General features: G+C 44.1%; 6 protein-coding genes and 2 pseudogenes across 8 annotated transcripts; 5 read left to right on the forward strand and 3 right to left on the reverse strand.

Annotated features, from left to right (window-relative positions):
• Positions 1-30,552: 30,552 nt before the first annotated feature.
• Positions 30,553-31,512, forward strand: LOC308348620 (olfactory receptor 10H2-like; the record flags this gene model as incomplete). The annotated part of the gene is made up of 1 exon (XM_080812806.1): positions 30,553-31,512. The coding sequence occupies one exon, from the start codon at positions 30,553-30,555 to the stop codon at positions 31,510-31,512; it is 960 nt and encodes a 319-aa protein (XP_080668932.1).
• Positions 31,513-38,188: 6,676 nt separating this feature from the next.
• Positions 38,189-39,148, reverse strand: LOC308353992 (olfactory receptor 10H2-like; the record flags this gene model as incomplete). Its single annotated transcript, XM_080821179.1, has 1 exon — positions 38,189-39,148. The coding sequence occupies one exon, from the start codon at positions 39,146-39,148 to the stop codon at positions 38,189-38,191; it is 960 nt and encodes a 319-aa protein (XP_080677305.1).
• Positions 39,149-70,595: 31,447 nt separating this feature from the next.
• On the forward strand, positions 70,596-71,522 carry LOC308347266 (olfactory receptor 10H2-like; annotated as a pseudogene). The gene has a single exon. The product of its transcript is annotated as an olfactory receptor 10H2-like (transcript).
• Positions 71,523-78,093: 6,571 nt separating this feature from the next.
• LOC308356603 (olfactory receptor 10H2-like) lies at positions 78,094-79,053 on the reverse strand (the record flags this gene model as incomplete). Its single annotated transcript, XM_080825688.1, has 1 exon — positions 78,094-79,053. One exon carries the CDS (start codon positions 79,051-79,053, stop codon positions 78,094-78,096), a length of 960 nt encoding a protein of 319 aa, XP_080681814.1.
• A 21,762-nt stretch (positions 79,054-100,815) lies between these two features.
• LOC308349028 (olfactory receptor 10H2-like) lies at positions 100,816-101,775 on the forward strand (the record flags this gene model as incomplete). The annotated part of the gene is made up of 1 exon (XM_080813573.1): positions 100,816-101,775. The coding sequence occupies one exon, from the start codon at positions 100,816-100,818 to the stop codon at positions 101,773-101,775; it is 960 nt and encodes a 319-aa protein (XP_080669699.1).
• A 7,954-nt stretch (positions 101,776-109,729) lies between these two features.
• LOC308349036 (olfactory receptor 10H3-like) lies at positions 109,730-110,659 on the reverse strand (the record flags this gene model as incomplete). Its single annotated transcript, XM_080813584.1, has 1 exon — positions 109,730-110,659. The coding sequence occupies one exon, from the start codon at positions 110,657-110,659 to the stop codon at positions 109,730-109,732; it is 930 nt and encodes a 309-aa protein (XP_080669710.1).
• Positions 110,660-114,764: 4,105 nt separating this feature from the next.
• LOC308350829 (olfactory receptor 10H3-like) lies at positions 114,765-118,846 on the forward strand (annotated as a pseudogene). Its single transcript has 2 exons — positions 114,765-114,814; positions 118,213-118,846. The product of its transcript is annotated as an olfactory receptor 10H3-like (transcript).
• Positions 118,847-134,077: 15,231 nt separating this feature from the next.
• On the forward strand, positions 134,078-135,007 carry LOC308356883 (olfactory receptor 10H4-like; the record flags this gene model as incomplete). Its single annotated transcript, XM_080826220.1, has 1 exon — positions 134,078-135,007. The coding sequence occupies one exon, from the start codon at positions 134,078-134,080 to the stop codon at positions 135,005-135,007; it is 930 nt and encodes a 309-aa protein (XP_080682346.1).
• Between the last annotated feature and the right edge of the window lie 3,399 nt (positions 135,008-138,406).

Here is a 138,406-nt window from a genome sequence, read left to right on the forward strand (position 1 = left end):
AAGGATGAGGAGCACTTTTGGTCTCAGTAGAAATAAAAAAATCACTGATTTGTTATGTCTGCTTTGGTCAGGAGATGGGGAATAGGAAAGTCTTGTCCTTGCCCTCCAAGCAAGCACTATCCACCAGTATTTTCGGTTGAACTCTGTCCCTGAGCTAGGGAGTGCAAGTTAGTCCCAGTGGAATATTGGAATATACCCCGTCCAAGACGCCCTTCAGCCAAAGCAGGGGAGGCATTCCAAAGAGATTTATATATCAAGTAGGGAGAATTTGCCAAAGATAATAAGGGATGATGAGCCTGGAGAAGGAATATGGAGTGTGTGGATTGTTTGGTATATGGTTAAGGGAATATACTCAGACAGAGCAAGATTTGAATACCAACTCGGCTATGTTCTAGCTTTGTGACTTTGGACATGTTATTTAACCTTTCTGGGAGTCAGTTTCCCCATCTGTCTATAGGGATAAATAACACCTTCCTTGAAGGAGTAGCTGGGCGTATTAAATGAGATAAGGAATTAAACAACTTAGCTCAATGACAACCATATGGAGATTTCTTGTTTTAAGTTCACAGCTTTTAGTCATATTATAGAGGAAATGTATACATTAAAAAAGTCAGCTGGTTAGGATGATTCACCTATGATAGGATAATGTATGTCTGGTACTTAGCTCAGTGTCTGGCATATAGTAAGACTGTTCAACATGTATTAGCCCTTTTTGTTGATATTATTCAACATTATAACTCTTGTCCACTGGCATGACAAAAATTGATCAGTTCAAGTTTATTCTCAGTCATGCTCTCCTGAAATGACAATTTCCCTGTTCTTATCCTAAATTGGTGGTTCTCAACCAGAGGTGATTTTGCCCTCTTTCCTAGGACATTAGCAATATCTGGAGATATTTTCAGTTGTCATGGCTGGGGTTGCTAATGGATCTAGTAGGTAGAGATCAGGGATGCTACTAAATATCATATAATGCACAGGATGGTCTGCACCACAAAGAACTGTCTGGTCCCAAATTTCAATAGTGCCAAGGTTGAGAAACCCTTCAACTGACATCCATCAACTCTTCTCTGACCTGGAGTAGAGCCTCTGGGAGATCTCTTGGGTTCATTATCTTGGTCTTCTAGCAGAGATAAGCTTCATGTCTGATGCATGCCTAGAGATTAATCTGTGAAGTTGAATTTCCAGGTACATTTTAAAGGAATTATCAATAAGACTAGTCCCAGATTAAATCCCTGGAGAACTGCATTGTTTCCATGACTCTGTATAGAGAAGGGTTTGTTCTTTAATCATTATCCTTTGGGGTAAACACATAACCAATCAGTCTCTTTGGAGCTAGTCAAAGGATTTTCAAGTGGACAGTGTACTTATTTCTTCTCTTTTCACCCACATCTCCACCTCAAGCACCCCACCAAAGGGGAAAAAGGGAAGCGATTCCTATTAAGCATTCGCTATGTACTGGACACCACATTAAGATCAGAGAAAGGCTGATCGGTTTCAGTTGAGTGTTTCTCAATATTGACCCTATTGACATTTAGGGCTGGCTAATTTTAAGTACTATAGGCATTTAACATTTACCACTTAAGTGTTACAGGCATTTTTTTTTCACTTGATCTTACTGGTACTTGTTATCATCTGCTGTGTTTAGGTGAAGGAGCATAGATTAAAAGAAATGCAATAGACAACTATACTGAGTTGAATAGCATTGCCCCCAAATTCGTGTCCACCTGGAATCTCAGAATGTGCCCCTATATGGAAAGAGGGTCTTTGCAGTTATATTGAGGATCTTAAGATGAAATCATCCTGGATTTGGGGTGTTCTCTAAATCAAGCAACTAGTGTTATTGCAAGACAAGGAGAGGACACACAGAGACAGAAAGAAAGTAACTGTGTGAAGATAGAGGCATAGATGGACTGACCCAGCTATAAGCCAAGGAACACCAAGGATTGCCAGAGCTGCCACAATCTAGGAGAGAGGCATGGGACAGATTCTCCCTCAGACGCTCCAAAAGGATTCAATCCTGGCAACACCTTGATTTTGAAAATCTGGCCTCCAGAACTGTGAGAGAACAGATGTCTGTTGTTTTAGACCACACAGCCGCCCCAGGACACTCATACAGGAGTCCAAGATCACCCAGCAAAGAAGTGGTAGAATTAATTTTTCAACAACAGCTGGTATGATTCTAGGGTTCCTGTGTTTTTTTCTTCACACCTTACTTTCCAACAAAAAATAATGGATTGCTCAGATTCTGCTTTCCTAAGTAAACCTTTGGCATTCCTGCTCCAGTCATGTTAAGTTTTTCTCTTCTGTTTGACAGTTATCCTACTGTCCGTCCTGGGACAGGAGCCACTTCACTAGCTGTGGGTTCATGGTCTTGAATTCCCTTGCCGTGATGCTGCCCCGCTCACTCACCTGACTTTGGCACGGTGGTCCTTACAGTGGATTGGTCAACAGCTCTCCAGTCTCCACCTTAAGAAACCATGTAGATCAACCATGGTTTACCTCCAAGAAGTGTCATTTGGTCTAGAACATGATGTGAACTCAGTACTACTTGTCCTGGTACCTTGGATCCTTTACCTCTGAAGACTATATGATATCTCCCCAATGTCTTACCTATGAAAGGCCCCCTTCCTTCCCTCCACTCAACCCTGTTTCTCTAACCTCACTTTCCTTCCAGAATTGCCAGGTTCCTTTGCTAATGACACAGCCACAGAGCAGCACCTTCCCCTACTGCTAGCTTTTGGAATCTCCTCTAAGCATCTTCTCCAACAGAACTGAGATCCTCTCTGTCATGGTTTGCCTGGGGCTTTGCACACTTTCTTCCTTCAGGAGAGGATGCTTCCCTCCACTAAACCCACCTTCCCAAGTGAGGCAGCAGGAAGCCCTAGACAGAAACCGGTCTTGGCTTTGGGTGCATTGTCTCCTTGTTCTAAGTCATCTACCTCACACCTTAGGATGAAAAGCCCCTCCAACTCCAACCATTTTATTAAAGTAAGCTCTGCACTCAACATGGAGCTTGCACTCATGACCCTGAGATCAAGAGTTGTATGTTCTACCAACTGGGCCAGCCAGGTGTCCCTCCAACTGTTTTTGGAGTTGACTTTTAAACCGCTTCTATGTTTCCCTCTTTACTGTCTGCTTTTTAAGATCTAATGTCCTTTGCTGAAATGAAAGATGAGAAAAGAGGCACTGGAGTTAGCAGACTCTCTGTTGCCAACAAAACCTTCACAGCATCTCTCACCTATGAGGAAGCACGGCTGAGCTCTTCTTCCATCAGATGACACAGGTGGTCCAGGGTATATTAAAGTATATTTATTTATTTTAAAATCAGAAGAGAAAAGATGACTGCATCCAACCAGAACTATAAGTGTCTTTATACCAATAAAAATCTATAAAATGTAATTTTTAAATATTGTTAATTTTGGAGGGAGGGGTCCACAGAAGCAAAAGTGCCTCTGGCCCATTGAAGTTACACCGCATTCCTGCCTTTCCCTCCCTTTGCTAATCTAGTAATCAAATAATGAATACTTGAGAGCTCAGCTCGCAAATTGTTTTCTGTTTTACCCTCACTCCTGCCCACACAGCACAAGGAACATAGAAGTGCTCCTTGTGCACTTGCTGGATGACAAAATTTTCAAGGAAAATACTTAGTGTAATGACATGTCTAAGGTGGCACAGGGATTGACTGGCAGTCCTGACTCCTCTACTCATTCTGAGGGGTCCCAGTCATGTGTTCTTTCTACTCTGCCAACTGAACAGAGGTTTGCCTCTTTCTGTCCTGGCTCTCCAAGCTGATCTGATCTGATCTCTGAAAACTGCTTTGGGATGTCAGTGTTTTAGACTTTCTGGAAGGGGAGCTGAAGGATGTCTCTGGGCTGTGGCAGTGAGCATGTCTTAAGTCCAATATTTGGGCGATGATCAAGGACACCAGGTCCTCCCAGCTCACCAGCTTCTATGGAAGTTCATGTGTGGACATTAAAATAAACAACCCCCTGCTCCCGCCTGCCACACAAAGCATGAGGCTCGAGGCTTGAGGCAGTGTTGATGGGCTGAGGTAAAACAAATGGTAAGATGCTCACTGGTGAGCCGGGGAAGATTAAGAGGTGTATACAGTCTTCTCTGTCCCTCCAGATGCCTGCATATACTCAAATTCTGCACGATTATAAAAATGTATATAAAACTATCAACTTCAGGGGCTTTTTCTTGCCATCAATATTTCCTCTCTAAACATGCTTACTCTCCAGAAAGCATCACAAACAGTGGGGTTCCAGACTCTCATCTCTACTTGCCAGGGTCTAAAAGACACCCTCTTGGCTCCCACACATACTTCAATTCTCCTTATCCTGGGTATCCTTCTTGATAAAACCTCCCTGGGACCCAGCACCTTTGGTTAATGAATCTTGCCTTCGTCTATGGAGTGAATGACAAAATTGTCTGAGGATAGAGGCTCCGAGGGACTGTGTTGCATCAGAAAGCTTCTTTTTATCTTCCCATTTTGTCAGAGAGAGAAAATTAATCACGTGGGAGCTAGAGCTCTTGAGACAGAAATTACGCCAGGAGATACATTCCCTAACCTTCAGTTCCAGGAAGGAGGGAAGCCCTGGGTGGATAATTGAACTTTTCAAAGAATCCAAAGCCAAAAAATAATGTCAGATAATTCAGAAGTCTTTATTTGTCCTCTTGTGAGAGAAGGGACTGTGAGAATCTTTATTTATTTATTTACTTATTTAAAATGTATTTTTAACATGGATGCAAATGAACATGAACACACAAAAATAACATTTCTAATTTTAGAGAATCTTTTCTGAGTGAAATAATGAAGCTGTAATTTTGAAGAATAACCAGGAAATAGTCCCACTTATTCTACCTATTTTAGAGTAATTCCCTTCTCTAATTCAGTCTCTGAGGGTGCTCACGAACTCACAGACACAAGAGAACTCAGTGAAGATCGAAGGTATTGATAACCGTAAGCCCCTTGGCAAGATAACTGAAGAAATGAGAAAGGTCTTAGTGCGGGTGTAATAATACCCTGATTAAAATCAGGTGATGAATCAGGGAGTGCACAAGAATAATGAACTGAGATGCAACCGGCTGGACCCAGAGCTGTAAGCTTATAGGTTATAAAAGCAGGCAAGATACAAAATAGGCAATAGCTACAAACAAGTCATGGTCAAGGAGACAATTGTTCATCCCAGCTAAAACCATCCAGATGAGGCAGTCTGCCAAAGTGATTACTTTGTACCCTTCTGGATGTCTTCTGGTATGTCAGGGACCGTGATGGAGGTGAAAAGATGTCAAGTAAAGGAGCAGCTGGAGAAGATAAACCCCAAGGGGTAGTGGAGGTGGGAGTCAGAGGTGACAGTAAGCAAGGACTCAGCCGTGAAGATCAAGTTCAGCCCAACGAGAAGCTACTGATCCTCTGGCTTCTCCGAGAATCCCATGAGTAATTCCTTAGTAATGATTTGGGGTTTTGTTTCCATGAACCTGCTTTGTACCTCATGGGAAAAAGCACCAGGTCAAGGAAAGATACAGAGGATCGTATATCCACCAGAGCCATCTTTCAAAAATGAAAGTGAAAGTCATTCCAAGATTAAAAACTACAAGAAGACTGGGGAAGGTGTGTTTAGTGGAGAGAAGCATCCTGTCCTGAAGGAAGAGTGAGTGCAAAGCCCCAAGCAAACCATGAAGTGTTGGGGGGGGGGGTGGATATCACAGTCCTATTGGAGAAGCTGCTTAGAGGAGATACCAAAAACCAGCAATGGGGGAATGTGCTGCTCTGTGGTTGTGTCATTAGCAAAGGGACCACCTGGCAATTCTGGAATAACAAATGTTTCTTCATTTGCAGTATGCTCCCAGGGCCATTTCCAGATATTTTAAATGGATGTCCATGTATGATTTCACTAGGTTCACCAGCAAACAGATACATGAGAGGTCTATTATATGTGTAAGGTCTCCCTCTGTGTGGTATTTTTCAAAACCAGGTTTCTTTATTGCTAATTAAAATAATATGAAATCTAAAAAGATGGAAAATTGAAAGGAAGTTAATTAAAATATAAGTTGTAAAAAAACACAAATAACCAGAAAGTAAGTAGATCTAAGTTATTTCCTACACTTAATCTTAGCCAAAAGGCCGAGAAGTGATCTAAGTTATTTCCTAATGAAACAAAATTTAAGACCCGCGGTGTGTAGCAATAGGATTCCTGACATCTCCACGCATCTGGGGGACTGGGGAGAGAAGTGGCCTCCAGATTATAAAAGCTCCTGGAAACATCTCCAAAAGGCAGACTCTTAGGGATCTTGGGCTCAATAGGTCCAAACTAAACTCTTAACTTTCACCACCCCAGACCTGCCTTTCCGCTGGTTCCAAAAATGGTTTCATCGATCCAATTTCTAATTGTGTGCATTTTGAAGTTCGCTGTTATTTTTATTTTTTTATCTTTTAATTTTATTTGATTTCAACTTAATTAGTATTTACTATATTATTGGTTTTAGAGGTAGAAGTTGGTGAGCCATCCGTTGCATAAAACACCCAGTGCTCATTCCATCATGTGCTTTCCTTAATGCCCATCCCCCCTCCAGCATTCCTCAGTTTGTTTCCTAGAGTTAAGAGTCTTTTACGGTTTGCCTCCCTCTCCGTTTTTAACTTATCTTAGTTTGCTGTTACTTTTAAAGATTTTTTATTTATTTATTTGACAGACAGAGATCACAATTAGGCAGAGAGGCAGGCGGAGAGAGAGGAAGGGAAGCAGGCTCCCCGCTAAGCAGAGAGTCCAATGCGGGGCTCGATCCTAAGACCCCGGGATCATCACCTGAGCCGAACGCAGAGGCTTTAACCCACTGAGCCACACAGGCGCCCCGGTTTCCTGTTACTTTTACTTTTAAAGGTTGCTGCTCCGCCGCCGAAAAGTACACATGCTCTTACCAGGTGATAGATCACAGCCTGTAACTCAGAAAAGGAACAGGCAGCCCTGGCGCTGCCCCAGCCAGTGCAACCCCCCTTTCCCGGAATCCCCACGGGGTGGACGAACTGAGAGCGCAGCCCCTGGCTGGGCTCGCCAACCCTGTTGCCTGAACAAACTCGGATAAACTCTTCGCAAGAGAAGCCAGTAACTCAAGAGAGGAGGGTTGGGAAGAAAAAGAGAGAGATTTGTTTCGTGTCTGGGCAGCCCGGGCAGGTGCAGGCTCAAACTTTAGCTACGGACCTCTCGTGCCCACAAGAGGGACACCTAGAGTTTTATAAGGAGAGTTTGTGGGGGAAGGGGTGTTGCTGCAAGAGCACAGGCAGAAAGCACGTGGTCAGGGGCGGTCATCTGGGCAGCGAATGGGGCGTGTGGAGTGTGGTCTTCTAGGCGGTCCATTGTTAGTGGGGCTTTTCTGGTCTGACCGTTGAAGCGTTGGGGTCGTTGCAAAACATCTTTATCAGTGCCTCCTAAAATGCATAAGAAATAAGCACAATGGGATTTAGTGTAAGAGTTAAGCGGTCTTGGGGCGTCTAGGTGGCTCAGCCCTAAGGGGCTGCCTTCCGCTCTGGTGGTGATCCCAGGGTACTCCGAGTTACCTGAGGCCCCCCCATCGGGCTCCCTACTCAGCAGGGAGACTGCTTCTCCCTCAGCTCCTTCTCCACTCGTGCTCGCTCTCTTTCTCTTGCTCACTTTCTCTCTCAAATAAATAATTTTATAAAGAAAAAAAAAATGAGTTAAGTGGTCTTGTCTGTTTTGGGTTTTAACTCTTGGGGTCTGTGGTTGAGCCAGAGGGTTCACTAGCAGTGGGAAGGTATGGGTGGTTTGGAATCTCTTGAGTGTTTCTTGGGCCACATATACAATGACTTTTTATAAATATTTGATGAATATTAGATATAATTAAATGCATATAAATTTTAAAATATGCTTATAAATACTTTATAAATATAAAATAGGTATATGAATACTTATAAATAATTACATAAAATTTATATGAATTATACAATTTGTATCTAGACAAAGGAGGTAGTTGGGGGTACAGGCTTTGGATGCGCTGACATGCATATGAATGAGGTACTCTTAAGTGTGTTGTTTGCTCTCTCTACAAATTGGCTAGTCTCTCCAGAGTCAGCAAGGCCCTAGGTGTCAACACAGAAATTAAAAGGCATGGCTAATACAATACATGGCTAATACAAAAAAACCCATGTGAATTCAGTAAGTGCCAACTGTTTACCATAAGGTGATGTGTATCAACTGCAGTTTTAATTCCATATAAATAGAGTTGAAAATTTACATCTTGGTAGTCAATTACAGCCTACATGCAGGCATTCTGAACCTTTTCTCTATTCAATGATAAACTTAGCTCATTCTGTATGCATGAATTGGCATGTTCTTTGGGTTTAAATTTTTATCTCTCCAACATTTCTGAGTTATCTGATGGTGAGTCCAGGTCTACGAAGGTTCTGTCCTTATCTTTCACCTCCCTTAAATAATTTCTCTCTAGGATGGTGGAAACAAAATTTATGGGAATCATCAAGAGGGCAATATCACCCAATATCAGACATAAAAATGTTCTGGTGGTTACATAGGAGCCAACTGTGTTGTATAAAAGTAAGATGACATTATCATGACATTGTCTTCTAAAATAGGTCTGCAGAAAATGCCGATTGATAGATGAGTGTCAAGTAGGTCATGCAAATTGGAAAATCCATCTTTTATTTTTTACATTTGATCCCAAAAAGCAAGGGAACTATAAAGTCCCCTATTCCGTTAACAGTTCTATGGCAGTGTAACTGTGCAAAGTATTTTCATATCCCTTTTCACAACATTTTTATCCTTATTGTGAAATATAATGTATATACACAAAATGTATAAACAAACATATACAATCAATGAATAGTTATGTAATCAGTGTTCACACATTTACAACCCAAGTGCAGTAAAAGATGCTTGCCAGAACCAGAAGCGCCGCAAATGCATCTCTCATCACACAGGTTAATTCTCCAGACTTATCCAGTATCCTGAATTTCTGATAATCATTTACCAATTTTCTTTACAATTTTTTTTACCCATGTATATCTCTCTATACACCCCTGAACAATATAGTTTAGTTTTGCTATTAGACAAAATCAACTCTATGGATATATAATTCACATAAAATGACCTCATTTGAAGTTATATATATTTGATGAATTTGGCATGGAAACTCAACCATAACCAAGATGTAGAACATTTCCATGACTCCCCCAAAGTTCCCAGTCAATCCCCCATCCCCAATTCCAGACAAGTATATTCTGCTTTCTGTCACTATAATTAGCTCTGTGTAGAGGAGATCCTACAGTTAGCTAGTTCTTTTGGTCTGGCTTCACTCACTTAACGTGCCTTTGGGAACCGCCCATGCTGCTGCACGAATCAAGAACGCATTTCTTTTTCATCTCTCAGTTGTAGCCCACTGCATAGATGTTACTATTTGTTTATCCATTCACAAATTGATGGACGTTTTAGTTATTTGAGATTTGAGGCTATTACATACAAAACTGCTATGAACATTAGCATTTCACATTTTTGAACTTTTTCTCCACAACTTTTAATTTGAAAAAATTTAGATCTACAGAAAGGTTGTAGGAATAGTCCAATGGACTTGTGTTTCCTTCATCTAGATTCACCATTTATTAACTCTGTGCTAGATTTGCTTTACTGAACTATTAGCTATCATCTATCTATCATCTATCTGCCTATCTGCTTATCTCTCACACACTCTTCATTGTTCATCCATTTGAGAGTAGGTAGGACAAGTTGTGGTTTTTTTTTTTAACATTTTATTTATTTATTTGATAGAGAGAGACAGCAAGAGAGGGAACACAAGCAGGGGGAGCAGGAGAGGGAGAAGTAGGCTTTCTGCTGAGCAGGGAGTCCCATGCGAGGCTCCATCCCAGGACCTGGGGATCATGACCTGAACCGAAGGCAGATGCTTAACGACTGAACCACCCAGGCGCCCCCACAAATTGTTTTTGAATACTTGATTTTGCTTATGGAATGATAGTTTTGTAGTTTTGTGTGTGTGTGTGTGTGTGTATGCGTGCATGCGTGTATGTTTTCTCACAAGAATAAAAAATGAAAGACTCATCCAAGCTGTTGTACACCGCTCTTGTTGGCTCATCTTCATGGACGTATGTTTTCTGTTTTTCTGTCATAACGATACACCGCAGTTGTATTCTTCTAACCTACTCAGATGGGCATTTGATGATTTTCAGTTTGGGCAATTACACAAAATTGTGATGGAATAAACATGCAAATAAGCATGCGACTGGGTTGGATATACACTTACACGTGCAACCCCAAGGGTGTGTGTGTTCTCAGCTTTGTTATTTGTGCTGAACTGTTTTCCAGAATTTTTGCAACAATGTACACTCACACCAGCAGTGTATGAAAGTTCCAGTTTCTCCAATTCTTCACCAACACTTAGTGATGGATTTAAAAATATGCCCCAATCGGATATGCACGTAGTAATATCTCCTTATTCATTTAGATTGCATCTTCCTGATCCCTAATAAGCGTGAGGACTTTTTCCTGTTTAAAAAATCATCAGGATTTTCTTTTTTTTTTTTTTTTAGGATTTTATTTATTTATTTGACACAGAGAGATCACAAGTAGGCAGAGAGGCAGGCAGAGAGAGGGGGGAAGCAGGCTTCCCGCTGAGCAGAGAGCCCAACATGGGGACCGATCCCAGGACCCTGAGATCATGAACTGAGCTGAAGGCAGAGGCTTTAACCCACTGGGCCACCCAGGCACCCCTATCAGGATTTTGAATCAGAGAAAAACGACTATCATATGATCTCCCTGATATGAGGAAGTGGAGATGCAATGTGGGGAGTTTGGGAGGTAGGAAAGGAATAAATGAAACAAGATATGATCGGGAGGGAGACAAACCATAAGAGACTCTTAATCTCACAAAACAAACTGAGGGTTGGGGGGGTAGGGAGAGGAGGGTGGGGTTATGGACATTGGGGAGGGTATGTGCTATGGTGAGTGCTGTGAAGTGTGTAAACCTGGCAATTCACAGACCTGTACCCCTGGGGCTAATAATACATTACATGTTTATAAAAAATAAAAAAAAATTAATGAATAAAAAAAGGAATTAAAAAAATTATCAGGATTTCAAGATGCACGTGGAAACACTGTGATATAGACTGCTGTGGTCATAACTGCATAAAATGGGTTTGCCTGTGGTTAAGGATTGCAATGCAATATGCAACATAGGTGATATATTAATTTCCTGGGGCTTTTATAACAAAGTATGGTACACTGAGTGGTTTAAACCACAGACATTTGTTGCCTCACAGTTTGGGAAGACAGAAGTCCCAGATCAAGGTGTCAGCAGATTAGTTCTTTCTGGTGGGCGTGAGCAAGCGGTCTGCGGCCAACCTCTCTCCTGGCTTCTGTGGTATTTTGGCAATCTTTGGTGTTCCTTGACTTGTAGAAGCATCACCTTAACGTCTACTTTTATCTTCACATGATATTTTCCTTGTGTGTAATTCCCATTTTTTTGGTAAGGACACTACTCATATTGGATAAGGGGCCCACTCTACTCCAGTGTGACTTGATCTTAACTGATTACATCTGCAATGACCCTATTATCAAACACCGTCACATTCTGAGGTCCTGGGGGTAAGGGCTTTCAGACATGAATTTGGGGAGGATGAGGGTTACAACTCAACTCATAGCAGATGGCTAGGTAATGTTTCTTTTTCTCTCAAGTGCACAGTATTGATATTGGCAACACAGCAGAGAATAATGGGGAAGACTGTTTGGTGTAAGAAAGGATTGATTTACATCCTAGCTGTGCTTTTTATTATCCTTGCGTTTTCACCATGCCAAGCTTTTCATTTATTGAACAGTCACTATTTTGGACATTTTTTTTGTGTGTGTGAAGATGAAATGAGATAGAGTATGTAAAGCACATTTCATCATGTTTGACAAACAGAGGGCAGTCAATAAATGCTAGCTCCTTCTTCCTTATATTCAACATTTTAAACCTTTAAAATAATAAATAGGTAATTAGCTAGCTAGAGTAATGCATGAATGAATGAATGAGTGAATGGGAAGTGGGACTGGCCTCAGTAGCCAAGAGAAGAATCATGCAAATTATTTCCTGGGGTGCCTGGGTGACTTACTGGGTTAAAGCCTCTGCCTTCGGCTCAGGTCGTGATCCCAGGGTCCTGGTCCCCGCCATCGGGCTCTCTGCTTGGCCGGGAGCCTGCTTCCCTTCCTCTCTCTCTGCCTGTCTCTCTGCCTGCTTGTGATCTCTGTCTGTCAAATAAATAAATAAAATCTTTAAATAATTATTTCCTAAGGCCACATGTCCACAACTGGGCAAACCTAAGATAACTGTTTGCAGAAAGCTGTTAGAAGCCAAGAGCGGCAGTGGTGTGAGTACAGGAATTTGGATTCGGTTCTGTGTTGTCTTGTGTTTTAACCTCTTCGGGCAGAGATCAAGTTCTCAGAAGTTTGGTGCCCACTGCCTTTGCTCTAGGTGCCCAGGTCCCTTCTCCTATCAGATTACTTGGTTGTCGGACATCTAGAGATCTTGGGGCCCCGCACTGAGCCAGGAAGGAAGACAAGTGTGGGACGGTTGGGGAGGAGGGTGCTTCCTTCTAAGGCTGGGTTGATCACTCAGAAAACCCTGCAGGGCAGGGGAATCTCAGAGCTGAGTAAACTGCAGCCATGGCCGAAGCCAGGCAGTCCCCAAACCCCAATGAGATTACAGCATTGAGAACAAAACTGCCCCCGCAGCAGGGGAACGCTGGTGAGTCAAGGAGCTGGGACCAGGGGCCCTTTACTTCAACAAAAGATGGGTGCTTGGTTGCTCTGGTTCCCTCATAGATTAGAGGAAGGGAATACTTGAGATTTGAGTCTTCCTGAAGCCCATCCTCATCGCACTGGCCTTTACCCCCATGAATTCTTATCCTAGAAGGATGGGCTCTTTTTCCAGCCCTTTCCGAGCCCTCCCTATCAGGTGGGTCCAGCAGTGAACCCAGAATACCCCAGGGGATATGGCAGTTTCCTGCAGACTGTCTGAGGCATCTCAGGGGGCTAGAGAGTGTATATCCTTGGGGAAAGGGAGGCTGACCCGGTTTCCTCTAGGGCGATGGGGACAGACATCCCAGGACAAGACCTGGAAGTATCTCTGCCTCTTTGTGTCCCTGATCCTGCTTCTTGTGGTCATTATCTCCAGTGTGGTCCTGTCTGAAGGTAAGGCATGTGGGCCAGTGGGAACAGGGTGACCACAGGGAAGCAAGCACACTAGCTCCCAACCTGCAAAGGCAGGTCTACAAGGCCAGTGCGAGGGTGGCTGGTCTGTGTCCCTAGGGGGATCATAGTGATAACAAAGTAGGGCTCACCTGCCCATCAGTCTCAGAGGCATTTGGGAGCTGTATGGACTGAGATCAGTCTGAGTCTTTGGTGAGTGTCTCCCCAAAGTTCATCCCTGACCTGGACTAAAACTCCAGGCTCCCTGCTAACAACTATAGAGAGCTAGTTCAACAGACCCTCCTAAATAAAAGTCCTGCCTCACTGCCCACTAATTGGTGCCTTGGACAAGGGCCTCTACCTCTCTCTCTGGGCCTCAATTTCTTCATCTGAAAAATGAGGGGGGGATATTTCGGAGCCTCAGAAGGCCTTGCCCTGGGAATGGGAGAAAGCTTTGGCTTTGAGGAACAGGGAGAGACCCCAGGGAAGTTCTGGGGTCCAGGATACTTGGTTGCACCTCTCCCCAGTACTGAAGAGGACAAAACAAATGCAGAAGGAAGTCTTTCAACTCAAAGAAAAAGGTGAGTGGGGTTCAATATGTTTGGCCTCCTTCCCCTCAATTGTATCTTCTCTCTCTGCCAAGACCTTCACCAGCCCTTTCTCTTTGGGCCTCCCAGTAACTCAGGGACTGGGGGATGCTGGGCACGACCGGGACTTCATCCGGGGAGAAGTGTTCCGACAAATGAAGGCTGTACTGGCAGGCAACGGTAAGGAGACTAGGTGGAGAGGGAAGAGGCTGTGTTCCTTTCAGCACCTGTTAACATTGGGGCTGCCCACAGCAGTGGCTCTTAGAGGGGCACCCCAATGCCAATGGCTTCTCAGATCTTTTTAGGGAGTTCAGGTGACACGATCAGATCATATTTGTATTGGAGGGCTCCCAGGAAAGCAAGACCTTTGAGACAGCAAGACCTGTGTGGGCTTGTGGTTGTATATGACCTTGGGCAACCCATTTAAACCATTCTGAGCCTCAGTTTCTTCAGCTGTAAAATGGGGGTAATCAACAGTATTTTCTCCAAGACAGGTGGTCAGGATCCAGAGCTGCCACTTTTAATAACACACTGGCATGTTACAAAATGTGGTCGGTTCATAGCAGCATGTTACAAGTCCTAGAGAATTCGCCACAGTGTACATTCCTTGTTCCCAAACAACCATTGGGATCAGATGTTTCTGAAGGGGGTGCTCTTGGCGTCACACCTTTTTTATATAACTTTTGTATGAGTGGATGTCATTCACAATATATACAAGCAAATCTCATTATTCATGTAGCTATGTTTTATAAAGTCCCTGCAAATGATAAACTGGTGCATATTGAATCATTGTTCGTAGGGGAAATAACAGCGTTAGGTTTATTTAAGCCTCTGGTCATAACGTTTTGTCAACTGATCAAGACATAACCCTGTTTTTGTGTGTTTCTGTTTAAATAGCTACTGTTTCATTAGCATTCAACTCATGGCCAGCGGCACTATAACTCATGTCTGAAAGAAACATCTAATGCACATACATTTTCTCGATAAGGCATATTGCAACCTTCGTGCTCATTTAGGAACACTGACAGCACTTCTGCCTTATACTTGAGGGTCGAGGGTCTTTTTATTTTCAATTTTATCTTATTTTTTATGATTTCACTTATTTATTTGAGAAAGAGGGAGCTAGAGAGAGAGAGAGAGCGCATGAGTGGGAGGAGGGGCAGAACGACAAGCATATTCCCCACTAAGCACAGAGTCCAATGCAGGGCTCGACTCCAGGACCTTGAGACTGTGACTTAAGCCGAAGTCAGCCTCGTGACTGACTGAGCCACCCAGGCGCCCCAAGAGCCCTTTTAAAAAAAAAAAAAAAAGATTTTTATTTATTTATTTATTTGAGAAAGAGAGAGAGAGAAAGAGAGCGAGCGAGTGAGAGCTTGAGAGGGAGAAGCCGACTCCCCATGGAGCCGGGAGCCCGATGTGGGACTTGATCCCTGGATGCTGGGATCGTGACCTGAGCCAAAGGCAGTCGCCCAACCAACTGAGCCACCCAGGTGCCCCCCAAGAGCCTTTTTAAACAACAAAATCCCCGACAGAAAGCGTAAAAATGTGAAAATCGTAGCACAGAATGGCCCATGGAAAGAACACTTGTTCACGGTCTGAGAGGGAACAAGGAGGCAGAGCTTTGCCTTATTCTACCTCAGACTCAAGCTTTTTGCTGCTGTTTACATCTCTGTGAGTGACAAGGAAAGCTTCGTAAGTATTGATTTTGGGGTTACCAATATATTTTAGTCAGTAGGAGAATTTGCAAATATGGATTGCATATTAAGGATTAATTGCAAATAAGGATTAATTGTGTGTGTGTGTGTGTGTGTGTGTGTGTGTGTGCGCGCGCGTGTGGGTGTATTCACTAACTGGATGTAGATGAATGAGTCGAGAATCCGCCCTATCACTCCTGAACCCTCACGAACTCTCAGGAACCACTGTGATTATATTATGCGGTTATATGTGTTTTCCCTTAGAGCACAGTTTCTTAAACGAAGCACTATTGACATTTGGTGCTGCATCATCCTTTGCAGTGGGGGACGGTGGGGGACTGTCCCGTGCATTGTAGGGTGTTTGGCATCATCTCTGCTGTTGACGTGTGAGAGCTCCGCCTGAGGTAGGAAAACTGAAAGAGGTCTCAGTTGTTGCTCAGTGTCCCTTGGGGGCAGAATTGCCGCTGGTTGAGAATCACTACTCTGGAGTTTCTTCAAGCAAATGAGGATGTCAAACCCATGTCCCTCTATTTTATACAAAAGTAGGATATTAACTCCACAGTGTTCTTTGGATCTCTTTTCCCCACCTCATAGGATATCCATAGCATTTTACTATTTCCTTCTGATATTACTCAATGACGGGCAGCACCAGCTTACCAGGTAGTGAATTTCCAGCTGCTGGGTGTGCTCAAAGGGAGGCCATTGGGAATGTGACCAGGGGGTGATGGGCAACACAGCTCTTCACTGGATGGAAAACTGGACATGCCGATTTTGCTAATGGCTCCAATCCCACAGAAACCTCTTGTGAGCCTTGCCCCCTGGACTGGAAGGTCTTTCAGGGCTCCTGCTACTTCTTCTCCCCGGACAAGCTCACCTGGACCCAGGCTAATGATTCTTGTGTCCAGAAGCAAGCTCACCTGGTTGTCATCAATAGCCGAACAGAGCAGGTGGGAAAAGGGAAAACCAGAATCTTAGCAGGGTGGGGGAGGTATTATAAAAGAATTTGGGAGGTTCATATTTCTGTCTCTTTTGGGATCTAGCACAATACTTCTAGTATGCTCTTCAAGACCTGCCTCCTCTTGCCTCTACCTAACCTCACTGCTATGACATGCAGGGAATGGACTCTCTGCTCTGTGGTCCTGCCTCCAAGCTCTGATTCATGTGGGTCCCTCTGCTTGGAGCACTCTTACTCTTTCTATCTGTGTGGAGAGCTTTTACTCATCTGTCAAAACCCCAATGCAAACATCCATTCTCCATATTCTCTCATGACATCATCAGAGGTTTCATCATAGAACTTCACACTGCATCAGGTTTGCCTGCTTATAAGCCTGGGGCTGGATCTAAACAATCTCAGGAACAAGGCTTGGCTCGAAGTAGGGCGTCAAGAATGTCCTTGGAGTTGGGTTTCCAGCCAGAGATATTTCTATGGCCTACAGATCAAATCCCTTGCTCTGACATGCATTGACCTTAAGAAACATTCACAGCCAGTATTTGTCCAGTACTTCTTTCTACATACATATACCTCACACAATTGATTCTTCTGATCTGGAGGATATACTAGGAGGTGGAGACTCTTCTTTGCTTTGTATAGATGGGGACACCAAGGGGTGGGTTACTTGTTTGAAGACATACAACATGCTCATAGTGGGTCTGGAGTTCACATCAGGATATAAAGTGCTGTGCATGGCTGTCTCTGTCTGCTGCGCACCTGAGAGCTCCTCTGTACCTTAGTCCTCTTGCAAACCTCAGACACTCCAACCTCTGTCCTTTCAGCTTTGATAGAACTTTACTTCACAGTATGCCTTTTTCCTTCTAGGACTTCCTGACATCAGCTAGGCAGGTGACATCCTGGATAGGCCTCTTCAAAGAGGGCCAGAAAGGCAACCACAAGTGGATGGATGGCTCAACCTCCACCTACATGTGAGTCTCCCTGTCTGCAATGCAGGTGCCCCTAATCATCCACGACAGTCCCCTACCCCCAAGAGATTGGCAGGGCTTTTGATGAGTGAGTTGATGACCACTCACTATTTACCTGCAGCAACTCCCAAACAACATGCCACATTTCTACCAGACCAGCTATTGTTATTTTGTTACTTGGGGAGAGTATTCCAATTTAAATGCTTGAGAAATGATAGATTCAATGTTGCAGGACCTCCCAGGACTTCTCAGAACCTTGAAGGTGCTAATATGCAGGTTGGGTCTCTTCAGGAGTATCATAATGCAGCACTTGTCAACTGTATGAGTTTCTTATGGACTCTGTAAGAAAGAGCCACACACTGTGTGGTGTAACACAACAGAAACTTATTCTTTCACAGTTCTGGAGGCCAGAAGTCCCAACATGGGGACAAGGTCAGCAGGGCTGCATGTCCTTCAAAGACTGTAGGAGAGGATCTTCTCCTGCCTCCTCCAGCTTCTGGCTGGTCCAGATATTTCTTGGCTCATAGGCCCATCATTCCAATCTCGGTTTCTGGGGCCACACACCCTTCCCTTCCCCCGTCTTCTCTCTTCTGTCCCTTATAAGGACACGTGTCATTGGACTTAGGGTTCACTCAGTTAATACAAGATGATCTCATCTCAATATCCTTCACTTAATTTCATTGGCAAAGGTCTTTTTCCCAAATAAGGTCACATTCACAGATACCTGGGGTTAGGATGTGGGCATGTCTTTTTGGTGGAGACAACATTGAACGCAGTATGTCTTCCTGGAGGTTACCTGCCCCGCCCCACACTCTTTGTTTTTCTTTGGATGTTTCCATCGGCTAACATCACCTTTCCCTGTCTGGCAAACTGCCCTGGATGGCTCTAGGCTAAGGGCAGAATTCATCTCCTTGGTAAACTCATCTGCTGTCTGAGCACATACAGCATATCTTACAATGCACTGGTCATCACATCCTCAGAATGTGCTCCTGTTTTGCAAAAAAGGAAAACAGAGACTCAGAAATTAAGTAAGTAGCTTTTGGCAGAGCTAGAACTTGGACTAGGTAAAATCTGACTTCAGAGTAAATGCTCTTCAGAGAGGAGGAGAGGGTCAGTGGGATGAGGCAATCAAGAGAGTGGTCCCAGAACTTGGAGATCCTCAGCTTCTCTGAAGACTGTTGCCTGCCGCCACTCTCATTTGAGCTCCATTTCTCCACTCAGAAAAAAAGAAATGGGAACGGGTTGACCAGATGCCTACTGGAAGATGGGCTCGAGAAATGACTCATTGGAGGCCTCAAGACCCTCAGGGCCAGACCCTCACTCATAGAGAGCAGGGCTGGGGGGGCTCAGGCACTGGCCAATCTACTCAGGGATTTTGTGGGCATCTCTTTACAGCAACCGGGACTCCAAGGAACTACATGATAATATAACTGCCCCAGCCTGCATGCTGATGCACAGCTATGGACATTGGAGTGACTTCTCTTGTGAATTAGGGAGATTTGCTTTCATTTGTGAGAGGCGCCAGAACTGCTGACCCAAGCCCTTATATCCACACCCTAGGATAATGTAGATCCCATGCTACACAGCCTCAGGCCCCATCCTTTTCTTTTCTGGGTTCTGAGTTCACAGGGGCAACAATAAAGGACCTTTCTCCAAAGCCTAGTAACCCTCTCTTGGCATTGTGCTTGCTCACCCTTTCTTTCCTTTCCTGATTTCTGCTGAGTGGAGGAAGTACCCCAGAAGCAGGGCCCATCCCTGCAGGAGGATTATAATTCTTAATTCCCATTAAGGCCAGGCTCAGCCATGATTATGCTTGGGTCAGTGAAGTGTGTTGGGAATTGACATGTGCCACGAGTAAGCAGGAATCTTAAGAGCTTTATGTGGTTCTTCCATCTTTATTTTGCTCTTGCCGCAAGACCAGCTCTTCCCAGAGAGGGCAGCTTCTTCAAATTTGCAATGAAGAAGACCCCCTCAAGCAGAGCTTCTGCTGGCCCGCAATGACCATAAACACGACAAAGACATGGAGCTCTGTGGTTATCAGCCACCATGATTTTGAGGTCACCGGTTGTTACCTCATCATACTTCACCTAAACTGGCCAATACAGAGGACCAATTTCATTTCATAAAATCCCCATATCTAAAGCTATCTTATGATGTAAAAAAGATGTAAAAAGCCTAAAGCTTGTGGATATAGGGCGATTGGGCCCCTCACATTTATTCAGGATCACTATTAACTCGACCAGCGTCTCTGGTTTCCTCTTCAGCATCTCCTGCTGGTCCAACCTGCACTCTGGCTCCCAGTGAGATTGTTCTAAGATATCTCGAATACCCCCTTCACAGTCTGCCACTTCACTTCTCCATGCCCCTCACACCTCCGTGCATTTGCTCTTGCAGTTTTCTTTGCCTCTGATGGTCCCTTTCCCTGGCTATCCTTGGGACATCTATTCCTTCATTGGGCCCAAATCAACCGGTACCGTGTATACGGTCTACTCAGAGTCTGACTCTTGTTTCCCTCTTAGAGACCTTCATTAAATTTTATGGTCTGTATTGTACAGATGCAGTGGATCTCTATCCCATTTTAAAAAATCCTTCAATCCCTTAATTGTGTCTGAACCCCTTCTGTTAATTCCAAAACCTCTGTGAGTTTCCTCCACATTTGCAAGCCTGGATTCCTGAGACCAAGATCATTGGGAAGATGCAGGCATCAGCCATTAGGATTAGTCATGGCCATTCCCTGGACCTGGCCCAGGCTCACTTACTTATACATCTTTCACTCATGGTTACATAGACATGGCACAACAAAGCTCAGGTCTGTTGGAACAATTGTTCTCCAACAAATGCTATTTTGAATTAGGTAAAACACCTTAAATCTGAAGCTGTATGGGAATGAGATGCACACCTGATGCAGAGAAGAGAAACATAAAATGCGATTCTCTTCTAGGACCATGGAGATGAGCTGTCAGAAACTAGGAGTGGGTCTTGCTCTTTGCTCAGAAAGTTTAGCTGAAGTTCAGCTATTATAAAAATGCAGGTAGACCAGATGTCTCGTGATGATTTGGTGAAGTAGGACAAACCATGTGCTTTCTCAGGATGCATTTTGCAATTGCTGAAGTGAGTAAAAACTCATAAGTACTTATAACATGGCAAACAGAGTGGTTAAGAACCGGGATAGACACACCTGTTACCAGGATGCCTTCCTGGGGCTTTGTGGTTTGTGGCAGAGGGGGAGCAGATAGAACAGGTGTACAGATTAAGATGGAGTCACTCATGTCAAGAAGTAACTTATGCCAAGCATTGACATAAGCAGCCAAGGGTGTTGCTGCTTAGACCAGATATCGCTGAAACCAGCACAAGCTGATGGCTTCCAGATCTGGTAACCAGCTGAACCGAGGAGGGCTGCAAAGGCCCAAGACTGACTAAACTCCTTTTAAAAAGGAGCATTTTTGCAACAAACTGTCAGAATTTCCAAACGCTGCACTTTCACGTCTGACCACACCAAAAAAGACAATTGCCTGCAAAAAGTCTGCATGACTGATCTCTGAACACAACAGAGATCCTCCACTGCCTGAACATAATAAGCAGGAGGGCAGAGAGCTGACCCAGACCAAGGCCTCCTCCCAACTGCATGCTCACAGGCTGACTTTGCATTTGGTTTCATAACTTCTTACCCCTGTTGTTTCTGGGTTGTGGTACCACTTTGTCTTGTGCTTTGCTTTGTGTGACGTGTATGAAGCCAAGTTAAATATGTAGTAAAATGCTAGTGAATTCAGGATCCTGAAAATGCTTTACAATTATGTTAACCTTGCTTTAGGACTGAATAAAGCTGACATAATGGAAAGACACAACATGTGTATGTGCTTCCATAGCTCATGACGGTAGGTTTGAACAGACAACCGTGGGACCTGATCCTCACTGGGGAAGAGTTCAAATACAGGGAAATAGTTTTGTCACAGCCCACCCTGACTCTGATATAATATCCATTTATTTCTCCACTATATGCTACATCTGGCCCAAGAACTGCAACCACAAATCCACTTCCTTGAAATTAGCGTTTATTTCTATGAATCATTAACTCGCATTTTCCTAAAACTAGAAGAAACCTCAACTTGGTTGCTGTGTATTTAAATTTCCAGAGCCTGAAAAAAAAATAAATTTCCAGAGCCTGGAATACAGAAATCACTCAATAATGTTTGATGGATGAATGGATAGAGTTCCAAAGGCATGGGATAAGGTAGGTAGACAGTGAGCTGATTCTATTCACTGGACCCAGGCTGCTACAGGGCTCTGCTCAGTGATGAAATAACAGTACCGAGCACTTCCTGAACATTTGCTAAGTACCAGACAGCTTATACATTAGGCAGGTGCTATTACTATTGCTGTCCCCGTTTTCAGACAGAGAATCAGAGAGATCCAGTCATGCACCAAGGTCCCACAACCAGGAAGTGGCTCGCCAGGATTTCCACCTGAGTCTGTCTGATGTGAGTCAGTGCCCTGAGGCACAGAACCACCCAAGCTACTACATACAAGTCTCTCTTTGCCTATCAATCTGTGTTAAAGAACCTAAGGAGAGCTGAACAGTTCACACTGGTGGCTAGCTAGTCTTTGTTTAAAGAAGTAAACAAAAAGCCCCCAGAGAATTCAGTGGAGGTGATGTCTTGGGGTAGCAGGAGATTAGGAGAATTGTCTGAATCCACCACCTCCAGCCCTGCCCCCATGTGCTCAGAGCCCAACTGCCAGGGCCCCTGGGCTCCCTTCCTGGAGGACACAGAGGTGAACTGAGTTAGGCTCATCAGGAGTCAGTCAATGGCATGAAAGAGCACAACGGGACCCCTTCCATGCACAGCCTGCCAAGCCCAGCTGGCATACCAATCCTTAGAAGCCAAGACCATGGTCATTACTGAACAAGTCACAGGATTTCAAGTGACAGCTGGGAACTCATTAAAAGTTGGCACACAATTCCCCATCTCCACTTCCTCTGTGGAATTTAAAGAGTCCCTAAGGATTGGCCACAGACCTGCAGGCAGATGAGTTTCAATACACACCTCAAGGCTAGGTAAGTTTGGCTCACTCTAGAGGAATGGTCCCCAGAGTGTTTTCCCCACTTAATTTCAAGCTCAGACTTGGTGTTTCATTAGCACCAAGAGAAGTTGGTGGGAAATGGAGGTGACCATTTCTTGGCCCACGCAACAGATTCTTGGAGCTCAAAGTGGCCAAGTTCTACAACATGCACCATGGCAGAACCATTGCCCACAAACCACATGGTGCCAAGTGGCCATTGTGAACACTGCATGCTGCTGGACACAGACAGGGACAAAGGTCTCCAGAGTTCTGAGAGCAGCTGAGGCTTCTACTTCCACGGTAATGGTCACTGCATTGCCTGACAACACCTTCCATCCTTCCCCACAGACTAACAGCCCTGAGAGGGTAGGACCAGTCTGAAGTAGCTTAATATTGTGTGCCCATAGCTGGGTACCTAATAGGTGGTCAATAAAACTGCTGAGAAAACAAACTCATCTCTCATTACAACACTAGAGAAATTAGATGAGCTGCAAAATCCCCCTGAAATAGGAATGGCTCATCCCTAATTTACCTGAAATTGACTTTTCAGGAGTGACTATGTGACTGCCATCCCAGGAACCCATCTACCCTCTTGTGTGTATCCTAGCCAGTATTTCCTGTAGATGAGTTCCATCCCATGGCAGTTAGGGTTATGGTCTAGGGTCCTTTTGTGTGGATCCCTGTTTGGCTTTAAACCATCTTGAGCCACTCACTCCTCCTCTCCTGTCCAAGCCCTCTGTCACTTTGGCTTTCTTCCATTCCTGAAAGGGACAATCATCTTCCCACCTCACACCCCCAGAACATGCTGTTCTCTCTGCCTGATGCACCCTTTCCTCACACTCTAGTCGTAGAGGAGAAAGTCTCAGCTAAAATGCCCCCTTCTTCATAAACCCCTGCAATCTGCCGGGCTTTCATAGCACACCACCTTCCCTTCCTCACTCATCTCATATTCTTCTCTAAATTCAGTTATCTATCATCCACCATTTCTCCTCTACTGTCATGTGCACAGGGGCAGGCATGTCGGTCCTGGTCACTGTGGGCTCCCCAGAGAAGGGCTCAGGCATTGCATACACAACTATTGGATACATGTTAGCTAGGGCTGGATGTCCTCTGAGCCAGAGATAAGAGTTATCTGGCCCACAGTGTTGAGGCTAATCAGGCTTATCAGACTAACCAGCTAGTGTGGTCTGGTTGACTTTACCCAGTTATCAAGGAGCAGATCTAGCATGAGGCTTCCTCCCTCCATGTACCAACGCACTGCCACCTAGCAAAATGAGTGGGAACTTCTTAAGCAAGACGATGACCAAGGATTTGAAGAGTTTTTCTTTTTTTCTTTTTCTTTTTTTTTAAGATTTTATTTATTTGACAGACAGAGATCACAAGTAGGCAGAGAGGCAAGCAGAGAGAGAGGGGGAAGCAGGCTCCCCGCTGAGCAGGTAGCCGGATGTGGGGCTCGATCCCAGGACCCAGAGACCCGAGCCAAAGGCAGAGAGGCTTAACCCACTGAGCCACCCAGGTGCCCTCTGAAGAGTTTTTCAGTTGACTTAACTGTCCAGTCTGTAGTTGAATATTGTGCTATATGCATTCGTGGTGTTCTAGTTTGTGCTAGAGATGGAAAGTGACTGGACCTAAGTGCTAACACTTAAGGCTACCAGGCAAGGGGAAGAGACAGGCAAGTGCTGAAATCATTCGTATGCTTGGAGATAAATGTCATGAAGATGCAGTAGACTCTCAGGACACTACAGCCCCAGTGACTTCCCTGAAACCCATAGAGGTAAAAAGATCTGAAAAGGAAATCCACTGACAGTTAATGAGTCCTGCCATGTCCATGAGCCTGGGGTCAGATGGAAGACTCACAGGAAACTGCCTCCACATTCCTGGGGTCAGGAGTGCAGTGTTATGTAGAGAAGTAGGTGCAAGTCATTACTCTTGGGGATGGGCTGGGTCTCACCAATCTCTCCATCTGCAGTTGTGAGTAAAGATTCCGGAACCCAGCAGGGGTTGATGAATGTCTAGGGTAGGAAACAACTAGGATGTATTTCTTGGTCACCTCTGCATCAGACCCAGTGCAGAGACCCAGAAATGCCTGAAACCTGCCTCACAGAACAGCTGAGCAAAGCTACAAGGCTGTGCTTCAAAGGGACTTTGGTTATTGGTCATTTTTACCTCCAGTGACCACACACCGTTTGGCACACAGTAGGTGCACAAGAAATACCTGTGAGAAAAATGAAAGCACGGTGCCCACAGTTCAAGAAAAAGGTTGATATGGGTGCTGAGGGCAGTAGACCACACACCTACTGTGTGCCAGGCTCTTTATACAGTTTGTGTCTCTTCTTATCATTCAGCCCCATTTCATAAAAGAGAAAATGAGGCCCAGAGAGGCCAAGCCACTCCTCCAGAGTCACAGCGCCTCCTCCAGGCAGGGATGGAAGAAGCCGCTGAACTGAGACCTTGGGCTCCACTCCATCTCCTGGCTTCCTCTTGACCCTCTTCTGTGACCTTAGCTTTATATCCTGACCTCTCTGGGCATCCAGAAGCAACAACAAAGATCTTTCTCCTTAGTCCTGAATTCACTTCTTGGTTGAATATTTGTTTCTGTGATGTGGCAGAAAATGCCCCAGGTTGCTCCCACATTCTGAGTCCTCTGTTGTGCCAGTGGGCTAGAGCTTAGAGGAGAGTGTTGGTGGGACCTTAAGTCTAGGCTGGCACCTCCTTCCAATCCACAATCTCTTGGACCCTACTGGGTGGATCCAAGGTGCCTAAAGGCCCTTCACATTTTGACCTCTTCTGACTTCCCAGACTCCCCCGACCCCATCCTGGGCATTTCTCCATGCCTTTTCTTCAGGTGGTTCCTTTGCCGGCCATTCCCTCCCTGACTCCGTGTGCCAGAGACTGTTCATCCTTCAGAGTTCAGCTCAGATGCCACCTCCCTCCCTTCCCACTGGTGTTTAGGGCCTCACAGCGCTCTGCATGTGCTTCCTTCACTCTTTCCATTAATGCATTTGTTGTGTATGTATTGTTCTATTTAATATTTACCATTCAGGGTGCTGGGAACACAGATTGCTCACAATGAGATGCCATCTCTTCCCTCAGGAGGTCAGTTGAAGCCTAGTGAGAGACACAGACCCATAACCAGTGATGACAGCACCATGTGATGTAGGACTTCAGGGCAAGCTAGGAGTCAGACAGGCCCCTGGCCCAGTCAGTGGTGCAAGGACACAAGATAGGCTTCCTGGAGAGGGTGGCATGGGAAGTGAGGCCGGTTGATTGAAGCAGATGGGAGTGGGGCATGAGGGATGCAGTGGGATCTGGGGATGAGAGAGTCTGGTACACTCAAGAAATTGAAAATGCTCCCATCTCATTTTAGCCTACAGATACAAAGTAAGGGTGCTGTGTTGGAAGATGGAGAGGGAGCTGAGAGAGGAAACTGGAGAGGCCAACAAGGACCAGACTGTTGGCTGCAGTGAAGCATCTGGGACTAGGGAGCCATGGCTGGTTCCAAACAGAGGGGAAGATGGAATGTGGTTTGTTCAGCAGGATCCCTCTGATGCTGTGCAGGAAGCAGGTGTAGAGGTCAGACTTGAAGCAGAGAACTGAATCAGGACGGATGCTGTAGTGGGTCAAGATAGTGTCATACAGAAATGCATGCCCACTTGGAAGCTCAGAATGTGACCTTGTTTGAAATAAGGTCTTTACACATGTAATTAGAGAAGGATCTCAAGATGAATTCATGCTGCGTGCTAGGCCCCTAAATGCTGGTGTCTAATGACTAGTGTCCTTATAAGGAGAGGAGAAGGCATACAGACAAAAGGACAAGTTCTTGTGAAGACAGGTAGAGATTGAAATGATGCAGTCAAGTTTGCTGGCAGCCACCAGAAGCCAGGAGAGAGTCATAGGGCTGATCCTCCCTCAGAGCCTGCAGAAGGAATGACCCTGCTGACCCCTGGCTCCCAGAACTGTGAAAGAGCACATTTCTGGAGTTTAGAGCACCTTGGTTTGTGGCATTTTGTCCCTGAGCCCCAGGAAATTAATGCAAGGGTAGATGCTGTGTTCTAGGTCAGATATGTTCATACATGCAGGGGCCCTGGGCACAGGGAGTGGGAGGTGAGTGGACACTGAGCTGCACTGTGGCCCAAGTGCAAGGCAAGTCTGGTGCTGGTAACTGATGGTGTGGCACCACCTCCTTCCTCTCTCAAACCTCAGCCCGGGCAGTTGGGCACAGAGCAGGGCCATGCCTTAGAGAGCCCATCTCTGGCCCAACACCTCTGCTTCCGCAGAGGCCAGACAGCAGCTCTCTTCTAGACCAGTCCCAGAACCCTGGGACCCAGGGTTTCCTCACTAAAGCTCTGAGAACTTGGACTTTCCTTTCTGAGAGAGCCTGGGGTGCCTGTTTGTGGGGGTGTGGAAGGAGCCTGAGGATTGGGAAAGGAGTGTGCCTAGTCCAGCATGCATGAGAACAAAGGAGTATGCTCAGAGAGAGGTGGAGGGACGCCAGACTCCTGTTGTGTTTCTTCCTCTGTCTTGTCACCTCCATCTCGACTTAACCATCCTCTGCACAGCCCAGCTGGGAGGCCTCAGGGAAGGTTTGGAGGCTGCATGTACAGTGGGTCTCCTGAAAGCCTATGGAAGTCTCCTGAGTCCCCCCACTCCTCCACCCCCTCCCGCAACGCTGGAGCCTGAGGGTGGCCCCGCCCACAAGCTGAGTCCGCAGCCCGCCTCCCCCTGGGAAGCCTTTGGAAAGCCACTGGAGTACAGCTAGATAAAGTGCAGGTGCAGCCTCCAGCCCTGCCCACCACGCTTCTGAGCTCTTGGTGTTGAGTGCCAGTGAGGGGACCCTGGGCTTCCTGTGCGACGCCCCCAGACCGCTCCCCGCTGCCAACAACAGAGGCGAGTGTGTGCCCCTGGGTGTCTTTCAGGAGGAGGTGATGCAAGCGCGGGATGCAGGGAAAGATTGTGGGTAATACGAATGTTGGGGTGGATCTTGGGACCCAGAACCCGGTCCAACGAAGTCTGAAGCAAACGGTGCCTGGGCGGAGACGTCTAATCCGGAATCTTGCATCCAGGCTGGGCTGTGTGTGCTGGAGTCCATGAGTGTCCTGTGCACTTCCTGGCTGTCGCTGCAGATCTTAGCGGGAAGGTTGTGTGTCAGGGACACCAGCGTTAGTCACCATCTTCCCGCTTGTGCTGTGTCCTACTGTGAGAGTGTAGGTCTGTGTGCACCTGCAGGTGTGCCTGTGGGTTAACTCTGTGGTTGTGTGGATCCACCCTGCACCAGGTCTCACATCTGTGTGAGTTCGCAGGGCTGACAGCAGGGCTCAGGTGCCTGTGGGCCTGATGTGTGCCTATCTGGTGTGAGAGCTTAAGGCAGCTGCACCTGTGGAGATGGGTGGCAAGTGGAATGCAGGTATGTGAAGATGTGGGGCACCACCCACATGGAGGTGTTTGTGAGACACAGGGAGCACCCAGATCCCAGTCTATGAGACAGGAGGCTGCCCACCCCTGAGAAGAGCTGTTCTGAGGTGCTTCTCCTTCTGTTCTCACACACACCTGAGCAGAGGCTCAGTGGCTGCCCTGGAAGGCACAGGTAGGCTTGAGGGCAGGTGGTGGGTTCTTCCTCCCTCATCTCCCCTCTGGCCCTAGACACTCACTCTCTGTCTCTCTGGGGACAGGTTGGGCTGTGAATCAAGGGAGAGACAACCCAGAAGTAAAGGAGCACCGGGGAAGGCACGTTTTGCTTTCTAAAAGAAAAAATGGGGCAAAATTCACATAATATAGAATTAACCTTTTGAATTGTACAAATCATTGGCATTTGGCACATTCACGATGTTGTGCAATCACCACCCCTTTCTAGCTGTCATATATTTTCATCACCCAAAAGGAAACACTGTCTTCATTAGTAGTAACTTCCCCATCCCCCCCTGCCAAGGCTCCAGATTCCCCCAACCCCTAATCTACTTTTTGTGTCTATGAATTTGCCGATCTTAGGTATTTCATATTAACGGAATCAGACGACCCTTTCTTCAGATAACCTTTCGTGCCTGGCTTTTTTTCACATAGTGGAATGTTTTCAAGGTTCATTTATGACACAGCATGTGTTCCTACTTTGTTGTGTAAAAAACACACAACAGAAAATTTATGACCTCAACCATTTTAAGTATGCAGTTCAGTGATGTTAAGTGTATTCACATTGTAATCGATCTGCAGAACTCAGTTCACCTTGCAAAACAGAAACTCTACGCCCATTAAACAAAACTCTCCATTTCCCACTCTCTGTAGTCCTGGGCAACCTCCATTCTACTTTGTTTCTATGAATTTGACTGATTTAGGGACCTCAGATGGGTGGGATCATACAGGATTTCTCCTTTCTGGGGACTGGCTGATTCCACATAGTGTAAAGCTTCATTGGTGTTATAACATGAGACAGGATTTCCTCCCTTTCAAGGCTGAATGATATTGCATTGTACGGATATATCACAACTTGTTTATCCATCCATCCACCAATGAACAATGGGGTTGTTTCCTCCTCAGGGCTCTTGTGGCTAGTGCTGCTCTGACCAGGAGTGTGCAAATATGTCTTCCAGACCCTGCTTATGCCACTTTTGCATATCCATCCAGATGTGGGATGCCTGAGGCATAGGTAGTTCTATTTCCAATTTTTAATTTTTGGATGGAAAACCATTCATACTGTTTTCCATAGCTGTTGCACGACTGTGCTATCCCACCAACAACGCACAGAGTTCCACTTTCTCTACCTCCAGCACAACTGAGTGCCATTTAGACGTTCCCAGTTTTGGGCCATCGACACCTCTATTTAGGTCCAAGATATTTCCCACCCCTGAAGGAAATCTATAACCCATTAAAGTTCACTCCCCATTCCATCCTCCTCCCGGTCCCTGGAAACCGCTAATCTGCTTTCTGTCTTGATGCATTTACCTATCCTGCATATTTCAAATAAATGAACTCATACAATATGTGGTCTTTGTGGCTGGCTTCTTTCACTCAACATATTGTCTCAGCATGTTATAATGTGTGTCTGTACTTTTGTATGCCTCAAAGATACTCCATCATATGGATCTTCCACTTTTTGTTTATCCATTCATCGGTTGATGCATCCTGCATTGTTAAAAAGGTGTTGCATTTTTGCATCACGTCTGTTGGTGGCAGAGAGAGGAAGACAGAGAGACAGAAAGACAGAGAAGTAACCCTGGATGGAGCAGATGCTTGGAAGGAGAGCTGTCGTCACAGGGAGCTGGGGCAGATGTGAGTCTGTTGCCTCTTGGAGAAGGATATGAGAGAACCCACAGCTGCGAGCCTTGGTTGCTCCACGAAGCAGGCATTTGGGGATAGGAGAGTGGGTAAGGCTTGAGGAGATGGAAGGAGATTCAGTGAATTGCACTGGAACCTGACCAGAGATAGAGTGCCCAGCAGGGGTGGGAGAATGTGATCTGGTGATGCTGGTCAGTGCCACATCTTTGTGGGGGAATCACACAAGTAGGACCACACAACAATAGTACCTAAGAGCTGAATGTGCACACCTCACCTTAGTGCCTCTACAGCCCTGTGGAATAAGGAATATTATTCCATGTTCCCAGTGTGCCAGTAGGGGCAATGTTGACAATTAAACAGAGCCTACATGCTCTATACGCCACATGGGAGAGGTGCCCTCCAGCTGACGATAGCAATTAGGGAGTAGTTTGCACTTAAAATTCGGGAAGGATTTGGAATCACAGAGATGGAGAGAAACATGGAATGGCCAGCCTGCTCAAAGGCAGGAAAGCCAGGTGGTCATGCATGGAGTCAATAATAGTAATAACAGTAGTTATAATTATTATAATCAATATTATTTTTACTGCATTCTTACTATGCTCCAGGGCCTGCCTTACGCACTTGAGGCTCATGATCTTCTGTGAACCCCGTTCAGTTCCCAGGTGCTCTGACAGTCATCATGAACATCGGGTGGCGAAGGGATTGCTCATGTTCTGCAGGGGGAGGGCTACCTGCCCCCACCCCCAGAAGTCCTCTTGGGCCAGGCTCAGCCTGGACCCAGAGCTCCTGCCCACCAGGTCGCCTTCACTCTCTCCCCACCCAGGGATGGCTGCCACTCTAGGTCTAAACCACAGTTCTGTTTCTGAATTCATCTTCGTGGGCTTCTCCACCTTTCCACCTCATCTCCTGCCCGTTTTCTTCCTGCTGTTCCTGCTCATGTACCTGTTCACACTGCTGGGGAACCTGCTCATCATGGCCACTGTCTGGAGCGAGCGCAGCCTGCACACGCCCATGTACCTCTTCCTGTGTGCACTGTCCATCTCTGAGATCCTCTACACCTTGACCATCACCCCGCGCCTGCTGGCCGACCTGCTCTCCACCCGTCGCACCATCGCCTTTGCAGCCTGTGCCAGCCAGATGTTCTTCTCCTTCACATTCGGCTTCACCCATTCCTTCCTGCTCACTGTCATGGGCTATGACCGGTATGTGGCCATCTGCCACCCGTTGCGCTACAGCGTGCTCATGAGCCCCCATGGCTGCGCCTGCCTGGTGACCGGGTCTTGGGCTGGTGGCTTGGTCCAAGGGATGGTGGTGACCACAGCAATCTTCCATCTCACCTTCTGTGGACCCAACAAAATCCAGCATTTTGGATGTCACGTGCCCCCTCTCTTGAAGCTGGCCTGTGGAACTGATGTACCAATAGTGGCCCTGTGTGTGGGGCTGATGTGCATCACTGTACTGTTGGGCTGTTTTCTCCTCATCCTCCTCTCCTACACCTTAATTGTAGTTGCCATCTTGAAGATCCCCTCTGCTGAGGGCAGGCACAAAGCCTTCTCTACCTGTGCTTCCCACCTTATTGTGGTCATTGTGCATTATGGCTTTGCCTCTATCATCTACCTCAAGCCCAAGGGTCTTCACTCCCAGGAAAGTAAGACCCTGATGGCCATCACCTACACAGTCCTCACGCCCTTCCTCAGTCCCATCATCTTCAGTCTCAGGAACAAGGAGCTGAAGACTGCCATGAGGAAGACCTTCCTCAGCAAACTCTATTCCTCCAGCATCTAAGTGTCCAGTATGAAGGTGGTGTTAGAAGAAGGTAGAAGGATGACCATATCCCCATCTGTACAATGGGGTTAACAGTGACTACCAAGTATGATTGGTAAAGATGTGTGATGGCACACAGGACATAGCAGGTGCTCAATAAATGTGAGCCTTACTTCTTCTTCCTCTGTTGGTTTGTGTCTTGGATATTAGTTTCATTTGTAATCAAACAGCTTTCTTGAGATATAATGCACATGCCATTAAATTTACCCATTTAAAGTACACAATTCAGTTGGTCTTTCGTATTTTCAGAGTTATGTGATCATCACCACCATCAATTTGAAACATTTTTGTCACCCAAAAGGAAACCCTCACACATTCAATCTCCAATTCTCAGTAAATTCCCATAACCCCTAGCTCTTGGAAACCACTTTTTTTCAGAAAATATTGTTTAAAAATTTTTAAATGATGGGGGCACCTGGGTGGCTCAGTGGGTTAAAGCCTCTGCCTTCGGCTCAGGTCATGATCCCAGGCTCCTGGGATCAAGCCCCGCATCTGGCTCTCTGCTCAGCGGGGAGCCTGCTTCCCTTCCTCTCTCTCTCTCTCTGCCTACTTGTGATCTCTGTCAAATAAATAAATAAAATCTTAAAAAAATATTAAAAAATTTTTTTAAATGATGTATAGTTGTCACACAATGCTACCTTAGTTTCTTTTTTTTCTTGATGTAGTGTTCCATTATTGATTGTTTGCATATAACACCCATTGCTCATCGCAAAATGTGCCTTCCTTAATACTCATCACTTGGCTAACCCATCGCCCTACTCCTGTCTTCTCAGACCCCTCAGTTTCCTGGTGTCCATAGTCTTTCATGGTTCACCTCCCCCTCTGATTTCTCCCCCTTCATTCTTCCCTTCTTTCTCCTAATGTCCTCCATTCTATTCCTTACTTTCCACATATAAGTGAAATCATATATTAATTGTCTTTCTCTGGATTATGCTAAGTTACATTAATTTCGAATGTACAACCTAGTAATTTGATGCCACACAATGGTATTAGAATACCATTCCCTACATTCCCTATGCTGTATCTTTCATCCGCAAGACTTACTCATTCCACTTTGCCTGTTGGAACATTCGTATGAATGGAATTGCATTAGGGGGTCTTTTTGACTGAGTTCTTTCACTTAGTACAATGTGTTCAAGGTTCCTTCATGTTGTAGATGTATGAGACCTTCTTTCCTTTTTATTGCCAAATACTATTCTATTGTATGGACGTATGGTATTTCTTTTCATTTCTTTTTAATTTAAATTTTAGTTAGTTAACATACAGAAAAATACTCGTTTCTGAAGTAGAATTCAGTGGTTCTTCTCTTACATACAACACCCAGTGCTCATCACAAAGGCCCTCCTTAATATTCCTCACCCACCTAGCCTATCCCTCACCCACCTCCCCCCATCAGCCCTCAGTTTGTTCTCCATCATTAAATGTCTTATCACTTGTTTCCCTCTCTCCTCCTCACCCTTCCCGTACTTTCATGTTTTTTTTTCTTAAATTCCCTATATGAGTGAAATCGTATGGTATTTGTCTGTCTCTGACTTATTTTGCTTAGCATAATACCCTCTAGCTCCATCCATGTTGTTTCAAATGGCAAGATTTCATATTTCTGATGACTGAGTAATATTCCTCTGTGTATATACATACCACATCTTCCTTCTCCATTCATCACTCAGTAGACATTGGGGCTCTCTGCATAGTTTAGCTACTGTTGCTAATGGGACACACTGTATTTCACCTGTTTCTTTATCGCTTGCTGAACTTCTCAGTTTTTCTACTTTTTGCCATTTTGAATAATAACACTAGGAACATTTGCATACCCTTTTTTATTTAAACATATGGTTTCATACTGCTGCATGTATACTAAGGAGTGGATTTTTGGGATCCAATGGTAATCCTATGTTTAATTTTTTAAAGAAAGTTCCAGACTGTTGCCCAAAGTGGCTGCACCCATCTGTATTTCCCCCAGCAATGTAGTAGGATTCAAATCTCTCCACATCTTTGCCAGCATTTGTTATTACCTGTCCTGTTAGTTATAGCTATCTGAGAAGTGGTATCTCATGTTGGTTTTGATTTGCAGTTCTCTGATAATTAACGATGTTGTGCATCTCATCACATGCTTGTAGGCCATTTCTATGTGTTCTTGGAGAAATGCTACTGAGACATGTCACCTATCTTTAAAATTGGCTCGCTTGTCTTTTTGTTAAATTGTAATAATTCATTATAGTTTCTAGTTATAAGCCCCTTGTCAGATATGTGAGTTTCAAGTATTGTCTTGCCTTCTGTAAGTGGTCTGCTCACTCTCTTGTTGTTAATCTTTGCAGCACAGAACATTTTAATTCTGTTGACATCCAAATTATGTATTTGTTTCCTTCATTGCTTATGGTTTTGGTGTCATGTCTAAGAAATGATTGGTTAATCCAAGATCATGGAGATGGCACAGCTATGTTGTCCTCTAAGAACATTATAGTTTTAGCTCTTACATGCAGGCCTTTCATCCATTTTGAATTAATTTTGTATATAGCATGATGTAAGGGCTGAATCTAGGACTTGACTGGTTCAGTATGGTTGCATTCTCCTTGAAAATGACCCTGTGTGAACTGGCATCGATGCCCCCAGCCTGTGATTACATAATATTGTGTGGAAAAGGGAGTCACCACACGTGTGTGGGCATATACATTATTGATGCTCAATTAGCAAACAGGAATATTATCTCTGGCTCTTGGGCTGCTGGTATGGCGATGGTAAAAACTAATAATAGTCACCCTATGAGTATACACTACATGTTGGGTATCATACTATATTCAACACTTTTAACATAGGGTCTTTTTATTCCTAAAAACGTATAAAGAGGGGGTAAAAAGGCAATTTGTTCCAACAAAAAATGGCTTGTTATTTATAATTTCCCAATGCCTTTGAAATCATAAGTAGAGACTTATTTCTAAGTGGAACATTTGGTATGAAAATGGATGGAAGGGAGTGGGAGAGAAATTTCCATAAGTTAGCAGTGGAACAGAGAGAGGTATCCAAGCAAGAAAAGGAAAGAAGTGGTGGCTGCACCTGATAGGGCCGCAGACTCTGCTGTGTGGGGAAGGGAACAGTGTGAGAGAGGTGAAAATCTTCTTGCTCATAATGATGATGTCTTTAGGGAAAGAGAGAGCTGATGGCTCAGAGCCTGGTGAAGAAGGAGATGCAGAGAGTACAGGTGTTAAAAGTCATTTTAGGAGGAGTTTCCATGTGACATCAATTGTAAGGTTTCTTCCTTATTCGCTTATGAAACCTTTAGTAATGTGTCATTGTCATGACCTCATTGAGCTGAATCCATCTGGTGAATGCCTCTCTACTGGATCTCACTTGAAAGTGGACATAAAAAGATGGAAAAAAATTCCATGCTAATGGACTCGAAGAATATATATCATCAAAATGCCTATGTTGCCAGAGTAATCTATACTTCCAATGCCATCCCGGTCAAAATACCATTGGCAGTTTGCAAAGTGCTGGATCAAACAATCCTAAAACTTGTATGGAACCAGAAAAGACCCTGAATCTCCAAGGAAATGTTGAAAAAGAAAAACAAAGCTGAGGGCATCAGGTTGCCTGATTTCAAGCTCCATTACAAAACTGTCATCACCAGACAGCATGGTGCTGGCACAAAAACAGACACATAGACCAATGAACAGGGTAGAGGTAGAGGTAGATATGGACCCTCAACTCTATGGTCAAATTATCTTTGACAAAGCAGGAAAAATATCCAATGGAAAAAAGGCAGTCTCTTCAATAAATGGTGCTGGGAAAATTGGACAGCTATATACAGAAGTATGAAACTCGATCATTCTCTTACATCATACAAAGATAAACTCAAAATGGATGAACGACCTCAATGTGAGACAAGAATCCATCAAAATCCTAGAGGAGAACACACAAAGTAAGCTCTTCGACATTGGCCACAACAGCTTCTTTCAAGACACATCTCCAAAAGCAAGAGAAACAAAATAAAAAATGAACTCTTGGGAATTCATCAAGATAAGAAGCTTCTGCACAGCAAAGGAAATAATCAACAAAACAAAGAGGCAACCCACAGAATGGGACAAGATATTTGCAATGACACTACAGATAAAGGGCTGGTATCCAAGATCTATAAAGAACTCCTCAAACTCAACATCCAAAAAACAGATAATCAAGTAAAAAAATAGGCAGAAGATGTGAGCAGACACTTCTCCAGAGAAGACGTACAATGGCTGACAGACACATGAAACAGTGTTCATCATCATTAGCCATCAGGGAAACTCAAATCAAACCACACTGAGATATCACTTTCCACCAGGTAGAACGGCAAAAATCGACAAGGCAAGAACCAACAAATGTTGGAGAAGTTGTGGAGAAAGGGGAACCCTCTTACACTGTGAGTAGGAATGCAAGTTGGTGCAACCACTCTGGAAAACAGTGTGGAGATTCCTCAAAAAATTAAAAATAGAGCTACCCTAGGACCCAGCAAATTGTACTACTGGGTATTTACCCCAAATGTACAGATGTAGTGAAAAGAAGGGTCACATGCACCCCAATGTTCATAACACCAATATCCACAATAGTTAAAATGTGGAAAGAGCCAAGATGCTCTTCAACAGACGAATATGGTTCATATATACAATGGAATATTACTCAGCCATCAAAAATGATGAGTTCCCAACATTTACATCAATATGAATGGGACTGGAGGAGATTATGCTGAGTGAAATAAGTCAAGCAGAGAAAGTCAATTATCATATAGTTTCACTGACTTGTGGAACATAAGGAATAGCATGGAGGACATTAGGAGAAGGAAGGGAAAAATGAAGGGGGGCGGAATCAGAGTGGGAGACGAACCATGAGAGACTGTGGACTCTGAGAAACAAACTGAGGGTTTTAGAGGGGAGTGGGCTATTGAGATGCATTGGCCTGGTGATGGTTTTAAAGAGGGCATGTATTGCATGGAGCACTGGGTGTTATACGTAAACAATGAATCTTGGAATATTACATCAAAAACTAATGACATACTGTATGATGACTAACATAATACAATAAAAAATAATTAAAAAATTAAACATAGAGTTACCTTGGATCCAAAAATCTACTCCTTAGTATACACACAGCGGTATGAAACCACATATTCAAGAAAAAAGGGGTACACAAGCTTTCCTAGTGGCATTATCCAAAATAGCCAAGAGTAGAAATACTGAGAAGTTCAACTAGTGATAAAGAGACAGATGAAATACAGAATGCCCCATTATAAACAATAGCCAAACTACGCAGAGAACCCCAATGTCCTCTGAGTGATGAATGGATAGGGAGAATGTGGTGTGTATATACACACAGGAATATTACTCAGTCATCAGAGATATGAAATCTTGCCATTTACAACAACATAGATGGAGCTAGAGGGTATTACGCTAAGCGAAATAAGTCAGAGAAGGACAAATACCATATGATTTCATTCATATAGGGAATTTAAGGAAAAAAATGAAAGTATAGGAAGGGGAGAATAAGGAGAGAGGGAAACAAGCCATAAGAGATTTAATGATGGAGAAAAAACTGAGGGCTGTTGGGGGGAGGTGGGTGAGGGATGGGCTAGGTGGGTGAGGAACATTAAGGAGGGTCCTTGTGATGAGCACTGGGTGTTGTACGTAAGAGAAGAACCACTTCTACTCTAGAAAACAATATTTCTTTGTATGTTAACTAACTAAAATTTAAATTAAAGAAAAGAAAGAAAGGAAATATTGTATGTTCATATAATAGAATAGTATTTGGCAATAAAAAGGAAAGAAGGTCTCATACATCTACAACATGAAGGAACCTTGAACACATTGTACTAAGTGAAAGAACTCAGTCAAAAAGATCATCTAATGTAATTCCATTCATATGAATGTTCCAACAGGCAAAGTAGAATGAGCAAGTCATGGGGATGAAAGGTACAGCATAGGGAATGTAGGCAATGGTATTCTAATAGCATCGTGTGGTGTCAAATCACTATGTTGTACAATTGGTACTAAGGTAACATTGTTTGGCAACTATACTTCAATTTAAGAATTTAAACAATATAGGGGCGGGGGGTGGGAGGTTGGGGGAACCAGGTGGTGGGTATTAAGGAGGGCACGGATTGCATGGAGCACTGGGTGTGGTGAAAAAACAATGAATACTGTTACGCTGAAAAGAAATAAAAAATTTTTAAAAAAGAATTTAAACCATATTTTCAGAAAAAAAAGTGGTTTCCTAGGGCTGGGGGTTATGGGAGTTGGAGGAGAAATAGGGACTGAATGGGTAGGGGTTTCTTTTTGGGGTGACAAAAATGTTTCAGATTGATGGTGGTGATGATCACATAACTCTGAATATATGAAAGACCAACTGATTTGTGTACTTTAAATGGGTAAATTTTATGGCATGTGCATTATATGTTAAGAAAACTGTTTGATTACAAATGAAACTAATATCCAAGACACAAATCAAAGGAGGAAGAAGAAGTAAGGCTCACATTTATTGAGCACCTGCTATGTCATGGGTGTTGTCACACACCTTTACCAATCATACTTGGTAGTCACTGTTAACCCCATTGTACAGATGGGGATATGGTCATCCTTCTACCTTCTTCTAACACTACCTTCACACTGGCCACTTAGATGCTGGAGGAATAGAGTTTGCTGAGGAAGGTCTTCCTCATGGCAGTCTTCAGCTCCTTGTTCCTGAGACTGAAGATGATGGGACTGAGGAAGGGCGTGAGGACTGTGTAGGAGATGGCCATTAGGGTGTTGCTTTCCTGGGAGTGCAGATTCTTGGGCTTAAGGTAGATGATAGAGGCAAAGCCATAGTGCACAATGACCACAATAAGGTGGGAAGCACAGGTAGAGAAGGCTTTGTGCCTGCCCTCAGCAGAGGGGATCTTCAAAATGGCAGCCACAATTAAGGTGTAGGAGAGGAGGATGAAGAGAAAATAGCCCAACAAGACAATCATGCACATGAGCCCCACACCCAGGGCCACTACTGGTATATCAGTTCCACAGGCCAGCTGCAAGAGAGGCGGCACGTGACATACAAAATGCTGGATTTTGTTGGGTCCACAGAAAGTGAGGTGGAAAATAGTTGTGGTCACCACCATCCCTATGACCGAACCACCAGCCCAAGACAAGGCCACCAGGCAGGCACAGCCACAGGGACTCATGAGCACATTGTAGCGCAATGGGTGGCAGATGGCCACATACCGGTCATAGCCCATGACAGTGAGCAGGAAGGAATGGGTGAAGCCGCATGTGAAGAAGAAGAACATCTGGCTGGCACAGGCTGCAAAGGCAATGGTGCGGAGGGAGGAGAGCAGGTCAGCCAGCAGGCGCGGGATGACGGCCAAGGTGTAGAAGATCTCAGAGATGGACAGTGCACACAGGAAGAGATACATGGGTGTGTGCAGGCTGCGCTCGCTCCAGACAGTGGCCATGATGAGCAGGTTCCCCAGCAGTGTAAACAGGTACATGAGCAGGAACAGCAGGAAGAAAATGGGCAGGAGATGAGGCGGGAAGGTGGAGAAGCCCACGAGGATGAATTCAGAAATGGAGCTGTGGTTTAGACCCAGAGTGGCAGCCATCCCTGGGTGGAGAGAGAGTGAAGGTGGCCTGGTGAGCAAGAGCTCTGTGTCCAAGCTGAGTCTGGCCCAAGAGGACTTTCGGAGGGAGCAGAGAGTCATCACCCTGCAGAGCATGGCCAGTCCCTCTGCCACCTGATGCTCATGATACTTTCAGAGCACCTGGGAGCTGCATGGGGTTCACAGAAGATCACGAGCTTCAAGTACATAGCACAGGCCCTGGAGCATAGTAAGAATGCAGTAAAAAATAATACTGATAATAATAATTACAACTACTCTTACTATTATTGTCTACATGCACAACCACCTGACTTTCCTGCCTTGGAGCATGCTGGCCACTCCATGCTTCTCTCCAACTCTGTGATTCAAAATCCGTCCTGAACTGTAAGTGCAAACTACTCCCTAATTCTATCTTCAGCTGGAGGGTACCTCTCCTGTGTGGCATGGAGAGGATGTAGCCTCTGTTTAATTGTCAGCAGTGCCCTTTACTGGCTCCCTGGGAACATGGAATAGTATTCCTTATTCCACAGGGCTGTAGTGACACTAAGGTGAGATGTGCACATTCAGCTCTTAGGTACTATTGTTGTTGTTTGGTCCTACTTGTGTGAGTCCCCCACAAGGATGTGGCACTGACCAGCATCACCAGATCACATTCTCCCACGCCTGCTTGGCACTCTATCTCTGGTCAGGTACCAATGCAATTCACTGACCCTCCTTCCATCTCCTCAAGCCCTACCCACTCTCCTATCCCCAAACGCCTGCTTCGTGGAGCAACCAAGGCTCGCAGCTGTGGGATCTCCATTACCCTTCTCCAAGAGGCAACAGACTCACATCTGCCCCAGCTCCCTGTGACGACAGCTCTCCTTCCAAGCATCTGCTCCATCCAGGGTTACTTCTCTGTCTTTCTGTCTCTCTGTCTTCCTCTCTCTGCCACCAACAGACGTGATGCAAAAATGCAACACCTTTTTAACAATGCAGGATTTATCAATCGATAACTGGATAAGAAAAATTGGTATAACCATATGATGGAGTATCTTTGAGGCATACAAAAGTACAGACACACATTATAACATGCTGAGACAATATGTTGAGTGAAAGAAGCCAGCCACAAAGACCACATATAGTATCAGTTCATTTATTTGAAATACGCAGGATAGGTAAATGCATCAAGACAGAAAGCAGATTAGCAGTTTCCAGGGACCGGGAGGAGGATGGAATGGGGAGTGAACTTTAATGGGTTGTAGATTTCCTTCAGGGGTGGGAAATATCTTGGACCTAAATAGAGGTGTCGATGGCCCAAAACTGGGAACGTCTAAATGGCACTCAGTTGTGCTGGAGGTAGAGAAAGTGGAACTCTGTGCATTGTTGGTGGGATAGCACAGTCGTGCAACAGCTATGGAAAACAGTATGAATGGTTTTCCATCCAAAAATTAAAAATTGGAAATAGAACTACCTATGCCTCAGGCATCCCACATCTGGATGGATATGCAAAAGTGGCATAAGCAGGGTCAGGAAGACATATTTGCACACTCCTGGACAGAGCAGCACTAGCCACAAGAGCCCTGAGGAGGAAACAACCCCATTGTTCATTGGTGGATGGATGGATAAACAAGTTGTGATATATCCGTACAATGCAATATCATTCAGCCTTGAAAGGGAGGAAATCCTGTCTCATGTTATAACACCAATGAAGCTTTACACTATGTGGAATCAGCCAGTCCCCAGAAAGGAGAAATCCTGTATGATCCCACCCATCTGAGGTCCCTAAATCAGTCAAATTCATAGAAACAAAGTAGAATGGAGGTTGCCAAGGGCTACAGAGAATGGGAAATGGAGAGTTTTGTTTAATGGGCGTAGAGTTTCTGTTTTGCAAGGTGAACTGAGTTCTGCAGATCGATTACAACGTGAATATGCTTAACACCACTGAACTGGATACTTAACAATGGTTGAGGTCATAAATTTTCTGTTGTGTGTTTTTTACACAACAAAGTAGGAACACATGCTGTGTCACAAATGAACCTTGAAAACATTCTGCTATGTGAAATAAAGCCAGGCATGAAAGGTTATCTAAAGAAAAGGTCATCTGATTCTGTTAATATGAAATACCTAAGATCGGCAAATTCATAGACACAACAAACAAATTAGAGCCTGGAGCCCTTGCTGAGGGGCCCAGGGAATGGGTAAGTGACTACTAATGAAGGCAGTGTTGTCTTTTGGGTGATGAAAATATTTGACAGCTAGAAAGGGGTGGTGATTGCACAACATCGTGAATGTGCCAAATGCCAATGATTTGTACAGTTCAAAAAGGTTAATTCTACATTATGTGAATTTTGCCCCATTTTATCTTTTGGAAAACAAAACAGGCCTTCCTCGGTGCTCCTTTACTTCTGAGTTGTCTCTCCCTTGATTCACAGCCCAGCCTGTCCCCAGAGAGACAGAGAGTGAGTGTCTAGGGCCAGAGGGGGGATGAGGGAGGAAGAACCCACCACCTGCCCTTAAGCCTACCTGTGCCTTCCAGGGCAGCCACTGAGCCTCTGCCCAGGTGTGTGTGAGAACAGAAGGAGAAACACCTCAGAACAGTTCTTCTCAGGGGTGGACAGTGTCCTGTCTCACAGACCAGGATCTGGGTGCCCCCTGTGTCTCACAAACACCTCCATGTGGGTGGTGCCCCACACCTCCACATACCTGCATTCCACTTGCCACTCATCCCTACAGGCACAACTGCCTTAAAATCTCACACTAGATAAGCACCCAGCAGGCCCACAGGCACCTGAGCCCTGCTGTCAGCCCTGCGCACTCACACAGATGCGGAGACCCATCTGCGGGGACGGACCCACACAACAGCAGAGTCAGGGCCACAGGCACACCTGCAGGTGCACACAGACCTACACTCTCACAGTAGGACACAGCACAAGCGGGAAGATGGTGACTAACGCTGGTGTCCCTGACATACAACCTTCCCGCTAAGATCTGCAGCGACAGCCAGGAAGTGCACAGGACACTCATGGACTCCAGCACACACAGCCCAGCCTGGATGCTCGATTCCCGGATTAGAGGTCTCCGCCCAGGCACCGTTTGCTTCAGACTTCGTTGGGCCGGGTTCTGGGTCCCAAGATCCACCCCAACATTCGTATTACCCACAGTCTTTCCCTGCATCCCGCGCTTGCATCACCTCCTCCTGAAAGACACCCAGGGGCACACACTCTCCTCTGTTGTTGGCGGCGGGGAGCGGTCTGGGGGCGTCGCACAGGAAGCCCTGGGGCCCCTCACTGGCACTCAACACCAAGAGCTCAGAAGCGGGGTGGGCAGGGCTGGAGGCTGCACCTGCACTTTATCTAGCTGTACTCCAGTGGCTTTCCAAAGGCTTCCCAGGGGGAGGCGGGCTACTGACTCAGCTTGTGGGCGGGGCCACCCTCAGGCCCCAGAGTTGAGTGGGGAGGGACTCAGGAGACTTCCAGAGGCTTCCCTGAGACCCATTGTACATGCAGCCTCCAAACCTTCCCTAAGGCCTCCCAGCTGGGCTGTGCAGAGGATGGTTTAGTCTGGAGATGGAGGTGACAAGACAGAGGAAGAAATACAAAAGGAGGCTGGCATCCCTCCACCACTCTCTGAGCATACTCTTTGTTCTCATGCATGCTGGACTAAGCACCCTCCATTCCCAATGCTCAGGTTCCATCCACACCCCTACAAACAGGCACCCTGGGCTATCCCAGACAGGAAAGTGCAGGTTCTCAGAGCTTTAGTGAGGAAACCCTGGGTCCCAGGCCCTTGGACTGGTCCAGAAGAGAGCTGCTGTCTGGCTTCTGCAGAAGCAGAGGTGTTGGGCCAGAGGTGGGATCTCTAAGACATGGCCCTGCTATGGTCCCAACTGTTCCAGGCTGAGGTCTGAGGGAGGGAGGAGGCAGTGCCACACCATCACAGTTACCAGCAGCCAGACTTGCCTTGCGCTTGGGCCACAGTGCAGCTCAGTGTCCACTGACCTCCCACTCCCCTTGTCAGGGCCCTCTGCCTGGTGTGAGTACATCTGACCTAGAACACAGTACCTGCCCTTGCATTAGTTTCCTGGTTCTCAGGGACAAATTGACACAAACCGGGGTGCTCCAAACTCCAGAAATGTGCTCTTTCACAGTTCTGGGGGCCAGGGGTCAGCAGGGTCGTTCCTTCTGCAGGCTCTGAGGCAGGACCAGCCCCTATGCCTTACTCCTGGCTTCTGGTGGCTGCCAGCAGACTGGACTGCACCATTTCAATCTCTGCCTGTCTTCACATGAACTTGTCCTTGTGTCTGTATGTCTTCTCCTCTCCTTATAAGGACACTAGTCATTAGACACCAACATTTAGGGGCCCAGCACGCAGCATGATTTCATCTTGAGATCCTTTTCTAATTACATGGGTAAAGACCCTATTTCAAACAAGGTCACATTCTAAGGTTCCAAGAAGACAAGCATCTCTGAGCGACACTATCTTGACCCACTACTCATCCATCCTGATTCAATTCTCTTCTTCAGGTCTGACCTCTACACCTGTTTCCTGCACAGCATCAGAGGGATCCTGCTGAACAAACCACATTCCATCTTCCCCTCTGTTTGGAACCAGCCATGGCTCCCTAGTCCCAGATGCTTCACTGCAGCTGACAGTCTGGTCCTTGTTGGCCTCTCCAGTTTCCTCTCTCAGCTCCCTCTCCGTCTTCCAACACAGCACCCTTACTTTGTATCTGTAGGCTAAAATGAGATGGGAGCATTTTCAATTTCTTGAGTGTACCAGACTCTCTCATCCCCAGATCCCACTGCATCCCTCATGCCCCACTCCCATCTGCTTCAATCAACCGGCCTCACTTCCCATGCCACCCTCTCCAGGAAGCCTATCTTGTGTCCTTGCACCACTGACTGGGCCAGGGGCCTGTCTGACTCCTAGCTTGCCCTGAAGTCCTACATCACATGGTGCTGTCATCACTGGTTATGGGTCTGTGTCTCTCACTAGACTTCACCAGACCTCCCAAGGGCAGAGATGACATCTCATTGGGAGCATCCTGTGTTCCCAGCACCCAGAATGGTAAATATTAAATGGAACAATATGTACACAACAAATGCATTAATGGAAACAGTGAAGGAGGCACACGCACAGTGCTGTGAGACCCTACAGCGCCAGTGGGAAGGGAGGGAGGTGGCATTTGAGCTGAACTCTGAAGGATGAACAGTCCCTGGCACACGGAGTTAAGGAGGGAATGGCCGGCAAAGGAACCAACTTGAGAAAAGACATGGAGAAATGCCCAGAATGGGGTTGGGGGATTCTGGGAAGTCAGATGTGGTAAAAATGTGAAGGGCCTTTAGGCACCTTGGATCCACCCTTGTAGGGTCCAGGGGATAGTGGGTCGGCAGGAGGTGTCAGATTGGATTAAGGGTCCAATCAACACTCTCCTCTAAGGTCTAGCCCCCTGGAACAACAGAGGACCCAGAATGTGTGGACAATGTGAGGCATTTCCTGCCACTCGTCAAGTAGGGAAAGGATATCACAGAATCAGATGTTCAACCAAGAAGTGAATTCAGGACTAAGGAGAAAGATCTTTGTTATTGCTTCGGGGTGCCCAGAGAGGTCAGAATATAAGGCTAAGGTCACAGAAGAGGGTCAAGAGGAAGCCAAGAGATGGAGTGGAGCCCAAAGTCTCAGTTCAGCGGCTTCTTCCATCCCTGCCTGGAGGGGGCGCTGTGACCCTGGACGAGTGGCTTGGCCTCTCTGGGCCTCACTTTCTCTTTTATGAAATGAGGCTGAATGATAAGAAGAGACACAATGTGTAGAAAAAGCCTGGCACAAGGTAGTTGCTTGGACCATGTGAACTCTTCCCACTTCAACCCCCATTTCAATCTTTTTTTAAAAAGTTTTATTCATCTATTTGATAGACAGAGATCACAAGCAGGCAGAGAGACAGGGTTGAGAGAGAGGGAAGCCAGCTCCCTGCTGAGCAGAGAGCCCAATCCAGGGCTCCATCCCAGGACACTGGGACCACGACCTGAGCTGAAGGCAGTGTCTTAACCCACTGAGCCACCCAGGCGCCCCCTCAATCCTTTTTCTTGAGGGTGGGTACCATACTTTCATTTTTCTCACAGTTATTTCTTGTGCACCTACTGTGTGCCAAGCAGTGTGTGGCCCCTGGAGATAAAATAACCAATAACCAAAGTCCCTTGAGCCAGACAGATGTGCAGATACTCTCAATACCTAATACGTGTGACTGGCATCTCCAGGTTGTTATTTCAGAATTGAACAGAATTATAGGACACCAATGTGGTGTCTGGGTAGTTGGAGAATTGGTCATTGTTGTGGAAAGAACTCACACATTTGGTGTCTTGAGTGTTAGAAGTAGAAACCTTTCACTTCCTCTCTCCCTCTGTCCAATCAACAGCACTGTCCATTCCACCTCTGAAATCAGCTTCAGTTTGCCACTCCACCCCATTCAGGATGCCCTCATGCACCTCTCCCCATCTCTTCCTGCATCTGCCCACCCTGTCTGCCCTCAGCAGCCTGCTTCCCTCACACCAGCCAGAGGGGGTCTCTACAAACAGGAATCTGACCATGCTACTTGTGCTTAAAATGTACCTATTGGTACCATCAGTTTGCAGAACTGTTTGGAAGTATCTATTCTAGCTGAACACAAGTATTCCCTATGAGTCGGCATTTACACACCTAACTTTAGACCCAACACAACACATAGGTATTCATCCACTAAAAGATAAGTACTACATGTTATAAGAATACCCTCATAGGAATCCCCAAATAGAAACATCCAGGAAAATGTTCACACTATGGAATACAGCTCATTCCTCTATGTATTTAGAAAACATGAAAAGGTCCCCATTACCCTCAGAACAAACTCCTCATGTGGACACCATTGTCTTGCATGCTCATGCCCTTCCCACCTGTCTGTCTTCAATTCCAGAACCACACCAATGACTTCTAATTCTCCCTGGTGCACTGGATATACCATTGTCCCAAATGCACTATGCCTCTGTCCCCCTGAGCCTTCGTACTTGCTGTCCTCTCGGTCTGGAAACCCCTCTTCCAACTGCCTGGCTCACCTGAATCATACCCACTCACCCTGCACGTCTCCCTGTAGACATCACCAATTTCAAAGTCTCTAAATTGCAGTCTGGGTTTGAGACCCACACTTAGCTTCTGCAGATCCCTAGGCTGTCTCTAACACAGCTCTGACTGTCTGTGCTGTCATTTTTGGTTATGACAACTTCCCTCTGTGTACTGTGAAAAAGACCTTAGAGCCTTAGCCCTTGGTCATTGCTGGATTCAAGCACCTAGAATATTTCCATATAAAATAAGTCTTCAGTAACACTTCTTGACTATACGAATGAATAAATGAGGGCAAAGTGCTGTGAGGACATATAGCACTCTTCTCTGTTCATGATCATGGGCAATGACTGCTATGTGACTATCTGCCACCCTTGCAGTACAATGTGTTCATGAGTCCTCAGAGTTGTGCTGTCTCGCATCCTGGTGCTGGGCTGGTGTCTCAGTCATGGAGTTGATGGAGTTCCTGATAATTTTTCACCTCACCTTCTTTGGGTCGAACGTGTTCCACCATTGGGTCTACTACGTGCTTTCTCTTCTAAAGTTGGACTATGGGAAGGAGACATGGGAAGGATTCTTTGTTTTTTAGGTGTTGAGTATGAGAAGTTCTTTGGAGATCTTGGATACCAGCCCTTTATCTTAAAGTCATTTGCAAATATCTTCTCCCAAGCTGTGGATTGCCTCTCTGTTTTGTTGACTGTTTCCTTTGCTGTGCAGAGGTGCGTTTTTTTTTTTTATAATGTTGAAGTCCTGCATTTTTACAATAGCTGAGCTTCAGCTAAACTTTCATATTTCATATTTGCTTTTGTTTCCCGTGCCTTTAGAGATATGTCTTGAAGGAGGTCTCCATGGTCAATGTCCAAGTGGTTACTTTCTATGTTCTTCTCTAGGATTTTGATGGATTCCTCACATTTATGCCTTTCATCCATTTTGAGTTTATCTTTGTGTATGGTATAAGAGAATGGTCCGGTTTCATTTTTCTGCATGTGGCTATCCAGTTACCTAGCACCATTCATTGAAGAGACTGTCTTTTCCATTGGATATTCTTTCCTGCTTTGTTGAAGATTAGTTGACCATAGAGGTGAGGATCCATTTCTGGGCTCTCTATTCTGTTCCATTGATCTGTGTGTTGCTGTCTTGATGATCACAGCTTTGTAATATTGCTTGAAGTCAGGCATTGTGATGCCCCCAGCTTTGGTTTTCTTCTTTAACAATCCCCTATTGATTCAGGGTCTTTTCTGGTTCCATACAAATGTGAGGATTGTTCCAGCTCTGTGAAAAATGTTGATGGTAGTTTCACAGGGATGGCATTGCAAGTGTAGATTGTCCTGGCAGCATAGACATTTTCACAATGTTTATTCTTCTGATCCATGAGCACGGAATGTTTTTCCATCTTTTTGGGTCTTCTTTGATTTCTTTCATGAGTGTTCTGTAGTTTCTAGAGTATAGATCCTTTACCTCTTTGCTTAGGTTTATTCCTAGGATCTCATGGTTTCTGGTGCTATAGTAAATAGAACCAACTCTTTAATTTCTCCTTCTTCAGTCACATTGCTTGTGTATGGAATTGCAACTGATTCCTGTGCATTGATTATGTATCCTGCCACATAGTTGAATTGTTATGAATTCTCAAAATTTGGGTTTTCCACATAAAGTATCATGTCATCTGTGAAGAGAGACAGTTTGACTTCTTTGCGAATTTGAATACCTTTTTTTTCTTTTTGTTTTCCGGTAGCTGTGCTAGGACTTCAAGTACTATGTTGAACAAGAGTGGCAAGAGTGGGCATCCTTGTCATGTTCATGATCTTAAGGGGAAGGTTCTCAGCTTTTCCCCACTGAGAATGATATTTGCTGTGGGCTTTTCATAGATGACATTCAGGAAATTGAGGAATGTTCCCTCTATCCCTATACTCTGACAAGTTTTAATCAGGAAAGCATGCTGTATTTTGTCAAATGTTTTTTCTGCCTCTGTTGAGAAGACCATATGGTTAATGTCTCTTCCCTTATTAATGTGTTCCATCCCACTGATTGATTTGTGAATGTTGAACCACCCTTGCATCTCAGGGATAAATCCCAACTGGTCATAATGGATAATCCTTTAAATGTTCTGTTGAATCCTATTAGGAAGATCTTGCTGAGAATTTTGGCATCCATATTCAACAGGGATATTGATCTGAAATTCTCCTTTTTGGTGGGGTCTTTGCTTGGTTTTGGGATCAAGGTAAAGCTGGCTTCATAGATGTTTTCCTTCTGTTCGTATTTTTTGAAACATCTTCAGAAGAATAGGTATTATTGCTTCTTTGAATGTTTGGTAGAATTTCCCAGGAAATCTGTCAGGCCCTGAATTCTTGTATTTGGGGAGGGTTTTTTTTTTAATGACTATTTCCATCTTGTTACTGGTTATTGGTTTATTCAGGTTGTCAGTTTGTTCAGAAAGTTTAGCTGAAGCTCAGCTACTGTGAAATGCAGGTAGAACAGGTGTCTCATATGATTTGGTGAAGTGGATCAAACCGTGTGCTTTCTCAGGATGTATTTTGTAATTGATGTATTCAGGAAAAACTCATGAGTACTTATAACATTTTAGACACAGAGATTAAGAGCAGGATACAAATATCTGTCACCAGGATGCTTTCCTGGGAATTTGTGGTTTCTGGAAGAGGGGAATCTGACAGGACAGGTGTACAGAGCAAGAAGGAATCACTCAGGTCAAGAAATAACTTATGTCAAGCATTGACATAAGCAGCCAAAGGTATTGCTGCTCAGATTGGATATCACTGAAACTAGCACAAGTTGATGACTTCCAGAAATGGTAACCAGCTGAACCCAAGGAGGTCTCCAAAGGCCCAAGACTGATTAACCCCCCCCTTTTTAAAGATTTTTTAAATTTACAAAAGAGAGATAATGAGAGAGGGAACACAAGCAAGCCGAAAGATGGAAAGGGAGAAGCAAGCTCCCCACTGATTAGGGAACCCAATATGGGGATCAAACCCAGGACCCTGGGATCATGATCCAAGCCGAAGGCAGACACGCAACCAACTGATCCACCCAGGTGCCCCTGATTAAATTCCTTTTAAAAAGGAGCATATTTGGAGGAGTCAAGATGGCGGAGGAGTAGCAGACTGAGATGACATCAGTAACAGGAGATCAGATAGATAGTTTATCAAACCATTTCAAACACCTACAAATCCAACAGGAGATCAGAGAGAAGAAGAGCAGCAATTCTTGAAACAGAAAATTGACCACTTTCTGAATGGTAGGACTGGTGGAGAACTGAATCCAAAGCGACAGGAAGATAGACTGCAGGGGGGAGGTGCCAGCTCCCGGCAAGCAGTGGCCCATCGGAGCACAAAATCAGAACTTTTAAAAGTCGGCTCCACTGAGGGTCATCACTCCAGAGGCTAGCCAGGGTGAAGCCCCAGTGAGGACAGCATGGTCTCAGGTCCCGCAGGGTCAAAGAAGGATTGGGGCGTCTGAGTGTCACAGAGCTTTCAGGTATTAGAGCAAGGAAGCTGGCTACAGAGACAGAGCTGAGGAGTGAGCTCTCAACTTGGGGGTACCTTAAACCATGATCCGTGGCACAGTCAGACCACTGCTCTTCGAGCAAGCACACTTCAAGATCCGGGGAGACCTCCCTGGAAGAGCACAAGGATCTGCTGGGTTTGGAGACTCCAGGTGGGGCTGTGTGCCAGAGACAGAGATGCTTGGTCACAGGTTGGGTGAGCTCAGAGCACGGCCAGAGGCCAGGGAGACAGGAGTGATTGAACGCTTTTCTCAGAGGGTGCACTGAAGAGTGGGGCCCCAAGCTCTCGGCTCCTCCAGGCCAGAGATTGGGAGGCTGCCATTTTCATTCTCGTCCTCTGCAACTCTATGGAAAGCATTCAGGGAACAAAAGCTCCTGAAAGCGAACCCAAGAGGATTACTTAGCCTGGCTCCTGGTAAGGGCGGTGCAGTTATGTCTTGGGCAAAGACACTTGAGAATCACTACAGCAGGCCCCTTCCCCAGAAGATCCAGCAAGAAATCCAGCCAAGACCAAGTTCACTTATCAAGGAGAACAGCAGAATTCCAGAGGAGGAGAAAGCAAAGCATGGAATTCATGGCTTTCTCCCCATGATTCTTTATTCTTGCAAAGTTAACTAATTTTTTTTATTTTATTTTTTCTTATGCTTAAGTTTTTTTCAACTTTTACTCTTTCCTCTTTTAATGTTTTTTTTTTAACTAGTTTATCTTAACAATACCTTTCATAGAAAAATCTTTTTGAACCTTCATTATTATAGCCATATTTTATCCTAATAAAGTAGCTAACTTTATTTTTGTATACACATAGGGTTTTTCTTCTAAAAAAATTTGGGACACAACTTCTTCTAATAGATCAAAATATAACCCTAAATCTATCACTGGGCTTTGTTCTAGTCTCCAGCCTGAGCAAATTCTATCCACTTTCTTTTTCTTTATTCTCCCAACCAACTTATCTTATCAACTTCTTTTTCAGAAATTAAAAGAAAATTTTTTCATCTTTATAGTCATATTGTGTCCCTTCATCGTGTTTACCATTCTTTAAAATTTTGGGAGGTAGTTTCTTCTAAGAGAGCAAAATACTCCCAAAATTAAGTGGGTGGCTCTGTTCTATTCACCAGTCTAATATATGTATTTTCTTTTTAATATTTTTTCTTTATTTTTTTCTTTTTTAAATTTTTTTTTCTGAACTTTTTTTTACCCCCTTTCTTCCCTCCATGATTTGGGGTCTCTCCTGATTTGGTTAAAGTACATTTTCCTGGGGTCTTTGCCACTGTTTTAGTATTTTAATCTCTCCTTCATATATTCTTATCTGGATAAAATGACAGGGCAGAAAAACTCACCACACACACACACACACAAAAGAACAAGAGGCAGTACTAAAGGCTAGGGATTTAATCAATATGGACATTGTTAATATATCAGATCTAGAGTTCAGAATGATGATTCTCAAGGTGCTAGCTGGGCTCGAAAAAGGCATGGAAGATATGAGAGAAACCCTGTCTGGAGAAATAAAAGCCCTTTCTGGAGAAATAAAAGAACTAAAATCTAACCAAGCTGAAATAAAAAAAGCTATTAATGAGGTGCAATAAAAAATGGAGGTTCTTACTGCTAGGATAAATGAGGCAGGAGAGAGAATTAGTGATATAGAAGACCAAATGATAGAGAATAAAGAAGCTGAGCAAAAGAGAGACAAAGATCTACTGGACCATGAGGGGAGAATTCGAGAGATAAGTGATACCATAAGATGAAACAACATTAGAAGAATTGGGATTCCAGAAGAAGAAGAAAGAGAGATGGGAGCAGAAGGTATAGGGAGTGAATTATTGTAGAGAATTTCCCCAATATGGCAAAGGGAACAAGCATCAAAATCCAGGAGGCATAGAGAATCCCCGTCAAAATCAATAAGAATAGGTCCACACCCCATCATCTAATAGTAAAACTTACAAGTCTTAGTGACAAAGAGAAAATACTGAAAGCAGCTCAGGACAGGAAGTCTGTAACATACAATGGTAAAAATATTAGATTGGCAGCAGACTTATCCACAGAGACCTGGCAGTCCAGAAAGAAGTGGCATGATATATTCAGAGCACTAAACAAGAAAAACATGCAGCCAAGAATACTATATCCGGCTAGGCTATCATTGAAAATAGAAGGAGAGATGAAAAGCTTCCAGGACAAACAAAAACTGAAAGAATTTGTAAACACCAAATCAGCTCTCCAGGAAATATTGAAAGGGATCCTCTAAGCAAAGAGAGAGACTAAAAGTAATAGACCAGAAAGGAACAGAGACAATATACAGTAATAGTCACCTTACAGGCAATACAGTGGCACTAAATTCATATCTCTCCCTAGCTACTCTGAATGTAAATGGGCTAAATGTCCCAATCAAAAGACACAGGGTATCAGAATGGATTAAAAAAAAACAAAACCCATCAATTTGCTGTCTACAAGAAACTCATTTTAGACCCAAAGACACCTCCAGATTTAAAGTGAGGGGGTGGAAAACAATTTTCATGCTAATGGATATCAAAAGAAAGCTGGGGTGGCAATCCTTATATCAGATCAATTAGATTTTAAGCCAAAGACTATAATAAAAGATGAGTAAGGACACTATATCATACTCAAAGGGTCTGTCCAACAAGAATATCTAACAATTTTAAATATCTATGCCCCTAACATGGGAGCAGCCAACTACATAAACCAATTAATAACAAAATCAAAGAAACACATTGACGAGAATACAATAATAGTAGGAGACTTTAACACTCCCCTCACTGAAATGGACAGATCATCCAAGCAAAAGATCAACAAGGAAATAAAGGACTTAAATGACACACTGAATCAGATGGACATAACAAATATATTCAGAAAATTCCATCCCAAAGCAACAGAATACACATTCTCTAGTACGCATGGAACATTTTCCAAAATAGATCACATCCTGGGTCTTAAATCAGGTCTCAACTGGTATCAAAAGATTGGGATCATCCCTGCATATTTTCAGACCACAATACTCTGAAGCTAGAACTCAATCACAAGAGGAAATTTGGAAAGAACCCAAATACATGGAGACTAAACAGCATCCTTTAAAAGAATGAATGGGTCAACCAGGAAATTAAAGAAGAATTGAAAAAATTCATGGAAACAAATGATAATGAAAACACAACAGTTCAAAATCTGTGGGACACAGGAAAAGCAGTCCTGAGAGGAGGAAAATATATAGCGATACAAGCCTTTCTCAAGAAACAAGAAAGGTCTCAAATACACAACCTAATCCTACACCTAAAGAAGCTGGAGAAAAAACAACAAAGAAAGCCTAAACCCAGCAGGAGAAGAGAAATCATAAAGATCAGAGCAGATATCAATGAAATAGAAACCCCAAAGACAATAGAACAAATCAACAAAACTAGGAGCTGGTTCTTTGAAAGAATTAATAAGATCGACAAACCCCTGGCCAGACTTATCAAAAAGAAAAGAGAAAGGATGCAAATAAATAAAATCATGAATGAAAGAGGAGAGATCACAATCAACACCAAAGAAATACAAACAGTTATAAGAACAAACTATGAGCAACTATACACCAGCAAATTTGACAATCTGGAAGAAATGGATACGTTTCTAGAGACGTATAAACTACCACAACTGAACCAGGAAGAAATAGATAACCTGAACAGACCCATAACCAGTAAGGAGATTGAAGCAGTCATCAAAAATCTCCCAAAAAACAAGAGCGCAGGGCCAGACAGCTTCCCAGGGGAATTCTACCAAACATTTAAAGAAGAATTAATTCCTATTCTCCTGAAACTGTTCCAAAAAATAGAAATGGAAGGAAAACTTCCAAACTCATTTTATGAGGCCAGCATTACCTTGATCCCAAAACCAGACAAGGATCCCATCAAAAAGAGAATTACAGACTAATATCCTTGACGAACACAGATGTGAAAATTCTCACCGAAATACTAGCCAGTAGGATCCAACAGTACATTAAAAGGATTATTCACCATGACCAAGTGGGATGTATTCCAGGGCTGCAAGGATGGTTCAACATCCGCAAATCAATGTGATACAATACATTAATAAAAGAAAGAACAAGAAGCATATGATATTCTCAATAGATGCTGAAAAAGCATTTGACAAAGTACAGCATCCTTTCCTGATGAAAACTCTTCAAAGTGTAGCGATAGAGGGTATAGACCTCAATATCATCAAAGCCATCTATGAAAAACCCACCACGAATATCATTCTCAGTGGAGAAAAACTGAGCTTTTCCGCTAAGGTCAGGAACATGGCAGGGATGCCCATTATCAGCACTGCTGTTCAACATAGTACTAGAAGTCCTAGCCTCAGCAGTCAGACAACAAACAGAAATTAAAGGCATCCAAATTGGCAAAGAAGAAGTCAAACTATCACTCCTTGCAGATGATATGATACTATATGTGGAAAACCCAAAAGACTCCACTCCAAATCTGCTAGCACTTGGACAGGAATTCAGTAACGTGTCAGGATATAAAATCAATGCACAGAAGTCAGTTGCATTTCTTTACACCAAGAGCAAGAGAGAAGAAAGAGAAATTAAGGAGTCAATCCCACTTACAATTGCACCCAAAACCTTAAGATACCTGCAAATAAACCTAACCAAAGAGGCAAAGAATCTATACTCAGAAAACTATAAAGTACTCATGAAAGAAATTAGGGTAGATACAAAGAAATGGAAAAGTGTTCCATGCTCATGGATTGGAAGAACAAATATTGTGAAAATGTCTATGCTACCTAAAGCAATCTACACATTTAATGTAATCCCTATCAAAATACCATCAACTTTTTTTCAAAGAAATGGAACAAATAATCCTAAAATTTATATGGAACCAGAAAAGACCTCAAATAGCCAGAGGAATATTGAAAAAGAAAGCCAAAGTTGGTGGCATCACAATTCCAGACTTCAAGCTCTATTACAAAGCTGTCATCATCAAGACAGTATGGTACTGGCACAAAAACAGACAAATAGATCAATGGAACAGAATAGAGAGCCCAGAAATAGACCCTCAACTCTATGGTCAACTAATCTTCGACAAAGCAGGAAAGAATGTCCACTGGAAAAAAGACAGTCTCTTCAACAAATGGTGTTGGGAAAACTGGAGAGCCACATGCAGAAAAATGAAACTGGACCATTTCCTTATACCACACACGAAGATAGACTCAAAATGGATGAAGGACCTCAATGCGAGAAAGGAATCCATCACAGTCCTTGAGGAGAACACAGGTAGCAACCTCTTCGACCTCAGCTGCAGCAACTTCTTCCTAGGAACATCGCCAAAGGCAAGGGAAGCAAGGGCAAAAATGAACTATTGGGACTTCATCAAGATCAAAAGCTTTTGCACAGCAAAGAAAACAGTTAACAAAACCAAAAGACAACTGACAGAATGGGAGAAGACATTTGCAAATGACATATCAGATAAAGGGCTAGTATCCAAAATCTATAAAGAACTTATCAAACTCAACACCCAAAAAACAAATAATCCAATCAAGAAGTGGGCAGAGGACATGAACAGACATTTCTGCAAAGAAGATATCCACATGGCCAACAGATACATGCTCCACATCACTCGGCATCAGGGAAATACAAATCAAAAGCACAATGAGATACCACCTCACACCAGTCAGAATGGCTAAAATTAACAAATCAGGGAATGACATATGCTGGCAAAGATGCGGAGAAAGGCGAACCCCCCTACAGTGTTGGCGGGAATGCAAGCTGGTGCAACCACTCTGGAAAACAGCATGGAGGTTCCTCAAAAAGTTGTAAATAGAGATACCCTACGAACCAGCAACTGCACGACTGGGTATTTACCCTAAAGATACAAATGTAGTGATCTGAAGGGGCACATGCACCCCAATGGTTATAGCAGCAATGTCCACAATAGCCAAACTATGGAAAGAACCTAGACGTCCATCAATAGATGAATGGATAAAGAAGAAGTGGTATATATTATACAATGGAATACCATGAAGCCATCAAAAGAAATGAAATCTTGCCATTTGCGACACGGGATGGAACTAGAGGGTATTATGCTTAGCGAAATAAGTCAATCAAAGAAAGACAATTATCATATGATCTCCCTGATATGAGGAAGTTGAGATGAAATGTGGGGGGTTTGGGGGGTAGGAAAAGAATAAATGAAACAAGATGGGATCAGGAGGGAGTCAAAACATAAGAGACTCTTGATCTCACAAAACAAACCGAGGGTTGCCAGCGGGAGTGGGGTAGGGAGAGCGTGGTGGGGTTATGGACATTGGGGATGGTATGTGCTATGGTGATTGCTGTGAAGTGTGTAAACCTGGCGATTCACAGACCTGTACCCCTGGGGCTAATAATATATTATATGTTAATAAAAAAATAAAAAAATATTTTTAAAAAGGAGCATTTTTGCATCAAACTGTCAGACTTTCCAAACGCTGCCCTTTTCACCTCTGACCACATCAAAAAAAGACAATTCCTGCAAGAGGTCTGCCCGATTGATCACTGAACTCAACAGAGATCCCCCACTGCTTGACCATAAGCAGCAGTGCAGAGAGCTGATCCTTTCAGACCAAGGTCTCCTCCCAACGGCATGCTCACAGACTGACTTTGTATTTGGCTTGTTAACTTCTTACCCCTTGCTCTATCTTGCTTGTTGTATGACTTTGTCTTGTGCTTTGCTTTGTGTGACATCTATGAAGCCAAGTGAAAACAATGTAGTAAAATGTCAGTGAATTTGGAATCCCGAGTCTACTTTACAATTAGGTTAATCTGGCTTTAAAACTGAATAAAGCTGACATTATGGAAAGATACAACATGTGTATGTGCCTTCATAGCATGCTCACAATGGTAAGTTTGAACAAACAACCAGGTGACCTGATCCTCACTGGGGAAGGGTCCAAATCCAGGAAAATGATTTCTTCACAACCCACACTGACTCTGATATAATATCCACTTAATGTTTGCTTTGCTGTTACATCAGGCCCTAGAACTGAAACCACAAATCCATTTCCCTAAAATTAGCATTTCTCTGTGTGAATCATACTTACTCATATTTTTATAAATGAGTCCCTCCTCATGTGAAGGTAAAAATGAGAAGGAACCTCATCTTCCTTGCCCTGTGTTTAAATTTCAGGGGCCTGGAACACAGAAATCACTCAATAGTGTTTGATGGATGAATGGATGGAGGAGTTCAAAGGCATAGGGTAAGGTAGGTAGACGCTGAGCTGATTCTATTCACTGGACCCAGGCTGCTACAGAGCTCTGCTCAGTGATGAAATAACAGTACCGAGCACTTCCTGAACATTTGCTAAGTACCAGACAGCTTATACATTAGGCAGGTGCTATTACTATTGCTGTCCCCGTTTTCAGACAGAGAATCAGAGAGATCCAGTCCAGGGTCCCACAACCAGGAAGTGGCTCGCCAGGATTTCCACCTGAGTCTGTCTGATGTGAGTCAGTGCCCTGAGACACAGAACCACCCAAGCTACTACATGCAAGTTTCTCTTTGCCTATCAATCTGTGTTAAAGAACCTAAGGAGAGCTGAACAGTTCACACTGGTGGCTAGCTAGTCTTTGTTTAAAGAAGTAAACAAAAAGCCCCCAGAGAATTCAGTGGAGGTGATGTCTTGGGGTAGCAGGAGATTAGGAGAATTGTCTGAATCCACCACCTCCAGCCCTGCCCCCATGTGCTCAGAGCCCATCTGCCATGGCCCCTGGGCTCCCTTCCTGGAGGACACAGAGGTGAACTGAGTTAGGCTCATCAGGAGTCAGTCAATGGCATGAAAGAGCACAACGGGACCACTTCCGTGCACAGCCTGCCAAGTCCAGCTGGCATACCAATCCTTAGAAGCCAAGACCATGGTCATTACTGAACAAGTCACAGGATTTCAAGTGACAGCTGGGAACTCATTAAAAGTTGGCACACAATTCCCCATCTCCACTTCCTTCGTGGAATTTAAAGAGTCCCTAAGGATTGGCCACAGACCCGCAGGAAGATGAGTTTCAAAACACACCTCAAGGCTAGGTAAGTTCGGCCCAGAGGAATGATCCCCAAAGAGTTTTCCCATCTTAATTTCAAGCTCAGACATAGTGTTTCATTAGCACCCAGAAACGTAGGTGGGAAATGGAGGTGACTGTTTTTTTGGCTCATGCATCAGTTTCCTGGAGCTCAAAGAGGTCAAGTTATACAACATGCACCATGGCAGAACCGTTGCCCACAAGCCATGTGGTGCCAAGTGGCCATTGTGAACACTGCATGCTGCTGGACACAGACAGGGACAAAGGTCTCCAGAGCTCTGAGAGCAGCTGAGGCTTCTACTTCCACGGTAATGGTCACTGCATTGCCTGACAACACCTTCCATCCTTCCCCACAGACTAACAGCCCTGAGAGGGTAGGACCAGTCTGAAGTAGCTTAATATTGTGTGCCCATAGCTGGGTACCTAATAGGTGGTCAATAAAACTGCTGAGAAAACAAACTCATCTCTCATTACAACACTCCAGGAAGTATGTGAGTGGTAAAATCATTCTGAAATACAAATGGTTCATCCCTAATTTATCTGAAATTGACTTTTCAGGAGTGACTATGTGACTGCCATCCCAGGAACCCATCTACCCTCTTGTGTGTATCCTAGCCAGTATTTCCTGTAGATGAGTTCCATCCCATGGCAGTTAGGGTTATGGTCTAGGGTCCTCTTGTTTGGATCCCTGTTTGGCTTTAAACCATCTTGAGCCACTCACTCCTCCTCTCCTGTCCAAGCCCTCTGTCACTTTGGCTTTCTTCCATTCCTGAAATGGACAATCGTCTTCCCACCTCACACCCCCAGAACATGCTGTTCTCTCTGCCTGATGCACCCTTTCCTCACACTCTACCCATAGAGGAGAAAGTCTCAGCTGAAATGCCTCCTTCGCCGTAAACCCCTGCAATCTTCCCTGCTTTCATAGTCCCCACCACCTTCCCTTCCTCACTCATCTCATATTCTTCTCTAAATTCAGTAATCTATCATCCACCATCTCCCCTCTACTGTCATGTGCACAGGAGCAGGCATGTCAGTCCTGGTCACTGTGGGCTCCCCAGAGAAGGGCTCAGGCATTGCATGCACAACTATTGGATATTTGCTGGATGTCCTCTGAGCCAGAGATAAGAGTTATCTGGCCCACAGTGTTTGGGTACTGAGGCCAGTCATGCTTATCAAACTAACCAGCTATTGTGTCCTGTTCCGACTTTACCCAGCTATCAAGGAGCAGATCAAACATGACGCTTCCTTCCTCCATGTGCCAACACACAGCCACCTAGCAAAATGAACAGGGACTTCTTAAGCAAGACAATGACCAAGGATTTGAAGAGTTTTTCAGTTGACTTAACTGTCCAGTCTGTAGTTGAATATGAACACCATTCATGGTGTTCTAGTTTGTGCTAGAGATGGAAAGTGACTGGACCTAATTTCTAACACTTAGAGTGACTGGTCAAGTGGGGAGAGACAGGCAAATGCTGAAATCATTCATATCCTTGGAGATAAATGTCATGAAGGTGCAGTAGACTCTCAGGACGCTACAGGCCCAGTGACTTCCCTGAATCCCATGGAGGTAAAAAGATCTGAAAAGGAAATCCACTGACACTTATTGAGTCCTGCCATGTCCATGAGCCTGGAGTCACATGGAAGACTCACAGGAACCTGCCCCCACATTCAGGAGTGCAGGGTTGTGTAGAGAAGTAGGTGCAGGACATTACTCTTGGGTTGGGCTGGGTCTGACCCATCTCTCCGTCTGCAGCTGTGAGTATAGATTCCGGCACCCAGCGGGGTTTGATGAATGTCTAGGGTAGGAAACGACTAGGACAATATTTCTTGGTCACCCCCTGGGCCAGATCCAGTATAAAGACCCAGAAATGCCTGAATCCTGCCTGACAGAACAGTTGAGCAAAGCTACAAGGCTGTGCTTCAAAGGGACTTTCGTTATTGGTCATTCTATCTCTAGTGGCCACACACTCTAGGTGCACAAGAAAGACCTGTGAGGAAAATGAAAGCATGGTGCCCACAGTTCAAGAGAAAGGTTGAGGGGCACCTGGGTGCCTCAGTGGGTTAAGCCTCTGCTTTCAGTTTGGGTGGTGATCTCAAAGTCCTGGGATTGAGCCCCGCATTAGGCTCTCTGCTCGGAGGGGAGCCTGCTTCCCCCTCTCTATCTGCCTGCTTCTCCACCTACTTGTGATCCCTCTCTCAGTGTCAAATAAGTAAATAAAATCTTAAAAAAAAAAAAAAGGAAAAAAAGGGAAAGAAAAAGGTTGAAATGGGTGCTGAGGGGGATAGACCGCACACCTACTGTGTGCAAGGCTCTTTATACACATTGTGTCTCCTCTCCTTATCATTCAGCCCCATTTCATAAAAGAGAACCTGAGGCCCAGAGGCCAAGCCACTTGTCCAGGGTCACAGCGCCCCCTCCAGGCAGGGCTGCAAGACCCAGCTGAGCTGAAACCTTGGGCTCCACTCCATCACCTGGCTTCCTCTTGACCCCCTTCTGTGACCTTAGCCTTATATCCTGACCTCTCTGGGCATCCAGAAGCAACAACAAAAATCTTTCCCCTTAGTCCTGAATTCACTTCTTGCTTGAACATCTGTTTCTGTGATGTCTTTTCCAGACTTGAGTAGTGGCAGGAAATGCCCCAGATTGCCCCCACATTCTGGATCTTCTGTTGTGCCAGAGGGCTAGAGTTTAGAGGAGAGTGTTGATGGGACCCTTAATCCAGGCTGACACGTCCTTCCAACCCACTCTCTCCTGGACCCTACAAGGGTGGATCCAAGGTGCCTAAAGTCCCTTCATATTTTGACCCCATCTGACTTCCCAGAATCCCCTGATCCAACTCTGGCCATTTCTCCATGTCTTTTCTTAAGATAGTTCCTTTGCGAGCTGGAGCAAATAATCCTAAAATTTGTATGGAGTCAGAAGAGACCCTGAATTGCTAAGGAAATGTTGAAAAACAAAAATAAAACTGGCGGCATCACATTACCTGATTTCAAGCTCTACTACAAAGCTGTGATCACCAAGACAGCATGGTACCAGCATAAAAACAGACATAGACCAGTGAAACAGAGTAGAGAGCCCAGACATGGACCCTCAACTCTATGGTCAAATAATCTTTGACAAAGCAGGAAAAAATATACAGTGGAAAAAGGTCTCTTCAATAAATGGTGCTGGGAAAATTGGACAGCTATATGTAGAAGAATGAAACTCGACCATTCTCTTACACCGTACACAATGATAAACTCGAAATGGATAAAAGACCTCAACATGAGACAGGAATCCATCAGAATCCTAGAGGAGAACATAGGCAGTAACCTCTTTGATATCAGCCACAGCAACTTCTTTCAAGATATGTCTCCAAAGGCAAAGGAAACAAAAGCGAAAATGAACTTTTGGGACTTCATCAAGATCAAAAGCTTCTGCACAGCAAAGGAAACAGTCAACAAAACAAAGAGGCCACCCACAAAATGGGAGAAGATATTTGCAAATGACAGTATAGACAAAAGGTTGATATCCAGGATCTATAAAGAACTTCTCAAACTCAACACACACAAAACAGATAATCATATCAAAAAATGGGCAGAAGATATGAACAGACACTTCTCCAATGAAGACATACAAATGGCTATCAGACACATGAAAAAATGTTCATCATCACTAGCCATCAGGGAGATTCAAATCAAAACCACATTGAGATACCACCTTACACCAGTTAGAATGGCCAAAATTAGCAAGACAGGAAACAACATGTGTTGGAGAGGATGTGGAGAAAGGGGAACCCTCTTCCACTGTTGGTGGGAATGCAAACTGGTGCAGCCACTTTGGAGAACAGTGTGGAGATTCCTCAAGAAGTTAAAAATAGAGCTTCCCTATGAGCCTGCAATTGCACTCCTGGGTATTTACCCCAAAGATACAGATTGAGTGAAAAGAAGGGCCATCTGTACCCCAATGTTTATAGCAGCAATGGCCACGGTTGCCAGACTGTGGAAAGAACCAAGATGCCCTTCAACGGACGAATGGATAAGGAAGATGTGGTCCATATACACTATGGAGTATTATGCCTCCATCAGAAAGGACGAATACCCAACTTTTGTAGCAACATGGACGGGACTGGAAGAGATTATGCTGAGTGAAATAAGTCAAGCAGAGAGAGTCAAGTATCATATGGTTTCACTTATTTGTGGAGCATAACACATAATATGGAGGACAAGGCTAGATGGAGAGGAGAAGGGAGTTGAGGGAAATTGGAAGGGGAGGTGAACCATGAGAGACTATGGACTCCGAAAAACAACATGAGGGTTTTGAAGGGGTGGGGGGTGGGAGGTTGGGGGAACCAGGTGGTGGGTATTAGGGAGGGCACGGATTGCATGGAGCACTGGGTGTGGTGCAAAAACAATGAATTCTGCTACGCTGAAAAAAAAATTAAAAAAAAAAAAACTAAACAAAAAAAAAAAATAGTTCCTTTGCCAGCCATTCCCTCCCTGACTCCGTGTGCCAGGGACTGTTCATCCTTCAGAATTCAGCTCAGATGCCACCTCCCTCCCTTCCCACAGGTGCTGTATGGTCTCACAACACTGTGCATGTGCTTCCTTCACTGTTTTCTTTAATGCATTTTTATTGTGTATGTATTGTTCCATTTAATTTTTAGCATTCTGGGTGCAGGGAACACAGGATGCTCCCAATGAGATGAGGTCTGTCAAAGTCTAGTGAGAGACGCAGACCCGTAACCAGTGATAACAGCACCTTGTGATGGGGGACTTCAGGGCAAGCTAGGAGTCAGACAGGCCCCTGGTCAAGTCAGTGGTGCAAGGACGCAGGATAGGCTTCCCGGAGAGGATGGCATGTGAAGTGATACTGGTTGATTGAAGCAGATGGGAGTGGGGCATGAGGGATGCAGTAGGATGTGGGGATGAGAGAGTCTGGTACACTCAAGAAACTGAAAATGCTCCCATCTCATTTTAGCCTACAGATACAAAGTGGGGGTGCTGTTCTGGAAGATAGAGAGAGAGTTGAGAGAGGAAACTGGAGAGGCCAACAAGGACCAGACTGTTGGCTGCAGTGAAGTATCTGGGACTAGGGAGCCATGGCTGGTTCCAAACAGGGGGGAAGATGGAATGTGGTTTGTTCAGCAGGATCCCTCTGATGCTGTGCAGGAGGCAGTTGTAGAGGTCAGACCTGAAGCAGAGAATTGAATCAGAAGGGATGCTGCAATGTGTTAACATAGTGTCGTGCAGAAATGCATGCCCACTTGGAACCTCAGAATGTGACCTTGTTTGAAATAGGGTCTTTACCCATGTAATTAGAGAAGGATCTCGAGATGAAATCATGCTGCGTGCTGGGCCCCTAAATGCTGGTGTCTAATGACTAGTGTCCTTCTAAGGAGAGGAGAAGACATACAGACACAAGGACAAGTTCATGTGAACACAGGTAGAGATTGAAATGATGCAGCCAAGTCTGCTGGCAGCCACCAGAAGCCAGGAGAGAAGCACAGGGCGATCCTGCCTCAGAGCCTGCAGAAGGAACAACCCTGCTGACCCCTGTCTCCCAGAACTGTGAGAGAGCACATTTCTGGAGTTTAGAGCACCCTGGTCTGTGGTAATTTGTCCCCTCAGGCCCAGGAAACTAATGCAAGGGCAGGTGCTGTCTTCTAGGTGAGATGTGTTCATACCAGGCAGGGGGCCTGGATGTGAGAACATGGGCAGTGGCAGGTGAGTGGACACTGAGCTGCATTGTGGCCCAAGCGCAAGGCAAGTCTGGCTGCTGGTAACTGTGATGGTGTGGCACTGCCTCCCCACTCCCTCAGACCTAGCCTGGAGCAGCCTGGGCCCAGAGCAGGGCCATGTCTTAGAGATCCCACTTCTGGTCAACACCTCTGCTTCTGCAAAGGCCAGACATCAGTTCTCTTTTGGACCAGTCCCAGGGCCAGGGACCCAGGGTTTCTCCACCAAAGCTCAAAGAACCTCTGCTGTCCTCTCTAGGATAGCCCAGGGTGCCTGTCTGTAGGGTATGGATGGATCCTGAACATTGAGAACAGAGTGTGCCGAGTCCAGCATGCATAAGAACAAAGGAGTATGCTCAGAGAGTAGGGGAGGGATGCCAGCTTCCTTTTGTATTTCTTCCTTTGTCTTGTCACCTCCATCTCCAGACTTAACCATCCTCTGCACAGCTCAGCTGGGAGGCCACAGGGAAAGTTTGGAGGCTCCTCCATGTACAGCTCTAGGAATCTCAGGAAAGATTCTGGAAGTCTCTGGAGTCCTGTCCTTTCCCCCAGCCCCTCACTGGAGCTATGATGTTGGTTCCGCCCACAACCTGAGTCAGCAGCCCGCCTACCCCTGGGAAGCCTTTGGAATGCCACTGGAGTACAGCTAGATAAAGTGCAGGTGCAGCCTCCTGCCACGCCCACCTTACTTCTGAGCTCTTGGTGTTGAGTGCCAGTGAGGGGACCCAGGGCTTCCTCTGAGACGCCCCCAGACCGCAACCCGCCGCCAACAACAGAGGTGAGTGTGTGCCCCTGGGTGCCTTTTCAGGAGGAGTTGATGTAAGTGTGAGATACAGGGCACGACTGTGGGTAATACGAATGTTGGGGTGGATCTTGGGACCCAGAACCCGGCCCAACGAAGTCTGAAGCAAATAGTACCTGGGGGCAGACTTCTAATCCAGAATCGTGCATGCGGGCTGGGCTGTGTGTGCACCAGTCCATGAGTGCCCTGTATGCTTCCTGGCTGTCACCGCAGATCTTAGCGGGAAGGTTGTGTGTCAGGGACACCAGCGTTAGTCACCATCTTCCCGCTTGTGCTGTGTCCTACTGTGAGAGTGTAGGTCTGTGTGCACCTGCAGGTGTGCTTGTGGGGTAACTCGTGGTTGTGTGGGTCCACCCTGCTCCCAGTCTTCACATCTGTGTGAGTGTGCAGGGCTGACAGCAGGGCTCAGGTGCCTGTGGGCCTGCTGGGTGCTTATTTGGTGTTAGATTTTAAGGCAGCTGTGCCTGTAGGGATGAGTGGCAAGTGGAATGCAGGTATGTGGAGGTGTGGGGCACCACCCACATGGAGGTGTTTGTGAGACACAGGGAGCACCCAGATCCCAGTCTGTGAGACAGGCAGCCGCCCACCCCTGAGAAGAGCTGTTCTGAGGTGCTTCTCCTTCTGTTCTCACACACACCTGGGAAGAGGCTCAGTGGCTGCCCTAGAAGGACAGGAAGGCTTAAGGGCAGGTGGTGGGTTCTTCCTCCCTCATCTCCCCTCTGACCTTAGACACTCACTCTCTGTCTCTCTGGGGACAGGCTGGGCCGTGAATCAAGGGAGAGACAACCCAGAAGTAAAGGAGCACCAAGGAAGGCACGTTTTGCTTTCTAAAAGAAAAAATGAGGCAAAATTCACTTAATATAGAATTAACCTTTTGAATTGTACAAATCATTGGCATTTGGCACATTCACGACATTGTGCAACCACCACCCCTTTCTAGCTGTCAAATAATTTCATCACCCAAAAGGAAACACTGCCTTCATTAGTAGTCACTTCCCCATTCCCCCGTGCCCAGGTTCCAGCTTCCCCCAACCCCTAATCTACTTTTTGTGTCTACGAATTTGCCTATCTTAGGTATTTCATGTTAATGGAATCAGACGACCCTTTCTTCAGACAACCTTTCATGCCTGCCTTTTTTTCATATAGCAGAATGTTTTCAAGGTTCATTTATGACGCAGCATGTGTTCCTACTTTGTTGTGTAAAAAACACACAACAGAAAATTTATGACCTCAACCATTGTTAAGTATGCAGTTCAGTGGTGTTAAGTGTATTCACGTTGTTGTAATCGATCTGCAGAACTCAGTTCACCTTGCAAAACAGAAACTCTACACCCATTAAACAAAACTCCCCATTTCCCACTCTCTGTAGCCCTTGGCAACCTCCATTCTACTTTGTTTCTATGAATTTGACTGCTTTAGGTACCTCGGATAGGCGGGATCATACAGGATTTCTCCTTTCTGGGGACTGGCTGATTCCACATAGTGTAAAGCTTCATTGGTATTATAGCATGAGACAAGATTTCCTCCCTTTCAAGGCTGAATGATATTCCATTGTACAGATGTATCACACCTTGTTTATCCATCCATCCACCAATGAACAATGGGGCTGTTTCCATCTCAGGGCTCTTGTAGCTAGTGCTGCTCTGGCTAGGAGTGTGTAAATATGTCTTTCAGATCCTGCTTATGCCACTTTTTCTTATCCATTCTGATACCCTGTGACTTTTGATTGGGGCATTTAACCCATTTACATTCAGGGTAACTATTGAGAGATATGAATTTACTGCCATTGTATTGCCTGTAAGGTGAGGTGACTATTACTGTATATTGTCTCTGTTCATTTCTGGTCTATTACTTTTAGGCCCTCTCTTTGCTTAGAGGATTTCAATATTTCCTGGAGAGCTGATTTGGTGTTTACAAATTCTTTCAGTTTTTGTTTGTCCTGGAAGCTTTTTATCTCTCCTTCTATTTTCAATGATAGCCTAGCTGGATATATTATTCTTGGCTGCATGTTTTTCTTGTTTAGTGCTCTGAATATACCATGCCAGTTCTTTCTGGACTACCAGGTCTCTGTGGATAAGTCTGCTGCCAATCTAATATTTTTACCATTGTATGTTACAGACTTCTTGTCCTGGGCAGCTTTCAGGATTTTCTCTTTGTCACTAAGACTTGTAAGTTTTACTATTAGATGACGGGGTGTGGACCTATTCTTATTGATTTTGACAGGGATTCTCTACGCCTCCTGGATTTTGATGCTTGTTCCCTTGCCATATTAGTGAAATTCTCTACAATAATTTGCTCCACTATACCTTCTGCTCCCATCTCTCTTTCTTCTTCTTCTGGAATCCCAATTCTTCTAATGTTGTTTCATCTTATGGTATCACTTATCTCTCGAATTCTCCCCTCATGGTCCAGTAGATCTTTGTCTCTCTTTTGCTCAGCTTCTTTATTCTCTGTCATTTGGTCTTCTATATCACTAATTCTCTCTTCTGCCTCATTTATCCTGGCAGTAAGAACCTCCATTATTTTTAAAGATTTTATTTATTTATTTGACAGAGAGAGAGATATCACAAGTAGGCAGAGAGGCAGGCAGAGAGAGAGAGAGAGGAGGAAGCAGGCTCCCTGCTGAGCAGAGAGCCTGATGCGCGGCTCAATCCCAGGACCCTGAGATCATGACCTGAGCCGAAGGCAGAGGCTTTAACCCACTGAGCCACCCATGTGCCCCAGAACCTCCATTTTTGATTGCACCTCATTGATAGCTTTTTTGATTTCAGCTTGGTTAGATTTTAGTCCTTTTATTTCTCCAGAAAAGGCTTTTATTTCTCCAGACACTGTTTCTCTAATATCTTCCAGGCCTTTTTTGAGCCCAGGTAGCACCTTGAGAATCATCATTCTGAACTCTAGATCTGATATATTAACAATGTCCGTATTGGTTAGGTCCCTAGCCTTTGGTACTGCTTCTTGTCCCTTTTTTGTGGTGAGTTTCCCCACCTTGTCATTTTATCCAGATAAGAATAAATGAAGGAGCAAATAAAATACTAAAAGGTTGGCAAAGACCCCAGGAAAATGTGCTTTAACCAAATCAGGAGAGACCCCAAATCATGGGGGGAAGAAAGGGGGTAAAAAGAAGTTCAGAAAAAAAAATAAAGAAAAAGAAAAAGAAGAAAAAAAAGATAAAAGAAAATATATATATTAGACTGGTGATTAGAACAGAGCCACCAACTTAATTTTGGGAGAATTTTGGTCTCTTAGAAGAAACCACCTCCCAAAATTTTAAAGAAAGAAAAAATATATATATATATACACACACATACACACAAAATAAGGGTAAACACAATGAAGGGATGGAATATGACTGTAAAGATGAAAATTAAAAAAGAAATCTTAAAAAAGGAGTTGATAAATTGGTTGGGAAAAGAAAGGAAAAGGAAGTGGATAGACTTTGCTCAGGCTGGAGACTAGAACAAAGCCCTGTGCTAGATTTAGGGTATATTTTGATCTATTAGAAGACATTGTATTCCAAATATTTTTAGAAGAAAAAACCCTATGTGTATTCAAAAAATAAAGCTAGCTACAATGAAGGATAAAATATGACTATAATAATAAACGTTGAAAAAGATTTTTTTATGAAAGATATTAAGATAAACTAGTTTAAAAAATGTTAAAAGAGGAAAGAGTAAAAGTTAAAAAAATTAGAATAAGAAAAAAATAAAATTAAAAAAATTAGTTAACTTTGCAAGACTAAAGAATCATGGGGAGAAAGCCATGAATTCCTGCTTTGCTTTCTCCTCCTCTAGAATTCCGCTGTTCTCCTTGATAAGTGAACTTGGTCTTGGCTGGATTTCTTGCTGATCTTCTGTGGGAGGGGCCTGTGGTAGTGATTATCAAATGTCTTTGCCTGAGGTGGAATTGCACCGCCCTTGCCATGGCCAGGCTAAGTGCTCTGCTTGGGATGGCTTTCAGAAGCTTTTGATCCCTGAACACTTTCTTTCCATAGAGTTGTGGAGGATAGGAATGAAAATGGTGGGCTCCCAATATCTGGCATGGAGAAGCTGAGAGCTCAGGGCCCCACTCTTCAGTGCACCCTCAGAGAATAGTGCTAAATCACTCCCATCTCATGGCCTCCGGTGGCGCTCCCAGCTCACCCAGCCTGTGACCGAGCGTCTCTGTCTCTGGCACACAACCCCGCCTGGAATCTCCAAACCCAGCAGAACCCTGTGCTCTTCCAGGGCGGGTCTCACCAGATCATGAAGGGTCCCTGCTCAAAGAGCCGTGGTCTGACTGTGCCATGGATCACAGTTTAAGGTAACCCTGAGTTGAGAGCTCACTCCTGAGCTCCGTCTCTGCAGCAAGCTTCCCCCTCTAATACCTGCGAGCTCTGTGACACTCAGACACCACCAATCCTTCTGTGACCTCACAGTACCTGAGACCACACTGTCCCCATGTGGGCTCCACACTGGCTTAGCCTCCGAGCAATGTTTCTCGGTGGAGCTGACTTTTAAAAGTTCTGATTTTGTGCTCTGATGCTCCACCACTTGCCCTGATCCGGCCCCTCCCCCCACAGTCTATCTTCCCATCGCTTTGGATTCAATTCTCCGCAGGTCCTACCTTTCAGAAAGTGATCGATTTTCTGTTTCTAGAAATGCTGCTCTTCTTCTCTTCTGCTCCTCTCCTGTTGGACTTGTAGGTGTTCCAAATGGTTTGATAAACTATCTAGCTGATCTCCTGCTACCTGATGTCATCTCAGCCTGCTACTCTTCCACCATCTTGACTCCTCCCCCTGCTTATGCCACTTTTGCATATACATCCAGAAGTGGGATGCCTGAAGCATAGGTTGCTCTATTTCTAATTTTTAATTTATGAATGGAAAACCAATCATACTGTTTTCCAAAGCTGTTGCCCGACTGTGCTATCCCACCAACAATACACAGAGTTCCAATTTCTCCACCTTCAGCACAACTGAGTGCCATTTAGACATTCCCAGTGTTGGTCCACCAACACCTCTATTTAGGCCCAAAACATTTCCCCACCCCTGAAGGAAATCTACAACCCGTTAAAAGTTCACTCCCCATTCCACTCTCCTCCTGTTCCCTGGTAACCGCTAAGCTGCTTTCTGTCTTGATGCATTTACCTATTCTGCATACGTAAAATAAATGAACTCATAAAATATGTGGTCTTTGTAGCTGGCTTCTTTCACTCAGCATATTGTCTCAGCATGTTGTAATGTGTGTCTGTACTCCATGCTTTTTTATGCCTCAAAGGTACTCCGTCATATGGATATACCACTTTTTGTTTATCCAGTTATCGATTGATAAATCCTGCATTGTTAAAAAGGTGTTGCATTTTTGCATCACATCTGTTGGTGGCAGAGAGAGGAAGACAGAGAGACAGAAAGACAGAGAAGTAACCCTGGATGGAGCAGATGCTTGGAAGGAGAGCTGTCGTCACAGGGAGCTGGGGCAGATGTGAGTCTGTTGCCTCTTGGAGAAGGATATGAGAGAACCCACAGCTGTGAGCCTTGGTTGCTCCATGAAGCTGCTGACTGGGGACAGGAGAGTGGGTAGGGCTTGAGAAGATGGAAGGAGGGTCAGTGAATTGCATTGGTACCTGACCAGAGATAGAGTGCCCAGCAGGGGTGGGAGAATGTGATCTGGTGATGCTGGTCAGTGCCACATCCTTGTGGGGGACTCACACAAGTAGGACCACACAACAACGATAGTACCTAAGAGCTGAATGTGCACACCTCACCTTAGTGCTTCTACAGCCCTGTGGAATAAGGAATACTATTCCATGTTCCCAGGGAGCCAGTAAGGGGCACTGCTGACAATTAAACAGAGCCTACATCCTCTCCATGCCACACAGGAGAGGTGCCCTCCAGCTGACGATAGCAATTAGGGAGTAGTTTGCACTTACAGTTCAGGACAGATTTTGAATCACAGAGTTGGAGAGAAGCATGGAGTGGCCAGCATGCTCCAAAGCAGGAAAGCCAGGTGGTTGTGCATGTAGACAATAATAGTAATAACAATAGTTGTAGTTATTATTATCAGTATTATTTTTTTACAGCATTCTTACTATGCTCCAGGGCCTGACCTATGCACTTGAGGCTCATGATCTTCCATGAACCCCATGCATCTCCCAGGTGCTCTGACAGTCATTATGAGCATCAGGTGGCAGAGGGACTGCTCATGTTCTGCAGAGTGAAGTCTCCTTTCCCCCGTCCCTGGAAATCCTCTTGGGCCAGGCTCAGCTTGGACTCAGAGCTCCTGCCCACCAGGCTGCCTTCACTCTATCCCCACCCAGGGTTGGCTGCCACTATGTCTGAATTCATCCTCGTGGGCTTCTCCACCTTCCCACCTCATCTCCTGCCCATCTTCTTCCTGCTATTTCTGCTCATGTACCTGTTCACATTGCTGGGGAACCTGCTCATCGTGGCCACTGTCTGGAGCAAGCGCAACCTGCACATGCTCACGTACCTCTTCCTGTGTGCACTGTCCATCTCTGAGAGCCTGTACACCTTGACCTTCACCCGGCACCTGCTGGTCGACCTTCTCTCCTCCCGCAGTACCATTGCCTTTGCAACCTGTGCCAGCCAGATGTTCTTCTTCTTCACATGTGGCTTCACTCACTCCTTCCTGCTCACAGTCATGGGCTATGACTGCTAAGTGACCATGTGCCACCCCTTGCACTGCAACGTACTCATGAGCCCCCATGGCTACACCTGCCTGGTGGCCTAGTCTTGGGCTGGTGGCTTGTTCCAAGGTTTGGTGGTGACCACAGCAATCTTCCATCTCACCTTCTGTGGACCCAACAAAATCCAGCATTTTGGATGTCGTGTGCCCCCTCTCTTGAAGCTGGCCTGTGGAACTGATGTACCAATAGTGGCCCTGTGTGTGGGGCTGATGTGCATCACTGTATTGTTGGGCTGCTTTCTCCTCATCCTGCTCTCCTACACCTTAATTGTAGCTGCCATCTTGACGATCCCCTCTGCTGAGGGCAGGCACAAAGCCTTCTCCACCTGTGCTTCCCACCTTATTGTGGTCATTGTGCACTATGGCTTTGCCTCTGTCATCTACCTTAAGCCCAAGAAACTGCACTCCCAGGAAAGCAACACCCTGATGGGCATCACTTACACGGTCCTCACGCCCTTCCTCAGTCCCATCATCTTCAGTCTCAGGAACAAAGAGCTGAAGACTGCCATGAGGAAGACTTTTCTCAGCAAACTCTATTCCTCCAGAACCTAAATGGACAGTGTGAAGGTGGTGTTAGAAGAAGGTAGAAGGATGAACATATCCCCATCTGTACAATGGGGTTAACAGTGACTGCCTAGTATGATTGGTAAAATGTGTAACAACACGCAAGACATAGCAGGTGCTCAATAATTGGATCCTTTCTTCTTTTTCCTCCGTTGTTTTGTATCTTGGATATTAGTTTTATTTGTAATCAGTTTTCTTAAGATATAATCCACATGCTGTATAATTCACCCATTTAAAGTAAACAATTCAGTTGATCTTTAGTTTATTCAGAGTTATGTGATCATCACTACCATCAATCTGAAACACTTTTGTCACCCCAAAAGGGTTTCCTACATATTCAGTTTCCAATTCTCAGCAAATTACTATAACCCCTAGCTCTAGGAAACCACTTATTCAGAAAACATTGTTTAAAAATTTTTTAATTGAAGTATAGTTGCCACACAATGTTACCTTAGTTTCTTTTTCTTTTTTTTGATGCAGCGTTCCATTATTGATTATTTGCATATAACACCCAGTGCTCATTGCAAAACATGCCTTCTTTAATACCCATCACTTGGCTAACCCATGGCCCTACCGCTGTCTTCTCAGAAACCCTCAATTTCCTGGTGTCCATAGTGTCCCATGGTTCACCTCTCCCTCTGATTTCTTTCCCTTCATTCTTCTCTTCTTTCTGCTAATGTCCTCCATGCTATTCCTTATCTTCCACATATAAGTGAAATCATAATTGTCTTTCTCTGAATTATGCTAAGTTACATTAGTTTCAATTGTACAACACAGTGATTTGATACCACACAATGCTATTAGAATGCCATTGTCTACATTCCCTACGCTGTACCTTTCATCCCTGTGACTTACTCATTCCACTTTGCCTGTTCTGAACAGTCATACAAATGGAATTACATTAGGTGATCTTTTTGACTGAGTTCTTTCACTTAGTACAATGTGTTCAAGGTTCCTTCATGTTGTAGGTGTATGAGACCTTCATTCCTTTTTATTGCCAAAAACAATTCTATTGTACGGATATATGGTATTTCCTTTCTTTCTTTTCTTTAATATAAACTTTAGTTAGTTAGCATACAGTGAAATATTCATTTCTGGAGTCGAATTCAGTGGTTCTTCTCTTCCATACAACACCCAGTGCTCATCACAGGGGCCCTCCTTAATATTCCTCACCCACCTAGCCCATCCCTCACCCACCTCCCCCCATCAGCCCTCAGTTTGTTCTCCATCATTAAGAGTCTCTTATGGCTTGTTTCCCTCTCCTTCCCTCCCTCACCCCCACTCCTATACTTTCATGTTTTTTTTTTTAATCTAAAATTCCCTATATGAGTGAAATCATATGGTATTTGTCTTTCTCTGACTTATTTTGCTTAGCGTAATACCCTCTAGCTCCATCCATGTTGTTGCAAATGGCAAGATTTCATATTTCTGATGACTGAGTAATATTCCTGTGTGTTTATACACACCACATCTTCCTTATCAATTCATTACTCAATAGACATTGGGGTTCTCTGCATGGTTTGGCTATTGTTCATGATATTTCACCTGTCTCTTTATCACTTGTTGAACTTCTCAGTATTTCTACTTTTTGCTTTTTTGAGTAATACCACTAGGAACATTTGTGTACCCTTTTTTTCTTGAATATATGGTTTCATACTGCTGAATGTATACTAAGGAGTGGATTTTTGGGATCCAATGGTAATCCTATGTTTAATTTTTTAAAGAAAGTTCCAGACTGTTGCCCAAAGTGGCTGCACACATCTATATTTCCCCCAGCAATGTAGTAGGATTCAAATTTCTCCACATATTTGCCAGCATTTGTTATTACCTGTCCTGCTGGTTATAGCTATCTGAGAAGTGGTATCTCATGTTGGTTTTGATTTGCATTTCTCTGATAAGTAACGATGTTGTGCATCTCATCACATGCTTGTAGGCCATTTCTGTGTGTTCTTGGAGAAATGCTACTGAGATATGTCACCTATCTTTAAAATTGGCTTGTTTGTCCTTTTGTTAAATTGTAATAATTCATTATAGTTTCTAGTTATAAGCCCCCTATCAGATATGTGAGTTTCAAGTATTGTCTCACATTCTATAAGTCGTCTGCTCACTCTCTTGTTGTTAATCTTCACAGCACAAAACATTTTAATTCTGACGACATCCAAATTATGTATTTGTTTCCTTCATTGCTTATGGTTTTGGTGTCATGTCTAAGAAATGATTGGTTAATCCAAGATCATGGAGATGGCACAGCTATGTTGTCCTCTAAGAACATTATAGTTTTAGCTCTTACATGCAGGCCTTTCATCCATTTTGAATTAATTTTGTATATAGCATGATGTAGGGGCTGAATCTAGGATTTGACTGATTCAGTATGGTTGCATTCTCCTTGAAAATGACCCTGGGTGAACTGGCATTGATGCCCTCAGCCTGTGATTATATAATACTGTGAGGAAAAGGGAGTCACCACACACATGTGTGGGCATATACATTATTCATGCTCAATTAGCAAACAGGAATATTATCTCTGGCTCTTGTGCTGCTGGTATGGCGATGGTAAAAACTAATAATAGTCACCCTATGAGTATACACTACATGTTGGGTATCATACTACATTCAACACTTTTAACATAGGGTCTTTTTATTCCTAAAAACCTGTAAAGAGGGGGTAAAAAGGCAATTTGTTCCAACAAAAAATGGCTTATTATTTATAATTTCCCAATGCCTTTGAAATCATAAGTAGAGACTTATTTCTAAGTGGAACATTTGGTATGAAAATGGATGGAAGGGAGTGGGAGAGAGATTTCCATAAGTTAGCAGTGGAACAGAGAGAGGTATCCAGGCAAGAAAAGGAAAGAAGTGGTGGCTGCACCTGATAGGGCTGCAGACTCTGCTGTGTGGGGAAGGGAACAGTGTGAGAGAGGTGAAAATCTTCTTGCTCATAATGATGATGTCTTTAGGGAAAGAGAGAGCTGATGGCTCAGAGCCTGGTGAAGAAGGAGATGCAGAGAGTACAGGTGTTAAAAGTCATTTTAGGAGGAGTTTCCATGTGACATCAGTTGTAAGGTTTCTTCCTTATTTGCCTATGAAACCTTTAGTAATGTGTCATTGTCATGACCTCATTGAGCTGAATCCATCTGGTGAATGCCTCTCTACTGGATCTCACTTGAAAGTGGACATAAAAAGATGGGAAAAAATTCCATGCTAATGGACTCGAAGAATATATATCATCAAAATGCCTATGTTGCCAGAGTAATCTATACTTCCAATGCCATCCCGGTCAAAATACCATTGGCAGTTTGCAAAGTGCTGGATCAAACAATCCTAAAACTTGTATGGAACCAGAAAAGACCCTGAGTCTCCAAGGAAATGTTGAAAAAGAAAAACAAAGCTGAGGGCATCAGGTTGCCTGATTTCAAGCTCCATTACAAAGCTGTCATCACCAGACAGCATGGTGCTGGCACAAAAACAGACACATAGACCAATGGAACAGAGCAGAGAGCTCAGATATGGACCCTCAACTCTATGGCCAAATTATCTTTGACAAAGCGGGGAAAATATCCAATGGAAAAAAGGCAGTCCCTTCAATAAATGGTGCTGGGAAAATTGGACAGCTACATACAGAAGTATGAAACTCGACCATTCTCTTACACCATACACAAAGATAAACTCAAAATGGATGAACGACCTCAATGTGAGACAAGAATCCATCAAAATCCTAGAGGAGAACATACAAAGTAACTCTTCAACCTTGGTCACAGCAGCTTCTTTCGACTTCAAAAGCAAGAGAAACAAAATAAAAAATGAACTCTTAGGACTTCATCAAGATAAAAAGCTTCTGCACAGCAAGGGAAATAGTCAACAAAACAAAGAGGCAACCCACAGAATGGGAGAAGATATTTGCAATGACACTACAGATAAAGGGTTGGTATCCAAGATCTATAAAGAACTCCTCAAACTCAACATCCAAAAAATAGATAATCAAGTTAAAAAATGGGCAGAAGCCATGAACAGACACTTCTCCAGTGAAGACGTGCAAATGGCTAACAGACACATGAAAAAGTGTTCATCATCATTAGCCATCAGGGAAACTCAAATCAAACCACACTGAGAGGGGCACCTGGGTGGCTCAGTGGGTTAAGCCTCTGCCTTCGGCTCAGGTCATGATCTCAGGGTCCTGAGATCAAGCCCTGCATCAGGCTCTCTGCTCAGTGGGGAACCTGCTTCCCCCTATCTCTCTGCCTGCCTCTCTGCCTGCTTGTGATCTCTCTATATACATCAAAGAAATAAATAAAATCTTAAAACACACACACACACCCTGAGATATCGCCTTCCACCAGGTAGAACAGCAAAATCAACAAGGCAAGAAACAACAAATGTTGGAGAAATTGTGGAGAAAGGGGAACCCTCTTGCACTGTGGGTGGGAATGCAAGGTGGTACAGCCACTCTGGAAAACAATGTGGAGGTTCCTCAAAAAATTAAAAATAGAGCTACCCTAGGACCCAGCAATTGCACTACTGGGTATTTACCCCAAATGTACAGATGTAGTGAAAAGAAGGGCCACATGTACCCCAATGTTCATAACACCAATATCCACAATAGCCAAAATGTAGAGAGAACCAAGATACTCTTCAACAGACTAATGGATAAAGAAGATGTGGTTCATATATACAATGAAATATTACTCAATCATCAAAATGATGAGTATCCAACATTTGCATCAACATAAATGGGACTGGAGGAGATTATGCTGAGTGAAATAAGTCAAGCAGACAAAGTCAATTATTATATAGTTTCATTGACTTGTGGAACATAACGAATAGCATGGAGGACATTAGGAGAAGGAAGGGGAAAATGAAGGGGGGATCGGAGGGGGAGACGAACCATGAGAGACTGTGGACTCTGAGAAAAAACCGAGGATTTTAGAGGGGAGTGGGCTCTAGGGATGTGTTGGCCAGTGATGGTTTTAAGGAGAGCACTGGGTATTATACGTAAACAATTTAAGGAGGGCACGTATTGCATGGAGCACTGAGTATTATACGTAAACTGGGTATTGTGCAAAAACTAATGACATACTGTATGATGACTAACATAACATAATAAAAAATAATGAAAAAATTAAACATAGAGCTGCCATTGGATCCAAAAATCTACTCCTTAGCATACACAAGTGGTATGAAACCAGATATTCAAGAAAAAAGGGTACACAAGCTTTCCTAGTGGCATTATTCAAAATAACCAAGAGTAGGAATACTGATAAGTTCAACAAGTGATAAAGAGACAGATGAAATATAGAAACCCCATTATAAGCAATAGCAGAACTACTCAGAGAGCCCCAATGTCCTCTGAGTGATGACTGGATAGGGCGGATGTGGTATGTATATACACACAAGAATATTACTCAGTCATCAGAAATATGAAATCTTGCCATTTGCAACAACATAGATGGAGCTAGAGGGTATTACGCTAAGAGAAATAAGTCAGAGAAAGACAAATACCATACGATTTCACTCATATAGGGAATTTTAGATAAAAAAAAAAAACACTTGGAAGTATGGGAAGAGGAGAACAAGGAGAGAGGGAAACAAGCCATAAGAGACTCTTAATGATGGAGAACAAACTGAGGGCTGATGGGGGGACGTGGGTGAGGGATGGGCTAGGTAGATGAGGAATATTAAGGAGGGCCCTTGTGATGAGCACTGGGTGTTGTATGGAAGAGAAGAACCACTGAATTCTACTCCAGAAATGAATATTTCACTGTATGTTAACTAAAATTTAAATTAAAAAGAAAAGAAATACTGTATGTCCATACAATAGAATAGTATTTGGCAATAAAAAAGAATGAAGGTCTCATACATCTACGACATGAAGGAACCTTGAACACATTGTACTAAGTGAGAGAACTCAGTCAAAAAGACGACCTAATGTAATTCCATTTATATGAATGTTCAGAACAAGCAAAGTGGAATGAGCAAGTCTCGGAGATGAAAGGTCCAGCATTGGAATGTATGCAATATGTATTCTAATATTTCAAAATGTATTCTAATAGCATTGTGTGCTGTCAAATCACTATGTTGTATAATTGACACTAAGGTAACATTGTTTAGCAACTATATTTCAATTAAGAATTTAAACCATAATTTCAGAAAAAAATAGTTTCGTAAGGCTGGGGGTTATGGGAGTTGGAGGAGAAATAGGGACTGAATGCGTAGGGGTTTCATTTTGGGGTGACAAAAATGTTTCAAATTGATGGTGGTGATGACCCCCATAACTATGAATATACTGAAGACCAACTGAATTGTGTACTTTAATTGGGTAAATTATATGGCGTGTGGATTATATCTTAAGGAAACTGTTTGATTACAAATAAAACTAATATCCAAGACACAAAACAACTGAGGAAGAAGAAGAAAAGTTCATATTTATTGAGCACCTGCTATGTCATGGGTGTTGTCACACATATTTACCAATCATACTAGGTAGTCACTGTTAACCCCATTGTAAAGATGGGGATATGGTCATCCTTCTACCTTCTTCTCAAACCACCTTTACACTGTCCATTTAGATGCTGGAGGAAGAGAATTTGCTGAGAAAGGTCTTCCTCATGGCAGTCTTCAGCTCTTTGTTCCTGAGACTGAAGATGATGGGACTGAGGAAGGGCGTGAGGACTGTGTAGGTGATGGCCATCAGGGCGCTGCTTTCCTGGGAGTGCAGTTTCTTGGGCTTAAGGTAGATGATAGAGGCAAAGCCATAGTGCACAATGACCACAATAAGGTGGGAAGCACAGGTGGAGAAGGCTTTGTGCCTGCCCTCAGCAGATGGGATCTTCAAGATGGCGGCCACAATTAAGGTGTAGGAGAGGAGGATGAAGAGAAAACAGCCCAACAAGACAATCATGCACAATAACCCCACACCCTGGGCCACTAATGGTACATCTGTTCCACAGGCCAGCTTCAAGACAGGGGGCACATGACATACAAAATGCTGGATTTTGTTGGGTCCACAGAAGGTGAGATGGAAGATTGCTGTGGTCACCACCAGCCCTAGGACTGAACCACCAGCCCCAGACCAGGCCACCAGGCAGGCACAGCCACAGGGGCTCATGAGCACATTGTAGCGCAATGGGTGGCAGATGGCCACATACCGGTCATAGCCCATGACGGTGAGCAGGAAGGAGTGGGTGAAACCACATGTGAAGAAGAAGAACATCTGGCTGGCACAGGCTGCAAAGGCGATGGTGTGGTGCGAGGAGAGCAGGTCGGCCAGCAGGCGTGGGGTGACGGCCAAGGTATAGAAGATCTCAGAGATGGACAGTGCACACAGGAAGAGGTACATGGGTGTGTGCAGGCTGCGCTCGCTCCAGACAGTGGCCATGATGAGCAGGTTCCCCAGCAGTGTGAACAGGTACATGAGCAGGAACAGCAGGAAGAAGACCGGCAGGAGATGAGGCGGGAAGGTGGAGAAGCCCACGAGGATGAATTCAGTCACAGAGCTGTGGTTTAGGCCCAGAGTGGCAGCCATCCCTGGGTGGAGAGAGAGCGAAGGCGGCCTGGTGGGCAGGAGCTCTGGGTCTAAGCTGAACCTGTCCCAAGAGGAATTTCCCAGGGCAGAGAGTCCATGCTCTGCAGACCATGGCCAGTCCCTCTGTGGTTTGATGCTCATGATGACTATCAGAGCACCTGGGAGATGCATGGGGTTCATGGAAGATCATGAGCCTCAAATGCATAGGGAGGGCCCTGGAACATAGTAAGAATGCAGTAAAAAATAAAACTGATAATAATAATTACAACTACTCTTACTATTATTGTCTACATGCACAACCACCTGACTTTCCTGCCTTGGAGCATGCTGGCCACTCCATGCTTCTCTCCAACTCTGTGATTCAAAATCCGTCCTGAACTGTAAGTGCAAACTACTCCCTAATTCTATCTTCAGCTGGAGGGCACCTCTCCTGTGTGGCATGGAGAGGATGTAGGCTCTGTTTAATTGTCAGCAGTGCCCCTTACTGGCTCCCTGGGAACATGGAATAGTATTCCTTATTCCACAGGGCTGTAGTGACACTAAGGTGAGGTGTGCACATTCAGCTCTTAGGTACTATTGTTGTTGTTTGGTCCTACTTGTGTGAGTCCCCCACAAGGATGTGGCACTGACCAGCATTACCAGATCACATTCTCCCACCCCTGCTTGGCACTCTATCTCTGGTCAGGTACCAATGCAATTCACTGACCCTCCTTCCATCTCCTCAAGCCCTACCCACTCTCCTATCCCCAAACGCCTGCTTCGTGGAGCAACCAAGGCTTGGAGCTGTGTGTTCTCCATTACCCTTCTCCAAGAGGCAACAGACTCACATCTGCCCCAGCTCCCTGTGATGACAGCTCTCCTTCCAAGCATCTGCTCCATCCAGGGTTACTTCTCTGTCTTTCTGTCTCTCTGTCTTCCTCTCTCTGCCACCAACAGACGTGATGCAAAAATGCAACACCTTTTTAACAATGCAAGATGCATCAACCGATGAATGGATAAACAAAAAGTGGAAGATCCATATGATGGAGTATCTTTGAGGCATACAAAAGTACAGACACACATTATAACATGCTGAGACAATATGCTGAGTGAAAGAAGCCAGCTACAAAGACCACCTATTATATGAGTCCATTTATTTGAAATATGCAGGATAGGTAAATGCATCAAGACAGAAAGCAGAATAGCGGTTGACAGGGAACGGGAGGAGGGTGAAATGGGGAGTGTACTTTTAATGGGTTGTAGATTTCCTTCAGGGGTGGGGAAATGTGGTGGCCCAACACCTCTATTTATGTTTAAATGGCACTCAGTTGTGCCATTTAAATTGGGAAGGAGGTGGGGAAATTGGAAATCTGCATTGTTGGTGGGATAGTACAATCGTTCAAAAGCTATGGAAAACAGTATAAATGGTTTTCCATCCATATATTAAAAATTAGAAATAGAACTGCCTATGCCTCAGGCATCCACATCCGGATGGATATGCAAAAGTGGCATAAGCAGGGTCTGGAAGACATATTTGCACACTACTGGTCAGAGCAGCACTAGCCACAATAGCCCTGAGGTGGAAACAACCCCATTGTTCATTGGTGGATGGATGGATAAACAAGGTGTGATACATCCGTACAATGGAATATCATTCAGCCTTGAAAGGGAGGAAATCCTGTCTCATGCTATAACACCAATGAAGCTTTACGCTATGTGGAATCAGCCAGTCCCCAGGAAGGAGAAATCCTGTATGATCCCACCTATCCGAGGTCCCTAAAACAGTCACATTCATAGAAACAAAGTAGAATGGAGGTTGCCAAGGGCTATAGAGAGTGGGAAATGGAGAGTTTTGTTTAATGGGTGTAGAGTTTCTGTTTTGCAGGATGAACTGAGTTCTGCAGATCAGTCACAACAATGTGAATACACTTAACACCACTGAACTGCATACTTAACAATGGCTGAGATCATAAATTTTCTGTTGTGTGTTTTTTACACAACAAGTAGGAACACATGCTGCGTCATAAATGAACCTTGCAAACATTCTGCTATGTGAAAAAAAGGCAGGCATGAAAGGTTGTCTGAAGAAAGGGTCGTCTGATTCCGTTAATATGAAATACCTAAGATAGGCAAATTCATAGACACAAAAAGTAGATTAGGGGTTGGGGGGAAGCTGGAGCCTTGGCAGGGGGGAATGGGGAAGTGACTACTAATGAAGGCAGTGTTTCCTTTTGGGTGATGAAAATATTTGACAACTAGAAAGGGGTGGTGATTGCACAACATCATGAATGTGCCAAATGCCAATATTCTGTTCAATTCAAAATGGTTAATTCTATATTATGTGAATTTTGCCCCATTTTTTAAAGAAAGTGAAACAGGCCTTTTTAGGCCCTCCTTTACTTCTGAGTTGTCTCTCCCTTGATTCACAGCCCAGCCTGTCCCCAGAGAGACAGAGAGTGAGTGTCTAGGGCCAGAGGGGAGATGAGGGAGGAAGAACCCACCACCTGCCCTCAAGCCTACCTGTGCCTTCCAGGGCAGCCACTGAGCCTCTGCCCGGGTGTGTGTGAGAACAGAAGGAGAAGCACCTCAGAACAGCTCTTCTCAGGGGTGGGCAGCCTCCTGTCTCACAGACCGGGATCTGGGTGCTCCCTGTGTCTCACAAACACCTCCATGTGGGCGGGCCCCACACCTCCACATACCTGCATTCCACTTGCCACCCATCCCCACAGGCGCAGCTGCCTTAAGCAAAGAGCAGGCCCACAGGCACCTGAGCCCTGCTGTCAGCCTGGCGCACCACACAGATGCGGAGACCCGGCTGCGCGGATGGACCCACACGAGAGCAGAGTCGTGCACACAGGCACACCTGCAGGTGCACACAGACCTACACTCTCACAGTAGGACACAGCACAAGCAGGAAGATGGTGACTAACGCTGGTGTCCCTGACACACAACCTTCCCGCTAAGATCTGCAGCGACAGCCAGGAAGTGCACAGGACACGCGCATGGACTTGTGCGCCCACACAGCCCAGCCCGGATGCGCGATTCCCGGATTAGAGGTCTCCGCCCAGGCACCGTTTGCTTCAGACTTCGTTGGGCCGGGTTCTGGGTCCCAAGATCCACCCCAACATTCGTATTACCCACAGTCTTTCCCTGCATCCCGCGCTTGCATCACCTCCTCCTGAAAGACACCCAGGGGCACACACTCGCCTCTGTTGTTGGCAGCGGGGAGCGGTCTGGGGGCGTCGCACAGGAAGCCCAGGGTCCCCTCACTGGCACTCAACACCAAGAGCTCAGAAGCGTGGTGGGCAGGGCTGGAGGCTGCACCTGCACTTTATCTAGCTGTACTCCAGTGGCTTTCCAAAGGCTTCCCAGGGGGAGGCGGGCTGCTGACTCAGCTTGTGGGCGGGGCCACCCTCAGGCCCCAGAGTTGCGGGAGGGGGTGGAGGAGTGGGGGGACTCAGGAGACTTCCATAGGCTTTCAGGAGACCCACTGTACATGCAGCCTCCAAACCTTCCCTGAGGCCTCCCAGCTGGGCTGTGCAGAGGATGGTTAAGTCGAGATGGAGGTGACAAGACAGAGGAAGAAACACAACAGGAGTCTGGCGTCCCTCCCATACCCTCTGAGCATACTCCTTTGTTCTCATGCATGCTGGACTAGGCACACTCCATTCCCAATGCTCAGGCTCCTTCCACACCCCACAAACAGGCACCCTGGGCTATCTCAGACAGAAAAGTGCAGGTTTTCAGAGCTTTAGTGAGGAAACTCTGGGTCCCAGGCCCTGGGACTGGTCCAGAAAAGAGCTGCTGTCTGGCCTCTGCAGAAGCAGAGGTGTGGGCCAGAGATGGGATCTCTACGATATGGCCCTGCTCTGGACCCAAATGCCCAGGCTGAGGTCTTAGAGAGGGATGAGGCAGTGCCAAGCCATCACAGTTACCCACAGCTAGACTTGCCTTGTGCTTGAGGAACAGTGCAGCTCAGTGTCCACTCACCTCCCAATCCCCGTGTCCAGGCCCCCTGCATGGTGTGAACACATCTGACCTAGAACACAGCACCTGTCCTTGCATTAGTTTCCTGGGGCTCAGGGACAAATTGACGCAAACTGGGGTGCTCCAAACTCCAGAAATGTGCTAACAGTTCTGGGGGCCAGGGGTCAGCAGGGTCTTTCCTTCTGCAGGCTCTGAGGGAGGATCAGCCCTATGCCTCTCTCCTGGCTTCTGGTGGCTGCCAGCAGACTTGACTGTATCATTTCAGTCTCTACTTGCCCTCACATGAACTTGTCCTTGTGTCTGTATGTCTTCTCCTCTCCTTAGAAGGACACTAGTCATTAGACACCAGCATTTAGGGGCCCAGCACACGACATGTTTTCATCTTGAGATCCTTCTCTAATTACAAGTGTAAAGACCCTATTTCAAACAAGGTCAGATTCTGAGGTTCCAAGTGAGCATGCATTTCTGAGCGACACAATCTTGACCCACTACAGCATCCATCCTGATTCAGTTCTCTGCTTCAGGTCTGACCTCTGCACCTCCTTCCTGCCCAGAATCAGAGGGATCCTGCTGAAGAGACCACATTCCATCTTCCCCTCTGCTTGGAACCAGCCATGGCTCCCTAGTCCCAGATGCTTCACTGCAGCCAACAGTCTGGTCCTTGCTGGCCTCTCTAGTTTCCTCATATTCTATGAGGCCAGCATCACCTTGATCCCAAAACCAGACAAGGATCCCCACCAAAAAAGAGAATTATAGACCAATATCCTTGATGAACACAGATGCGAAAATTCTCACCAAAATACTGGCCAATAGGATCCAACAGCACATTAAAAAGATTATTCACCACGACCAAGTGGGATTTATTCCAGGGCTGCAAGGTTGGTTCAACATCCGCAAATCCATCAATGTGATACAATACATTAATAAAAGAAAGAGTAAGAACCATATGATACTCTCAACAGATGCTGAAAAAGCATTTGACAAAGTGCAGCATCCCTTCCTGATTAAAACTCTTCAAAGTGTAGGGATAGAAGGCACATACCTCAATAGTATCAAAGGCACCTATGAAAAACCCACCGCAAATATCATTCTCAATGGAGAAGAACTGAAAGCTTTTCCGCTAAGGTCAGGAACACAGCAGGGATGTCCGTTATCACCACTGCTGTTCAACATAATACTAGAAGTCCTAGCCTCAGCAATCAGACAACAAAAAGAAATTAAAGGCATCCAAATTGGCAAAGAAGAAGTCAAACTATCACTCTTCGCAGATGATATGATACTATATGTGGAAAACCCAAAAGGCTCCATTCCAAAACTGCTAGAACTTATACAGGAATTCAGTAAAGTGTCAGGATATAAAGTCAATGCACAAAAATCAGTCGCATTTCTTTACACTAACAACAAGACAGAAGAAAGAGAAATTGAGGAGTCAGTCCCATTTACAATTGCACCCAAAACCATAAGATACCTAGGAATAAATCTAACCAAAGAGGCAAAGAATCTATACTCAGAAAACTATAAAGTACTCATGAAAGAAATTGAAGAAGACACAAAGAAATGGAAAAATATTCCATGCTCATGGATTGGAAGAACAAATATTGTGAAAATGTCTATGCTACCTAAAGCAATCTACACATTTAATGCAATCCCTATCAAAATCCCATCCATTTTTTTTAAAGAAATAGAACAAATAATCCTAAAATTTATATGGAACCAGAAAAGACCTCGAATAGCCAAAGGAATATTGAAAAAGAAAGCCAAAGTCGGTGGCATCACAATTCCAGACTTCAAGCTCTATTACAAAGCTGTCATCATCAAGACAGTATGGTACTGGCACAAAAACAGACATATAGACCAATGGAACAGAATAGAGAGCCCAGAAATAGACCCTCAACTCTATGGTCAACTAATCTTCGACAAAGCAGGAAAGAATATCCAATGGAAAAAAAAGACAGCCTCTTCAACAAATGGTGCTGGGAAAATTGGACAGCCACATGCAGAAAAATGAAATTGGACTATTTCTTACACCACACACAAAAATAGACTCAAAATGGATGAAGGACCTCAATGCGAGAAAGGAATCTATCAAAATCCTTGAGGAGAATGCAGGCAGCAACCTCTTTGACCTCAATTGCAGCAACTTCTTCCTAGGAACATCGCCAAAGGCAACAGAAGCAAGGGCAAAAATGAACTATTGGGATTTCATCCAGATCAAAAGCTTTTGCACAGCAAAGGAAACAGTTAACAAAACCAAAAGACAACTGACAGAATGGGAGAAGATATTTGCAAACGACATATCAGATAAAGGGCTAGTATCCAAAATCTATAAAGAGCTTATCAAACTCAATACCCAAAGAACATATAATCCAGTCAAGAAATGGGCAGAGGACATGAACAGACATTTCTGCAAAGAAGACATCCAGATGGCCAACAGACACATGAAAAAATGCTCCACATCACTCGGCATCAGGGAGATACAAATCAAAACCACAATGAGATACCACCTCACACCAGTCAGAATGGCTAAAATTAACAAGTCAAGAAATGACAGATGCTGGCGAGGATGCAGAGAGAGGGGAACCCTCCTACACTGCTGGTGGGAATGAAAGTTGGTGCAGCCATTCTGGAAAACAGTGTGGAGGTTCCTCAAAAAACTGAAAATAGAGCTACCCTATGACCCAGCAATTGCACTCCTGGGTATATATCCTAAAGATACAAACGTGGTGCTCCAAAGGGGCACGTGCACCCGAATGTTTACAGCAGCAATGTCCACAATAGCCAAACTGTGGAAAGAGCCTAGATGTCCATCAACAGATGAATGGATAAAGAAGGTGTGGTATATATATATATACAATGGAATACTATGCAGCCATCAAAAGACATGAAATCTTGCCATTTGCGATGATGTGGATGGAACTAGAGGGTATCATGCTTAGCGAAATAAGTCAATCGGAGAAAGACAACTATCATATGATCTCTTTGATATGAGGAAGTGGAGATGCAAGGCGGGGGGGGTTGGGGGGAGGTAGGAAAAGAAAAAATGAAAAGATGGGATTGGGAGGGAGACAAACCATAAAAGACTCAATCTCAAAAAACAGACTGAGGGTTGCTGGGGGGAGGGGGGACGGGAGAGGGTGGTGGGGAAATGGAATTGGGGAGGGTATGGGCTATGATGAGTGCTGTGAAATGTGTAAACCTGGCGATTCACAGACCTGTACCCCTGGGGATAAAAATACATTATATGTTTGTTAAAATAAAAAAATTTAAAAAAAAGAAATGCCCAAAGTATTGACCCTTTTATATATATATAGTCAGCATATAATACATCATGTTTTTTATTGTGTTATTTAATCACCGTAAAATACATCATTAGTTTTTAATGCAGTGTTCCAAGATTCATTGTTTATGTACAATACCCAGTGCTCCATGGAATACATGACCTCCTTAATACCCACCACCAGGCATCATTAGTTTTTGTTGCAATATTCAGTGATTCACTACTTGCATATAACACCCTGTGCTCATCACAACACCTGCCCTCCCTAATACTCATCACCCAGTTACCACATTCTTGCACCTCCTTCCCTTCTGTAACCCTCAGTTTGTTTTTTCCCAGAGTCCAGAGGCTCTCCTGGTTTGTCTCCCTCTCTGATTTCTTCCCATTCAGTTTTCCCTCACTTCCCCTGTGGTCCTCCGTGCTAGTCCTTATGTTCCACATAGGAGTGATAATCATAGGATAACTGTCTTTCTCTGCTTGACTTATTTCACTCAGCATAATCTTCTCCTGTTCCATCCATGTCAGTGCAAATGGTAGGTATTCATCCTTTCTGATGGCTGAGTAATATTGCATTGTACATAGGAACCATATCTTCTTTATCCATTCCCCTGCTGAAGGACATCTTGTCTCCTAACACAGTTTGCCTGCTGGGCACATTGCTGCTATGAACTTTGGGGTGCATATGCCCCTTCTCTTCATTACATCTGCATCTGTGGGGTAAATACCTAGTAGTGCCATTGTTGGTTGTAGGATAGCTCTATTATGAACATCTTGAGGAACCATCACTGTTTTCCAGAGTGGCTATACCAGCTTGCATTACCACCAACAGTTTAAGAGGGTTCCCCTTTCTCCACATCCTCTCCAACATTTGTTGCTTCCTGCCTTGTTAATTTTTGCCGTTCTAACTGGTGGAAGCTGTTATCTCATTGTGGTTTTGATTTGTATTTCCCTGATGGCTAGTGATTTTGAACATTTTTTCATGCGTCTGTTAGCCACTTGTATGTCTTCTCTCCATTCCTTGACAGGATTCTTTGTTTTTTTGGGTGTTGAGTATGAGAAGTTCTTTGGAGATCTTGGATACCAGCCCTTTATCTCTAAAGTCATTTGCAAATATCTTCTCCCAAGCTGTGGATTGTCTCTTTGTTTTGTTGACTGTTTCCTTTGCTGTGCAGAGGTGTTTTTCTTTTTTTTAATGTTGAAGTCCTGCATTTTTACAATAGCTGAGCTTCAGCTAAACTTTCATATTTCATATTTGCTTTTGTTTCCCGTGCCTTTAGAGATATGTCTTGAAAGAGGTCTCCATGGTTGATGTCCAAGAGGTTACTTTCTATGTTCTCCTCTAGGATCTTGATGGATTCCTGTCTCACATTTATGTCTTTCATCCATTTTGAGTTCATCTTTGTCTATGGTATAAGAGAATGGACGGGTTTCATTTTTCTGCATGTGGCTATCCAGTTTTCCCAGCACTATTTATTGAAGAGACTGTCTTTTTTCCATTGGATATTCTTTCCTAATTTGTTGAAGATTAGTTGGCCATAGAGGTGAGGATCCATTTCTGGGCTCTCTATTCTGTTCCATTGATCTATGTGTTGCTGTCTTGATGATCACGGCTTTGTAATATAGCTTTAAGTCAGGCATTTGATGCCCCAGGTTTGGTTTTCTTCTTCAACAATTCCCTATTGATTCAGGGTCTTTTCTGGTTCCATACAAATGTGAGGATTGTTCCAGCTCTGTGAAAAATGTTGATGGTAGTTTCACAGGGATGGCATTGCAAGTGTAGATTGTCCTGGCAGCATAGACATTTTCACATGAGCATGGAATGTTTTCCATCTTTTTGAGTCTTCTTTGATTTCTTTCATGAGTGTTCTGTAGATTCTAGAGTATATATCCTTTATCTCTTTGCTTAGGTTTATTCCTCAGGATCTTATGGTTTCTGGTGCTATTGTAAATAGAATCAATTCTTTAATTTCTCTTTCTTCAGTCACATTGCTAGTGTATGGAAATGCAACTGATTCCTGTGCATTGATTATGTATACTGCCACATGGTTGAATTGCTATGAATTCTAGAAATTTGGGTTTTCCACATAAAGTATCATGTCATCTGTGAAGAGAGGCAGTTTGACTTCTTCTTTGCAAATTTGAATACTTTTTATTTCTTTTTGTTTTCCAATTGCTCTTGCTAGGAATTTCAAGTACTATGTTGAACAAGAGTGGCAAGAGTGGGCATCCTTGTCATGTTCATGATCTTAAGGGGAAGGTTCTCAGCTTTTCCCCACTGAGAATGATATTTGCTGTGGGCTTTTCATAGATGACATTCAGGAAATTGAGGAATGTTCCCACTATCCCTACACTCTGACAAGTTTTAATCAGGAAAGGATGCTATATTTTGTCAAATGTTTTTTTCTGCCTCTGTTGAGAAGACCATATGGTTCTTGTCTCTTCCCTTATTAATGTGTTCCATCCCACTGATTGATTTGTGAATGTTGAACCACCCTTGCATCTCAGGGATAAATCCCAACTGGTCATAATGGATAATCCTTTAAATGTTCTGTTGAATCCTATTAGGAAGATCTTGCTGAGAATTTTGGCATCCATATTCAACAGGGATATTGATCTGAAATTCTCCTTTTTGGTGGGGTCTTTGCTTGGTTTTGGGATCAAGGTAATGCTGGCTTCATAGAGTGAGGTTATATGTTTTCCTTCTGTTCGTATTTTTTGAAACGTCTTCAGAAGAATAGGTATTATTGCTTCTTTGAATGTTTGGTAGAATTTACCAGGAAATCTATCAGGCCCTGGACTCTTGTTTTTTGGGAGGGTTTTGATTTTTTTTTAATCACGATTTCCATCTTGTTACTGGTTATTGGTTTATTTGGGTTGTCAATTTGTTCAGAAAGTTTAGCTGAAGCTCAGCTATTGTGAAAATGCAGGTAGAACAGGTGTCTCATGATGATTTGGTGAAGTGGATCAAGCCGTGTGTTTTCTCAGAATGTATTTTGTAATTGATGTATTCAGGAAAAACTCATGAGTACTTATAACATTTTAGACACAGAGATTAAGGGCAGGATAGAAATATCTGTCCCCAGGATGCCTTCCTGGGACTTTGTAGTTTAAGGCAGAGGGGGAGCTGATAGAACCGGTGTACAGAGCAAGATGGAATCACTCGGGTCAAGAAATAACTTATGTCAAGCATTGACATAAGCAGCCAAGGGCATTGCTGCTCAGACCAGATATCCCTGAAACCAGCACAAGCTGATGACTTCCAGAACTGGTAACCAGCTGAACCCAAGGAGGTCTTCAAAGGACCCAGACTGACTAAACTCCCCCCTTTTTAAGGATTTTATTTATTTACAACAGGAGATAATGAGAGAGGGATCACAAGCGAAGGGAGAGAAGGAAAGGGAGAAGCAAGCTCCCTGCTGAGCAGGGAGCCCGATATGGGGCTCAAACCCAGGACCCTGGGATCAGGACCCAAGCCGAAGGCAGACACTCAACCAACTGAGCCACCCAGGCGCCCCTGATTAAAGTCCTTTTAAAAAGGAGCATTTTTGCATCCAACTGTCAGACTTTCCAAACGCTGCCCTTTTCACATCTGACCACATCAAAAAAAGACAATTCCTGCAAGAGGTCTGCCCGATTGATCACTGAACTCAACAGAGATCCTCCACTGCTTGACCATAAGCAGCAGTGCAGAGAGCTGATCCTTTCAGACCAAGGTCTCCTCCCAACGGCATGCTCACAGATTGACTTTGTATTTGGCTTGTTAACTTCTTACCCCTTGCTCTATCTTGCTTGTTGTATGACTTTGTCTTGTGCTTTGCTTTGTGTGACATCTATGAAGCCAAGATAAAATTGTAGTAAAATGTCAGTGAATTTGGAATCCTGAGTCTGCTTTATAATTAGGTTAACCTGGCTTTAAGACTGAATAGAGTTGAGATTATGGAAAGATACAACATGTGTATGTGCCTTCATAGCATGCTCACAATGGTAAGTTTGAACAAACAACCAGGTGACCTGATCCTCACTGGGGAAGGGTCCAAATCCAGGAAAATGATTTCTTCACAACCCACACTGACTCTGATATAATATCCATTTAATGTCTGCTTTGCTGTTACATCAGGCCCAAGAACTGAAACCACAAATCCATTTCCCTAAAATTAGCATTTCTCTGTGTGAATCATACTAACTCATATTTTTATAAATGAGTCCCTCCCCATGTGAAGGTAAAAACGAGAAGGAACCTCATCTTCCTTGCCCTGTGTTTTTTTTAAATTTTTTTATTTTAATAAACATATAATGTATTTTTAACCCCAGGGGTACAGGTCTGAATCGTCAGGTTTACACATTTCACAGCACTCATCATAGCCCATACCCTCCCCAATGTCCATTTCCCCACCATCCTCTCCCGTCCCCCCTCCCCCCCGCAACCCTCAGTCTGTTTCTTGAGATTGAGTCTTTTATGGTTTGTCTCCCTCCCAATCCCATCTTTTCATTTTTTCTTCTCCTACCTCCCCCCAACCCCCCCTGCCTTGCATCTCCACTTCCTCATATCAAAGAGATCATATGACAGTTGTCTTTCTCCGATTGACTTATTTCGCTAAGCATGATACCCTCTAGTTCCATCCACGTCATCGCAAATGGCAAGATTTCATGTCTTTTGATGGCTGCATAGTATTCCATTGTGTATATATACCACATCTTCTTTATCCATTCATCTGTTGATGGACATCTAGGCTCTTTCCACAGTTTGGCTATTGTGGACATTGCTGCTGTAAACATTCAGGTGCACGTGCCCCTTTGGAGCACCACGTTTGTATCTTTAGGATATATACCCAGGAGTGCAATTGCTGGGTCATAGGGTAGCTCTATTTTCAGTTTTTTGAGGAACCTCCACACTGTTTTCCAGAGTGGCTGCACCAGCTTTCATTCCCACCAGCAGTGTAGGAGGGTTCCCCTCTCTCCGCATCCTCGCCAGCATCTGTCATTTCTTGACTTGTTAATTTTAGCCATTCTGACTGGTGTGAGGTGGTATCTCATTGTGGTTTTGATTTGTATTTCCCTGATGCCGAGTGATGTGGAGCATTTTTTCATGTGTCTGTTGGCCATCTGGATGTCTTCTTTGCAGAAATGTCTGTTCATGTCCTCTGCCCATTTCTTGACTGGATTATATGTTCTTTGGGTATTGAGTTTGATAAGTTCTTTATAGATTTTGGATACTAGCCCTTTATCTGATATGTCGTTTGCAAATATCTTCTCCCATTCTGTCAGTTGTCTTTTGGTTTTGTTAACTGTTTCCTTTGCTGTGCAAAAGCTTTTCATCTTGATGAAATCCCAATAGTTCATTTTTGCCCTTGCTTCTGTTGCCTTTGGCAATGTTCCTAGGAAGAAGTTGCTGTGGTTGAGGTCAAAGAGGTTGCTGCCTGCATTCTCCTCAAGGATTTTGATAGATTCCTTTCGCACATTGAGGTCCTTCATCCATTTTGAGTCTATTTTCGTGTGTGGTGTAAGGAAATGGTCCAATTTCATTTTTCTGCATGTGGCTGTCCAATTTTCCCAGCACCATTTGTTGAAGAGGCTGTCTTTTTTCCATTGGATATTCTTTCCTGCTTTGTCAAAGATTAGTTGACCATTCCTTGCCCTGTGTTTAAATTTCAGGGGCCTGGAACACAGAAATCACTCAATAGTGTTTGATGGATGAATGGATGGAGGAGTTCAAAGGCATAGAGTAAGGTAGATAGACACTGAGCTGATTCTATTCACTGGACCCAGGCTGCTACAGGGCTCTGCTCAGTGATGAAATAACAGTACCGAGCACTTCCTGAACATTTGCTAAGTACCAGACAGCTTATACATTAGGCAGGTGCTATTACTATTGCTGTCCCCATTTTCAGACAGAGAATCAGAGAGATCCAGTCATTGCACCAGGGTCCCACAACCAGGAAGTGGCTCGCCAGGATTCCCACCTGAGTCTGTCTGGTGTGAGTCAGTGCCCTGAGACACAGAGCCACCCAAGCTACTACATGCAAGTCTATCTTTGCCTATCAGTCTGTGTTAAAGAACCTAAGGAGAGCTGAACAGTTCACACTGGTGGCTAGCTAGTCTTTGTTTAAAGAAGTAAACAAAAAGCCCCCAGAGAATTCAGTGGAGGTGATGTCTTGGGGTAGCAGGAGATTAGGAGAATTGTCTGAATCCACCACCTCCAGCCCTGCCCCCATGGGCTCAGAGCCCATCTGCCAGGGCCCCTGGGCTCCCTTCCTGGAGGACACAGAGAGGTGAACTGAGTTAGCCTCATCAGGAGTCAGTCAATGGCATGAAAGAGCACAATGGGACCCCTTCTGTGCACAGCCTGCCAAGTCCAGCTGGCATACCAATCCTTAGAAGCCAAGACCATGGTCATTACTGAACAAGTCACAGGATTTCAAGTGACAGCTGGGAACTCATTAAAAGTTGGCACACAATTCCCCATCTCCACTTCCTTCGTGGAATTTAAAGAGTCCCTAAGGATTGGCCACAGACCTGCAGGAAGATGAGTTTCAAAACACACCTCAAGGCTAGGTAAGTTCGGCTCACTCCAGAGGAATGGTCCCCAAAGATTTTTCCCATCTTAATTTCAAGTTCAGACATAGTGTTTCACTAGCACCAAGAAAAGTGGGTGGGAAATGGAGGTGACTGTTTTTTTGGCTCATGCACCAGTTTCCTGGAGCTCAAAGAGGTCAAGTTATACAACATACACCATGGCAGAACCATTGCCCACAAACCACGTGGTGCCAAGTGGCCATTGTGAACACTGCATGCTGCTGGACTCAGACAGGGACAAAGGTCTCCAGAGCTCTGAGAGCAGCTGAGGCTTCTACTTCCACGGTAATGGTCACTGCATTGCATTATAGTATTACCTGATCAACACCCTCCATCCTTCCCCACTAGACTAGCAACCTAAGAGGGTAGGACCAGTCTGAACTAGCTTAATATTGTGTGCCCATAGCTGGGTACCTAATATGTGGTCAATAAAACTGGCTGAGAAAACAAACTCATCTCTCATTACAACACTCCAGGAAGTATGTGAGTGGTAAAATCATTCTGAAATACAAATGGTTCATCCCTAATTTATCTGAAATTGACTTTTCAGGAGTGACTATGTGACTGCCATCCCAGGAGCCCATCTACCCTCTTGTGTGTATCCTAGCCAGTATTTCCTGTAGATGAGTTCCATCCCATGGCAGTTAGGGTTATGGTCTAGGGTCCTTTTGTGTGGATCCCTGTTTGGCTTTAAACCATCTTGAGCCACTCACTCCTCCTCTCCTGTCCAAGCCCTCTGTCACTTTGGCTTTCTTCCATTCCTGAAATGGACAATCGTCTTCCCACCTCACACCCCCAGAACATGCTGTTCTCTCTGCCTGATGCACCCCTTCCTCACACTCTGCCCGTAGAGGAGAAAGTCTCAGCTGAAATGCCCCCTTCTTCATAAACCCCTGCAATCTGCCCTGCTTTCATAGCCCACCACCTTCCCTTCCTCACTCATCTCATATTCTTCTCTAAATTCAATAATCTATCATCCACCATCTCCCCTCTACTGTCATGTGCACAGGGGCAGGCATGTCAGTCCTGGTCACTGTGGGGTCCCCACAGAGGGGCTCAGACGTTGCATACACAACTATTGGATACATGCTAGCTAGGGCTGGATGTCCTCTGAGCCAGAGATAAGAGTTATCTGGCCCACAGTGTTTGGGTACTGAGGCCAGTTATGCTTATCAAACCAACCACCTAGCGTGGCCTGTTCCGACTTTACCCAGCTATCAAGGAGCAGATCAAACATGACGCTTCCTCCCTCCATGTACCAACACACAGCCACCGAGCAAAATGAACAGGGACTTCTTAAACAAGACAATGACCAAGGATTTGAAGAGTTTTTCAGTTGACTTAACTGTCCAGTCTGTGGTTGAATATGAACACCATTCATGGTGTTCTAGTTTGTGCTAGAGATGGAAAGTGACTGGACCTAAGTGCTAACACTTAAAGCTACCAGGCAAGGGGGAAGAGACAAGCAAATGCTGAAATCATTCATATCCTTGGAGATAAATGTCATGAAGGTGCCGTAGACTCTCAGGACGCTATAGCCCCGGTGACTTCCCTGAAATTCACAGAGGTAAAAGGATCTGAAAAGGAAATCTACTGATAGTTAATGAGTCCTGCCATGTCCATGAGCCTGGGGTCAGATGGAAGACTCATAGGAAACTGCCCCCACATTCCTGGGGCCAGGAGTGCAGTGCCGTGTAGGCGCAGGACATTACTCTTGGGGATGGGCTGGGTCTGACCCGTCTCTCTGTCTGCAGCTGTGAGTACAGATTCCGGCACCCAGTGGGGGTTGATGAATGTCTAGGGTAGGTAATGACTAGGACAATATTTCTTGGTCACCCCTGCATCAGACCCAGTGCAGAGACCCAGAAATGCACAAATCCTGCCTGGCAGAATAGCTGAGCGAAGCTACAAGGCTGTGTTTCAAAGAAACATTGGTTTTGGTCATTTTATCTCCAGTGACCACAGACTGCTTGGCACACAGTAGGTGCACAAGAAATACCTGTGAGAAAAATGAAAGCACGGTGCCCACAGTTCAAGAAAAATGTTGAAATGGGTGCTGAGGTGGGTAGAGTTCACCTCGGCCGCACACCTACTGTGTGCCAGGCTCTTTATACACAAGTGTCTCTTCTCCTTATCATTCATCCCCATTTCATAAAAGAGAAAGTGAGGCCTAGAGAGGCCAAGCCACTTGTCCAGGGTCACAGCGCCCCCTTCCAGGCAGAGCTGGAAGATGCAGCTGAACTGAGACCTTGGGCTCCACTCCATCTCCTGGTTTCCTATTGACCCCCTTCTGTGACCTTAGCCTTATATCCTGACCTCTTTGGGCATCCAGAAGCAACACAAAGATCTTTCTTCTTAGTCCTGAATTCACTTCTTGGTTGAACGTCTGTTTCTGTGATATCCTTTCCCGACTTGAGTTGTGGCAGGAAATGCCCCAGATTGCCCTCACATTCTGGATCTTCTGCTGTGCCAGTGGGCTAGAGCTTAGAGGACAGTGTTGATGGGACCCTCAGTCCAGGCTGACACCTCCTTCCACCACTCTCCCCTGGACCCTACAAGGGTGGATCCAAGGTGCCTAAAGTCCCTTTACATTTTGACCCTGAATGATTTCCCAGACTCCCCCGACTCCATTCTGGGCATTTCTCCATGCCTTTTCTTAAGTTGGTTCCTTTGCCAGCCATTCCCTCCCTGACTCCGTGTGCCAGGGACTGTTCATCCTTCAGAGTTCAGCTCAGATGCCACCTCCCTCCTTTCCCACTGGCGCTGTAGGGTCTCGCAGCACTGTGCATGTCCTTCCTTCACTGTTTCCATTAATGCATTTGTACTGTGCATGTATTGTTCCATTTAATTTTTACCATTATGGGGGCTGAGAACACAGGATGCTCCCAGTGAGATGTCATCTCTGCCCTTGGGAGGTCTGGCGAAGTCTAGTGAGAGATTCAGACCCATAACCAGTGATGACAGCACCATGTGATGGGGGACTTCAGGGCAAGCTAGGAGTCAGACAGGCCCCTGGCCCAGTCAGTGGTGCAAGGACACAGGATAGGCTTCCTGGAGAGGGTGGCATGGGAAGTGGGGCCAGTTGATTGAAGCAGATGGGAGTGGGGCATGAGGGATGCAGTGGGATCTGGGGATGAGAGAGTCTGGTACACTCAAGAAATTGAAAATGCTCCCATCTCATTTTAGCCTACAGATACAAAGTAAGGGTGCTGTGTTGGAAGACGGAGAGGGAGCTGAGAGAGGAAACTGGAGAGGCCAACAAGGACCAGACTGTTGGCTGCAGTGAAGCATCTGGGACTAGGGAGCCATGGCTGGTTCCAAACAGAGGGGAAGATGGAATGTGGTTTGTTCAGCAGGATCCCTCTGATGCTGTGCAGGAAGCAGGTGTAGAGGTCAGACTTGAAGCAGAGAACTGAATCAGGACGGATGCTGTAGTGGGTCAAGATAGTGTCATACAGAAATGCATGCCCACTTGGAAGCTCAGAATGTGACCTTGTTTGAAATAAGGTCTTTACACATGTAATTAGAGAAGGATCTCGAGATGAAATCATGCTGCGTGCTGGGCCCCTAAATGCTGGTGTCTAATGACTAGTGTCCTTCTAAGGAGAGGAGAAGACATACAGACACAAGGACAAGTTCATGTGAACACAGGTAGAGATTGAAATGATGCGGTCCAGTCTGCTGGCAGCCACCAGAAGCCAGAGAGAAGCAGGGGTGATCCTGCCTCAGAGCCTGCAGAAGGAACGACCCTGCTGACCCCTGGCCCCCAGAACTGTGAGAGAGCACATTTCTGGAGTTTGGAGCACCCCAGTTTGTGGTAATTTGTCCCCTCAGGCCCAGGAAACTAATACAAGGACGGGTGCTGTCTTCTAGGTCAGATGTGTTCACACCATGCAGGGGGCCCGGATGTGAGAACATGGGCAGTGACAGGTGAGTGGACACTGAGCTGCACTGTGGCCCAAGCGCAAGGCAAGTCTGGTGCTGGTAACTGTGATGGTGTGGCACTGCCTCTCCCCCTCCCTCAGACCTCAGCCTGGAGCACCCTGGGCCCGGAGCAAGGACATGCCTTAGAGATCCCATCTCTGGCCCAATACCTCTGCCTCTGCAGAGGCCAGAAAGCAGCTGTCTTCTGGACCAGTCCCAGGGCCTGGGACCCAGGGTTTGTCCACCAAAGCTCTGAGAACCTGTGCTGTCCTCTCTGGGATAGCCCCGGGGTGCCTGTTTGTGGGGTGTGGATGGAGCCTGAGCATTGGGAATTGAGTGTGCCTAGTCCATAATGCATGAGAACAAACGAGTATTCTCAGAGGGTATGGGAGGGACGCCAGCCTCCTTTTGTATTTCTTCCTCTGTCTTGTCACCTCTGTCTCCTGACTTAAACGTCCTCTGCACAGCCCAGCTGGGAGGCCTTAGGGAAAGTTTGGAGGCTCCATGTACAGCTCTAGGTGAATCTCAGGGGAGCTTCTGGAAGTCTCTGGAGTCCTGTTGCTTCTCCCCACCCCCCACCCCCACTGGGGCTATGATGGTGGCCCCGCCCACAAGCTGAGTCAGCAGCCCGCCTCCCCCTGGGAAGCCTTTGGAAAGCCACTGGAGTACAGCTAGATAAAGTGCAGGTGCAGCCTCCAGCCCTGCCCACCACGCTTCTGAGCTCTTGGTGTTGAGTGCCAGTGAGGGGACCCTGGGCTTCCTGTGCGACGCCCCCAGACCGCTCCCCGCTGCCAACAACAGAGGCGAGTGTGTGCCCCTGGGTGTCTTTCAGGAGGAGGTGATGCAAGCGCGGGATGCAGGGAAAGACTGTGGGTAATACGAATGTTGGGGTGGATCTTGGGACCCAGAACCCGGCCCAACGAAGTCTGAAGCAAACGGTGCCTGGGCGGAGACCTCTAATCCGGGAATCGCGCATCCGGGCTGGGCTGTGTGGGCGCACAAGTCCATGCGCGTGTCCTGTGCACTTCCTGGCTGTCGCTGCAGATCTTAGCGGGAAGGTTGTGTGTCAGGGACACCAGCGTTAGTCACCATCTTCCTGCTTGTGCTGTGTCCTACTGTGAGAGTGTAGGTCTGTGTGCACCTGCAGGTGTGCCTGTGTGCACGACTCTGCTCTCGCGTGGGTCCATCCGCGCAGCCGGGTCTCCGCATCTGTGTGGTGCGCCAGGCTGACAGCAGGGCTCAGGTGCCTGTGGGCCTGCTCTTTGCTTAAGGCAGCTGCGCCTGTGGGGATGGGTGGCAAGTGGAATGCAGGTATGTGGAGGTGTGGGGCCCGCCCACATGGAGGTGTTTGTGAGACACAGGGGACACCCAGATCCCAGTCTGTGAGACAGGAGGCTGACCACCCCTGAGAAGAGCTGTTCTGAGGTGCTTCTCCTTCTGTTCTCACACACACCCGGGCAGAGGCTCAGTGGCTGCCCTGGAAGGCACAGGTAGGCTTGAGGGCAGGTGGTGGGTTCTTCCTCCCTCATCTCCCCTCTGGCCCTAGACACTCACTCTCCGAGTGAGTCCCTGAAGGGACAGGCTGGGCTGTGAATCAAGGGAGAGACAACTCAGAAGTAAAGGAGGGCCTAAAAAGGCCTGTTTCGCTTTCTTAAAAAAATGGGGCAAAATTCACATAATATAGAATTAACCATTTTGAATTGAACAGAATATTGGCATTTGGCACATTCATGATGTTGTGCAATCACCACCCCTTTCTAGTTGTCAAATATTTTCATCACCCAAAAGGAAACACTGCCTTCATTAGTAGTCACTTCCCCATTCCCCAGGCCCCTCAGCAAGGGCTCCAGCCCCTAATCTACTTTTTATGTCTATGAATTTGCCTATCTTAGGTATTTCACATGAAAGGAATCAGGCGACCTTTTCTTCAGAAAATCTTTCATGCCTGGCTTTTTTTCACAAAGCATAATGTTTTCAAGTTTCATTTATGATGTAGCAAGTGTTCATACTTTGTTGTGTAAAAAACACAACAGAAGATTTATGATCTTAACCATTGTTAAGTATGCAGTTCAGTGGTGTTAAGTATGTTCATGTTTTTGTGTAATAGATCTGCAGAGCTCTTTTCATCTTGCAAAACAGAAACTCTACACCCATTAAACAAAGCTTTCCATTTCCCACTCTCTGTAGCCCTTGGCAACCTCCATTCAACTTTGTTTCTATGAATTTGACTGATTTAGGTACTTTGGATAGGTGGGATCATACAGGATTTCTCCTTCCTGGGGACTGGCTGATTCCACATAGCATAAAGCTTCATTGGTGTTATAGCATGAGACAGGATTTCCTTTCTTTAAGGTAGAATGATATTCCATTGTACGGATATATCACACCTTGTTTATCCATCCATCCACCAATGAACAATGGGGCTATTACCACCTCAGGTTTATTGTGGCTAGCGTTGCTCTGACCAGTAGTGTGCAAATATGTCTTCCAGACCCTGCTTATGCTACTTTTGCATATCCATCCGGATGTGGGATGCCTGAGGCATAGGTAGTTCTATTTCTAATTTTTAATTTATAGATGGAAAACCATTCATACTGTTTTCCATAGCTCTTGAACGACTGTGCTATCCCACCAACAATGCAGATTTCCAATTTCCCCACCTCCTTCCCAATTTAAATGGCACAACTGAGTGCCATTTAAACATAAATAAAGGTGTTGTGCCACCAACACCTCTATTTAGGTCCAAGACATTTCTCCATTCCTGAAGGAAATCTACAACCCATTAAAAGTTCACTCCCCATTCCATCCTCCTCCCGTTTTCTGGCAACTGCTAAACTGCTTTCTGTCTTAATGCATTTGCCTATTCTGCATATTTCAAATAAATGAACTCATACAATATGTGGTCTTTGTGGCTGGCTTCTTTCACTCAGCATATTGTCTCAGCATGTTGTAATGTGTGTCTGTACTTCATGCTTTTGTATGCCTCAAAGATACTCCGTCATATGGATATACCACTTTTTGTTTAAACATTCATCAGTTGATCCATCCTGCATTGTTAAAAAGGTGTTGCATTTTTGCATCACGTCTGTTGGTGGCAGAGAGAGGAAGACAGAGAGACAGAAAGACAGAGAAGTAACCCTGGATGGAGCAGATGCTTGGAAGGAGAGCTGTCGTCACAGGGAGCTGGGGCAGATGTGAGTCTGTTGCCTCTTGGAGAAGGGTAATGGAGATCCCACAGCTGCGAGCCTTGGTTGCTCCACGAAGCAGGCGTTTGGGGATAGGAGAGTGGGTAGGGCTTGAGGAGATGGAAGGAGATTCAGTGAATTGCATTGGTACCTGACCAGAGATAGAGTGCCCAGCAGGGGTGGGAGAATGTGATCTGGTGATGCTGGTCAGTGCCACATCTTTGTGGGGGACTCACACAAGTAGGACCACACAACAATAGTACCTAAGAGCTGAATATGCACACCTCACCTTAGTGCCTCTACAGCCCTATGAAATAAGGAATATTATTCCATGTTCCCAGTGAGCCAGTAAGGGGCACTGCTGACAATTAAACAGAGGCTACATCCTCTCCATGCCACACAGGAGAGGTACCCTCCAGCTGACGATAGCAATTAGGGAGTAGTTTGCACTTACAGTTCAGGATGGATTTTGAATCACAGAGTTGGAGAAAAGCATGGAATGGCCAGCATGCTCCAAGGCAGGAAAGTCAGGAGGTTGTGCATGGAGTCAATAATAGTAATAACAGTAGTTGTAGTTATTATTATTAGTATTATTTTTACTGCATTCTCACTATGCTCCAGGGCCCACCCTACGCACTTGAGGCTCATGATGTTCCATGAACCCCATGCAACTCCCAGGTGCAGTGACAGTCATTATGAGCATTGGGTGGCGGGGGGAATGGCCATGGTCTGCAGGGTGAGGGTCCCCTCTTCCCCCGGGAAGTCCTCTGGCCTGGGCTCAGCTTGGACCTGGAGCTCCTGCCCACCAGGTCGCCTTCGCTCTCTCTCCACCCAGGGATGGCTGCCACTCTGGGTCTAAACCACAGCTCCGTGTCTGAATTCATCCTCGTGGGCTTCTCCACCTTCCCACCTCATCTCCTGCCCATCTTCTTCCTGCTGTTCCTGCTCATGTACCTGTTCACACTGCTGGGGAACCTGCTCATCATGGCCACTGTCTGGAGCGAGCGCAGCCTGCACACGCCCATGTACCTTTTCCTATGTGCACTGTCCATCTCTGAGATCCTCTACACCTTGGCCATCACCCCGCGCCTGCTGGCCGACCTGCTATCCACCCGTCGCACCATCGCCTTTGCAGCCTGTGCCAGCCAGATGTTCTTCTCCTTCACATTCGGCTTCACCCACTCCTTCCTGCTCACTGTCATGGGCTATGACCGCTACGTGGCCATCTGCCACCCCTTGCGGTACAATGTGCTCATGAGCCCCCGTGGCTGCGCCTGCCTGGTGGCCTGGTCCTGGGCTGGTGGTTCAGTCATAGGGCTGGTGGTTGCCACCGCCATTTTCCACCTCACCTTCTGTGGACCCAATGAGATCCACCATTTTTTATGTCATGTGCCCCCTCTCTTGAAATTGGCCTGTGGAACAGATGTACCAATAGTGGCCCTAGGTGTGGGGCTGGTGTGCATCACCAACTTGTTGGGCTGTTTTCTCCTCATCCTCCTCTCCTACACCTTAATTGTGGCTGCCATCTTGAAGATCCCCTCTGCTGAGGGCAGGCACAAAGCCTTCTCCACCTGTGCTTCCCACCTTATTGTGGTCATTGTGCACTATGGCTTTGCCTCAATTATCTACCTCAAGCCCAAGGGTCTTCACTCCCAGGAAAGCAATACCCTGATGGCCATCACCTACACAGTCCTCACGCCCTTCCTCAGTCCCATCATCTTCAGCCTAAGGAACAAGGAGCTGAAGACTGCCATGAAGAAGACCTTCCTCAGCAAACTCTATCCCTCCAACATTTAAGTGGCCAGTGTGAAGGTGGTTTTAGAAAAAGGTAGGGGGCGCCTGGGTGGCTCAATGGGTTAAAGCCTCTGCCTTCAGCTCAGGTCATGATCTCAGAGTCCTGGGATCAAGCCTCACATCAGGCTCTCTGCTCTGCAGGGAGCCTGCTTCCTCCTCTCTCTCTCTGCCTGCCTCTCTGCCTACTTGTGCTCTCTGTCTGTCAAATAAATAAATAAAAATTTTTTAAAAAGAAAAAAAAAGTAAAGAAAAAGGTAGAAGGATGACCGTAGCCTCATCTGTGAAATGGGTTAACAGTGACTACCGAGTATGATTGGTAAAAATATGTGACAACACCCATATCATGGCAGGTGCTCAATAAATGTGAACTTTTCTTCTTCTTCCTCCATTGGTTTCTTCCTCCATTATTTGTAATCAAACAGCTTTCTTGAGATATAATCCACATGCCATAAAATTCACCCATTTAAAGTACACAATTCAGTTGGTCTTTAGTATATTCAAAGTTATGTGATCATCACCACTATCAATTTGAAACATTTTTGTCACCCAAAAAGGTAACCCCTACCCATTTATTCCCCATTTCTTCCCCAGCTCCCATAACTCCCAGACCTGGGAAACCACTTTTTTTTTTTTTTCAGAAAATTTTGTTTAAATTCTTTTATATTATTTTATGTTAGCCACCATACAGTACACCATTAGTTTTTGATGTAGTGTTCCATGGTTCATTGTTTGCATATAACACCCAGTGCTCCATGAAATATGTTCCCTCCTTAATACACATCACCGGCTAACCCATCCCCCCCCCCCCGCATCTAAAACCCTCAGTTTGTTTTCTGGAGCCCATAGTCTGTCATGGTTTATCTCCCCCTCTGATATCGTCCCCCTTCATTTTTCCCTTCCTTCTCATAATGTCCTCCATGCTATTCCTTATATTCCACAAATAAGTGAAACCATATGACTTTCTCATTAACTTTCTCTACTTGAGTTATTTCACCTAGCATAATCTTCTCCAGTTCTGTCCATGCTGATGCAAATGTTGGGTATTCATCCTTTCTGATGGCTGAGTGATATTCCATTGTATAGATGAACCACATCTTCTTTATCCATTCATCTGTTGAAGGACATCCTGGCTCCTTCCATGGTGTGGCTATTGTGGATATTGCTGCTATGAACAATGGGGTTCATGTGACCCTTCTTTTCACTACATCTGTATCTTTGGGGTAAATACCCAATAGTGCAATTGCAGGGTCAGAGGGTAGCTCTATTTTTAACTTCTTAAGGAATCTCCACACTGTTTTCCAAAGTGGTTGCACCAACTTGCGTTCCCACCAACAGTGAAAGAAGGTTCCCCTTTCTCCATATCCTCTCCAACATTTGTTGTTTCTTGCCTTGTCAATTTTTGACATTCTAACCGTGTAAGGTGGTATCTCAATGTGGTTTTGATTTGAATCTCCCTGATGGCTAATGATGATGAACATTTTTTCATGCGTCTGGTAGCCATTTGTATGTCTTCTTTGGAGAAGTGTCTGTTCATGTCTTCTGTCCCTTTTTTGACGTGATTATGTTTTTTGAGTGTTGAGTTTGAGGAGTTTTTTTACAGATCTTTTTAGAAGGACTTTCCATGTGACATCAATTGTAAGGCTTCCTCCTTATCTGCTTATGAAACCTCTAGTAATGTATCATTGTCATGACCTTGCTGAGCTGAATCCGTCAGGTGAATGCCTCTCTACTGGATCTCACTTGAAAGTGGACATAGGAGGAAAGTCTCAATTCCTTGGGAATCTATTCCTCTTCACACTGTCTTACGCTGAAGTGCAGTGAAGAAGACAAATGCAAAAGGGGGCATTATCAATGCTACAAGTGGAATTCTCTCAAAAAACCTGCTCTTTGGGGCAGGCAATCAAACCAACCATGAGAGAAGAGATGTAGGTGGTATTTCCAATGTGCAGTTATCGCTGCTTCTGATATCAACCACTCTAACTCAGGAATCTTCATAAAGTAGCAAAGCAATATCTAGCTCCTTGGGTCCCCTGTCCTGGAATGAATCTCTTCTCAAAATTCTGTTTTTTATCTGTATTTTGAAAGTTGTATTCTCCTTTCATGCATAGTACCCAGTTCTCCTCATTACTCAATTTTTTAAAAATTTAAATTCAATTAGCCAAGGTATAGTACATCATTGGTTTTTGATGTAACATTCAATGCCTAATTACCCAACTTTTACTGGTGAATTGTCTATGTGGGTTGGTAATTTGACAAATGTTAGCAGCATGTGATCTCCTTGACAGCTCACCATCTTTATATTGATTCCCTTTAGGTTTTTCCATTACCATTGGCTGGGAAACCCTTAAGGATGACTTCAGACATGGAGTTGTGGTGTAGGCCCCACATGCGGCCATCTCTGCTGGGGAAGGAGGTAAGAAGGCCCAATGGACATGACTCAGGTTCTCCACTGAGCCCTGCCTGGGAAGACTTCCTGGACATGTCCCTTACACCTTTTAACTGTAGCCCCTCCCTTTGCAACATGGTGTTCATAGTATTGGTCTGTGCTTCAAAGAGCTATTTGGGGTTTATATAAGATCATGCACCTCAAATGCTCAGCATGGGTCCTGGTGCATAGTAAGAATTCAAAATAATATTAATAATTGTTATGACTACTATTCTAAAATCCCAGTGGAAGGAGCTCAGGGTCTATATTCAGCCACACCTGGGTTGAGTACTACTTCAGAGCTCATCAGGGCCTCCAGCCATTTTTCTCAGTAGGAAGGGTAAATTCAAGAAAAAAAAAAAAACAAGTCTAGTCTTTCCTTAAAAAATTTATACTGTGATCGCTAATAAAAAATTTGAATCGGAACAATCTGGTGCTGGTTGGCATTCTATCTTTGAAAGGATAATGCACATCTCACATCACTATGCCCAGTATGCTTGCATCAACTCTGAGCTGTGTGCAAGCCTTAGTAAATATTACATGGTGCTTTTTCCTTTTATACAAAACTCTACCATGTTATCTGCATGAAAATCTGTTTAAAAAATTTGAGCTTAAAACCACTGCTCAAAAACCCCAAGCCTACCTTGGGTTGGTTCCTTATCTCTTCCTATAATAAGTCTCTAAATATCTATTCATATTATAATGTAATATTATATGTTATGTAGTATTATATTTCATTAAATTATTATTATATTACATGTTATAATCACATTAATATATAAAAACATATACTGTGTTATTATGTTATGTTAATAATTATTGCATTTTATAATAATTAGATTATATATTATTTGTAACAACCATATGTTATATAAAAATGCATAATTAATAAATAATTATCAATAATAATATGCAATAATATACATTACATGTAATAATATATGCATAGTATATTAATATATAGTACAATATATTAACAGGTTATATATTTATCAATATAATTATTTTATGAAATTATATAAATTATATTTATATATTGCTATATAATATATATCATATAATATAAAATATACACTATATATTATCATATTAATATATATACCATATTACTGTAGTATATTATGTTATATATACTATCATATAGAGTATCATAGTATATAATATATACTATACATCATTTTTTAAATAATTTTTTATTTTTTAAAATTTTCAGTGTACCAGAATTCATTGTTTATGCACCACACCCAGTGCTCCATGCAATACGTGCCCTCCATAATACCCACCACCGGGCTCACCCAACTTCCCACCCCCTACCCCTTCAAAACCCTCAGATTGATTTTCAGAGTCCATGATCTCTCATGGTTCACCTCCCCTTCCAATTTCCCTCAACTCCCTTCTCCTCTCCATCTCCCCACATCCTCTGCATTATTTCTTATGCTCCACAAACAAGTGAAACCATATAATTGACTCTCTGCTTGACTTATTTCACTCAGCATAATCTCTTCCAGTCCCGTCCATGTTGCTACAAAAGTTGGATATTCATCCTTTCTGATGGAGGCATAATACTCCATAGTGTATATGGACCACATTTTTCCTATCCATTTGTCCGTTGAAGGGCATCTTGGTTCTTTCCACAGTTTGGCAACCATGGCCATTGCTGCTATGAACATTGGGGTACAGATGGCCCTTCTTTTCACCGCATCTGTATCTTTGGGATAAATACCAGTAGTGCAATGGCAGGGTCATAGGGAAGCTCTATTTTTAATTTCTTAAGGAATCTCCACACTGTTCTCCAAAGTGGCTGCACCAGCTTGCATTCACACCAACAGTGGAAGAGGGTTCCCCTTTCTCCACATCCTCTCCAACACATGTTGTTTACTGTCTTGTTAATTTTGGGCTTTCTAACTGGTGTAATGTGGTATCTCAATGTGGTTTTGATTTGAATCTCTCTGATGGCTAGTGATGATGAACATTTTTTCATGTGTCTGATAGCCATTTGTATGTCTTCATTAGAGAAGTGTCTGTTCATGTCTTCTGCCCATTTTTTGACATGGTTATCTGTTTTGTGTGTGTTGAGTTTGAGGAGTTCTTTATAGATCTTGGATATCAACCTTTTGTCTGTACTGTCATTTGCAAATATCTCCTCCCATTCCGTGGGTTGCCTCTTTGTTTTGTTGACTGTTTCCTTTGCTGTGCAGAAGCTTTTGATCTTGATGAAGTCCCAAAAATTCATTTTAGCTTTTGTTTCCTCTGCCTTTGGAGACATATCTTGAAAGAAGTTGCTGTGGCTGATATCGAAGAGGTTACTGCCTATGTTGTCCTCTAGGATTCTGATGGATTCCCGTCTCACGTTGAGGTCTTTTATCCATTTCGAGTTTATCTTTGTGTATGGTGTAAGAGAATGGTCGAGTTTCATTCTTCTACATATAGCTGTCCAATTTTCCCAGCACCATTTATTGAAGAGACTGTCTTTTTTCCCCTGGATATTTTTTCCTGCTTTATTGAAGATAATTTGACCATAGAGTTGAGGGTCCATATCTGGGCTCTCTACTCTGTTTCACTTGTCTATGTGTCTGTTTTTACGCCAGTACCATGCTGTCTTGGTGATCACAGCTTTGTAGTAAAGCTTGAAGTCAGGCAACGTGATGCCCCCAGTTTTGTTTTGTTACATATACTATCATATACAGTATCATAGTATAAAAGATATGCTATATATAATTTAATATATATATTGTTTTATATAATGGAAGAATACAATTATAGCATACTACAAAATATATTCTAATTGCACTAGGTCATTATTTACTCACTAAGTTGAGTTTTTCAGGCAATTAACAAATATTTTTTAAGTATCTACTATGAGTCAAGCATAGTAGGGCTATAATGGTAAGCAAGACAGAGACCCTGACCCCAAGGAGCTTACAGTCTAATGGGGAGATTCACGGGGGGAATAGAGTACCCATGTGTACTGCACAGCAATCATGTTATTCAAAAAATAATTCACATGAACTACAGTGAAGTGCAGATAGTAAGGTCTCTGAGCCATGTGAAGCCTGCAAAATGTTCTAAGAGTGTCAAAAACTGTGGTTTTACCTTTTTTCCCCTACTGGCAGTGTGACTTTCCACACATTCTATGGACGTGAAGGACTCAGCAAATAGAAGAGTCATAAGTACAGAGGGAGGCTGGGTTCTACAGGTCCTAGCATGGGTACGCTACAGCTGCACGGTCATATGTGTCCTCACACACATCTCAAGGGCCTTGCTGCCAATGAGCAAATCCTGCAGCCGGGCTATCAGGACTCCTTCATCTTTGCTGATGGACTTCCAAGGATACTCAGCCCTTCTCATGAGTGATCGCAATGCCCTAAGTCTTCTCCATAGAGAAGAATGGCCTAAGAATCTGGCTTGAAAATAATTTGTTCATGAAACATTTGTTTCATGAAACAAATCACATAGAATGACAGGATGTCATTCCCCAAGTCATTTTTCTAGGGCTACTGTAACAAAGCACATAAACCTAGTGACTTAAAACCACACACATCTATCCTCTTCTATGCTGGAGGCCAGAAGCCAAAATCAGGGTCACCAGGTGTGAGTCAAGGTGTGAGCAGGGCTGTGTCCTTCCGGGGATCCGGAGGAGATTCTGTCTCCTGCTTTCCCAGCTGCCAGAGGCAGCAGGCATTCCTTGGCTCAAGGTTCCTGGCTCAGCTACACCAATCCCTCCTTCACATCACCTACTTCTCTCTGTGTCTGACCCCTCCTGCCCCCTTTTAGAAGGATATTTGCAGTTATAGCAAGCCCATCTGGATGATCCAGGGCAATCCCTCTGTCTCAGAGGATTAACTACATCTCATCAGCATGCAGTCCCTTTTGCTGGGGAAGGGAACACAGTCACAGGCTCTGGAAAAGGACCTTTAGGTGTGATGGGTTGGCATTAGTCATTAACATCAATAATTATAAAATAATGAAATGGAACCCCAGGGTCTCATTGTCAGTGCCAATGTGACAAGTGTCACAAAGTGTCTCCATAACTCTCCTGGAGTCAGTGTTTCTCTCTGGCTGTGTGAAGGGGTGTGTGTCTAGGGCTGTACCTGCCCTCCCACCCTGAAGGGTGTCTATTCCTTCTAATGACAGCCTTCCTCTCCCAGTCAGGACCACACTTCACTCTGCAGGCACCTGAGAGAGGTACATTCCTGATCATCAACTGCACAGACATGCAGATTGTAATGAATTCCTGCTTCACCACTCCACGGCCCTGTGTCTGGGGACAAATCATCTCTCACATTTGCGTTTACTGTTTTACAAAAATGTGAATAGGAATAGATTTGAGTCATATATAAATGTTTAGAAATAATAATTTATTTTGTGACGTAGAAGAGTGAATGCATAGGAAACCCTTCCCACAACATTTGGCAAACTGCAAGGGCTCCTATGTGACAGCCATTCTTGCATTTATTATTATAAAACACCTTCTATCCGCAGCCTAAATATCTGGCCACAGCTTTGAGCATGAACTTACACCAAGAAAAGATCCTTTTCTTGGATGTTTAGATATATGGTATTCCCAAACCCCAGCATGGAACTCAGACAGATGTAAAATTTCATGTGACTCCTTCATTCATGGGTGACGTTCTGCAACATTTCTAATCTGTAAAGAAGGTACCCATACCCTGATCTCTCTTTGTGCCATCCTGAGATACTACTGCGCCCTCCAACACATCCCCCAGATAGATTCAAGTAAAACACAGGAATGAGAAATTGATGTTTCACTGAAAGTAATGTGGGGAAGAAGGGAAAAGGATTTCTATAAGATGTCAGATAGCAACACACTTTTAACATTCTGTGTGTTTTCATATACTGAGCCCTCTCCTCCTCCACTCCGACCTCCTCTCTAGTCCGTCCCTTTCTTCCTTGTACTTTTCACTTCATATTCTGACATCCTTCACTCAATTCAGATCAGTATAGAAAAATTCCCCTTGGATCTATCACCTACAGACAGAAGGGACTAGACAGAGTCAACTACCTTCATGGAGACAAATAGTTTATTCACTTTTTTGTACATTTTCATATTAAAGGGTGACTATAAAGCACTGGACACAATGCCCCACCCCCAAAAAGCTGCAATATTGGTGGCATTCATTATTATGCTGATTTATGTTTATACTTATGTTGGAGGAAACAAAGTCTTTCCTGGTTTCTCCATTCAAGAAGAACCATTGGCTCCAGTGCCCAAAAACATCCATATGATGCCCCGCTCTGGCTCATAGGCAGAAAACACATTCTTAGACATAGGCAATGGTATGGACTTCATCTCACAGAGGAAAGAACAAGAGATGATGATCGCTAGTTCCTATGCAAAAGGGGGCAAACAAATTGAAGAAAAACAAATATGTAGCATGCTCTAACACCTATGCATGTGTCCAACCATACCTTTCAGTATTTTCATATATTAAATCTCTACAAAAGTCCTGTGGAGAGATTCATCATTATCCCCAGCCCAGCTATCCTATTTCCTGACCATCAAACTGGCTATCAAGAGCTTAGGGGATTGAATTTTCTCTGGAAACTTCTCCTTATGGCATTCTTGAGCTCCTTATTCCTGAGGCTGAAAATGATTGGGCTGAGAAAGGGAGTGAAGACTGTATAGGTAGTGGCCATCAAAGTGTTACTGTCCATAGAATGGGGGCCCTTGGGCTTGAGGTATATAATGGACGCAAAACTGTAGTGCACAATTACCACAGTGAGGTGGGACACACATGTGGAGAAGGTCTTGTGCCTGCCTTCAGCTGAGGGGATCCTCAATATGGCGGCCACGATGAAGACATAGGAGAGCATGATGAGGAATAAACATCCCATCAGAGCTGTGACACACACCAGGATCACACCCAAGGTGACAGAGGAATTCTCATTCCCACAGGCCAACTTCAAGAGAGAAAACACGTGGCAGAGAAAATGGTGGATGACGTTAGACCCACAGAAGGTGAGATGAAAAACTATCAGGGTCACCATCATCCCCATGACTGAGCCACCAGCCCAGGTCCAGGACACCAGACGGGCGCAGGTGTGGGTGCTCATGAGCACGTTGTAGCGCAGGGGGTGGCAGATGGCCACGTAGCGGTCATAACCCATGATCATGAGCAGGAAGGAGTGGGTGAAGCCGAATGTGAAAGAGAAGAACATCTGGCTGGCACAGGCCACGAAGGTGATGGAACGGTGGCTGGAGAGCATGTCAACCAGCATGCGAGGCGTGACAGCAACAGTGAACAGGATCTCGGAGGTCGACAGAGCACACAGGAAGAGGTACATGGGTGTGTGCAAGCCGCGCTCACTCCAGACAGTGGCCATGATGAGCAAGTTCCCCAGCAGCGTGAACAGGTACATCAGCAGATACAGCAGGAAGAAGATAGGTAGGAGATGCTGTGGGAAGTTGGAGAAGCCCACGAGGATGAATTCGGACACCATGCTATAGTTCTGACCAGCCCCGGATGCTGCATCTGCTCAGATCGCAGAGGGAAAGAAGGCGACCAGAATAAAGATCATGAATCTATATAACAATATACCCTAGAAAATATACAAAATGGAGGAACACAGATGCAGTGTCTTAAGATTGGGAAAATGACAAGGATACTCACTGTTTCTGCTGTTCTTCAGCATGGAACTGAAAGACGTGAGTGGTGCTCTGAGAAAAGAAAAAGAAAGAAGGTATGTAAGGATTGGAAAGGAAGAGACTGGCTTGTCCACCCAGAAAAAGCAAAAGAATGAAGTCAGAACATATCACAGTGCGACAGAGCACAGAGCTGTAGAAGACAAGATCTGCTTCCAAAAAAAACAGTATTTCTCATAGAATTATACCAGTAGTCATCAATCAAAGTATGAATTTGAAATTAAAAGTAAGATACCATTCCCACGAGTGACACAAAGTATAAAGAAACAGCTCTCTAGCATTTTGGTCTGGCGATTGCTTTACGCTCAAAGAAAAGTTGAGCCTCTAATGGGATTTTGTTTGGGGCATTATCACTCCCTATGTTGACCAGATTAGAAAGAAACAGATTTTTCTGACAATATTCAATTATGGATACGTTCTAAAGAAAAATCAACCTGTTCAATGTCAATGTGAGTAACAATTATTTAGGAAAGTAACTACTTTTACAAAATTAACATTTAGTGACAAGAGGGGTTTCTTTTCTTTTTTTTTTTTTGTTATGAGATCTTATTTTCTAAATACAAAAGTAGTTCTTGGTTAATTCAGAAAATTTGGACAACACACAGAAAAACACAAGGGAAATAAAAATCAGTAATCTACCACCAGTGGTTTCTTTCCCACCCTCCTCCTCCTCCTCCCCCTCCTCCCCCTCTCCTCCTCCTCCTCCTCCTCCTCCTCCTCCTCCTCCTCCTCCTCCTCCTCCTCCTTCTTCTTACATTTTAGTAAATTTGTCCCATGCTGGCTGGGTGGGAGACAAGATGATGCTTGTATCTACTTCTTCATTCAGGCCGTGGCAATATGTGGTTGTAGTTGAAGCATATGATGAAAATACATCCTCACCTTCATTGGAAAACTGAGAACCTGATGGTCCCCCAAAAAGGGTCTCTGGGACCCCAGGGTCCTCATATCACACTTTGGAAGCCTCTGTTGTAAAATATCTAGGGATCAATCAAACACATGAATGCCTCCAAATTCAGAAATTTTTACCATTAATAAAATGCAGGTGATTTGAATACATAGAGAAAAATCTACACTCTCAGATGAGGTCAGCGAATATGGAAATGATAACACTTCTTCCTCAAATCAGAGCACCAGAGCAACTGCATTTACACTTTCAGTGAATCAGCTGTACATCTCATAACAGTTTCCTCAAATCCCTTCTGAAAACTAAGGTCAGTGCAAAATCATACTGATGTTCTAAAAGTGGAGTCAGTAGGAAAGAAATGCGCTGGCAGGTATGAAGACTAATCATAGACATTATACACATCATAGTCATTTTTAAGTGTGAACCTGGAACAGACACTGATCAAATTGATTGGATACTTCAGAAAATATCCCCACATGAGTCACTGCTTAACATGCGCTAACGGTGGGAGCACAAATCAAAGGGAAAACGTGGATTGTTTAGGAGTTTGTGGTGGGAAAACTGGTCCTTTTTTGAAGCAAACTCAGTCTGAATTTCTGCCCAAGACCATATGCAAAGGTAGATTCCAGGATTCAAGACATAAATATGAAATATGACCATGGGAAGTTAATAGGAGAAGGTATAGGAGAAGAATTTTGTTGATCTAGGGTTGGGGAAGGACTTCTTAAACAAACTTCAGAAACATAAACATTAGGTGTTTTTGAAAGAATGAAAACATCAACAGGAAGAGTATTTGTTCAACAAATGATGTTCTGGATCCAGCTAAGAGTAGATGGAAAGGTGAGGAAAGATCACTGTCATTGTCCACAACTGACCAGGGAACATGATGTAGAATAAACAAAAAACCAGTTCCATCTACAAGAAGTAGAAATCTCAATGCAGAAATGAGCAAAGGTGTGAGCAGAGAGCTCACATTGGGTATAGCATAAGCAGAGGAAAACATGCTAAAAAGAAAGGGGTGGGGGAAGGGAGAGAAATGCAGTGGAAATTCAGTGTCTACGTATTTAAGGTCCCAAATTAGAAAGTGCCCAGTGCTGATCAGGTAAGGGGAGAAAGCAATATTAGTGCACTGTCTGTGAGAACCAGAGGGCTAAAATTAAGAGTTTCTGTGCTCTGTGCACTAGCACATGTACTCCTGAGTATCTATCTCCATTGCTGACAGGTATTTATAAGGGAACATGTCAGGGAATGTTTTGTAGCATTGCTTGTAGTGAGGAATGTGAAAAGTGCTTGTCCATAAGTGGAAAGAGGGCAGGTCCCATGGGCTGAATGCAAACACTGGAGTCCCAGGCAGCAGTTGGATTCATAGTCAACAGACTAAAGGATCCTTAGAGACTCTTTTTTTTAAGATTTTATTTTTATTTATTTGACAGAGAGAGAGAGATTACAAGTAGTCAGAGAGGCAGGCAGAGAGAGAGGGGGGGAAGCAGGCTCCCTGCTGAGCAGAGAGCCCGATGCAGGGCTCGATCCCAGGACCCTGGGATCATGACCTGAACCGAAGGCAGAGGCTTTAACCCACTGAGCCATCCAGGCGCCCCAAGGATCCTTAGAGACTCTTAATCATAGGGAACAAACTAAAGATTGCTGGAGGGGAGGGAGGTGGAGGGATGGGGTAACTGGGTGATGGACATTAAGGAGGGCAGGTGATGTAATGAGCATTGGGTATTATATAAGACTGATGAATCACAGGCTTGTACTTATGAAACCATAGTACGTTATATGTCAATTAATTGAATTTAAATAAAAAATGCTTAAAAATAACATTGAGTGAATGACACAAAAATGAGATGAATGCTCTAGTATAATCCCATTTGGGCACATGAAATACAGAGCCCCTGAAACTCTTCTGAATGAAGCACATCACTATACATTGTCAAACCCACAGAATGTGCAACACAGACAGTGAACTCTAATGTAACCCGTGGGCTGAGTTAATAATAATGTATCCATATTCGTTCACCAACTGGAACGAATGTACTACACTAACACAAGAGGTAGAAGAGGAAATGGTATGCAGGAGAGAGGAGGTATGCCTTTTTCCGTAAACTAAAAACTTCTCTATAAATCTAAAAGTGACCAACTTTCTATGAAACTAAAAAAAGGAAAAAGATAATTTACAACATAGGTATGCACAGAGAAACAATACCTATCTACAAGAGCACACACAAATCAAAGAGCATGACTTCAGTGTCTTAGAATGGTTGTCGAAACTGGAGGGAAACAGGGTGGCAGAAAGAGAATATGAACAAAAATAGAAAAGGACATTAAGAAAACCAAGATTATCAAAAGCAGTGAACCAGAAATATCATTGACTCAAACCTCTGCACCTGTCATCTGCCATAAAATAAAACAAAAATATATTTTTATGAATAATTTGAGCCTCATCTGCTGCCTAGAGCTCCCGAAATCCTGGGCTCTGGGACAGGACCCAGCCATAATTGTACCCCGTGGTCTCCCTGGGGTCTTGTTCCCAAGGATCTCCCACAATAGGGGTCAGAATGGAGCCTAGAGGACACAGAAGCAGCAGGATGGGGAGGGACCTTCCTGGAGTGAGGAAGGCTGTGCTGATGACCAGGAAATAGTCCGGTGGCCATGCAGGTGTCCCTCTCAGAAACCTAGACACCGGTGTCAGCTCCCTTCTGTGCCTCATTCCCCTTCACTCAGCATCCTCACCGTCTACAAAATAGCTGCCCCCGTGCTCAGCTCCTCTCCATCTATGTGACTCCACTTCTCTCCCCTGCACTGCTCACAGCCCTAGGCTCCATCTCTGCTACCACTCCATTCGGGCTCCCAGAGAGCATTGCCTGAAACACACACCCAGTGTAGTCATCAGAGCCAGTCTTCAAGTCCCAACTTTTGCTGTGTGTTTCTGAGAAAGAAAGTTCCATCTCTGAGCCTCCTCTCCCCCAAATGAAAGGTGGGAGTAAGCAGAGAACCATATGGAGAAGGTCCATGAGCATTCACAAAAAGGGCCCCATGTTTACCTAAAGTGAGTAGTTATCACTGAATTTGGCATCTTTTTTTGTCCTCTAAGCTGCTTTGCTGTCCTCAGTCTATACCACATGGAACCAATTGGCCCCATTCTGAATTCATGGTCTCTGCCCTTACAGGGACCCTTAGTCCCTCTGGTAATCTGACAACACATTTCTGTGAGTGGCTGGTCCAATCTCCACCCTCCACCTGTCTCACCATTATAGTCTGCCTTTCCACATCCCGCTGGGTGGAGTGGCAGCAGTTCTCTGGGCTGGGTTCCCCAGTCTCCTCTGACAGGTGCAGGAGAGAATTCTGTCTACTCTGGTCTCACAGAGGATGGCTCACACACAGGTGTGGAGTCCATGTCACATACCACAGGAGTACACCCAGCTCAACCTTCTGCCTCCCCCACAAGGCTACCCTCCAGGATAGCAAAACCACTGTCACCCAAGTCAGGACACAATATCACAGACAAGATACACACTGGATCAAGGTTTCTGATCCTCAATACTCCTCGCATTTGGGGCCATATCATTCTCTGGGATGGTAGCTGACTTCTGCATTTTATTATGTTCAACATCCCTGGCCTCATCCCCCCAGTGGCAGTAACCTCTCCTGCCTTCCTGAGTCATGACAACTGTCTCCAGACATGTGCACATGTCCCCTGTGGGGTAGAATCACCCTAGATTGAAAACTACTGACCTAGAAGCTGCAAAGGGCACTAGGTTGGGTGAAGAACACTAGACCCAAAATGGGCAACCTGAGAAGACCCCCAGCAGCTGCCCAAGGCTAAGAGCCTGTCTTCTGACCTTTGTCCCAGACCCTGTCCCAATTCCGAGTCTGGGTCTCGCTCCCTACAGCTGCCTGAGTATTGCCACCTACCCTGTCCTTCCTGGTCGCCCTCAGCCTGGGCTGCCTCTTCCAGGAAGCAGCCAGCAGGGGAGGGTAGAAGAAGCTCTCCAGCCTGAGGCTCTCAGCAGCACACAACAGCAAGTGTGGGGCCAGACCTCAGGGCTCCTGGAACTGAGGCTATGTGCTTTATCCCTGCTGCAACTTCCCAGGAGGCTGCTCTCCAGGGCCTCCCCAGGACACCAACCTGCAAGGTCAGCCCTCAGAGTCTTGAGAGGCCAGGAGGATCATCAGAGGGCCTCTGGAGACATGCAACCTCTACTCCTTCCTCCAACACTCCAACACAATCAAGACTCCCTATTGTCTAACTCTGCCCAGAGCCCCAGCCCCTGCTCAGGTCTAGGAACTCCCAGTCTTGGGGGAGACAGGACAGGATTAGATGCCCTCAATGAGTTGGGATCAGGGCAAGGTCAGAGGGAAGGCAGGAGCTGGAGCAGCCCCGAGTGGGAATCCAGGGCTCTGCATTGGGATCAAGGTAGCTGGAAGGCTTCCCAGAATAAAGGTAATTTAGAGCTAGGTCTTGGAGAATGCTTTCTTTTGGTCAATAAAAGTGTTCAGTGTCTTCTGGCCAAACTGGATAGCCCCACTTCTCCCCTTGGTTGACTTAACCTATCTCTGTTTTCATGGTGATCCAGCCAGAGAATTCAAATTAGTATGTGCATTCTTGGGCTATAATAACTCACTTGGTCTTGTCCAGTTCCTGAGACAGAGCCCCTATGCCCTTGTCTCAGGAGTGATACAGTGGCTTCTGTATGCTACTGAGATAAGAATTGGCTGAGCCCTCAGCCTGAATAGTTTTAGGAAGGGGGCTGCTCCCCAGAACAAGCAAGGGGTAATTAGAGAATTGGAACCTCCAGGGAGGGGACAGGGGTAGAGATTGATGCTCAATTAGGGATGAATGACTTAATCAATGATGTCTGTGTAATCAAACCCCCCATAAAAACTCCCTAAAAATGGGATTCAGAAGCCTTCCCAGCTGGTGAATACACAGCGGTGCTAGAGGGTGGCGTGTGCAGAGGGCATGGAAGTTCCTTGCTCCTTCCTCCATACCTTGCAGGATATAGCTCTTTCATCTGGCTGTTCCTGAGTTGTTTGTTCATAATAAACTAGGAAGAGTAAGTGTTGCATTTTCCTGATTTCTGTGAGTTATTCTAGCAAAGTATTCAAACTGAAAGGGGGAAATGTAGAAACCCTCATCTTTTTAGCCACATCAGGCAGAAGTGCAGGTGCCCTGGGCACCCAGTACTTGTGACTGGCATCTCCAGGTAGTTAGTGTCAGAACTGAACAGAATTATAGGACACCAACATGGTGCCTGGGTAGTTGGAGAACTGGTCATTGGTGTGGAAAGAACGCACACATTTGGTGTCTTGAGTGTTAGAAGTAGAAACAGTTCACTTCCTCTCTCCCTCTGTCCAATCAACAGCACTGTCCATTCTACCTCTGAAATCAACCTCAATTTGCCACTCCTCCCCATCCAGGATGCCCTCATGCACCTCTCCCCATCTCTTCCTGCATCTGCCCACCCTGTCTGCCCTCAGCAGCCTGCTTCCCTCACACCTGCCAGAGGGGGTCTCTACAAATGGGAATCTGACCATGCTGCTTGTGCTTAAAATGTGCCTATTGGTATCATCAATTTGCAGAACTGTTTGGCAGTATCTATTCTAGCTGAACATAGGTATTCCCTATGAGTTGGCATTTACACACCTAACTATAGACCCAACAGAACACATAAGTATTAATCCACCAAAGGACATGTACTAGATGTCATAAGAACACCCTCATAGGAAGCCCCAACTGGAAACATCCATGAGAATGTTCACGTAGTGGAATACAGCTCTTTCCTCTTGCATATTGCATGGAACACTGGGTGTTACATGCAAACAATGAATCATGGAACACTACATCTAATGATGTACTGTATGGTGACTAATAAAACATAATAAAAAAATAAAGTTTACCCAAAAAACACATTTATTGATCCCCATTCCCCTTAAAACAAACTCCTCAAGTGGACACCATTGTCTTGCATGCCCATGCCCTTCCCACCTGCATGCCTTCAATTCCAGAAATACACTAGTGACCTTCAGCTCTCCCTGGTGCACTGAACATACAATTGTCCCAAATGCACTATGCCTTTGTCACCCTGAGCCTTTGTATTTGTTGTCCCCTCTGTCTGGAAACCCCTCTTCCACCTGCCTGGCTCAGCTGAATCATACCTACTCACCCTGCAGGACTCCCACCAATTTCAAAGTCTCTAAATCCCAGGCTGGATATGTGACCCACACTTAGCTTCTGCAGATCCCTAAGCTGTCCCCAACACCCCTCCAACCACTCTGTGCTGTCATCTTTGGTTATATGGCAGCTTCCCTCAGTAGACCATGAAAAGGACAAAGCAGAGCCCTAGCCCTTGGTCATTGCTGGATTCAACCACCTAGAATATTTCCATATAAAATAAACCTTGGATAACATTTCTTGACTATATGAATGAATAAATGAGGGTAAAGAGCTCATGAGGACATATGGCACTCCTTTCTGTCCATGATTATGGGCAATGTCTGCTGTGTGGCCATCTGCCCCCCACTGAGATACAATGTGCTCATGAGTCCATATGGCTGTGCTATCTCACGTCCAGGTGCTGGGCTGGTGCCTCAGTCATGGGGATGATGATGACTCTGATGGTTTTTCACCTCACCTTCTATGAGTCTTAAGTAATCCATTATTTTGTCCACCATGTTCTTTCCATCCTAAAGTTGGCCTGTGGGAAGGAGATATCCTCTGTCATCTTGAGTGTGATCCTGGTGTGTGTCATAGCGCTGTTGGGATATTTATTCCTCATCATCCTCTCCTATGTCTTCATTGTGGCTGCCATATCAAGGATCCCTTCAGCTGAGGGCAGGCACAAGACCTTCTCCACATGTGTGTCCCACCTCACTGTGGTCATTGTGCACTATGTTTTGTCTCCATGATCTTCCTCAAGTCCAAGGACCCCCCTTCTATAGACAGTAACACTCTGATGGCCACCGCCTATACAGTCTTCACTCCCTTTCTCAGTCTGATCATTTTCAGCCTCAGGAATAAGGAGCTCAAGAACACCATAAAGAAAGCTTCCAGAGAAAATTCAGTTCCCTAAGCTCCTGATGGCCAGTTTGGTGGTAAGGAAATATGACAGGAGGGCTGGGAATAATAACATCTGTCTCCATAGGACCCTTGTAGGGTTTCAAGGATATAAAGATACACACATCCAGAGTTGATAGATGCATGCTCAGTATTTGTTTACCCCCCCTTGCATGGGGTCTAGTGATCAGGATCTCCTGTTCTTAACCCTGTGTGATGAAGTTTATCCCATTACCTCCATCAGAGAATGTGTTATCTGCCTAAGGGCCAGGAGAGCAGCATCATGTAGGTGTGTCTGTGCACTGATGCACAGGGTTCTTCTTGAATGGACAAGCATCGGATAAGCATCATAAGGATAAACAAAAATAAGCATTATAAAAATACTGAGGGGCACCTGGGTGGCTCAGTGGGTTAAAGCCTCTGCCTTCAGCTCAGGTCATGATCCTAGGGTCCTGGGATCGAGCCCCGCATCGGGCTCTCTGCTCGGAGGGGAGCCTGCTTCCCCCTCTCTCTATGTCTGCCTCTCTGCCTACTTGTGATCTCTGTCCATCAAATAAATAAATTTTAAAAAAAAAGAAAAGAAAAATACTGAAAGTGTTGACCCTCTTCTTTTTCTAAAAAGGATTTTATTTAATGAGCAACTATGGACTCCAAGAAACAAACTGAGGGTTTTAGAAGGAAGGGGCATGGGAGGATGGGTGAACCTGGTGGTGGGTAATAAAGAAGAAACAGATTGCATGGAGCACTGAGTGTTATACGTAAACAATGAATCTTGGAACACTATGTCAAAAACTAATGATGTATTGTATGGTGACAACATAACAGTAAAAATAAATAAGGACAGAGGGGCAAAGGAAAAGCAGGCTCCGTGCTGAACAAGGAGCCCAGGGTGGGGAGTCAATCCCAGGCCCCTGGGATCATGACCTGAGCCAAAGGCAGACACTTAACTGACTGAGCCACCCAGACATCCTTCACTGATCCTTTTCTTACAAGCATTGTATCCAGTGTTTTATAGTATTGTGGGTTTTTTTTAAATTTTTTTATTTCTTTTCAGCGTAACGGTATTCATTGTTTTTTCACCACACCCAGTGCTCCATGCAATCTGTGCCCTCCCTAATACCCACCACCTGGTTCCCCCAACCTCCCCACCCCCGCCCCTTCAAAGCCCTCAGGTTGTTTTTCAGAGTCCATAGTCTCTCATGGTTCACCTCCCCTTCCAATTTCCCTCAACTCCCTTCTCCTCTCCATCTCCCCACATCCTCTGCATTATTTCTTATGCTCCACAAACAAGTGAAACCATATAATTGACTCTCTGCTTGACTTATTTCACTCAGCATAAGCTCTTCCAGTCCCGTCCATGTTGCTACAAAAGTTGGGTATTCATCCTTTCTGATGGAGGCATAATACTCCATAGTGTATATGGACCACATCTTCCTTATCCATTCGTCCGTTGAAGGGCACCTTGATTCTTTCCATAGTTTGGCGACTGTGGCCATTGCTGCTATGAACATTGGGGTACAGAGGGCCCTTCTTTTCACTACATCTGTACCTTTGGGGTAAATACTCAGTAGTGCAATTTCAGGGTCATAGGGAAGCTCTATTTTTAATTTCTTGAGGAATCTCCACACTGTTCTCCAAAGTGGCAACAAAACAAAACAAAACAAAACACAATACTATACACCAGTATAGTACTGGTGGTGTAGTATAGTGGTGTATACTATACTGGTGTATAGTACTGTGTTTTGTTTAGGTTTGGTTTTTTGTTTTGTTTTGGTTTGGTTTGGTTTTTTGTTTTTCCATAGCCTGTTTTATTTTATTTTTTAACATTTCTTTTATTTAAATTTAAATAATTAACATATAATGTATTATTGATTTCAGAGGTACAACCCTGTAATTCATCAGTCTTACACAACACACAGCGCTCACCACAACACATACCCTCCCCAATTTCCATCACCCAGTTACCACATCCCTCCACCCCATCCATTCCAGCAACCCTCAGTTTGTTTCCTATGATTCAAAATCTCTTACGGTTTGTCTCCTTCTCTGATTTTGTCTTGTTTTATTTTTTCCTCTATTGCCCTATGATCTCTCCTCTGTTTTGTTTCTTAAAATCCACATATCAGTGAGATCATGATAATTTTCTTTCTCTGATTGACTTGTTTCGCTTAGCTTAATACCCTCTAGTTCCATTCACATCATTGCAAATGGCAAGATTTCATTTTTTATTTTAATTAATTATTTTTATTAACATATAATGTATTATTTGCCCCAGGGGTACAGGTATGTGAATCATCAGGCTTACACATTTCACAGCACTCACCATAGCACATACCATCCCCAATGTCCATAACCCAACCACCCTCTCCCTACCTCCCACAAGATTTCTTTTTTTGATGGCTGCATAGTATTTCTGTGTGTGTGTGTGTGTGTGTGTGTGTGTGTGTGTGTGTGTGACATCTTCTGGTCCATTCATGTGTCGATGGACATCTGGGCTCTTTCCATAGTTTGGCTGTTGTGGACATGACATTGTTGCTATAAATATTGGGGTGCACATGACCCTTTGGATCACTATGTTTGTGTCTTTGGGGTAAATACCCAGTAGCGCAATTGCTGGGTCCTAGGGTAGCTCTATTTTCAACTTTTTGAGGAAACTTCATACTGTTTTCTAGAGTGGCTCTACCAGCTTGCAATCCCACCAACAGTATAAGAGGGTTTCCTTTCTCTGCATCCCCACCAACATCTGTTGTTTCCTGATTTGTTAATTTTAGCCATTCTGACAGGTGTGAGGTGGTATCACATTGTGGTTTTGATTTGTATTTACCTGATGCTGAGTGATGTTGAGCATTTTTTCATGTGTCTGTCGGCCATTTGTATGTCTTCTTTGAAGAAGTATCTTCTCATGTCTTTTGCCCATTTCCTGACTGGATTATTTGTTCTTGGGATATTGTTAATTCAGGCTCTTTTCTGGCTCCATAAAAATTTTAGGATTACTTAATCCAGCTCTGTGAAAAATGTCAATAGTATTTTGATAGGAATTACAATGAATGTGTAGCTTGCTCTAGGTAGCATAGACATTTTAACAATATTTGTTCTTCCAATCCATGAACATAGAATGTTTTTCCATTGTGTGTGTGTGTGTCTTCCTCAATATCTTCTATAAGTGTTCTATAGTTTTCAAAGTACAGATCCTTTACTTCTTTGGTTAGGTTTATTTCTTGGTATCTTGTGGATTTTGGTGCAATTGTAAATGGGATTGAATCCTTAATTTCTCTTTCTTCTGTCTCATTGTTAGTGTATAGGAATGCAACTGATTTCTGTGCATTGATTTTATATTCTGCCACTATGCTGATTTACTGTATGAGTTCTAGTAATTTTAGGGTGGAGTCTTTTAGGTTTTCCACATAGAGCATCATGTCATCTGTAAAGAGTGAGAATCTGTCTTCTTCTCTGCCAATTCACATGTCTTTTATTTCTTTTTGTTGTCTGATTGCTGAAACTAGGACTTCTAGTACTATGTTGAATTGCAGTGATGATAGTGCACATTCCTGCAGTGTTCCTAACCTTAGGGGAAAAGTTCTTAGTTTTTCCACATTGAAGATGATGTTCACTGTGGGATTTTCATAGATGGCTTTTATGATATTGAGGTATTGATGTATGTTCTCCTCTACCTCCTCTGAGGTATGTTCTCCTCCTTATGATATTGAGATATTGAGGTATGTTCTCCTCTAGCCCTACACTGTGAAGAGTTTTAATCAAGAAAGGATGCTGTACTTTGTCAAATGTTTTTCTGCATCAATTGAGAGGACCATATTGTTCTTGTCCTTTCTTTTGTTCTTCTTGTGCCCTTTCTTTTTTATGTAGTGTATCACACTGATTGATTTGCAGATATTGAATCAACCTTGCAGCCCAGGAATAAATCCCACTTGGTTGTGGTGAATAATCCTTTTAACATATTGTTGGATCCTATTAGCTAGTATTTTGGTAAGAATTTTTGCATCCATGTTCACCAGGGATATTAGTCTGTAATTCTCCTTTTTGGTGGGGTCTCTGTCTGGTTTTGGGATGAAGGTAATGCTGGCCTCATAGAAAGAGCTTGGAAGTTTTCCTTCCATTTAGATTTTTGAAACAGTTTCAGAAGAGTAGGTATTATTTCTTCAAATTTTTGGTAGAATTCCCCCTGGGAAGCCATCCAGCCCTGAGCTCATGTTTCTTGGGAGATTTTTGATGACTGCTTCAATTTCCTTACTGGTTATGGGTCTATTCAGGTTTTCTATTTATTCCTGGTTCAGTTTTGGTGGATTATAATGTCTCTAGGAATGCATCCATTTCTTCCAGATTGCCTATTCTGTTGGCATATACTTGTTCATAGTATAATCTTATAATTGTTTGTATTTCTATAGTGTTGGTTATGATTTCATGATTTTTAAAATTTGGATCCTTTCTGCTTTACTTTTGTTAAGTCTGACCAGAGGTTTACCAATCTTATTAATTTGTTCGTTTTTTTTAATTTAATTTTATTTTTTTCAGTGTTCCAAGATTCATTGTTCATGCACCACATCCAATACTCCATGCAATACGTGCCCTCCTTAATACACACCAAAAGGCTCAACCATCCCCCCACCCCACTGCCTTCCAAAACCCTCAGCTTGTGTCTCAGAATCCATAGTCTCTCATGCTTCCTATCCCCCTCTGATTTCCCCCAATTCACTTTTCCTTTCCTTCTGCTAATGTTCTCCATGTTATTCCTTATGCTCCACAAGTAAGTGAAACCATATGATAATTGACTCTCTCTGTTTGACTTATTTCACTCAGCATAATGTCCTCCAGTCCCGTCCATGTTGATACAAAAGTTGGGTATTCATCCTTTCTGATGGAGGCATAATACTCCATAGTGTATATGGACCACATCTTCCTTATCCATTCGTCCATTGAAGGGCATCTTGGTTCTTTCCACAGTTTGGCGACTGTGGCTATTGCTGCTATGAACATTGGGGTACAGAGGGCCCTTCTTTTCACTACATCTGTATCTTTGGGGTAAATACTCAATAGTGCAATTGCAGGGTCATAGGGAAGCTCTATTTTTAATTTCTTGAGGAATCTCCACACTGTTCTCCAAAGTGCCTGCAGCAACTTGCATTCCCACCAACAGTGTAAGAGGGTTCCCCTTTCTCCACATCCTCTCCAACACATATTGTTTCCTGTCTTGCTAATTTTGGGCATTCTAACTGGTGTAAGGTGGTATCTCAATGTGGTTTTAATTTGAATCTCCCTGATGGCTAGTGATGAACATTTTTTCACGTGTCTGATAGCCATTTGTATGTCTTCATTGGAGAAGTGTCTGTTCATATCTTCTGCCCATTTTTTGATATGATTATCTGTTTTGTGTGTGTTGAGTTTGAGGAGTGCTTTATAGATCATTCATTCTTTTTTAAAAAAGATTTTATTTATTTTATTTGAGAGAGAGAGAAAGAGAGAGCATGAGAAGGGTGAGGGTGAGAGGGAGAAGTAGACTCCCTGACAAGCAGGTAGCCTGAGGCAGGGCTTGATTCCAGGCCTCTAGGATCATGACCTGAGCCAAAGGCAGTTGCTTAACCAACTGAGCCACCCAGGCGCCCCCATTCATTCTTTAGTAGGATGTTCTTTATCCTCCATGTATTTAAGTTCTTTACAAATTTCCTCTTGTGATTGAGTTCCAGTTTCAAAGCACTGTGGTCCAAAAATACACAGGGAATGATCTCAGTCTTTTGGTACTGGTTGAGACCTGGTTTGTGACCCAGGATGTGATCTATTCTGGAGAAAGCTCCTTTTTTTTTTTTTAATTGTGTTATGTCAGTCATGATAAAATACATCATTTGTTTTTGATGCAGTGTTCCAAGATTCACTGTTTATGTACAACACCCAGTGCTCCATGCAATACATGCCCTCCTTAATACCCACCACCAGGCTCGCCCATTCCCCCTACCCTCCTCCCCTCTAAAACCTTCAGTTTGTTTCTTGGAGAATGTTTCATGTGCACTAGAGAAGAATGTATATTCTGTTTCTTTAGGATAGGATGTTCTGAATATAACTGTGAAGTCCATCTGGCCCAGTATGTTATTCAAAGCCTTTACTTCCTTGTTGATCTTTTGCATAGATGATCTGTCCATTGCAGTGAGGGGGTATTAAAGTCCCCTACTATTATTATATTATTATCAGTATATTTCATTGATTTTATTATTAATTGGCTTATATAATTGGCCGCTCCCATGTTGGGGTATAAATATTTATTTTTAAAGTTATTATATTAATTATTTGCTAGAGATAGAGAGAGAGAACATAATCAGCATGAGCAGCAGGCAGAGGGAGAAGCAGGCTCCCTGAGCAGGGAGTGCGATTCAGGACTCGATTTCAGGACCCCTGGATCATGACCTGAGCCAAAGGCAGATGCTTAACTGACTGAGCCCCCCAGGCATCCCAAGGGACATAAATATTTATAATTGCTAGATCTTCTTATTGGATAGACCCTTTAATAGTGATATAGTGTCCTTCTTCATCTCTTATTACAGTCTTTGGTTTAAAATATGATTTGTCGGGGTGCCTGGGTGGCTCAGTGGGTTAAAGCCTCTGCCTTCGGGTCAGGTCATGATCCCAGGGTCCTGGGATCGAGCCCCACATCGGGCTCTCTGCTCCGTGGAGAGCCTGCTCTCTCCTCTCTCTCTGCCTGCCTCTCTGCCTACTTGTGATCTCTGTCAAGTAAATAAATAAAATCTTTAAAAAAAAATCTGATTTGTCTGATATAAGGATTGCCACCCAGCTTTCTTTTGATGCCCATTAGCATGATAAATCACTTTCCACCCCTTCACTTTCAACCTGGAGGTGTCTTTGGGTCTAAAATGAGTCTCCTGGGGGCGTCTGGGTGGCTTAGTGGATTAAAGCCTCTGCCTTCAGCTCAGGTCATGATTTCAGGGTCCTGGGATCGAGCCCCGTGTCGAGCTCTCTGCTCAGCAGGGAGCCCGCTTCCTCCTCTCTCTCTGCCTGCTTCTCTGCCTACTTGTGATCTCTGTCTGTCAAATAAATAAACAAAATCTTAAAAAAAAAATAAAATAAAATGAGTCTCCTGTAGACAGCATATTGATGGGTCTTGCTTTTTTATCCAATCTGATAACTTGTGTCTTTTGATTGGGTCATTTAGCCCATTTACATTCTGAATATATAGTACTGTCTTTTAAATTATAACAAACACACTAAGGAAAATAAACTATCTGTCTCCTGGAAGATGGTTTACTATTTATAATTGCTCCTTTCTTTGGAAAAGATAGAACCTAAGGGAGATTTTCTATCTTAAGAGTTTAGTAATGTGAAGAAATGGAGGGAGAGAAAGAGTGAGATAAAAAGAGAGAGAATGAACTAGTGGGATGGGAGTCCTTTAAACTGATCTGAACAGAAATTTGCAAAAAAAAATTGGATATGATACAGAATCTGGGAAAGGAATGAAGAAGAAGAAGAGGTTTGTAACAGGGAAGAGGGAGAGGGAAGAGAGAATGATAGAGGAAGGGACCAGAGGTAGAAGGATGGAGACAGAGAGAAATGAGGGCTAGAAGGGGGAAAGCATTCATGCTTAGGTTAGAACATAAAGGATGGTAATGTTATTAAAGGATGGTGACATGTTATGGAAATTATTTTCCCTTTCCCCACATTACTTTAAAAAAAACCATCAATTTCTCATTCCTGTGTTTTACTTGAATCTATCTGGGGGATGTGTTGTAGTCATGATGATATCTCAAGATGGTGCAACACGAGATCAAGGGTGTGTGTACCCCTTTTATGTGGATGAGAAATGTTGGTGGAGGTCACACAATACATGAGTGAAGGGGTCCCATGGAAATTTAAGTCTGTCTGACTCCCATGCTGGGGTTTAGGAAAGCATATGTCTGGAGATCAAGGAAAGGGGCCTTCTGTGAATCTAAACTATTACTCAAAGGTGAGGCCAGATATAAGAGTTGGAGGCAGAAGGTGTGTTGTAACATTAAACCCACAGCCACCAGTCATCTTGTGAGCATACAAAGACTCTCATCAGAGGGTCAGTGAACAAAGACACACAAGAGACCAAATATTAGTTTGAGTATATCACTGAGAGGCAGATGTTAATGTAGCCTCTTTGACTTGGACCACCAGGAAAACAAGGATAGGGAAGAACTTAACCACAAGACGAAGTAGGGCTATCCAGTTTGGTCAGAAGATACTAAACATTTCTACTGACCAAGAGAAGTGACTTTCCAAGACCCAGCTCTAAATTACCCTTATTCTCAGAAGTCTTCCAGCTGCCTCAACCCCAGGGCAGAGCCCTGGATTCCCACTCTGGGCTACTCCAACTCCTGCCTTCCCTCTAACCCTGCCCTGACCCCAAATTGTTGAGGGCATCTAATCCAGTCCTGTCTCTCCCAAAACTCCTAGTCCTCAGCAGGGGTTGGGGCTGACTGGACAGATAGAGACAGCAGTGAGCCTTGGTTATGTCAGGCTGTTGGAGGAAGAAGTAGAGGACACAAGCCCCTGGAGGCCTTCTGATGATCCTCCTGGCCACTCCATACCCTGAGGGAAGCCTTACAGGTTGGTGTCCCAGGCAGGCCCTGGGGAGCAGCCTCCTGGGATGCTGCAGCAGGGGTAAAGCACACAGCATCAGTTCCAGGAACCTTGAGGTCTGGCACCACACCTGCCCCCTATGTGCTGCTGACAGAAGGCAGGAGAGATTCTTCTATCCTCCCCTGCTGGCTGCTTCCTGGAAGAGGCAGCCCAGACTGAGGGGACCAGGAAGGACAGGGTAGGTGACAATACTCATACAGTTGTGGGAAGCAAGGCCCAGACTCTGGATGGGGACAGGGTCTAGGAGAAGGGTCTTATGTCACATAAGACAGACTCTTAGCCTTGGGTAGCTGCTGGGAGTCCTCTTGGGCTGCCCATTCGGATCCTGTGACTTACCCAACATAGTGACCTCTGCAGCTTCTAGCTCTGCAGTCTTGTTTGGGGCAGATTCTGTGCACATGCGTGCACACACACACATGCACACACACACAGGAAATGTTTGTACATGTCTGTAGGCCCCTTTAGTTGTCAGAGCTCATGGGGAGGGAAGGGATGCTACTGGCATTTGGTGAGTGGAGGCCAGGGATTTTGCTAAGCCTTGTACAATCTGGTATTCTTGTGGTCCATTTGTTCTAGTTGGTGAACAAATATGGTTACATTATTAACTCAGCCCACAGATCATTAGCGTTCACTGTCTATGTTACACAATTCTTGTGTTTTGGCAAATGTATAGTGACTTGTACACACCATTACAACATCATCCAGAATAGTTTCAGGTGCTCTAATTTTCATGTGCCTGATGGAATTATGCTTGAATGTTCATCTGCTTTAGCTTCATTTACTCAAGATCATTTCACAGGATCCTTTATACTGCTGTGTGTGCAATGAAGTTCTACCTGGGGCTCCAGTTGTTGCATCCAGCCCAAGTGACCTTCCCTGTTCCACTTTATGGTTCCCAAGCAGCCTGGTCCATTTCCCAACTTCAGGAAATACTACTGAAACATCTTCTGACATGCCTCCTTCAGAACAGGTGTGAGCAATTGAGATAGATTCTTAGGGATACGTGTGCTGGTACACAGAGCAAGTGAAGTCTGTGGTTCTCAATTCTCAGTTCTCACCAGCAAGCCATGAAGACTGCTTTCTCCCCATAAATTTAAAATAATCAAAATCGATTGACATTGGGTACTTTCTAATCTGGGAAAATGAATGGATATACAGTGAATGTCCATGATCATTTTCCACTGTCCTTTTCTTGTCTTAAAACCATCCTTTCCTGTGTCTGTGAAACTCCTTCTGTAAGTTTTCTGCTTATGTCCTTGACTCATTTCTGCATTGAGTTCTCTTCTTCTGAATGCCACTGGTTTCTTATTTATTCTAGATAGCATTTCCTGGCCAATTTTCAATAATGCAAAGATTCTTTTCCCAATTTCCACCTGCCTGTTCATGGATCCTGGATATCTTTTGTTGAACAAATTCCTTGGGGAAGCTTTCATGTCTGTTTCTTTTTCTAAGCAACTAACATTTATTTACTGAGAATGGCATCAACACTTTACAGAAGATATGTTTATAAAATTCAAATACTCCTTCATATAGAAAACATGGATCTAAACATTTCTTGTCTTTCTAAAATTACTTTAACATTCATGCTTTTGAGGTTTGTTTAATAACTCCTTCTTCACTCCTAGATCACAAAGTTATTCTCCTGCACCTTCTCTTGCTGACTTCATATTTCCTTCGATGGGTGAAATCCATCCGGTTTCCACCTTTGCCTGCAGTGTTGGGCAGGAATTCAGATGTGCACCACTTCATAAAATCACAAGTTCTTCCACCACAAACCAGAAGCAATCCATTTTTTCCATTTGATTTTGTGCTCCCACCTTAAACACCTATTGGATATATATATATATATATAGATATATATATATATATATATATATATATATATAACTTCTTTTTTAAAAATTTTTTATTTATTTTCAGTGTAACAGTATTCATTGTTTTTTCACCACACCCAGTGCTCCATGCAATCTGTGCCCTCCCTAATACCCACCACCTGGTTCCCCCTACCTCCCACCCCCCCGCCCCTTCAAAACCCTCAGGTTGTTTTTCAGAGTCCATAGTCTCTCATGGTTCACCTCCCCTTCCAATTTCCCTCAACTCCCTTCTCCTCTCCATCTACCCTTGTCCTCCATATTATTTGTTATGCTCCACAAATAAGTGAAACCATATGATACTTGACTCTCTCTGTTTGACTTATTTCACTCAGCATAATCTCTTCCAGTCCTGTCCATGTTGCTACAAAAGTTGGGTATTCGTCCTTTCTGATGGAGGCATAATACTCCATAGTGTGTATGGACCACATCTTCCTTATCCATTCGTCCATTGAAGGGCATCTTGGTTCTTTCCACAGTTTGGCGACCGTGGCCATTGTTGCTATAAACATTGGGGTGCAGATGGCCCTTCTTTTCACTACATCTGTATCTTTGGGGTAAATACCCAGGAGTGCAATTGCAGGGTCATAGGGAAGCTCTATTTTTAACTTCTTGAGGAATCTCCACACTGTTCTCCAAAGTGGCTGCACCAGTTTGCATTCCCACCAACAGTGGAAGAGGGTTCCCCTTTCTCCACATCCTCTCCAACACACGTTGTTTCCTGTCTTGCTAATTTTGGACATTCTAACTGGTGTAAGGTGGCATCTCAATGTGGTTTTGATTTGAATCTCCCTGATGGCTAGTGATAATGAACATTTTTTCATGTGTCTTTTAGCCATTTGTATGTCTTCATTTGGAGAAGTGTCTGTTCATATCTTCTGCCCATTTTTTAATATGATTGTCTGTTTTGTGTGTATTGAGTTTGAGGAGTTTTGAATTGAGCAGGGGTATTTCTGAGGTATCCAACCAGTGTGATCTGTGTATCATGCTTGTGATATATATCTGTTCCAGGCTGACAATTTTGTAAATGATTACAAGTCTAATGTGAGTCTCAATACCAGGAGAGATATCTCTCTATCTCTCTTGTGTATTCCATTTTTATTTACTTTATATTCTTAAAAAATTTTATATTTATTTACTTATTTGAGAGAGAGAGAGAGAGAGAGAGAGAGAGAATGCACCCCCCAATGATCATGGAGCAGGGAGATGGACTGGGGCTTGATCCCAGCACCCTGGCATCATGACTGAGCTGAAATCAAGAGTCTGATGCTCAACCAACTGAGTCATCCAGGTGCCCCACATATACTCCATTTTTAGAATACCTGTATAGCTTTTCAATGACTTTATTTTTCAGAAGGAGGTTTAAGATAGTACTTAAATTTAACTTCTTAAATTGTAAATGCAGTTGCACTGAGTATAATTTGGGAAAGAACTGACATAACTGCTATATTAACTCATCTCATCCAAGAGAGCACATTGGTTTCTGTATCTTCCCTGTATCCAGATCGTCTTCTTCATATCTATCAGTGGTTAAAAAGTCTTCCCTTGGAGATATTGCTTGTGTTTACTTAATTCCTAGATGTTTTCTTTTTTATTTTTTATGTTATGTTAGTCACCATACAGTACAGTACATCATTAGTTTTTGATGTAGTGTTCCAAGATTCCTTGTTTATGTATATCACCCAGCACTCCATGCAATATATGCTCTCCTTAATACCCATCACTGGGCCAACCCACCCCTCTCACCTGCCTCCTCTCTAAAACCCTCAGTTTGTTTCTCAGAGTCCACAGTCTCTCATGGTTCATCTCCCCCTCCAGTTTGCCCCCTTCATTTTTCCCTTCCTTCTCCTAATGTCTTTCATGCTATTCCTTATGTTCCACAAGTAAAAGAAACCATATGATAACTGGCTTTCTCTGCTTGACTTATTTCACTCAGCATAATCTGCTCCAGTCCCACCCATGGTGATGCAAAAGTTGGGTATTCACCCTTTCTGATGGCTGAGTTCCACTGTATATATAGACTACATCTTTATCCATTCGTCTGTTGAAGAGGATCTCAGCTCTTTCCACAGTTTAGCTATTGTGGATATTGCTATGAACATTGGGGTACATATGGCCCTTCATCTGTATCTTTGGGGTAAATGCCCAGTAGTGCAATTGCTAGGTCATAAGGTAGCTCTATCTTTAATTTTTTGAGGAATCTTTACACTGTTTTCCAAAGTGGTTGCACCAACTTGCATTCTCACCAACAGTTTATGAGGGTTCCCCTTTCTCCACAACCTCTCCAACATTTGTTGTTTCTTGCCTTGTTAATCTTTGCCATTCTTTTTTTTTAATTTTTTCAGTATGCCAAGATTCATTGCTTATGCACCATGCCCAGTGTTCCATGCAATATGTGCCCTCCTTGATACCTACTACAATTCTAACTTGTGTGTGGTGGTATCTCAATGTGGCTTTGATTTGAATTTCACTGATGGTTAATTATGATGAACATTTTTTCATGTGTCTGTTAGCCATTCATATGTCTTCACTGGAGAAGTGTCTGTTCATGTCTTCTGCCCATATTTTGACTTGATTATTTGTTTTTTGGGGGTTGAGTTTGAGGAGTTCTTTATAGATCTTGGATATCAGCCCTTTGTCTGTAATGTCATTTGCAAATATCTTCTCCCACTCCCTGGGTTGCCTTTTTGTTTTGTTGACTGTTTCCTTTGCTGTGTAGAAGCTTCTTTTTTTTTTTTTATAAGAAAAAATGTTTTCTTTATTCCACACAATCTCAATGTTTTTTAGTATTTCATCTTAAAATATAGTTTATTCATTTTTACATCTCCAAGTAGACACACTAAGATTTAAATTAGCAAAAGAGCCAGCACATTTAAACACAACTAGTCAATTACACCAGATACAGAATATAATCCACTCTATTCTTTGTCTGATGTGCTTTCCATTGGAATTCCCTGGTCACCTTAGCAGAAACATAGCAGACATGAAAGAAAGATACTGATGCTTTAATCAAATGCCTTACACAAGTAAAAATTTTCTACTAGTGTCCAATTTTATATTAAGCAACTACTGAACCCCTCAATTCCAAAAATACTCTCCACTGTTACTCACAATAGAGTTGACTGGACAATTGCTTTACAAAGCAATTGTGTAGAAGCTTCTTATCTTGATGAAGTCCCAAGAGTTCATTTTCATTCCTAGAAGTTTTATAACGGAGGCTACCATAGTGTGTGATATGAGGACCCTGGAGTCCTGGAGACCCTTCTGGAGGGCCATAATGTCCTCACTTTTTCAATGAAGGAGAGAATGTATTTCTGTTAAATCCTTCACCTAAAACTGTATATAGCCACAAGCTGAATGAAGAAGCAGTTACAAGCATCATCTTGTCTTCCATCCAGCCAAAATTGGACAAATTTGCTAAATTGTAAAACAAAGCCAAATTTATCACTAAATGAGTTTTTAAAATGCAGTTACTTTCCTAAAACATTACTTATATTAACATAATATTGATTGTTCCTTTAGCCTGAATCAAAGTTTGATTGTTGTTCTTTTAATGTGTTAATAACTAAATATTTTCAAAGAATCTCAGTTTTAATTATTAATATGGTAATAATGGAAAGTTATAACTCCACCAAACAAAAGCCCTCAGGGGACTCAATAGTTTTTAGGCATAAAGAAATCTAGAGGCCAGGGGTGCCTCGGTGGCTCAGTTGAATAAGTGTCTGCCTTTGGCTCAGGTCATGATCCCAGAGTCCCAGGATGGAGCCCCACATCAAGCTCCGTGCTCAGTGGGGAGTCTGCTTCTCCTTCTGCCCCTCTGACCTTCCACCACTCATGCTGTCTTTCTTGCTCTCTCTCAAGTAAATAAATAAAATCTCAAGAGAAAAAAAAAAAAGAAATACTGAAACCAAAATGTTTGAGAGGTGTTCATTATAGCTTCTGTCACTAATGGTAATGTTATCTTCCTTTTTTCTTATAGTCTATGTTTTGCATGATTATTATGGGAGTAATTCTATGGGAAATGCTGTGAATTTGGAAAGTTTATCTAACCCTCCACAGCATGTGTTCTTTCTTTGCTCTAATATATTCTGCCCTCATTCTTTTACATTTCTAGGTAGATGATCACATCTCCTCCCTTCCAATCTTGATATTCCTTCTTTTTGTATCTTTCCTCAAAGTACCATTCCAGACTTTCAGTGCCCAGCTAATGACCAGCAGAAACAGTGAGTAACCTTGGCTTTTTTCTGATTCTAAAATAATGCATTAGTAGTTTCCCACTTCATGTATTATTTGCTAGTTTTGCAGTATATATTCCTGGTTACTTAAGAAAAACTCTGTTGGTTTCAGGAAATAACTTTTCAGGAGAAATAACTTTTAAAAAATCTTTATGATATGTGCATATGTTAATCATTATGCCATATATCTAAAATAATACAATTATATGTCAATTACATATCAATTTTTAAAATCATAAATAGGCACTTAAATTTAGTAAGCCAGTATTGCTGCCCATTGATATAATTATATGACATTTACTTTTTGGTATATTCATGTGACTAATCACATGGTAGGTTTTCTTTTTTTTTTTTCTTTTTATGTTCAGTTAGCCAACATATTATCATTAGATTTTGATGTAGTGTTCAACAATTCATTAGGGTTTTCTGATGCTGACTCCTCCTTGTCCTTCATGGGATAAACTGTATAACTTCATATCTTTTTGATCTCACAAGATGCAGCATCTGTGGCTGGTCAGAACTATAGCATGGTGTATGAATTCATCCTCGTGGGCTTCTCCACCTTCCCACCGCATCTTCTGCCTGCCTTCTTCTTGCTGTACCTGCTGATGTACCTGTTCACGTTGCTGGGGAACCTGATCATCATGGCCACTGTGTGGAGTGAGCACAGCCTGCACACACCCATGTACCTCTTTCTGTGTGCTCTGTCCACCTCAGAGATTCTGTTCACTGTTACTCTCACACCTCGCATGCTGATTGACATGCTCTCAACCCGCCACACCATCACCTTTGTGGCCTGTGCCAGCCAGATGTTCTTCTCCTTTACATTCGGCTTCACCCACTCCTTCCTGCTCATGATCATGGGCTATGACCGCTACGTGGCCATCTGCCACCCCCTGCGCTACAATGTGCTCATGAGTACCCACACCTGTGCCCGTCTGGTGTCCTGGACCTGGGCTGGTGGCTCAGTCATGGGGATGATGGTGACCCTGATAGTTTTTCATCTCACTTTCTGTGGGTCTAATGTGATACACCATTTTGCCTGCCATGTGCTTTCCCTCCTAAAGCTGGCCTGTGGGAAGGAGACATCTTCCGTCACCTTGGGTGTGATCCTGGTGTGTGTCACAGCTCTGATGGGGTGTTTATTCCTCATCGTTCTCTCCTATGTCTTCATTGTGGCCACCATATTGAGGATCCCCTCAGCTGAAGGCAGGCACAAGACCTTCTCCACATGTGTGTCCCACCTCACTGTGGTCATTGTGCACTATGGTTTTGCCTCTACTATCTACCTCAAGCCCAAGGGCTCCCATTCTTTGGACAGTAACACTCTGATGGCCACCACCTATATAGTCTTCACTCCCTTTCTCAGCCCAATCATTTTCAGCCTCAGGAATAAGGAGCTCAAGAATGCCATAAAGAAAAGCTTCCAGAGAAAATTCAGTTCCCTAAATTCCTGATGGCTAGAGGAAATATGGTGGTAATGAAATATGACAGAAGGGCTGGGAATAATAAAGACTCTTTCCATTGAACTTTTGTAAGTATTCAGTATATGAAAATACTGAATAGCTATTACTGGATGCATCAATATGTGTTGGATGCATGCTATGTATTTGTTTTTCTCCAATTGTACATAAGCTCTAGCAATCATCATCTCTTGTTTTTGACCCCATATGATAAACTCCAACCCATTACCTCTGTCTAAGAACGTGTTATCTACCTATGGGCTGGTGGGGGCATCATGTGGCTGTGTCTGGGCACTGATGCCAACGGTTCTTCTTGAATGAAGAAGCAAAGGAGGACCTTCCCTCCCCCACCATAAAGATAAACAAATAAACATAATAATAAAGACCACCAGCACTGGGGCTTTTCTTATCAGGTACTGTGTCCAGTGTTGTATAATTATTATCTTTTAATTATAACAAATGCACGAAAAACCATAAACTGTTTGTCTTCAAGGAAGTAGTTGACTGTTCATAGTTCCTCACTGTCTATGAAGAGGATCGATCCTAAGGAGGTTTCAATGTGGATAAGAGTTGAGTGGCTGATGTCCAAAGGCAAAGTAGAGATAGAGAGACAGAGAGACAGAGAGGTGAGGGGGAGAAGGTTCAGTGCTTAGGTAAAAGCATATACAATGTTAAAAAGGTGTTGCATTCTGATATCTCATGGAAATCCTTGTCCCTATTTTCCCACACTACTTTCAGTAAAACATTAATTTCTCCTTCCTGTGTTTTACTTGAATCTCTATGGTTGGATATGTTGGAGGACACAGTGCTGTGTCAAAATGGCACAGAGAGAGGTCATACCCTGAGCGCAGATGAGAAATGTAGGTGGAGGTTATACCAAAACCTGAATGAAGGAGTCACATGAAAGTTTATCAGACTCCCATGTTGGGGTTTGGGAAACCATATATCTCAGCATCCAGAAAGGGGGCCTTCTGCTTGTTTAAATTCTTATTCAAAGCTATGGCCAGATATATGAGTTGCAAGCAGCAGATGTTTTATAAAAATAAAGTTAAGAATGGCCATCAAAGATGAGTGTCTGCTGCTTGCCAAATGTTGTAGGAAGGATATCTGTGCATTCACTCTACCAGTCTCAAAATAAATTATTATTTCTGAACATTTAGACATGACCCACATTTTTTGTCATTATTTCCTTATTTATTTCTTTTTTAAATTAACATATAATGTATTATTTGCTTCAGGGGTACAGGTCTGTGAATCATCAGGCTTACACATTTCACAGCACTCACCATATCACATACCCTCCCCAATGTCCATAACCCAACCACCCTATCCCTATCTCCCCACCCCAGCAACCCTCAGTTTGTTTCGTGAGATTAAGAGTCTCTTATGGGGTACAGATGGCCCTTCTTTTCACTACATCTGTATCTTTGGGCATTGCTCTTGTAACAGAAAGAAAACCAATATGGCTAGAACAGAATGGGAGAATTTTCTTACGTAATATTAGTTGAATCCTTCCCATAACTTCTACCTAATGAATTTATTACCTGTTGATTCTCATTTAGTTCAGTAAGTAATTGAACAAAACAAAACAAAAAAGAGTCTCTTATGGTTTGGAGACGTGTCTTGAAAGAAGTTGCTGTGGCCAATGTCAAAGAGGTTACTGTCTATGTTCTCCTCTAGGACTTTGGTAGATTCCTGCCTCATGTTGAGATCTTTTATCCATTTTGAGTTTATCTTTGTGTAAAAAAAAAAAAAAAGCCATTAAAAAACAATAATGTTAAACTTTTCCAAAGCCAAAAAAAAAAAGAGAGAGAGACAGAGACAGAGACAGAGAGAGACAGAGACTCATGGTTTGTATGACCCACATTCATTACTATTCACATTTTCGAAATGCAGAAAATGCATTGCATGGAGTGCTGGGTGTTGTACATAAACAATGAACTTGGAACACTGCATCAAAAACTAATTAATGTATTTTATGGTGACTAACATAACACAACAAAAAAATTTAAGAAGAGGGCCAACTGGGTGGCTCTGTGGGTTAAGCCTCTGCCTTCGGATCAGGTCATCATCTCAGGGTCCTGGGATCAAAGCAGACTCCCCACTGAGCAGAGAGTCCCGAGTTAGGGTTCTCTGCTCAGCGGGGAGCCTGCTTCCCCCTCTTGCTCTGCCTGCCTCTCTGTCTACTTGTGATCTCTTTCTCTATCAAATAAATAAAACCTTTAAACAAAATAAAAATAAATTTAAAAAGAAATGCAGAAAATGCAAATCTGAGAGATGATTTCTCCCCAGCCACACTGCCCTGAAGTGGTGAGGCAGGAATCCATTACAATCTGCATGTGTGTGCCATTGGTGATCAGGAATGCATCTCTCTCAGGTGCCTGCAGAAAGAAGTGTGGTCATGACTGTGAGGGCAAAGCTGTCTTTAGAAGGAATAGACACTTTTCAGGGAAGAGGGCAGGTGCAGCCCTAGGCACACACCCCCTTCACATAGCCAGAGAGAAACCATAGTGCACAATAACCAAAATACAATACCAAACATGCATCCATCACCTATGGATGTGTGTATTTTCATATCCTTGAAACCCTACAACAGTCATGTAGAGACAGATGTTATTATTCCCAGCCCTCTTGGTGGTCCAAGCCGAAGAATCCACATTAACATCTGTCTCTCTGTGATATAATCAAACTAATATTTGGTCTCTTGTGTGTCTTTGTTTACTGACCATCTGATGAGAGTCTCTCCTTACTATCAAACTGGCCATCAAGAGCTTAGGGGAATGAATTTTCTCTGGAAGTTTTTCTTTATGGCATTCTTGATGATGATGATGATGATGACGACGATGACAATGATGATGTTTTGCTAGTCACCATACGGTACATCCTTACGTTTTGATGTAGTGTTCCATGATTCATTGTTTGCATATAACATTCAGGACTCCATGCAATACGTGTCCTCGTTAATACCCATCACTGGGCTCAACTATCCCACCACACGCCTCTACTCTAAAACCCTCAGTTTGATTTCCAGAGTCCATAGTCTCTCATGGTTCATCTTCCCCTCTATATCCCCCAACTTTGTTCTTCCCTTCCTTCTCCTAATGTCCTCTGCTATTCCTTATTTTCCATAAATAAGTGAAACCATATAATTGTCTTTCTCTGCTTGACTTATTTCACTTAGCATAATCTCTCCAGTTACATTTTTATGGCATTCTTGAGCATCTTATGAGGCTGAAAATGATCAGCTGAGAAAGGGGGTGAGGACTGTAGGTGATGGCCCTCAAAATGTTATGGTCCATAGAAGGCAGGCCCTTGGGCTTGAGGTAGATAATGGAGGCAAAACCATAGAGCACGATGACCACAGTGAGGTGGGACACACATGAGGAGAAGGTC

The sequence above is a fragment of the Martes martes genome (genome assembly GCF_963455335.1).
Source record: "Martes martes genome assembly, chromosome: 1".
Classification (NCBI taxonomy): domain Eukaryota; kingdom Metazoa; phylum Chordata; class Mammalia; order Carnivora; family Mustelidae; genus Martes; species Martes martes.